The sequence below is a fragment of the Artibeus jamaicensis genome, unplaced genomic scaffold (genome assembly GCF_021234435.1).
Source record: "Artibeus jamaicensis isolate MK-2021 breed Jamaican fruit bat unplaced genomic scaffold, CSHL_Jam_final contig_3190, whole genome shotgun sequence".
Lineage (NCBI taxonomy): Eukaryota > Metazoa > Chordata > Mammalia > Chiroptera > Phyllostomidae > Artibeus > Artibeus jamaicensis.
This window is the reverse complement of record NW_026521746.1, coordinates 65,368-209,546: the sequence shown is the minus strand read 5'-3', so window position 1 is coordinate 209,546 and position 144,179 is coordinate 65,368. Positions and strand designations below refer to the sequence as shown.

At 40.0% G+C, this 144,179-nt stretch overlaps 1 protein-coding gene across 3 annotated transcripts; it reads right to left on the bottom strand.

Moving 5' to 3' along the window:
• Positions 1–27,257: 27,257 nt before the first annotated feature.
• CCNY (cyclin Y) lies at positions 27,258–128,539 on the bottom strand. Of its 3 annotated transcripts, XM_053663512.1 has the most exons (10): positions 128,465–128,539; positions 92,064–92,098; positions 75,724–75,824; positions 67,518–67,553; positions 63,829–63,886; positions 63,616–63,735; positions 50,742–50,908; positions 29,060–29,222; positions 27,693–27,811; positions 27,258–27,582 (listed from the first exon to the last, which is right to left on the bottom strand). In XM_053663512.1, exons 1-9 carry the CDS (start codon positions 128,529–128,531, stop codon positions 27,695–27,697), a joined length of 864 nt encoding a protein of 287 aa, XP_053519487.1. In that variant the 5' UTR covers positions 128,532–128,539; the 3' UTR covers positions 27,258–27,582; positions 27,693–27,694. The 3 variants fall into 3 exon arrangements, with proteins under 3 accessions (XP_053519487.1, XP_053519486.1, XP_053519488.1); XM_053663511.1 differs by having other exon boundaries at positions 27,258–27,811; XM_053663513.1 differs by lacking the exon at positions 67,518–67,553 and having other exon boundaries at positions 27,258–27,811.
• Between the last annotated feature and the right edge of the window lie 15,640 nt (positions 128,540–144,179).

Here is a 144,179-nt window from a genome sequence, read left to right as displayed (position 1 = left end):
AAGGCCAAACATGAATACTTCCAGAGGGAAAACAGTTGCAACAAGAGCTTAACAATTTATTTGATTCAAAAAATTGAAAGGCAGAAGTCTAAGGAAAAATTCACTAGACATCTTTTAGTCTTTTAATCTGTGTGGAGGTGTTCTGTATTTCAATTCTACTGTGAGCTCCTTGAGGTCAAAGACAAAACTGTTAAACTATTTTCCTGTCACCCCAATAATGCCCTAGGATGGTTTACTTACTCGATAGACCTATGGTGATAAAAATGACCTTGTAAATAGCTCTGTATTATTTTCCTTTTTAATTAAAACAACAGCTATAAATTATGTTATTTTCTGATTGGCTGCATGTAATTTGAAATGTTGTTATCAGGTTCATATGTATTAAAATTATGTCTTTTTGATGGAAAAACACATAATTGGCCCTTTTATCATTTTGAATGGTTCCTCTTCATTTCTAGTTTGCCAAGCAAAAGGAAAATAAAGGAGTTCATTACCACCAAACCAGCACTGTAAGAAATATTAAAGGGGCCTCTTTATTGGAACTACATCAAACTAAAGAGTTGTTGTACAGCAAAGGAAATCATCAACAAAATAAAAAGACAACCAATAGAATGGGAGAACATGGTCACTGATACATCTCATACGTGATTAATATCCAAAATTTATAAAGAACTTACAAAACCCAACACCAAAAAACCAAACAACCCAATTAAAAATGAGCAAAAGATCTGAATAGATGCTTCTCCAAAGAGGGTATACAGATGGTTCATAGACATATGAAAAGATGCTCAATGTCACTAATCATCACAGAAATGCAAATTAAAACCACAATAAAATATCATCTTATACCTGTCAGAATGGCTATCATAAATAATCAACAACAAATGCTGGTAATGTTGTGGAGAAAAGGAAACCCTTTAGCACTGTTGATGAGAATGCAGACTTGTGCAGGTACTATGGAAAGCAGTATGGAGATGCCTCAAAAATTTAAAAATGCATCTACCTTTTGACCCAGCAATCGCAATCCTGGGAATGTATCTGAAGGAACCCAAAACACTAATCTGAAATAATATAAGCTCCCTTATGTTCATTGAGCATTATTTACTATTGCCAAAATATGGAAGGAACCCAAGTGCCCATCAGCAGATGAATGGATAAAACAACTATGCAGGGACTTCCGCCAAGATGGAGGCATAGGTGGAAACACTTTACCTTCTCGCACAACCAAATCGAAAAACAATAAAGTTATAGCAACAATAAACGCAGTCAAACCACAGAAAATCAAACTATATGGAAGTCTGATGACAACGAACCCTTCAGCCAAACCGGTAAGAGGGGCAGAGCCAACAGCAGAGTGGGGTCGGGCAGGAAAGACCCACTGGACCAACCCGAGCATGCCGTGGGTGGATCCCAGGTGTGGAGTAGGGGGTGGACCCACTGAGGGCTGACAGAGGTCTTACATTCGTGCACAGATAAACTGTAAACTGGGGAAAGAGCCAGCAGTGAAAGTGCCAGCAGTGAAACGGACCTCGCAGGGCCCAGCAGCAAGAGGCGGCAGAAGGGACCGCCATTGTCCCCACATACAGCATCACAAACCAGAGACCTGGGCGACCTTGCCCTGGTGAACACATAAGGCTCCACTCCTCATACCTAACAGGTGCAAACAGAGCAAAACACTATGGCTCAAGAAGAACAGCTCAAAGCCCCAGAGCCAATCAATCTAAGTGATGAAGAAATAGCCAAACTTTCAGATGCACAGTTCAAAACACTGGTGATCAGGATGCTCACAGAACTGGTTGATTTTAGTCACAAATTAGAGGAATATATGAAGGCTAAACTAATTGAATGAATGGAAATGCACAGGAAACCAATAGTAATGGAAAGGAAACTGGGACTCAAATCAAAAGAGTGGGCCAGAAAGAGGGGAAAAATGACCAAACAGAAAAGGATGAAGAAACAAGAATTCAAAAAAATGAGGAGAGGCTTAGGAACTCCCAGGACATCTTTAAACAGTCCAACATCTGAATTATAGGGGTACCAGAAGGGGAAGAGGAACAGCCACAAGTGGAAAACTTATTTGAACAAATAATAAAAGAGAACTTCCCCAATCTGGCAAAGGAAATAGATTTCCAGGAAATCCAGGAAGCTCAGAGAGTCCTAAAGAAGTTGGACCCAAGAAGGAACACACCAAGGCACATCATAATTATATTAGCCAAGATTAAAATGAAAGAGAGAATCCTAGAAGCAGCAAGAGATAAGGGGACAGTCACCTACAAAGGAGTTCCCATCAGACTGTCAGTGGATTTCTCAAAAGAGACCTTACAGGCAAGAAGGGGCTGGAAAGAAGTATTCCAAGTCATGAAATCCAAAGACCTACATCCAAGATTGATCTCTCCAATAAAGCTTTCATTTAGAATGGAAGGACAGATAAAGCACTTCTCAGATAAGATCAAATTCAAGTTCATCATCACCAAGCCCTTACTATATGAAATGTTAAAGGGACTTACCTAAGAAAAAGAAGATAAAAAAAGATGAACAGTGAAAGGACAGCAAACTCACAGTTATTAACAACCACACCTAAAACAAAAGCAAACTAAGAGGACAGCTAGATCAGGAGTGAACCATAGAAGTGAAGATCACTTGGAAGGGTAGCAACAGGGGAGTGGGAGGAGGAAAAAGAGGGAGAAGGTACAGAAAATAAGTAGCATAGATGGTAGGTAGAAAATAGGGGGGAGGGCAAGAATAGTAGGGGAAATATAGAATCTAAAGAACTTGAGACACGTGGTCATAAACTAAAGGGGGGGAATGGTGGGGGAGAGGGTGTGCAGGATGGAGGAGAATGAAGGGGGAAATTGAACAACTGTAATAACATAATCAATAAAATATATTTTTTAAAAATACAAAAATATAAAATCTAAAAAAAAACTATGTGACTACACAATGGAATACTAGAAGAAAATTTTACCCTTTGTGACAGTATGTATGGACCTGGAAAACATTATGCTAAGTGAAGTAAGCCAGTCAGAGAAAGACAAATACCATATGATTTCACTCATATGCGGAATCTAATGAACAAACTGAACTAACAAGCAAAATAGAAATGGACTTCAACTAAAAATCAAATTCAATTAAAAAATTCAAAAACATTCAAGTACAGAGGCTAAATAGCATATTATTAAACAATGAATGATTTATTAATGAGATCAAGGAAGAAATTTAAAAATTACCTGGAACAAATTAAAGTGAACTCATAACAACCCAAAACTTGTGGGACAAAGCAAAAGCAGTCCTGAGAGGAAAGTTTATAGCATTGTAGGCCCACCTCAAGAACCAAGAAAAGTCTCAAATAAACAACCTAATCTTACACCTAAAAGAACTAGAAAAAACAACAACAAGCAAAGCCAGAAAAAAGTAGAAGAAAGGACATAATAAAGATCAGAGTGGAAATAAATGACATAAAGACTAAAATACCATATAAAAGATCAGTGAAACCAAGAGCTGGTTCTTCAAAAAGATAAACAAGATTGACAAACCATTACCAGAGGGGGGCAAGAGAGAGAGAGAGAGAAACCAAATAAATACAATCAGAAAGGAAAGAGAAGTTAACAATTGATATCACCGAAATATAAAGGATTATAAGAAAATACTATGGAAAACTGTATGTCAACAAATTGGACAACCGTGGGAGAAATGGATAAATTTCAAAAAACATACAATCTTCCAAACCTGACTCAAAAACAATCAGAAAACCTGAATAGACCAATTGCAATGAATGAAATTGAAGGAGAAATAAATTTTTAAAAACCTCACAGCAAACAAAAGTCTTGGACCAGATGGCTTCACAGGTGCATTTTACCAATCATTCAAAGAACTAATACTTATCCCTCTCAAACTATTCCAAAAAATTCAAGAGGAGAAAAGACTTGCAAGTTCTTTTTATGAGGCCAGCATTATCCTAATTCCAAAACCAGATAAAGACACTACAAAAAAAAAGAAAATTACAAGACAATATCCATGATGAACATAGATGCTAAAATTCTCAACAAAATATTAGCAAACTTGATCCAGCAATACTTTAAAAAGATCATACATCATGATCAAGTGGGACTTATCCTAGAAATGCAAGGTTGGTCCAATATTTGCAAATAAATAAATGTGACACGTCACATAAACAAATGAAGGATAAAACCCACATAATCATATCAATAGATGCAGAAAAAACATTTGATAAAATCCAGCACTCATTTATGATCAAAACTCTCAGCAAAGTGGGAATACAGGTATCATACCTCAACACAATAAAGGCCATACACAAAAAAACATACAGCCAACATCATACTTAATGTACAAAAACTAGAAGTGTTTCCCTTAAGATTAGAAATAAGGCAGGGATGTCAGCTTACACCACTGTTACTCAACATAGTACTGGAAGTCCTAGCCATAGTAATCACAAAAAGCAGTAATAAAAGTCATCCAAATGGAAAACAAGGAAGCAAAACTGTCATTATTGGCAGATGACATAATATTGTACACAGAAAACCCTAAAGACTCCACCATAAGACTACTAGATCTAATAAGTGAATACAGCAAAGTAGCAGGATACAAAATTAATAATTGGAAATCAATGGCATTTTTGTACAACAATAATGAACTACCAGGAAGGGAAACTAGGAACACAGTCCCATTTACTAAATGGGATAATAAGTAATGATAATAAGGTACCTAGGAATAAATTTAACCATGGAGGTAAAAGACCTGTATTCAGAAAACTATAGGACACTGAAGAAGGAAATTGAGGAAAATACACTTCAGTGGAAGTATATACTGTGTTCATGAATATGAAAAATTAACATAATTAAAATGTCTATACTATGCAAAGCAATCTATATTCAACATAATCTCTATTAAAAAACCAGTAGCATATTTCACAGATACAGAACAAATAATCCAAAACTTATATTATATGGAACCAAAAAAAAAAAAGACCCCAAATAGCCTCAGCAATTTTGCAGAAAAAGAACAAAGTTGGAGGTTCCACAATACCTGATATCCAAGTATACTATAAGGCCACTGTCATCAAAACAGCCTCATACTGGCATAAGAACTAGCATATAGATCAGTGGAACAGAATAGGGAGCCCAGAAATTGACTCAGGCTTTTATGGCCAATTAAAGACAGTCTCTTCCATAAATGGTGTTAAGAAAATTGGACAGGTACATGCAAAGAAGTGAACCTAGAATACCACCTTACGCTATACACAAGAATAAACTCAAAATGGGTAAAAGACTTAAATATAAGTCACCAACCATAAAAATCCTAGAAGAAAACATAGGCAGTAAAATTTCAGACATCTCATATAATAATATTTTTGCCAATATATTATCTAGGGGAAGAAAAACAAAGAAAAAATAAACAAATGGGACATCAAACTATAAAGGTTTTGTGAGCAAAAGAAACCATCAATAAAATGAAATGGGAATCCATTGAATGGGAGAATACATTTCTCAATGAAACATGTGATAAAGGTTTACTTTCCAAAATATATAAGAACTTGTACAACCCAATACCAGAAAGACAAATAATCCAATTAAAAAATGAGCAAATAACTTAAATAGACACTTCTCCAAAGAGTACCTTCAGATTGCCAACAGACATACAAAAACATGCTGTGTCACTAGTTATCAGAGAAATGCAAATTAAAACCACAATGAAATATCACCTCATGCTTGTGAGAATGGCTATCTATCAAGAAAACAACGAACAAGTGTTAGTGAAAATGTGGGGGAAAGGAAACCCCTGTGTACTGTTGGTGGAAATGAAAATTGGTATAGCCATTATAGAAAATAGTATAAAGTTTCCTCAAAAAATTAAAAATGGAACTGCCTTTGACCCAGTGGTCCTACTTCTAGGAATACTATATTCTAACAATCCCAAAACACCAATTTGAAAGAATATATGCACTTCTGTGTTAACAGCAGTGTTGCCTACAACAGTTAAGATTTAGAAATAGCCTAAGTTCCCATCAGCTGATGGTGGATAATTTTTTAAAAATCTATGATACATTTACACAATGAAATACTACTGGGCAGTAAAAAAAGAAGGAACTCTTACTTTTTGTTACAGCATAAATGGACCTGGTGATTATTATGCTAAATTAAGCCAGTCAGTGAAAGACAAATACCATTTGATCTTACTTATATGTGGAACTTAATGAACAAAATAAATTCACAAACAAAATAGAAACAGAGGCATGGATACATGGGATAGACTGACAGCTGTGAGAGGGAAGGCGTGAGGGGGAAGTGGGTGAAAGAAGGAGAAGGGATTATTATCCAAAGAACATATATGCATAACCCATAGAAACAGACATCAGTATAAGGAAAGCAGAGGAGAGAGAGCTGGATGGAGGGGGCCAAAAGAGAAAAAAATGGGGATATCTGTAATGTGTAAACAATAAAAATAAAGTAAAAAGGGAAAAATATTTGTTTCTGTTCATTGCATTTTCTCCCTTTTGCAAGGAAGGTTATGTTTATAATAGGGAATTCTTACAGCAAGGCAGTGAAAAGCGATAATGAGAATAAAAATACTTTACCTTAACAATTAAAAAATGAAGAGTTATCACCCTGGCTGGTTGGAACATCATGCTGTAAACCTAAAAGTCCCAGGTTCAATTCCTGGCCAGAGCACATGCCTAGGTTTTGGGTTTGGTCCCTCCTCAGGGTACATGGGAAAGGCAAATCATCAATGTTTCTATTTTGCATCAATGTTTCTTTCCCTCTCTTTCTCCATCCTTTCCTCTCCCTCTAAAATCAATAAGCATGTCCTCAGGTGAGGATAAAAAGAATTAAAAAATGAAAAGCTATCAAATGAAGACAATGGATTTTGGAACTACCATGAAGGTAGATGTTGAATGCTGTAGATATCAAGGAGTCACCCACTCCTAAGTGTTCCAGCTGTGCTGAATAACATAGCTCATGCACCACAGTGCCTTTCAGCTCCCACACCACAATGCTTAATATGTGCAGCTTACAACCTCAGTAAATATTCCACCCTAAAGGGCAACAGGTGCAAAGTTCTTACTTTTCACTTGTATTTGTCATTTCTTCCTTTTGTTCCAACTTTAGCTCTTCAGTATCAAAAACTATAATGTTGCCAGAGTTGCCCGAGTTATCAAAACTGAGGGCTTTTTCTGACAAGAGACAGATAGCTGGAAATTTAATGTGTTTTTGTTGTTTTGTTTTTTGGCTCAGTATAGGGACAAAGCTGGAGAATGCTCTTATTCATAAAAATCCTCAGCAATGGACTGAATAGACTGGGAGCTGCAGGACCTTTCCCCGACATGTTTCTCTACCATTTCTCAGGAATGACCATAGTCTAACACTAGTTGTTTCCTGTTTCTCCTCCTCCTTCTTCTTCTTCTTTTTTTTTTTTTGTTAAATTGGAACACTGAAGCAGACCAGGAGCTGAATATGTAAAAAGATATCTCAAAGTACAGCTGCTTCAACATGGCCATAAGAAGCAATTTCAGTGAACAAGGTTAGTATGTGTTCTGAAAGTAGCTAGGTGGATGTTTCCTTGGAGATGAGAGGAGAAAAACCTTCCCCTAAAAGATAATTTCAAGCAATACTTTCTTTTAGCCACAACCATGAGTGGTTTCTGATTTTTTCTATGTAGTGTAGCACTCTCCTTACTACGAGGGTAGCTGAGAAGGATGTTATACTCATTAATTCCAATCTAAGGATGGAACTATTAGCAGAGGTGGGAACCAGTAATGTTTGTGGGGTGGGAGTGCATTGATCTACATTCTCAAAACAAGGGTCACAGTCCTGTGCCTATGCCTCCCAACAACGGGAGCCCTAACGAGGAATGATGTCTGTGACCTAGGGAAAACAGAGCATATAGGACCACTGTGGGTGGGCTCAGTCCCCCCAAGAGGCTCTTCTGTTCATACACTGCCATTCTGAAGCCCAAGTGAGATAAGGAACAAACTCAGATAACCTTGGCAATGGCAGCACTAACAACCAACAATAGATGGAAATGGAGAAGTGCTATCTACTGTGGGAAATTAGCTTGTGTATCTAAGTGTTTATAATCTTTTGAGAGAGGGGGGCACACTCTTGGCAGCACTGTAAGACTGAGAAAGGACCTCAGAGTCATTGGCACAACTACTTCAGACATCAAAGAACAAAAATGAAGAAAAGGGTTATTTGCTGAATTGTGTTCTCCTCAAATCCATATGTTGATGTCCTAAGCCCCCAAAGTACCTCAGAATGTGGCTATATTTGCAGATAGAGCATTTGAAGAGCCAACTGAGTTAAACTGAGGCCTCTGTGGTAGGTCCTAATTCAATCAAATTGGTGTCCTTATAGGAGAGGAGATGAGGACACACAGAGAGACATGAAATGTGTGTTCATAGTGGAAAGATAGCATGAGAACAGCAAGATGAACATCTGCAAGCCAAGGACAGAAGTGCAGAAGAAACCAATTCTACTTACATCTTAATCTTGGGCTTCTGGCCTCCAGAACTGTGAGAAAATATATTTCTGCTGTATAAACCACCTGTCTGTGGTAGTGTTATGGTAGCCCTTGCAAATTAATACAAAAATAAAGGAATTTGCCCTAGGTCATATAAGAATTTCAGGTTAGAGCTCTGAATCTTTCAGGACTGTTATCTTCCCATATAACCACAGAGCTGTCTTATACATGTATATAGGTAATAAGGGATTCTCTCAGACTTTAGGAAGGTCTTTATGTCTACGGAGTCCTACGAAGGCATAGAAGCCTAGCTCTGGAGACTCAAATTAGAAACAAAATGCGTAATTCAGCAAATGCTAAATCTGGTCTCCTGGAGCTTAGACACTGTCTACAGGGGAGAGTGAGAGAGTGCAGCAAAGAAAAAGTAGCAGGGCCCACAGCACTACGGGCCATCCATGTCCCTTCCAACTTGGCTTCAGCCTGCTCCAGGCAGCAGGTGCCTTTGCTGCCACCACTGAACACTGCCGGCTGAAGTGGAAACACCTGTGCATTCCTGTGGTGTCTAAGATTTTTTATCAGAGCTCTTTTTGAACAGTTTTGCACAAAGAAAGAATAAAGAACTCCTACTGAATTGCAAGCTGTTTTAAGGCCAGCTCTCTGGATGCCCTTCTAGTGTAAACCAACCAAAGGTGCTCTCTCCCTCTCTTTCTATGTTGGGTTAGTTAATGCATTTTCACTCTCTAACTATTCCCCATAAAATGACTCTCTAACTTTATAATATCCCTCACAGTACTTTCTATCAACATGGTGCTTTGCTACCTGCAGGGTGTTTTCTCCTCCTAAGTGACAGCTGGGGGTTTGAAACGTGCTTGAGGAGGGGAAATCTCCCTGGTCCAGCAACTGGGCAGGTGGGACTGCCTTTCATTGAGATAGGCCATCAGAAAATAACCAGGAGTGGGGCCAGGGATGGAGGAAAAGCAGCCTCAGTCAAGCAGAGATGTCTTTGACAGCTGGGTATGAGAGTGTCCTAGGCTGGAGTCAAAGACTTGGAAATTCTCAAGTAGAAGGCCTACTGGTGCTTGGCCTGCTCATCATAGGCATGTCCTTGATTTCTCCAAGGGTTTCATTTTTATCATCTATATCAGAGGTTCCCACCTAATATAGCTTCCCTTTTTGTAGATCTAAAGTAATACCTCCATTTTGATATACATAGTATCATCCTGTCTGTGGTATGACTTGATAAAGCAAAGATAAGAAATACCCACCAATCCAACCCACCGGAAAACATCCATTCTCTAACTTTGACTTTTTGCGGCCACCTGCTCCTCATTCCTCTTTCATCCTACCCCCTCCAAATGTAGCTACCAATTTTTACTCAGGCTACTTTTTCAAGCCTCTTTTGCTGACATGAATGAGGTCATGTGCCTCACATCAGCACTTTTACAAACCCTTTTTCTGCTAGAAGCATCAATGGGAAGCTAAGCTGTCTTCTCTTCAGATGCCAAATAGGCCAGTTGGTGAGGAATATACTCAGTGGGTGGTCACTGGCTTGCCTTGATGGAAGTGATCATTAAGACCTCTTGAATCAATAAGGACTTGATTTACTTAAGTTAGCTCTTATAAAGCTGCACCTCTATATCTAGCCCTGATGTGTGCCATTCTAGAACCTCCTACTACCCCAATCCCCCAAGCATCAGCCTTAGGCTGGAACTCTAAGTAAGTGAACTGCAATGCTGGCAAATCCTGTGTCATGCACAGTTGTTTTAGGACATACGCCTGCTAACAGGTTGTCCCTCTTTGTCACAAAATTTCGATAGGTGTGTTGAGTTGTCAAATCCAATTCATTCAAAGCTGGCAAACTCTTCACTCTTCAAACATCTTAATCTTGGGCTTCTGGCCTCCAGAACTGTGAGAAAGTATATTTCTGTTGTGTAAACCACCTGTCTGTGGTAGTGTTATGGTAGCTCTTGCAAATCAGTACAAAAATAAAGGAATTTGCCCAAGGTCATATAAGAATTTCAGGTTAGAGCTCTGAATCTTTCAGGACTGTTATCTTTCCATATAACCACAGAGCTGTCTTATACATGTATATTGATGCTTCTAGCAGAAAAAAGGGTTTGTAAAAGTGCTGATGTGAGGCACATGACCTCATTCATGTCAGCAATAGAGGCTTGAAAAAGTAGAATTTGTATACATGAATAGAATGTGTTTATGCTAATTACTATCATAAGCAGACAGAATATGGGCAAAGGGGAAAATATCTTGACATAATTTTTTTCTTTAGATTCTGTATTTCCCCTACTATTCTTTTTTTAAAAAATTTTTTATTGATTATGCTGTTACAGTTGTTCTATTCCCCCTTTCATTCCCCTCCACCCTACCCCCCCATCCCCACCATTACCCCCCATTTAGTTTATGAACATGTGTCTCAAGTCCTTTAGATTCTATATTTCCCATGCTATTCTTGCCCCCCCATCTATTTTCTATCTACTGTCTATGCTATTTATTTTCTGTACCTTCTCTCCCCGTCTTCTCCTCCCACTCCCCTGTTGCTAACCCTCCTTGAGATCTTCATTTCTATGTTTACACTCCTGATCTAGCTGTCCTTTTAGTTTGCTTTTGTTTTAGGTGTGGTTCTTAATAACTGTGAGTTTGTTGTCCTTTCACTGTTCATGTTTCTTTAACTTCTTTTTCTTAGATAAGTCCCTTTACCATTTCATATAATAAGGGCTTGGTGATGATGAACTCCTTGAATTCAATCTTATCTGAGAAGCACTTTATCTGTCCTTCCATTCTAAATGAAAGTTTTGCTGGATAGAGCAATCTTGGTTGTAGGTCTTTGGATTTCATGACTTGGAATACCTCTTTCCAGCCCCTTCTTGCCTGTAAGGTCTCTTTTGAGAAATCCACTGACAGTCTGATGGGGACTCCTTTTAGGTGACTGTCCCCTTACCTCTTGCTGCTTCTAGGATTCTCTCTTTCATTTTAATTTTGGCTAATGTAATTATGATGTGCCTTGGTGTGTTCCTTCTTGGGTCCAACTTGTTTGGGACTCTCTGAGCTTCCTGGATTTCCTGGAAGTCTATTTCCTTTGCCAGATTGGGTAAATTCTCCTTTATTATTTGTTCAAATAATTTTTCCACTGGTGGCTGTGCCTTTCCCCCTTCTGGTACCCCTATGATTCAGATGTTGGAGCATTTAAAGATGTCCTGGAGGTTCCTAAGCCTCTCCTCATTTCTTTGAATTCTTGCTTCTTGACTCTTTTCTGTTTAGCCATTATTTGCTTTCTTCTGGTCCACTCCATTGATTTGAGTCCCAGTTTCCTTTTCATTGCTATTGGTGTCCTGTGCAATTCCATTCATTTCAATTAGTTTCGCCTTCATATGTTTATCTAATTTGTGGCTATAATCAACCAGTTCTGTGAGGATCCTGATGACCAGTGTTTTAAACTGTGCGTCTGAGAGTTTTGCTATTTCTTCATCACTTAGATCTATGGGCTCTGGGGCTTTGAGATCTTCTTGCGACATTTTTGATCTGTTCTGGCCCTTTAAGTGTGAGAAGCGGCGCCTTGGACTCCCAGGTCACTGGGTTGTGACACTGTATGTGGGGGCGTGGTCAGAGGGGGGAAATGGCGACCCCCTCTGCTGTTTCTCACAGCTGGGTGAGGATTAGCGCATTAGGTGGTTCACCTGGGCCGGGCCACTCAGAGTCGCTGGGTTATGACGCTGTATGTGGAGGTGGGGTCAGAGCAGGGAAATGGCGGCGTCCTCCACTGCCGCTTGCCGTGAGGACCTGCCCGCCCAGGTCCAACCGCCCACTCCCTCGCCTGTCCGCCCGCGCACAAATGCACGACCACAGTCAACACGCAGCACCGCTCCCCCACGGTCACTCGCCTGGTGGCTCGCTCGGTCGCTCACTAGGTCCAACCCTGCGCCTGGATTCCACGCATATGGATTCCGCGCGCCTGAGTCCGTCCGACTGAGTTTTCCTGTGCAACCCCGCTTCACCAGCCTCTGGTTTCGCCCCTTACTGGTCAGGCTGAAGAATTTGTTGTTAACGGACTTCCAAAAAGTTCAATTTTCTGTGTTCTGGCTGTGTTTTCTGTTGCTAATATTTAGTTGTCTCTAAACTTGGTTGTGTGAGAAGGCACGGCACATCCACCTATGCCTCCATCTTGGCGGAAGTCTCCTCTTGACATAATTTAATACTAAAAATTCTCCTTTATAATAGGTTATAGATACAATGAGGTACTCAAGGACATGAAATATTTATTCACAAACTCAAAGGCATTTAAATAGCTAGGGACATTCAGATATCCCCCAGAATTTGGTTGCGAGAAATTTGATTACTGGTATTGAGGAAAAGTTGCAAAAAGGCCAGGGACTCTGATCAGGGAAAGCAGCAGAATGAGTTTAATGTTGCACTAAGTTAGATTAATTGGGTATGATGGACACAGATTTGCTGTAGAACAAATCTGTATTCTCCGTAAACTCCAAAAAACAGGTTTGAAATTGCCATGGAGTAAGAGTTAGAGACTATTTTCCCTGTTAGTATTAAATTGTTCTATTGTAATAGTGTCCCCAGAGTTTATGTTTGCAACACAGTTATAGCTTTTAAAAAGCTTAGGAATGAAATACTACTCAGCAGTAACAGAAAAAAAAGAAAGAAAGAAAATCTTACCCTTTGCAACGGCATGAATGGACCTGGAGAATATTATGCTAAGTGAAATAAGCCAGTCAGAGAAAGACAAGTACCATATGATTTTACCATATGTGGAGTCTAATAAACAAACTGATTTAACCAGCAAAATAGAGACAGACTCGTTGATAGAGATAGGGAGTGGGCTGACAGGTCAGTGCAGGGGGATTGGGGGTTTGCAGGGCTGGAGGGATGGGGCAAAAAAGAAAAAAAAAGAGAAAGGACTCATGGATAGAGACACTGGTTTGGTGACTGTGGCAGGGAGGTGGGGTGGGTGGAGGTGGAAGAGGGTATGAGGGGATAAATGGAAATGGGAAAAAATACAATAAAAAATGAACAATTAAAAAGCTTAGGAAAGCACCCTGGCCAGGTGGCTCAGTTCATTAGAACATTGTCCTCTACTTAGAAAGTTTGTGAGTTTGATTGATTCCCTGTTGGTATCATATCCAGATTGTGGTATGATCCTGGTGGGGGTCAGTCAAGTAAGGGAGGTAACCAATCAATGTTTCTCTCTCACATTGATGTTTCTCTCTCACTCTCTGTCTCTTCCTTCCTTTCTCTCTAAAATCAGTAAACATCCACGGGTGAGGATTAAACAAAAAAAAATTAAGCCTAGGAAAGGAGTAAGTCAAGCAATGTGTAAAAGTAAAGTTCCTCCAGTGGAGGCAAAAAAAAAAAAAAAAACCAAAAAACAAAACAGGATTTGAGTATGCTTTGCTGTGAGTCATTTCTGCTGCTGATCAGTAAGTGAAAAGATAAAATAATTTTGGAGCTAAAAATGTCAAGCACCCACAAATGTACAATTTCAAGCTCCAAATACCTTGTCTAGAACCAGCTAGTAGGCCATCCACAGTATGCATTTAAGTAGAGAGGAAGGTAGGGACAAAAAGCAGCACTGGGATTAATGAGCTGGACACCTATGGTGCAAGAGATAGAGTTGGGAAGTATTTTCATTAGTATTAGTACTAGGCTCTTTAATAAATAGCTCATCTGGTGGAAAAATCCTTTTCTACTTGTTCAACTTCTTTATGCACTTCAAACAAGAGTTTTTTTAATTGTTCAAGCACAGTTGTCTCCACTTTCCCTCCATCACCCTCCCCAGACCCATCCACCCCTACTTCCCACCCTCAATCCTACCCCCCTTTGCCTTTGTCCATGAGTCCTTTATACATGTTCCTTGATGACTCTTCCAAGACTTTTTAAAGCAATATTTCTTAATTCATTCAGTCATTAATAAATTATGTTGCCAGGTTTTCTAGGGAAGCAAAATTAACAAATAGAATCTGAAAATTCAAGAAATAACATGGTGTGCATTTTTCCTGGAGGCTTTTTTGGGGGGGGTGCGTTGAGTGTTTTGGGTTTTCTTTTAGACAATGGACTAGGTGATTTCACTCCACTGGTAGGTAGTAAGTAGTTGTGAACATAAACTCAGGAATCAAACTGGTGTGAGCTTGAATCCTTATTCTGTCACCCTCCAGTTAATTAACTTCTCTTCACTTAAGTTTTCCCAACTGGCAAGTGGGGGAAATACCACTGGATAGGATAATTGGGTCTTTTTTTAATGTAGAAATGATTGCCAATCTTATTTCTTAGAATCTTTAACTTTGCTCATGGGTTTGCAGTGAATTTTAGGTGAGTGGAAAGTGGTGCCTTTATGAGTTCTTCCACTGAAGCAGCTCTGTTTGTCTGTCCTGTACCCGGGGTTCCCAAGAAAAGTCACTGTATGAAGTGGGTGCAGACGATGATAGTAACCTCTGATGTGTGCATATCTTGTGTAAGCATGCAGTGAGATGGTGTCTTCTACTATTTAATCATGGTTTATGCTGGAATTCCCCACCCTGTTGTCCCAGGGTATCACCAAGGAGAGTGGTCAGTACTATGGGCATCCAAAGTACACTCCTCATCTATCTCACAACCCTGTGTACAAATTGAAGATGGTTATGGTATAGTGGGGAGTAGGGATGTTAAAAACCACTTAAAGCCTAGTTTTTTTTCCAGATAGTTGCTTGACCTCAGTTTTCTCATCTATTGGGTGATTAGGTTGGACTGGGTGATCCTTGACGTCCTTTCTAAGAATTCTATTTTATAATCACGAAAGTGAAACAGCAGCTAATAAAGAAACTGTTCAAATCAAGCTCAGAACTGAATGGAGTCAGGCATGGCTTCATTCCTCAGCCAGGAACTCAGTGGGTCCCTCTGCCATCACATCTGTATATCTGCTGTCTAGCCTGCTCAAGACCTAGCGCAGTCACCAGGTAAAGGCTCCAAAATGGCAAGAATGCCTTTGCTTGAAAGACTGAGGGAGAATGTGCTGCATTGCTCACATAAACCTTTTGCTTTTTCAAGACCCTGCTTGGCCAATTCTAACCTCGTGAGTAACAAGGGCAGATTCAGTGTAACCATCAGCTCTGGATGACTATCAGCATGAGCTGGCCCCAAATACTTGTCCTTTGCCTCTTTATACAAATCAGCTGTGTACTCTGAGCCATTCATTAATTCTCCTGTACCCAGGCAGATCAGCATGCACATGGAAGCCCTGCTTCTCTACCTAAAAGAGAGCACATGGGTCCACAAGGCACCTCATGCTCAGGAGAGAACTAATCCACAAAGGCCTTCAGGACAGGATCTTTTCTGAAATTCCAGTGGAGAATCCACAGAGGAGGAAAGACTAGGTCATTTATAAATTGAAGGCAAGGAATCTGCCTAGCTACTCCCTCCAAATTCCCTCCTTGCTATATTATTTTACTTTATCCTCATCTAAGAACAGTATTTCATTGCAAAGAGAGAAAGAGAGAGAGAGAGATGTGAGAAAGAAACACTGACTGGCTGCTCTTGTACACATACGTGTCCAGATCAAGGATCAAATCTGCAACCAAGGTATATGCCCTGATCAGAAAATGAACCTGAAACCCTTTGGTGCATATGAGACAATGTTCCAACCAACTGAGTCACACCAGCCAGGTCATCCCCCTTTCTAGATAGCTCAGTCTGTACATTTTGTCATTTTTCTCTGGACATTTTAGTACTAAAAGGAAAGGAAGAAATTTCTGACCAAAATCTTGGCAAACAATGAATAGTAGCTGGTGCCGAAGATCTTGATTCTAACACTCTGATAACAAGAGTAGCAAGGCGATGCAGTCAGTATAGGAACGATGTCCTTCTTGGAAGAGAAGGCACATTCTGTCTACCACATCTCCAACCCACAGGATTTCTGAGGAAGTCAGCCCTCCTGCTTACTTAGCAAAAAGTCAGACAGGCCTCTGGAGTTTCTTGTTGGCCTTGCTGCCATTCAATCTCCTGTCAGCACCATGGCAAGGCTGCCACCTCCACTCCCTGACAGCTGCCACTCTGAAAAGGTGCTAAGCAGAAATCCATGCCTCTGCTAATGTGTACTGACCACTGGTGATGAACATTACTCACCCTCAGCCAACTCAGCTGGTGGATCAGCTGCTTTGTCTCATTGCCATTTAGGTTTAGGCTTTTCTGGGTATCAGCATGGGTAATGGAAGTCACAGTGGTACCACATTGAGGTAGCTGCTGATCTGGGGTCTCAGCTCCTTGATTTTCTGTATCTTCTTCATCACTATCCTCTTTAGGCTGTTTTTGGTGAGGAGAGCTCCTGTAGAATTATGGTCTATAGCCCTGACATGCAGTCTGTTTGATTATTTTATCTTGTTCTCATGTACTTACCATCACTTCTCCCTGTAAGGGGGGGGGTAGAATACTGTGGTCCATGTCTGTAGGGTCTTTTATCCCTCATTCCTTCCCCATTGTCATTACTCTGGTAATTCTGCTGGTAATTGTGTACAGGACCGCTGTGGGGTGGGTAGCATCTTTAATGGTTATGGTCTACTGCGTATTTCCTGCCTTGCCCTGGAACTCTACCAGACCTATATATTACATTTGCCAAAGGAGGGATCATGGCCTCAGGGAAAGGGGCATTGGTATTATGTACAAAATCCCTGAGTTTCCAGATTCCCTGAAGCACTTAAATGGAGACCAGATGGGAAGAGAACATCGCCAAAGAGTCAAGTAGCAACTTTGAAATAGCAACTCCTAAATTTCTTTCAAATTCGTATTAACCAGCCAGACCCATCATCTGTATGGTGCCTATATTCAGCAACCATAAAAATAACATCCTTATATACCATCCATGCTTATAGTATTGTTATGCTTTTTAAAAAATCTATTGGGTTGGCCAAAGGGTCTATTTAGTTTTTTTCTGTAAAACAAGAGACACATTTTTCATTTTCACCAATAACTTTATTGATTTGGATTTTTGAGTGTGTCAGCTATTTCCTGCATGGTATAGTGTTGATTGTTCTCAATTAATGTCTCAATTTGATCATTATCAACTTCAGCTGGTCTACCCAATTGTGGAGCATTGTTCAGTGAGAAATCTCCAGCATGGAACTTTGCAAAACACTTTTAACATGTCCAATCAGTCACAGCACCTTCTCCATACACTGCACAAATCTTTTTTGTTTGTTTGCTTCAGGTGCATTTTTACCTTTCTTGAAATAATTAAGCATAATATGCTGAAAATGTTTATTTTCTTCCATCTTCACTATTAAAACGGCTATACAAAAATTCACCAATTTTGATAAGCTTTTTTTATAAATAAATGCTAATATGACAGTTGTCACAATATAATCTAACAAAATTGTTTCAAATGAAGTTAAAGACAACAAAGCACTACTAGATCCATCTTATGGGAGAAAAACTAAATGAACTTTTTGACCAACCCAATAAAATATCGCAATAGTCCCTACTCTAAGAATGACTCATGGAGATTGGTTTGATTGGTGAAGCTGTCCTCCTTGGCAGTTCTAGGGCAGTGGCACTTGAACTGGAAGCCCTGCTGGTTTCTGACTGTGACCTTGGCCAACTCACTGATCTTTCCACACTCCAGCTCCACCTGGAAACACTGAACAGCATCTGCTCCACCTATAGTAAGGGGCTGCTGGAGTAAAAAAAAAGCTTTGTAAATTAGAAGCTCCCAGAATATAACTGATTAGTATTAAATTTCTGAAAAAAATTATGTTTATAAAGCAAATACTTATAGATTAAATGACACTGTTTAAACTTCTCTGTTGAATTCTAAAGTCTTTCATATTTACATACACATCAATGCTGAGAGTAATATCTTCCTAACACTGTCCCTGGGCTATAAGAAATGGAGGAGAGGCCAGAAAGAGGGAGAGATAAAGAAGAAAAGGGAGAGGGAGAAGATAGAGAAGAAAGAGGGGGGAAGAAAGAGACATAGGGAGAGAGAAGGAGAGGGAGAAAGGGAGAGAGAGGCCAGTGAAGAGGAAAGTAAGGACAGAATGGAAGAGACAAGTGAGAGAGAGAGGGAGGGAAGGGGAGAGAGATTGAAGGGGAAAAACAGGAAAGGAGGGAGAGTGGAGAGAGAGAGATAGGAGAGAAGGATAAATAGAGAGAGAAATTGAAGGAGAGAGAAAGGGAGAAAGATTGAGCGACACAGGAAAATTGAGGGAGAGATTGAGGGATACAAAGAGGGGGGAGAGAGGTGAGAGAGAGAGAGAGAGAGGGGGGGGGGGGGAGGAGGGGGAAAGGGAGGATTTCTGAGCGAGAATCCTGGCTCAGTTACCCAAATTCCATACAAACCCAGTTCAAGTTCTGCTTCTCTCCTGCCTCAACTCTGCCTTCAGTTCTCTAAATACTGGGGCAGGATGATCAACAGACAAGAAAGAGAGCAGAGCTGAGCACCCAGGGAGGTCTGCCACCTGTGTGTGTGTGTGCCTGGAAGGAGGGTCACAAAAGTTGTCAATGTGGCATTTAGGCAGATGGCTGAATGAAAAGAATAAGTGATGCATACTTTAGAGGGGAACATGCCAGACAGAAATTACAGATCAGATTAAGGTTGTCAATGGGGACAGAACTTGCTGTTAATGAACACTGGACAAAGGGGAGAGTAAGAGAAAAGTGGAGCTGTGACTCCTCACTCAGGAGCATGGTGTCTCATTCAGATCCTTTCTGATGCCTGCCTATAAAGTTTAGCATTTTCTTTATTCATGTATTTCAGTTTCCTAGGGCTGTAGTAACAAATCCCACATGCTGCATTACTTACCCAACAGAAATGTGTTCTCACAGTTCTGGAGGCTGCAAGACTGCTTTCCCCTGGTGTTCTTGGCTTGCACCTGCATCGGTCTCTGCCTCTGCTGTCACAGACCAGTGTTCCTGAGCCTCCACACCTTGCTCTCCTTAGAAAAGGCACTACTCACTGGATCTAGGGGCCACCCTGCTCCAGAATGACCTCATTTCCAAATAAGGACCCATTTGCAGGTTTTGGATTGGCATGAGTTTGAACAGATTTTCCCCTAATGAACAGAAGTGGAAGGCCATATAGCATGGTGGTTAAAAATAAGCTAAGGAAGGAGTCAGGCTCCTTGGCTCTCCCAACTTTCTGACCCTGTCCCAAGGGAAGGTGTTTAACCTCTTCAAGCCTAAGACTTCCTTCCTTATCAGAGAAGAAAAATAGAAGCTCCCTCATAAAACTATGATGAATATTAAATGAATTAACATATATGGAGTACTTAAACTGCCTGTTTAATTATAAGTGCCCTTAAAAACATTAAACAATGTTTTTGTTCTGGAATATGTTGTCATTGGTTGCAATTTTGAATGACATCTTTTCTCCATTATATTCTCTAATTGGTTATTGCTGGTGACTTGGAAAATGATCAATTTTTTTTGTACAGTGATCTTGTAACTGTAACCTTACTGAATTCTTATTAATCATTTTCTACTTATTTCTTCTAGATTTTCTTGGTAGTAATCAGATTTGCTTCAAAGTACCCCAAATACTGATATTGTAACCACATGGAAACTTAATTTTATTATTATGACCTTTCCTCTTTTCTGTTGATCAAACTGGCCTCCCAGCACCCTGGCTCACCTGCTTCCTTCTCCCTTGCAGGACCACTCCCTCATGGTCATTAAGCCCTCAGTGCCATGAGGTTTTGGCCTGAATCAAATAATCTTAGAAACAAAGCCTTCAGTCTGCTGACTCCAACAACAGAGTTTTGGTCAAAATAAGAGATAAAACCTAGGCTTCAGTTGTGTTTCAGCTCCAGGCTCAGAAAATCAGCAAAACCAGAAGCAGTGAGGCCATTGCTGTTTCAGGACCAGGTGCAGCGACTAATGACCCTCTGCCCTAGCACTGGCCCTTACCATGAACTTAACTCCCTCAGTCACCAAGACTAATGATTTTTCCCCTATACGACCCAACCCCTGGAAACCACTGGGAAGCCAGATCTTTGAGCACTAGCTCACCTGTGTCTCCAGGTGTGGGCCACTTCCTGAATAAACTCTCACTTTCTTTGCTATAAACTCCTGCTTGTTTCTTAATGGGCTTAATCTGGTAACAAATTAAATAACTGATTAGCACCCTATGAATTCCTGCAAGCAGAAATGATGTTCAAGAAGCACCTTGTTTTTATTTTTTTAACACACTTTTAACAAAACTTTTATTGGAATGTTTACCAAGACACATTGAATAAATTACATAGATTCTAACATTTAAGACCCATCACAAAAATGCACATTTGAAACCTATCTCTTTTATTGTTATTCAATTCCAGTTGTCCCTATTTCTCCCCATAACTCTCCCCCACCCTACCCACCCCACCCTTCACCCTGTTGTCTTTGTCCATGGGTCTTTTATACATATTCCTTGACAACCGTTCCCCTTCTTTCCTCTGTTGTACCCCTCCCCTCTCCACTCTGGTTACTGTCAGCTTGTTCTTTATTTCCACTTCTCTGGTTCTACTTTGCTCACTTGTTTGTTGATTAGGTTCCACTTATAGATGAGGGCGCATGGTATTTGTCTTTCACTGCCTGGATTGTTTCACTTAGCATAATGCTCTCCAGTTCCATCCATGCTGTTGTAAAGGGTAGTCCTTTCTTCCTGCTCTATAGTATTCCATTGTATACATGTACCACAGTTCTTTGATCCAATCAAGAAGCACCTTGTACACATTCTATTACCAGAGACACATTCCTCACATGAAAACATGTGTCTATGTCCTTTATTGTCATGTCAGTGAGGCACGTTAGTAAGAAACTAGGGAAATTCCCTGGCAAATGGAATGAGAAAACTCAGACAAATGGTTGAACAAATGGCTGGAATGGCTGAGCAATTAACATCCAGCTGATAAATCACAGGACCCTATCCTCCCTAACTAAAGATGTCTAAGAGGTGCTTGTTTAAATCATCATAGTCAGGGAGGCAGAGAACAAAATCCAACCTGAGTCAGACTAATCCAAGATAGAGGTGAAACTAATCCAAGAAGGACCCGAAACTCCATTAGCTTGTAGGCAAAGGCAGGGAACATGCTCCCTACACTGTATGTATTCCCTGAGCACCAGAGCCACATCTAGCATAGTGGAATCTAATAAATTGCACTTTCCAGTTGAACATTTCCCCACAGCATTTCCCCACTGGCCCTAAAATCTGGGTTCCTCACCAAGGCCTGCAAGTCCCAATGTGTGCAGTTCTTCAGTTCCATCTCCAACCAACTTCGCTTCCCTTCACCCCTTTCAAACATAGTTCCTCCATGGAGACCCCTTCTCAAAATATCACTACCATGAAATTCCCCCTTCTAATTACTATCATACCACCTGACTGCCTTCAAAACACTGCTCTCAACCCAGAAATGCTATTTCTATATGTACTCACTGGGCACCTGCCACACCAGCATGTCCCAGGAATGCAGAACCTTATCTGTCTTCCCTTCTGAGTCAGTCCTCAACACTGCATCCAGCATAGTCCATGCTCAATGAATGTCCACCAAATGACATAATTATCTGCACAAAAGCTTTCATGAGAGTCTACTCATTACAAAACAAATACACATTTTCTAGGTAATGTTCTACAATAGAAATTTTGTTTTGAGTTTTGCTTATAGTTGAGAGGCTACCACTCCATGTGGGATAATGCAGACAACTACTAAAGGGAGCTAGTAAACACTTGAGACTCCAGAAGACCGCACCACATATATTTCCAAATTCCATATTTTTTTAAATTGACATGGGTGGTTAAATCTGTTTTTAAGTCTCAAGACTGGTCCTAGAAATTCCAGAAATAAGTTATTCATACAATAATTGAGTGTTAGTAGAAATGCTCTTAAGAGTAATATAAAGAGTGACACATTTCTTTGAGTTAAAGATGAAGCAACTCAATATCCAGCAAAACTGCAAGACTTGTCAGGTCAAATGTCCAAGTGTCCTGGCAATACCTCATCCTTGGGTCTCTTAATCCTGCAGTCCTTGTCTCACCATACGCAGGCCTCAAATGATGCTTTTCTCTTTAGAGCAGACCCCAATTCTCTGGTCTGCCAAAATGCAAGTATTTTAAGTATAGCTGGTAAGCAGGGGGCAGATTTTGGGAAGCTTGCAAGTGTCCATATTTCCCATCCTCCTGGACTGATGGGAAGTGCCATGAAGAAGGAGGAGAATCCTCTTCCAAGGCTGGGATTCCAGAGCTTCTGTCTTGCAGGTATACGAAAGTTCAATCGGGGGTTGAGGATGATGAAGCATCTTTTCCAGTCAGATCCATTTGGGGTGGATTGCTATACCCAACTTCACTCTTTTGAGATTTTCCATATCCATTAACACCCAAGAACCCACAAGCCAGGGCCAGGAAAAACTAACTAGAGAACATGCTGGACATTCAGTTGCACTAGGGTAGACCTGGGAAAAACAGGTAGCTGAAATCTGGATACCCATGCTGTTCACATAAGAATAGCTCTACCTACCAACTGCCATTCTTCTTTAGCAGGGGACCCTGCAAGAGACAATTGATCTCCCCCTGGGAAATTCACAACTAGGCTTGGACTTATCTTTCACAGCCTTCCTAACTCCATGAGCAAGAGCATCCAACAATCAAGATTGAAGTGTGGTTAAATAGAGTGTGTTCAGGAACACAGAAAGGCAGGTGGTGAAAACAACCAGGAAGTGTATCTCACCAGGCAAGTTCACTGAGTAATCCAGAGAAGTGAAGTATTTTGTCCAAGGTCACACAGCAAGTCAATTTTGGATTGAGACTAAAACCCAAGGTTCCATGCAATACAAATCAATACCAACATTAACAATGTTCTAGTTACATTGAATATCTTTGTCCAAATTGATACTCACTTAGGAATGCCATTGTTTTGGCCTGTGTTTGCAAATTTATTCATATAAAATACTTCAAAGGAATAATACCCTCTACCCACATCAAGTCACTAAAGGATGCAAGAAAGCTGAGACCTCTAACAGCATTTAGTCAGGTGCTTTGTCGGAGTCATTTCTCACTGTAACCGGTTCTTCCAGAATGTTTTCTATACAAACCTGCAGTGGACAATACGGCTGCCAGGACAAACCCTCACCTGGGCACTCACAGCTCAGACTTACAGCGATACAGACACAGCTGCCATCTTCTTTCAACTGAGAGGTGAATAAAAGCATTTCACTTTGGTGCTGATCACTAAACTCTTGAAGAAAGTTTCTAATGAGAAGTGACATAGTAGACCTTTAACAACTTCATATATACAAACTTAGTAAGAAAACTGAACAGGAAAGACTGGAAAGGAAGACATCTGACCTGCTCAGGTCCACACTCTGTCACCAATTCTGTGGCTGTGAGCACTCTTACATCCCTGTCTGAGGCCTGTCTGGCACCTCTGAGGTGATTGTTTTCAGGTTCAACAGCTCTAGTAACTGCATATTCAGTAAAAGCAAACCAAGATCTTAATGCAGATGTGTGTAGGGCTTTGCTTGCAATCCATATAGCTTAAAATATAAATGCCAAGTCAGTTAAGTATCCTTTTACCATTTCAGCTGAGGGGTATGTTTTCCATTTCCTCCTGTTTTTCAAGAATGGTAGGGGGCTCTTTGGTTGGCTTTTCAGATGATCATATTTCTAAGATCTACCAACATGAGTCCTGATACACTCCAATGAAGTCAAGGTGATGAAAGATAAAATAAGCCAGGGGTGTCAAACTCATTTTCACTGGGAGCCCTATCAGCCTTGCAGTTGCTTTCAAAGAGCCAGTGTAATTTTAGGAGTATATAAATGTAACCAGTCCTTAACTGTTAAGGAGTTGAAATTACATTCAGCCATTTGAAGACAATAGCAAGGCTGATGGGACGGACCCCAAGTGAAAATGAGTTTGACACCCCTGAAATAAGCCATCACTATAGATGGGATGTGCTCAGATAGGTCTCTATCGTGCAACCATCTCAACTGCCCGAAGTCTCTAACATGTCTTAGTACTTCTTTGAGCCACTCAAGGCTCACAGGACTAAGTTTACTCTGCAGCCATAAAACCTGTTAAATTTTATACCAATATTCAAAAAATGCAGCAAGAAGGCAGGCACTATTTGTTCTATGTATTTATTTATTTAACAATTAAATACCTACAATGAACCAGGAATGATATTTAAAAAAGAAGTGGGAAAGGATGGAAATCACTCACTCCCCAAATTTTGCTTTGCAGCCCAGCTGAGGATTAACATCCCCAAAACCAAGGGAAACCCCAAGATGGAGAGGGTCCTGCCAATGCCCCAGGAAGAAGCTTGTGCGTTCAGCCCTTGAGGGAGAAGAGGGCAGTCCAAGCTCTGACTTTGTGCGGTGAAGCAGGAGAGCACATCTCCATCTTGGTAGGATCTCCCAGCTTGCCCTCCAATTTGGTTTTAAATCCCTGACTTCTTTCCTTTTCTCTGGTTAAAAAGAAAAGTTAAATAAACCAAAAAAAACTCTCATTGGATATCCTATTCTCCAGTGACTTAAGTCAAATCTAAACTTAAAGTTAACAAATTGTGTGGTTTTCTTCATCCTTCATTAGTGACAAAAACTGTGCATTCAAAAACTACACTAAGACAATGTATGCCTAAAGAGTAATCCAGCTTTAATTGTAGGGGACTGAATCATCTAGCAAACAAATTACAGTCACTACGATTTATCAATAGGTACTGTACTTCTACTGTTGTTGGGTTTTGGTTTTGGTGTATTTTTTTTGGCAAACTTAGAACAAACCAGAGAGCAAAATGTTGTCTTCATCATCATGTAGAAAAATAAAACAAACCTGAAGTATCTACCTATGTGTCAAGTGACTCATACTGCAAAGTAAAATCTACACTTACAGCAAGAGTTTTAAAAAATCCTTAGTGCAAGAAACATAACCAATTAATACATATCAATACTTATTAATGAATATGGAAAATTTTCCTATACAGAGGTAGAGTCCAGTGCACAAGGCTAAAACAATATTCAATAGTCTGAACAAAGACTGAGCCAGGTTTTATGGGATTCACTTTAAATTTTAAGTTATCAGACTATATGTACATACAATATATAGACTATACAATTTTTAAAGTAGTTTAATAAACTCCACAAAATAATAGCAGATGCATTGACATATTTACATAATTCAATTTTCAAATCTCTCTCATTCAAATAAAAGGGATAAAAATAAGATTTCTGCTTTAAAGGCAGCAGAACCTCTTTCCTGAATGAATCGGTAAAATAAGATACTTTACATGAGAGGAACTAATTTATGTTTAAGAGGTATTCATATTCAGCTAAGAAAATATGTCCCCTTTTTTAAGCTCTATAGAATAGGGAATATAAAATGATATTTTCTATAGTTTTAGAGCTCTAAAGTTCTAAATCCAACTCTTTCTTGAAGAGAGATGCTGATTTTGGTATCCATGAAGAGTATATCAACACAATTACAATGGAAAAGTAATTGACTTTTTCTTTTCTACTTGCTTGCTTTGAAAGTTAGGTCTGAAAGAACTTAATATTTCTGGCCTGATAGTGTTTACGCATGACACAAATTTCATGGAAACCTGACTAGGACTTTCAGCTTGGTGTTCTTGGGATTTCAACTTTCTGAATCCCTTCCATTTCCAAAGGGTATTTGAGATTCCACAGTTTTCCAAGCTCACACAGGAGGAAGATGAAACACAGAGTATCGGCTGCCATGTGCCTCACAGAGACTTGAAAAATGAAAGAAGTTAGAACCTCTGCCAGCCATTGTGACCCGAGAAAATATGCAAAAACCCAAAGCATTATATGCTTCATTGACTCGGATTCTTACACTTAACACTAAATTTACTCTTTGATATTGGATCATTAACCCTTTTATTTTACTTGATACAAAAGATTCTTATCTAGCCCATAAGGAAATAGGGATAGTCAGAAAACAATAAAGTATGGTCATGATGAATGAAACATAAACCTTCAGAGTGTGACTTTTGTATAACTTCTCTAAGCACCCACAATGAAATGCAAGTTTTTATTCAATCATTCTGTGAAAAATACCTCAGTAAATAGTATCATTTTGCCCTTCAATGATCTTCCCGCTGAACTACCCCACCCCATTTTTTAATTTTAGATTTTTAAAAACATTTATACAAATAGACTAACTTCGATTTAAAGTAAACATATAAAAATTGATAAGAATATTGCTTGCAACAATGGATGTGGAAATATAGGGATGAATTAGGCAGGGAGTACAAGGAAGTGACTCCTACCCAGTAACTTCAGGCAAACACTTAGCAACTCTGGAAAAAAATCTCAACCAAGGACACCCTCTACTGCACATTGTTTGTTTCCTTGGCCCACAAGGACTGACTGATTTGTAACTCTGACATGAGGTCAGAAAAAAAAACTGCATGAAAATCAGAAGGCACAAGCACCCATGTTATCTAGAATTTTTTGAGGGGTAGGGTGAGGAATAAAGAGGGAAAGGGACACTTTTAGTTCAGCATTACAGTCAAGTTAATTTTGCCATTGCTGAAGAAAAAATGTATAAAGTTGTAGAGAAGTGTAAAAAGTGTGTCCCACTTGTGAGGAAGAAAGCTGTCAGGAGACAGCTCGCACGCAGGAAGGGTGTGGAAGAAACAAACAGTACAATTTATTTGGAAGTCTGTGCCGTGGTACAAACTATATTCTCTGTTGTGTGGGGCCAAAACCTAAATGGAATAAAAACCAACAAATAAAACCCAAATCCCAAAAAAGCAGCTACAAGGAATGGAGGAAGTCTTACAGAACACACTGATCCAGACAGAGGTGGTAAAGGCAGTACTCTTGTCTTTAATGCACATCTAACTGTGTTGCCTACTGCTGTGTTTTCCCTTGTATTCACCTACTGACCAGATAGGGGACTTAAGAAATGGCCATGTAATTTAGCCATTTTTCCTGCCTCTAAACAACTTCTCTTCCCCTTTTACTTCCTCCTCCAGGATTAGAGTCTTTTTTCTTCACAAACAAAGTGCTGTTAATGACGACAGGGTAAATTGTGAAACAGAATTTCCAGAATACTGATTTTGCTTCCCTCAAAGCCTTGCTGCATGTGGACCACAAAGCATGAAGGCAGTAATCAAGGCAGCCTGATGGAACTATGAATTTAAAAAGGAAAGAAACAAAAAACAAAACCATCATAAGTCTGTCTTTTCTCAAATTAAAGGAGAAACTAAGGGATAGTACAGCTTCCAGTGGGGACACCCACAGTTAGGAGATGATGGCTGGGGACCACCTCGGCACAGTCAGATTGTCAGCACTGGCTGACCGTTTCCTTGCAGGTCTCCTTAGGTCCTTGTATTTGTCCTCACAGAGGCGAGAGATGGCCTGAGAGGTAAAAAAATAGACAATTCAGGTCAGGGCTAAACCCTAAAAGCTCCCTCTATCCACTTACTCATCAGACACCAAGTGTTGCTCTGAGCAGTATCCTTTTAGGCACTGAGGTACTACTCATGCACGAAACCAGGAAGAGGCCCTGCCCCAGCTGGTTCACATCCCACAGCCCAGACTCTGCCAGTCACAGGGCAGATACAAAGGTGTAGATAAAAATCCCTGTTTCCAAAGTGCTTACAGTCTGAGAAAACAATCTCAAAATGTTAAACTACTATAAGACAGTATAGCCTGTGGTCAGCCAGTTCCAAGATTGATGCTTAGGGGTGTGCAACCTGGGTATGTGCCCCCAATTAAGTCCTTAGCATCCTTGTCTAAATGAGGCAATAACAGGGACCTCCTCATGGGGAGGCTGTGACTAGACGCATGTGCAGGGGGAGCCTGGGCAATGTGGGAGCAAAGGGGGCGATGGGGCAGGCAGCATGGATCTCTTGAATCTCACCAATCTTGGTCCCATCTACTATGATGGTACCAAAGCAGTACCATCTACTGCTTTGGTCAAAGGTTCTATGTAATGAGACCAACACCCTGCCCAGAGAGGAAAATGCAGAGGGCCTCTGCACACCTGCTCTGGAGGAGGGCTGTTTCACTAGTGAGCCTTTGATTACCTCACCACTTTTCATCCAGTCAAAAAATAAGATGGGAAGAGCTAGGTGCAAATATGGAGCTGAGCTCCATACAAGTATGAGTCATACAATGTAACAATGTCAAACAAAAGTTATACAACATAATGATGATGGACTTAAACCCAAACCAACACCAAAAGGGCTGGTCCTAATTCTAACTGGCCTGTGGGGAAACTTATTTGAAAAAATAAAGAGCTGGACCAATCCTTTATTAATCAGAAACTTCTAGTATCTTTTTCCTTATAAAAGTGCATGCTGGGGAGTCATTTTTGTGGGCTTATTTTTCTTTAAACACAAACTTTAAAAATACCCTTGATTTAAAAAATAGAATCAATGCATATTGAATAAAAACTAGTATTAAGAATATGTGCAAATATAAGGGTGCAAATATAAATTATAATCAACTAAATTAATTGATGAGCTCTAGATCATAACTTTTTCCTTATTTTGTAATAACACACAGTGAGAGAAATCACCATTGTGATCACACCCTTCCATGGTACCCAATGGACGTGTCAGCAATAAGTGCACCAAAAACCAATATATTGAAATATGTTACCTCAAGCTTGTGAGCCCTCTCCCTGCTCAGAGGCTCCAAAGGAAAGCTCAGGTTATTTGCTTCTGCCAGAGAACGAAGATCAAAATAATACTTGGCATAAACACTGGAAGGAACATTGATGTTGAACTGGAGCAATTCAAGAAACTGTCGCTCTAGCTCATTCCTGCAAAGACAAAAAGAACACACATGTAATTGCCATCCCAGAAAGTGTGGCCTGCCAAGGCAAACTGCTAGACACCAGAGTTGCAGATTAACAACTAAATTGGTATGAAAAGCCAAATTCATTTGATTTGGTGCCCAAAAGAATGAGGACTGATTAATTGGGATGATCACAAGAAATACTGTATGATGATTTGTTTCACTGAGACCTAACAGAAACACAGCAGGTTCTGGCTACAAATCTCAGCATGAACCACAGGCAGATGAAGCAAATGAAGATGGGGCAGATGAGCTGTCAGATGGTATCTAGTGAGGGTCCAAAACCAAAGTCCAGAGGAAAGGCCTCTGCTAGATGTAGAGGATACATTCCCTCAATGCCCCTTCCCCACCTACTGGGAGAAGAGAGTGGACGAGCTGCTGTAGGGGTTCCTTAGGCAAAGGAGGTAGGGAAAGGGTGAATCACAGCCCCAGCCTCTCTCAAAAAAAACTCATTAACTCTGAAGAATGAAAGCCATAGTTTCCAAACCCAAGCACACACATAATCACTTGGAGGGCTACAGACAGACAGCTAGGTCTCCAGTCTCCAGAGTACAGCAGGTCTGGTGTGAGTATGAGAATGTGCATTTCTAACAAGCTTCCACTGGATGCTGATACTGCTGGTCCTGACCACACTTTGAGAATCACTCAGCTAGAGTAGTCAGCCAAGGAGCCAACACATGTGTTAAGATCCACCTGGCCAACCCATTTATATGTTGATGAAAACTAATGATAGGTAATAATACATTTTAAAACATCTCTGAGAATGCCCTCATGTCAGTTATTTTTTAAATTAGATCTATTTCTCAACAGTTCTACCTAGGGAATAAAAAAGTCCTCAGTGATCTATTATTGAGCACAGATCCTGGGTGGGATACTCAGTCTCAGCACTATTCCCCCTGGGAGCCCCGGAAGCATGCTGCGCCCCTCCCCACACCACACAGTGCTATATTTCTGTCGTTTCTCATGCTCCACTGTAACTGTTGCCCCAGTTTCCCTTACCTATCTCCTCAGAGCCAGAAACCATGACATCTGATTTCACATGCCTGGTCCCCAGCACAGTACTGACATAGAGTTGGTGCTCAATGGTTACTACTAGTGAATGTAGCCACCAAGCTCAGCCTGGGCAGGCTTCACAGGGATCACAGAAGTGAGAGTTGAACTGAGTTTGGCAAGGGTTGGGGTTATCTCCAGTACTGGGGACCCACTCAAACCACCCCTAGGTCCAGAGGAGCACAAGATACATTGTCATCATCTCCTGTAAGTGAAGCTGAAGACTGACAGACCCTTTCCCCAGTGCCAGGCCTCATTCCTCTTGACCCAACCTCTGCAGCTCTCCTGAACAATGATCCTCCAGTTCTGGCCGCTATATGCAGGCCCTTGATTTTTTCAAGCCTCAACCTAATGTGGCACCATCCTGCTGGCACGGTGTCCTCCAGTCCCACTCTGTTGTTGGTGAGCCACCCCAGTAAGCCATCAGTGATCAAGGAGGACTGAGCTCCAGTCTCATGTTACTGTGACAACAGGGGACAGGAGCACTGAGGAGGTGAGCAGAAAAGCTGGAATGTTTCTTTTTCAAATACCTAAAAATGGAACTGCCTTTTCGCCAAGCAGTTCTACTGCTAGGATTATAGCCTCAGAATCTCAGAATACTAATTCAGAAGAACCTATGCACACCAATGTTCATAGCAGCACAATTTACAATAGGCAAATGCTGGAAGCAACCTAAGTGCCCATTGTCAGGATGGGCAGGGTAGGACAAAATGGCAGTTGAACTACAACCCAGAAGACGGCTGACGTCAGACCAGAGCCGAAAGGGCGGGCTTTGCGAAAACGGATATCCGCAGAGCAACCTGAGCCCAAGGAAAGCCACCAGTGATATATTGCCGCTTTGTTCAAAGGGGACCAATCCCCAGCTCCCACGAAGAGAGCCGACCAAAATGAAACCCCTCCACATTCCCTGCCTGGGCTCGACTTCCCCAACCCCACTCTGCGGACCAGAGAACCTCACCCGGGTGCGCAAACTCCAATAAATCTCTATATTGACTGACTTTGTGGCTGACTGCCATTTCTTCCTCGGCGGAGCTTAAGAAGACCTTTCATTTGGTGCCAAATCTGGGAGGAGTTGTTGTCTGCTGAACACCACTCCTCTCCCTACTCCCCAAGGTCTCGCGGCCACCCCGCCAGTCCAGACAAAGAACCAGGGTAAGTGCCATTGCCCTTAAGTTTCTGGCCCCTGAACACTGATTCCAGGCCCCCGTCTGCTGGGAGAGACTGCTCTCCATCAAATCGCAGCGCTGCGTTGGGGTGACCCTTCCGGGAGAGGCTGCTCTCCCTCTGCTGAGAGGCTCTAGGCACCGTAGGAGACGTCCCTGGGCCTAGATCCCCATTTTGACCCGACCGCATCAGCAGACTGGGTTGTGGGACACTGATTACCATCTGCTGCTCCTCGTGGGACCAGGAATGGGGGGGCAGGAGTCCAAACCAGACCCTAAGTCACCTCTAGGGTGCCTCCTGAGAAATTTGCCAACAATTGATCCTGGCCTTAAGCGAAAATGGATGATTTTTTTTACCCACTATGGCCTGGCTGTTATATCAGCTCAATAATCGTGAAACCTGGCCTCCTGGAGGCACTTTCAATTTCGTCACCCTTACTGACCTAGATAATTTTTGCAGAAGGACTGGCAAATGGTCTGAGGTCCAGTACATTCAGGGCTTTTGGGCCTTACACTCCCACCCAGATCTGTGCCCCCAGTGCTCCACAGCCCAAGTTCTCCTCGCCCGAGGGAACCCTGAACCTGTTAGGTCTCCTAAGCCTACTGCCCCAGAATCTCCCTCTTCCTTTTCTGATTCCCCTGAAGATCTTGCTTTCCTTCCTTCTCCCCCTTGTTATCAGCTCCTGCCAACGGCTACTCCAGCCCTGGCCCTCCCCTCTCAGCTGGATTCTCCCCCTCCCTCTGAAGACCTTTCTTCCCTGGTCAGCTCACACACCCGCTCCTGCCTGAATCTAGAACCCCTAGACTCCCGCATTTGCCCCCTCTGGGAAGTGGCAGGAACAGAAGGTGTCGTTCGGGTCCATGTCCCCTTCTCACTAACTGACCTTTCTTCAATTGAGAAATGCCTAGGCTCTTTTTCCACTAACCTTACCAATTTTATCAAAGAATTCCAGTACCTAGTCCAGGCTTCTGACCTCACATGGCATGACCTGCACATCATTTTAACTTCCACCATGACCCCGGACAAGCACGACCGCGTCTGGACTGCAGATAAAGCTCATGCAGACCAAACACACGCCACCAATCCCCTCATGCCAGTAGGAGCTGAAGCCGTGCCAGAGGTGGAACCAGACTGGGACTACCAGGTAGGACAGGAAGGTTGGAGGCGCTGCAACCAAATGGTCGAGTGCCTGATAGCAGGTATGCACCAATCTGCTCAGAAAGCAGTCACTTATGATAAGCTCAGAGAGGTCACCCAAGGCCCCGGAGAAAATCTGGCGCTGTTTCTCAACAGACTAACCAAAGCAATGGTGCTCCATACCTGCCTTGACCCGGCTTCTAACACTGGAGCCAATGTCTTAGCTACTCACTTTATCTTGCAGTTGGCCCCAGATATTAGAAAGAAACTGAAAAAGGCTGAGCATGGCCCCTAAACCCCCATCCGAGATCTGGTAAATATGGCATTTAAGGTTTTCAATAACCGGGAAGCAGAGGCTGAGGCTGCCCGCCAGGTTAGCTTACAGCAAAAGGTAGCCCTGTAAACCCAAGCCATGCTAGGGGCCCTGCAGCAGGCGGCAAACACCAGCAAGGGGGTTGAAGCCTAAGTCCGGGCCAAAGAACACCCCACCGGGGACCTGTTTCAAGTGTGGCAAAGAAGGGCACTGGGCCCGCCAGTGTCCTCAACCTCGGCCACCAACGAAGCCTTGCCCAGATTGCCGACAGCTTGGCCACTGGAGAAATGCCTGTCCCCTTAGAGGCTCGTCCCTGGCCCCTCCATGTGGGGGACCAGCCGATCAAGGTGTGGACTCTTCCCTGGCTGCACTGGAACTTCTCGGACTCCTAGACAATTGAAGTGGCCCAGATTTGAAGACCCCCATCACTCTCGCCGAGCCCAGGGTAACGCTGCAGGTAGTGGCTAAGTCCATCTCTTTCCTAGTGGACATGGGGCTACCTACTCTGTTTACCATCTTTTTCAGGACCTCTTACTCCTTCCCAGATCTCGGTCATGGGGGTTGACAGGACGCTGTCTCGCCCATGGCAAACCCCCCTGCTTAAGTGCAGTCTGGACGGCTTTCCCTTTCCCATTCATTTCTTGTCATACCCTCCTGCCCTATTCTGCTTCTAGGATGGGATGTTCTCCAATTATTAGGTGCCACTCTTCAGATCACACAAAACCTGACCCCTTCCTCCTCCTTTATCCTCCCGCTGTTGGAAAACCCGGCTCTGCTTCAGGCCCAAACCACTTGCCCCTTCCTAACAAACCAGAAACAGCGGACCTCCAGCCCCTCCCCTCCATGCTCCCCTGACAGCAGGAAGTAGCCAGACTGAACACGGCTCCCCTTATCCTATCAAAGAGGTTGGAATGTCAGGATGGGCAGGGTAGCACAAAATGGCAGAACTACAACCCAGAAGACAGCTGAGGTCAGACCAGAGAGCCGAAAGGGCGGGCTCTGCCAAAATGGATATCTGCATAGCAACCTGAGCCCGAGGAAAGCCACCAATGATATATTGCTGCTTTGTTCAAAGGAGACCAATCCCCAGCTCCCACGAGGAGAGCCAACCAAAATGAAACTGCCATATTCCCTGCTTGGGTGCGACTTTTCCGGCCCCACTCTGAGGACCGGAGAGCCTCACCTGGGTGTGCAAACCCCAGTAAAGCTCTATATTGCCTGACTTTGTGGCTGATTGGCATTTCTTCCTCGGGGGAGCTTAAGAAAACCTTTCACCCATCAGTAAATTGAGTGGATCAAAAAGCTGTGGTATGTTACACAATGGAATACTATGCAGCAGTAAAAAAAAAGGGAGGAGCTCCTACCCTTTGTGACAGCATGGATGGATCTGGAAACCATGCTAAATGAAATAAGACCAGATGGTGAAAGGCAAATACTATATGATCTCACCTGTAAGTGGAGCCTAATCAACAAAACAAACAAGTAAGCAAAACAGAACCAGAGATATGGAAATAAAAAACAAATTGACAGTAACCAGAGGGGAGGGGGAAGGGAATAATGGGGGGAAAAAAGGAAGGGTAAAATTAAGAAACATGTATAAAGGACCCATCGACAAAGACAACGAGAGTGGGGAAGGACTGAATATGGAAGGTTGGGGTGGGTAGGACAGGGGATAATAATGGGGAGAAAATAGGGACAAGTGTAATTGAACAGCAATAAAAAAAAAAAAAAGAAAAGCTGGGATGTGAGCAACGGTGGGTGCCTTCAGAGAGAAAAGCTACAGGGAAAATCCAAATTAAGAAATTTCATCTGAGGGCTTCAGATGGAAAAAATAAAGTCATTCAGGTCTTTTAATTGGAAAAAAGCACAACTTTTTTTTTAATCCTCGCCCAAGGATATGCTCATTGATTTTAGAGAGATGAGAAGGGAAGGAGAAAGAGAGGGAGAGAAACATCCATGTGAGACAGAAATAACAACTGGTTGCATCTCACATCCACCCCTACCAGGGACTGAACCTGTAACCTAGGTATGTGCCCTGACTGGGAATTGAACCCACCATCTTTCAGTCTATGGGACGATATTCCAACACAGCCACACTGGCCAGGGTGATAAATAACATAACTTGCATGCTCTTTCTATACAGCCTAGTGAAAGGATTAAAAAGCTCAAAACATATATCCCTATGCTAAATTTTATACTTCTATGAAATTTAAATTACTTTGTTTTATTTGGGATGATTTTTACTTTACATGATATTTATTGATGCCTTACTTAAATGAGATATAATAAGAGATCTGTGAAATACTGGAACCAGGTAAGATTTTAATAAAAAAAGAACGTTGATGACCCAAATAGTAGTAGAATAGGTAATAGGTTAAAATCACCTCCTCCCAGGACCAAACAGGAATTACACCTAAAATATTGAATAGTCATCCTGAATAACCAACTGAAGACTAGTTGAACAGGAGTCTCATAACCGAGAATTTACAGAAGACATATGGAAACTGGTAGAAAGGATGGAGACACTAAAGGAGCTGGCCCCGCACCCACATGTGGTAGCTGAGAATCCAGAGTGATGTCTCAGCTTCACAGGTTCCCCCTCAGGAGCAAAGGGTCTCAACCCATGCTGGGCTCCCTAGCACTGAGCACCACGCAGTACTGGGAAGAGGTGCCTACATAACATCTGGCTGGGAGAATCAGTGGGAATTCTGTCTGTCCTTCAGAGAGACAGGAGTCTGCTAGAAGCCCAAGTATACTCTTAAAAAGCCAGTGCATAAAATATCATTCAAAGCCGCTCACAGTGGACTCCAGGAAGGGATGGCAGTGGCTCAAAGTGAATGGAACTCATCCAAGGAGAGAATAAATTGTGTGGCTTTGAGGAGAGGGCAAAGGGTCAGCCACCAAGGTCCCCATGCTTAGTCATTCTCCCACACGGCCCACAGACGCCATCTTTCCAGGATCATGCATTCCCCCTCCATATAGTATGAGCCTGGAAGGAGAAAAATAACTCCAACCTCCCAAATGCCTGTGGCCCTGCCCTGCCAAGCCTGAGCCCTGAGGAGACTTTCTTGGAGGCTCTTGAGGGGGTCCTGCCTTGCTGAGTTCATACTTGCAAGGGCAATGTTTCCCACAAGTCCTGACTGATGACAGCATAGTCCTTCCTCTATATGTCCAAATATTTATTTGTTTGAGCCTGATGAACTCTGCTGGCGTTACCCTGAGACTCCCCAAGACCCTGCCCCAACACAGGGGTTCCCAAGGCCCTAGGTAGGTGTTGGCTGGGCTTGATGTACACTAGGCTTTTGCTGGGTGGCCTCAGACCCAGCACTGGCGCCAACTTTGAATCACTATCAACCTGGTGAACCCAACTTTCTCCTACCTGGTAATTCACTGAGCTCATACCTCATGTATCTTGTACTGCCAGGGGCTCTTTCAGTGACTAAACCTAGTGGGTAGCTGAGAGGTGGAGGGGTGGGTTTTGGGGTGCTTTGGGCCTTTTGATGACTTGTACCCAGACTCGACACTGGTGGAAGCAGGCCCTGGAACACAACTTGGCCCCAGCCAAGCACAGGCTGCCACAAACTGTAGATCACTTAATAACTCCAAATAGGTAGCCCATGGATGGACACAGGTACCATCTAGCATTGACCTGCACTGGAATCCCTCCCAAGAGACCCCAGAAACAGCACACCCAATGGTGGGCTTCAGACTACATCAGAGTACCACTCAATTAGCTCCACAAGTGGTACATCAAAGGGAGATCTCTGCCAGCACCAGACCCTGCTGAAGCAAGTTCCACTGCATGTGGTCAGCATGCCCACATAGCAGCTCATATACTATAATCAGGGTTGTTCCCCATAGTCGGCTAGCCTGAGGGTTGAACCCACCCATAAATGGGCCAGCAGCAATCAACACTCAACTACACCTGGACAGTGCATATAACCCACCACAGCAGACATTCTTGGACCACCCAGCCCAGGTGAACAGAGAGCTGTGCCACTGAGGACCACAAGACACCTACTGCACAAGACACCTGACCAAGACTGGGAGACAAGGGAGATGTACCTAACACCTAAAAACAAACACAGGCAGGCTGCCAAAATGAGGAGAGAAGAAGCCATACCCCAAATGAAAGAATAAGACAAAAACCCCAAACAGAATTAAAGGAAATGAAGGCAAGCAATCTACCAGATACACTTTTCAAAAATGGTTGTTAAAAGGATACTGAAGCAAATCAGGGGAAGAAGAGATGAACTCACTGAGCACTTCAACAAAGAGATATAGTAAGCTTAAAAAATGGCACAGAAACCATAAAAAAGAAGCACTTAGAAATAAAGAATACAGTATCTGAAATGAAGATTATACCAGAAGGCCAGTTAAATGAAGCAGAGGAACAAACCAGCAATTTGGAAAAGAAGGCAGTAGAAAACACCCAATCGGAGCAGCAAAATGAAAAAAGAATTTTAAAAAATGAGGATAGTCTAAGGGTCTTATGGGACAACCTGAAGTGTATCAACATCTGCACCATAAGGGTATCAGAATAAGAGAGATCACAAGAAATTAAGAAAATAGTTGAAGAAATAATGACTGAAAACTTCCCTAACCTGGTTAGGAAAAAAAGCCATACAGGTCCCAGGAAGTGCAAAGAGTCCAAACAAGATAAATCCGAAGAGGCCCACGCCAAAACATATATTAAAATGCCAAAGGTTAAAGACAAAGAGAGCATCTCAAAACCTGCAAGAAAAGAACCATTAGTTATCTACCAGGAAGCTCCCCTAAGACTGTCATGTGATTTCTCAACAAGAGCTCTGTAGGTCAGAAAGGACTGACATGAAATATTCAAAGAAATGAAAAGCAAGGACCTATAACCAAGACCACTCTACCCAACAAAGCTATCATTTAAAATTAAATGGGAAATAAAGAGCTTGCCAGGTGAGGAAAAGCAAGAGTTCATCATCACCAAACCAATATTACAAGAAATGTTAAAGGGACTTCTTTAAGAAAAGATCAGCTTCCAAAGATGGTGGTGATGTAGGTGGGAGCTGAGCCCACTGGCTCATGCACCCAACTGGGTCACTTAGCTGATCTTCCAAAGGACAAAGTGAACAGCCAACAGAATCTTGGCTGATACGAAGTTTGGAAGCCAAGGTATGCAGATGACACGTCAAAGCAGACAGACAGTAAGGAGGTTATATAGGTGGGCCAGTAACATCCCTGGACATGGTGCCAAAAATTGAAGCTGCCACAGGGAAAATATAGGAGAGCCAGGTCAGTTATAACAGTCTAGCAGCTCCCTTCCCTCCTAGGGTGGGCAAATTGCAGACCCATGCCAGGAGGGACTTGAATGTCAAAGTCACAGTGAGGGGGGAAATATGCACAAGCACACACACAGCTAGTAGATCACCCAAGCTGGGGCAGCAGTTGCTGTCAGGGACAGTGCCAGAGAGTGGCGTCGGATTCTGGCAGCACCTGGAGCTGGGAGAAGAGGTGGGCCGTGATTAGCTGTGTGTCTGCGATAGACTCTAGACTTTTCAGAAAATTGAAGTGCGTGGAAAGCCAGGCAGAGGCTTGGAGTGGTAGCAGTGTCCAGAGACATTTTTCAAAAGGAGAATTGAGGCACACTGGGTGGCGACCTTGCATGTTCAATGGCCTGGCCAACAAGAGGTGAGGAGTGTGGGCATATTTGCTCTCACTCAGTTCACCAAATGGGTTGATGAAAGGGGTGCAAAGCAAGGTGGCTTATTGGCGTCTGCCTGGCACAGTGGAGACTGCAGGCCACAGTGTTCTGAGGGCTGCACTGGAAACTGGGCACCTGTGATTAATGTAGCCCAGATGGATCCCACTTCTTTACCAAACAAGGGAAAGGAAAAACAGAGCTCCCCTCCCCGCACCCGCCACAGGAGCCAGGAAGATCTGCAAAACCTGGTGGCCAAGCTTAACAATTAGCAGGTGTTTTTTTTTCTTTTCCCCCTCCCCCAAAAGTAAGACAGTAAGACCTGGAGCTGAGACAAAACCAGAGACAGATCCAGAAAGAAGTCAGAAGGCGAACACCAACAGCTGACTTGTTCTTCATCAGAACTTGCAAGTTTATAAAAATGAATATCCACATATTTTATATATTTTAAAGGTTTTATTTATTTTTAGGAAGAGGTGAAGGGAGGGAGAAAGAGAAGGAGAGAAACATCGATGTGTGGCTGTCTCTCACACACCTCCTACTGGGGGACCTGGCCTGAAACCCAGGCATGTGCCCTGACTAGGAATCAAACCTGCAAACCTTTCTGGTTCACAGGCCCATGCTCAATCCACTGAGCTACAGAGGCTTGGGGCAAGAATTTGCATGTTCTTTAAAATTTGATTCATTCATTCATTCACTCATTTATTTTTGCGAAATTCTCTTTTCATTTATTTAGGTTTTTTTTTGTTCCTTTTGTTTTTCTCCCTTTCTTATGGCATTTTAATTTTTCTTTTCACTTCACTCGTATTCTTAAAACAACTCACTACTCTTGGTCTTTTACTTTTTATTACTTTTATAAATTATATATATATATATATATCTTAATTATTTATGTTTAGAGACAGTAAGGGAGGGGGTAAGAGAAGGAGAAAAAAGTCAGTCTGTGTGCCCCCTACTTAGGACCTGCCCCTCAACCCAGATATGTGTCCTGACTGGGAATCAAACCGTTGACTCTTTGATTTGCAGGTGGCACTCAATCAACTGAGTCACACCAGCCACGGCTCAGATTATATATTTTTTCATGTTATTCTTATTCCAACCCCACACAGAACACTCCCCTTGTCTTAAACCATTTCACCATCTTTCCGAGCTTTGTAACTATTGTGGTTAACTTCATTTTCTTTCACACTACAAGTTCCCATCCCTTACTCTAAACTATTTCTCCTCCATCTAGCCTTGCATAAGCACTCTTCTTCCTTAAGTCAGCTCGCATTCTTTATCCCTTCTTGTAAGAATCTTACTTCTTTTACACCTTTTATAAACAGTGGCTAGCTGGATGAAATACCAGGATCATTGCTATACCTCTCAAAAGGAACTCCTATTTGTTTACTATTCGTTTATAGTTTAAATCCCATAGAGTACTACCTGCTGTCTTACTACATTTCGCCTTCCCTCAGCCCCTGATAAGATGAGTGAGAAATTTTATTTTATTTCCCCCTCCATGCTCTAAACCAGGGCTTTACTCCTAACTCTTAATAGTGTGCTTCCCCATGCTCTCAAAATCATTTTTCTTTAGACATCTCATACTCACTTTTCATTTTTGTGCAATAGATTTATTGCCATTCTACCTTTATTAAACTTGATATCAACCCTGCTGTGGTTTTGCGTACATTGTAAATTTTACTCTCTTTCTTCACCTCGGTTCTGTCCCTACTCTTGTTAGTTCTCTTCCCACTCAATAACATTTTCTTCTCTCCTAGTTATCTCATATTTCCTTTGTCTTATCTTATAATATCCATATCCCTCTTCACCTTTATTTATTAATCTTTGCTCAATTGTAGTTGAGACTGCTGATGTAGTAGGGGATTTCTTTTTGCTGATGTAGGTTTGGCTGTCTGGTGATACTGCTATGTTAACCAACACCTGTGTAACAGCACACAAAATAAGGTGGGAGTTGTGAATACCAGTAAGCCTACTGGAAAGGAGAAACCACCAACAAAGAAGCCACCAAAAGCTAAAAACCAAGGACAATAAGAGAATCCACACAAATGAAGAAAGAGCACCCCTAGAGAATCCAGACAAGGAGATCAAAGACACCGCACTGCTGAATACAATAGAACTCCTACCACAGAAGTCCACCACACAAAGACAGCTGGCAAAGCAGAGCATCCTGAGACACAGAAACAAATAAAAAGTTACCTTCAATGGGGAGACAAAGAAAGAACCCCCAACGGAAAAGAATGGAAGATTCCCTAGTAAAAAAGCTAAATGAAATGGAGGCAAGCAAACTATCAGACACAATTCAAAACACATGATTATAAGGAAGCTCAAGGAACTCAATGACAACTACAAGGAACTGAGTGGGAATTACAACAGCATGGAAGAAGAAAGAAATTATAAACAAGAACCAAGAAGAAATTAAGAATACAACATCTGAAAAAAAATACACTAGAAGGAAGTACAACCAAGCTGGATAAAAGAGAGAACCAAATTAGTGAGTGTTGTAGACCGCTCTGCCTGATTTTAGGAATTGTATCTCTACCCCTTGTGGCTAAGGGCAAGGGACGACCTTTGGAATGCCAGCCACAGGAGACAAAGCCTGTCTCTGGTAGCAAATGCTGCCTCAGTTCCTCTCCCTGCCCCCAAAGCTTGGTCAGAAGTCAATGACGGGTAAGACCCCTCACAGTGGGGGGCAACCTAAGATAGACTCAATCACTTGGGAGGCCTTCATGGAAGGACTGGTGGGGGGGGTGTTACAACAAAGAGCAACGGACTCTTGCTCCCCCCACCCCCAGCTTTGTCAAACCTCAAGTCCCCATGTTCTCTGGGAGAAGCACTTCCTGGCTCTCTAATTCCTTAAGCCTGAATACCTTGGGGAGAGGTGCAGCTCCTTGCCTTGCTAGAGTGTGTCCTGGGGAAAAATCTGGCATCACAAAGACTTGCTGATAAACCTGGGAAATCTGCTCTGCTAAGAGTGCTTTCATTCATATGATAAGGGTCCAAGAGGAAATGAGTATATCTCCCAAAGTTTCTGCAACTCTCTTCCTGACAGACACTGACTCAGACTCTGAAGCCCTCAGACCTCTTTGAAATCTTATCTACTGTTTGATCCCTGCCGCCCTGTATTCCTGTGTATTACAACCCAATAAAAGGCTATGGAGAAAGGCACTCGAGGCCTTTTTCTCCTCAGAGAAACTGGCCGCTGCAGGCCTTTTTCTACCCTGAGAAACTGGCCACAGCCCACTCCTCCTCCCCTGAACAGATCTCAATATATCTCAGCCATATTTATTCACTCATGCGTGTCCGTGGCACCGGGGAGACACTCAAGAGGAAGTCGCCCCCACAACTGACCTGGAAGAAGAGGTAGAAAGAAACATCCAGGTAGAGCAGCAGCATGAAAACAGACTCAAAAAGTATAAGGACAGCTAAAGGGAACTTCAGGACAACATGAAACACAACAATATTTGAATCACACGAATACCAGAAGAAGAAAAGGAGCAAGGGATAAAAACCTGTTTGAAAAAATAATGACAGAAAGCTTCTGTAAAGCCAATAAAGATTAGGAAGAAAAGAGAGTCCCAGTCAAGATGAACCCAAAGAGGCCCACTCTAAGATACATCATAATTCAAATGCCAAGTGTTAAAGACAAAAGACAATCTTAAAAGCAGTTAGGGAGAAAGGAAGTTCTGATAAGGCTAGCCTTTGACTTCTCAACCGAAACACTACAAACCAGAATAGGATGACAAGAAAGATTCCAAGTAATGAAAAGCGAAGGACTGCAACCAAGACTGCTCTATCCAGCAAGGCTATCTCTTAAAATGGAAGGCCAAATATAGAGTTTCACAGACAAAAGAAAGCTAAACAAATACACCTCTACCAAATCAGCACTGCAAGATATGCTAAAGGGACTGCTTTAAGGCAATGAAGAAAAAGAGTGAGAGAGAGAGGAACACAGGTACAAAGGGGGAAAATAGTAATGAATAAATACCTATAAATAATAACTTTAAATGTAAACAGATTAAATGCTCCAAATCAAAAGACATAGGGCAGCTGAATGGTAAGAAAACATGACCTGCACATATGTTACCTACAAGAGACCCACCTCAGAACAAAAGACTTACACATACTGAAAGTAAACGGCTGGAAAGAAATATTCCTAGAAAATAGGGGGGAAAAGCTGGGGTAGCAACACTTATATAAGAGAAAAAAGACTTCAAAAAAAAAAATGCCATAAGAGAGACACAGAAGGACACTTCATAATGCTCAAGGGAAGACTCCATCAGAAGACATAAATATTGTAAACATGTATGAGCCCAACATAAGACCCAAATACATAGGGAAAATCTTGGAACACTTAAAGAAAATATAGACAGCAACACACTTACACTAGGGTATTTTAACACCCCACTGTCAACAATGGATAGATCTTCCAAACAAAATATCAACAAGGATATTGCAACACTGAATGATGCCCTAGATCAATTGGGCTTAACTGGTATATATAAAACTTTTCATCCAAAAGCAGCAAAATACACATTCTTTTCAAATGCACATGGAAAATTTCCAAAGATAGGCTACAGCATAGGACAAGAAACAAGCCTCAACAAATTAAAAAAAACTGAAATCATATCAAGCATTTTGTTGGACCACAAGATCTTGAAACTAGAAACCAACTTCAAGGAAGAAACTTAAAACATTCAAATTCATGGAGACTGAATAGCAAGCTATTAAACAATGAATGAGTTTAACAGTGAGATCAAGGAAGAAATCAACAACTTTCTGGAAACAAATGAAAACACTGAACAGACAAACATTTATGGGACACAGAGAAGGCAGCCCTGAGAGGGAAGTTCGTAGTGATATGGGCCTACCTACAAAAGATAGGAACATTTCAAATAAACAACCTAACCCTATGTATACAAGAAGAGGAAGAACAACAAACAAAGCCCACAATGAGTAGAAGAAAGGAAGTAAATAAGATCAGGGCAAAATTTAATGAAATAGAGACTAAAATAATAATTCAAAGGATCAATAAATCCAGGAACTGGTTCTTTGAAAAGATAAACAAAATTGACAATCCTTTAACGATGCTCATCAAGGAAAAAGGAAAGAAGACCCAAATAAATAAAATCAGAAGTGAAAGAGGAAAAATTACAAATGATATCACAGAAATACAAAGTATTGTAAGAAATTACTATGAAGAACTATATGCCAAAGAAATAAAAAACCTAGGTGAAATAAAAAATTTTCTAGAAATAATAATCCCCCAAAACTGAATCAAGATGAAGCAGAAAGCCTGAACAGACCGATAACAGAGCATGAAATTGAAGTAGTATTCCAAAAACTCCCAGCACACTAAAGCCCTGGACAGGAGAGTTTCACAGGAGAATTTTACAACATATTTAAGGAATTACTAACCCCTATCCCTTCTCAAACTATTCCAAAAAATTCAAGAAGAGAGAAGACTCTCAAAGTCTTTTTATGAAGCCAGCATCATCCTAACCCCAAAACCAATAAAGACAAAATAAAGAATATAAACACCATGACAATATCGCTCATAAACATAGATGCTAAAATCCTCAACAAAATATTGGCAAACTGAATACACTGAAAAGATCATACACCACAGTCAAGTGGGATTCATCCCAGGGATACAAGGATAGTACAATATTCACAAATCAATAAATGTAAAACATCACATAAACAAACAGAAAGACAAAAATCATATGATTATATCTATATATTTGGAAAAAGCATTTGATAAGGTACAGCACCCACTTACGATACAACACTAAGCAATGCAGGAGTACAGGGAGCACACCTCAACATAATAAAGGCCACATATGAGAATCATACAACCAATATCATACTGAATGGAAAAAAACTAAAAGCTTTCCCACTAAGATCAAGAACAAGATAAGGATGTCCCCTTTCACCTTCTATTTAGTATTGGAACTCCTAGCCATACTGATCAGACAAGAAAAAGACATAAAAAGCATCCAAATTGGAAAGGAGGAAGTAAAAGTGTCATTGTTTACAGATGACACGAAAGGGTTCAGAGAAAACCCTACAGACTGCACCAAGAAAACTACTCAACCTAATATGGAACTTGGCAAGATAGCAGTATACAAAGTCAATATTCAGAAATTGAAGGCATTTTTGTATACCAATAATGAAATATCAATAACAGAAACTCTTGGGAACTGCCCTGCCAACAGGGTTTCAGAAACTGTAATCCCCTGTGGCTAAGACTGAATAAAGAACCTTGAGACCATAAGCCACTTAGGAGACAAAGCTTAACTTACTGGTAGGGGCACCACCTCTGCCCCTTTTCTCTTCACCTTGTTTGGCTCTGGGCAGATGACTAGTTAGCCAAAGACAGGTAAGATTCCTCAAAAGAGAGATGACCTAAGACAGGCATGGTCATGAAGGGGCCCTAAGGGAAAGACTTGGGGGGCTATAGAAAAAGGGGGTGCTGGAACCTCACCCCCTCAGCTTTGACATAGCCTGAGTCCTCATTCTGTCTGCAAGAAGTCTCCTAATCTCTTGGCTGCCTTACTTCCCCCACCTGACTTAAGCCTGAAACAATGCTGGAGGTGGTGCTGCCCTGTGCTGGAAAGGGTCAGTTCCCTAGGGGGATTAGGCCTAAGGAAGAATGCATAAAATCCTATGAAACCTACTTTGCTAAAACCCTCAGTTTAAATGATAAGGGTCCAAGCGTGAAGTTAGTTTGTTACCAAAGTTTTACGGCCATTTAACTATCTGACCCTGACTCAGACTTATTCCAAGTCCTCAGTGTTTTTTGAATGTTATCTATTGTTTAATCATTTCTGCCTGACAATGATTGATGAGCTTTATGTGTACACCCTGTATTCCTGTGCAAAATGAACCACATAAAAGCCTTTCAAGGCAAAGGTTAAGTGCCCTCTCCTCTTGACAGAGTGGCTAAGGTGCTCTGAGGTACTCTCCTCTTGAGAGAGTGGCTGTGCCATCCCTCTTCCTCCACAGGACTCAATAGTCTGTGTGAATTTGTCTCGTATCTTACCCACAAGCTGCAGACCCCAGGAGCTGGAATCCGTGTCAAGAAACCAAGAAAAAACCCCACTTGATATAGCAACAAGAAAAAAAAGTATGTAGGAAGAAAGAGGTTAAGAAAGACACATAAATGGAAGCATGTACCATATTCATGGATTGAAAGAATTAACAAAATCTAAAGGCCATACTACCCAAAGCAATTTATAGATTCAATGCAATGCCTATTAAAATACCAATGACATATTTCACAGATATAGAACAAACATTTCAAAAATTTATTCAGAACCATACATGACCCCAAATAGCTGCAGCAATTTTGAGAAAGAACAAAGGATGATGGATCACAATACCTGACATGAAACTATATTACAAGGTCTCTGCAAGCTAAAGTCTGGTACTGGCATAACACCAGACACATAAACCAATGAAACAGAATAGAGAGTTCAGAAATAAACCCGTATCTCTATGGTCAATTCATATTTTACAAAGAGGGCAGGAACATAAAACGGAATAAAAATAGCCTCTTTAAAAATGGTGTTGTGATATCTGGTCAGCTATGTGCAAAAAATGAAACTCGATCACCAACTTACGCCACACAGAAAAATAAACTCAAGATGGATAAAAAACTTAAATATAAGATGCAAGACCATAAGTCCTAGAAGAGAACATAGGCAAGGCATCCTCAGATATTCCACACAGCAACATTTTCACTGATATGTTCCCTCTAACAAATGATATAAAGGAAAGAATAAACACATGGGACTGCATCAAATTAAAAGCTTCTGTATGGCTAAAGAAAATGAAAAGGAGACAAACCCATATGGAAAAATATATTTGCCAATGATACTTCAGACCAGATTTTGATCTCCAAAATATATAAAGAACTCATACAACTCCACTCCAGGAAGATAAACAATGCAATTTAAAAAATGGGCAAAAGATTTGGAACAGACACTTCTCCAAGGAGGACATAGAGAGATCCCAGAGCCATATGAAAGGATGCTTAGCATCCCTAGCCATCAGAGAGATGTTAATTAAAACCAAAATGAGATACCACTTCACACTGATCAGAACCACCATGATAAACAAATCAACAAACAAGTGATGGTGAGGTTGTGGAGAAAAGAGAACCCTAGTGTACTATTGGTGGGAATGCAGACTGGTGCAGCCACTGTGGAAAACAGTATGGAATTTCCTCAGAAAACTAATGCAACTGCCTTTTGACCCAGCAATTCCACTGTTAGGAGTACATCCTAAGAACCCTGTAACACCAATTCAAAAGAACCTATGCACCCCAATGTTCATAACAGCACAATTCACAATAGCCAAGTGCTAGAAGCAACCTAAGTGACCATGAGTAAATGAATGGATCAAAAAATATTATATTTACACGATGGAATACTATGCAGCAGAAAGAAAGAGCTCCTATCCTTTGCGACAGCATGGATGGAATTGGAGAGCATTATGCTAAATGAAATAAGCCAGGTGGTTAAAGACAAATACCATATGATCTCACCTATAAGTATAACCTAATCAAGAAAACAAGAAAGCAAAATACAACCAGAGACACTGAAATTAAGAACAAACTGACAGTAACCAGAGGGGAGGTGGGAGGGAATAATGGGGTGGGGGAAGGGTAAGGGTATTCAGGAACATCTACAAAGGACACATGGACAAAACCAAAGGGGGGTAGGATTGAGGGTGAGAGGTGGGGATAGCTGGGGTTAGGGAGTGGTGGGGAGCAAATGGAGACAACTGTGCTTGAACAGTAAAAAAATAATAAAATAAAAATTAAAAAGGGATAAAAAAAGAATTGTGCTCAGCATAGTCTGACAAATGTTTTTAAATTCCAGTCCATTACATATATTGTGATTACATATACTTTCATATTTGTTTCAGTCTTTATGCTATTTTTTACTGAGCCATAATTTATAAACAATGTACAGGATAGGGAAAATGTAGGTTTACAGTTATTTGTATGGAAAATAATACAATATAAGGAATATAAGAATTTTAAAAAATCATAAATCCTGACTTAGTTATTAGCCAACTGAAAGAACTTCTCAGTGCTCCATTTTTACCTGTAACATGTGAATAATAATAATTATTATTGTTAATCTTATTGTACCTCATTAAACTGTATTATAGGCATGTATATACAGTATAGGAAAAACATACACTATATGGGTTCAGTACTATCTCAGGTTTCAGGTATCCATAGGGGTCTGAGAACACATACCCTGTAAGTAAGGAGGAACTATAGTAACTAATAAAAATAGAATAATTACAACAACATAGTGTAATAAAATTTATGTGAATGTGGTCTTTCTCTGATAACCTATCTGGTAACAAGATGGTTAATAAGTGATTAATGGGCAAGGTACATCTCTAGCATGGGTACACTAGACAAAGGGATAATTCATGTCCCAGGTGGGATAAAGCAGGAAGACTTGAGTTTTCAGAATGACCCACAATTTAAAATTTGTTTACTTATGGAATTTCCATTTAATATTTTCAGACCTTGGATGACCGCAGGTAACTGAAACTGCAGAATGTGAAAACGTGGATGAGTGGGTACCTCATGGGTAACTGTGAAAAATTAATTACCACAAAATTGTTCCTCTGGGACTAGAAACTATTCAATAAAGAAAAGATGCCATTAATATCATGATGATCATAATTACTATGTTATTATTACTATCATAAATATTCTTGGCAAGTGTTTGGCTTTTCCCAATTTGGTAATTTAAATCTTCAATGAAGCCCTGGCTGGGGAGCTAAGTTGGTTACAGCATCATCCTGATATGCCAAGGTTGCGGGTTCAGTCGCTGGTCAGGGCACATATGAGAATCAATCAATGAATGCATCAATAAATGGAAAACAAATCAATGTTTTTCTGTTTCTCTCTCTCAAAAAACAAACATATCAACCTTCAATGAATGGAACCTAAGTATCTGGAATTCCAAATTACCTATTATTTTTACCCTCCCACTTTTTATTTAAAGAGGGGCAATTTTAAAAAAGACCATTTCAAGCATTTATTCAAAACAACTCCATGGAGAGCCTAGGAATGAGTACATGGCACTTCTACTGTTCTCTGTAACTACTGTTTAATGTTCACTGGAATTAAGACAGCTGGGGATACAATTCCACTTCTGGGTGCATATCCAAGAAAACCCAAAATACTAATTCAAAAGAATATATGCACTGCTATGTTCACTGCAATATTATTTACAATAGCCAAGATATGGAAGCAACCCAGGTGTCCATCAGTAGACGAGTGGATAAAAAAGCTGTGGTATATACAGGATGAGCAAAAGTAGGTTTACAGTTCTGATTACATGAAAACATAGTTTATTCTTATATTATTTTCCATACAAACAACTGTAAATCTACTTTTGCAACACCCTGTATACACAATGGAATATTACTCAGCAATAAAAAAGAATAAAACCTTACCATTTGTGACAGTAATGGATGGACCTACAGGGTACTATGCTAAGTGAAATAAGCCAGTCAGATTCCTTACATGGAATCTAAAGAACAAAACAAACAAATGAAACAGAAACAGACTCATAGACACAGAGAGCAAGCACAGTGGTGGATGCCAGAGGAGAGGGGAGTTGAAGAGCTGGATGAAAAAGGAGAAGGAATTAAGAAGTACAAATTGATAGGTACAGAACAGTCACAGAGATGTAAATTACAGCACAGGGAATATAGTGAATAATACTATAATAACTATATATGGTGCCAGGTGGTATCAGGCAGTTGATGAGAGAATAACCCCCCAATAATGTAGTATTTCTTCCATCTTGCACCCAAATGTCCTTCTCCTTTAAGGTCTAAATGACAATTATTTGCACAGCTGTTTTCTCTATGAAATATTATCAAGAACTTTACTTTTTATTACTATCAAAAATTCTTTATACTTTTCTTAGTTTTTATAATAGAAAATTATAGACACAGGAAGCAGTTTTTATAGGTCAGCAGCAGGAATCAGTTCTGTAACAAAAGATCCAAATGATAAACAAGTATGCTCCACAGGGCCACAAAATGGGGTGCCCAGCAAGTCAGAACCAAGGCACAGGTGCCCAGGGTGCTGAGAAATCCATGTGACACCACCACAAGATAGAAGTCACAGGCACTGTGAAGATCCTGCATTCCCAGGATTATTGGGTCCAGGGACATAGATGTGGACTGGGACACAGCTGGGAACCTCCTCCAGCCTAAAACTTCCTCAAGAAAGCCAAACAAACAATGAGACAAATTTTAGCATGAATACTGTCAGAAGTGCCTAACCATAAGCAATTGTAAGTAGTTCATCCTAATTATCTTCCAAAACATCTCCTTCCTCCTAAGAGGCTCTGAACCTATTTCCTGCATCCCAGACCCCAGATATCTCAGGGCTAGGCCTGTAGATCTCCTGCTAACAGTCCACACCTAAATCGGAGGACTGAACCATCTGAGAAATCCTAAAGCTGTCCTGAGAGTTGTAAGATGGACAACTCTCCCATCTGCCCAGGATTTATGGCACCTCCACTGAGCTGTGGGTACTTGAGCACAGCCGGAAGAGTATCCCACCCTAACCATGAAATTACATGACAGGCCCCCTGGACAGAATGCCGATTTTAAGCAACTAAACATGTAAGAATGACAAAACATTAAAAATCTCTCTGAAACTAAAAAGAAACATCATGTTTTAGACTCTTCTGCTTTTTGGTTAAGCTGTTGTCCACAAATGACTGGTGCAGGACATTAACTCTGTTTTATCAGTCTGCATTGAGACACAACTGGGATGGAAACCATTACTGCACACTGCTTAAGGCATTGGTCCTCCCCTTCTTAAGGAATGTGAAGGCAAGTTTGACTATAACCAGTTTCACAAAACAAAGTGTTGTCAGTACCTGTTCATGATCCACGATGAAGAGAAATACAGGTTTTTGCATATAACATTCTACAACTGTGCTCTCATTGTGTATCAGCTCCCAATAGACAGTCAATAAAACTCATTCATTCTACACTAGAAAGGGCATTCAAAAGGGACATAATCTCCATAAACAGCTACTACACCCTGTCGGTCCCTCCTCCAACACCCTTCTCCCCACACTCACATATCCTCCACGCTGATGTCTTTCAGGATCTGGCAGTAATCCACATTCCACACAGCCTGGTCATCCCACACCTTGGAAGCCAGCAGGATAGCCCCGAGGACAATTCGCTTCCAGTTAGCTGGACAGATATCTATCTCTGCATATGTTAGAAGTCTTTCAAGGTATACCTAGGGGACAAGAAAATGCCAGAACTAAGTAACTTATTTTCTCTCACACATAAGCCTTCACGAAGAAATTCTAAAATGGTTTAACTCTTTTCTACCAACCTTTAAACAGGGATTTATTACCTAATCATACTTATTTTAAAAAAGTCAAAGGCTCAGTCTGATGTACAATGTGCACACTCCTTTACTAGAGTGTGTGGATGTAGCTGGATTTTGAAAGACTCGAAGGCAGAAACAAACTCCAGGAGCCATTGGTTAATTCCTCATTCTATCAACTATGATAGCAATACAAATTTGACAAACAATTAACAATCCAGTAAGTAGAACAAAGAATGTGAAAGGAACAAACCTATCTTTATCTGTAGTTTTTTAAATTAAACTTTTTACTCTGAAGTACTTGTAGATTTATACACAATGTTAATAAACCTATTGTGGTAAAATATATATAATATAAAATTTACCATTTAAACATTTTTAAATATAAGGTTCTGTAACATTAAGTATTCACATTGCTGTGAAAACATCACTGTCCATCTGTATCTCCCTAACTTTTTCATCTTCCCAAATTGAAACTCCGTACAACAACACCCCTGGTAATCATCATTCTACTTTGTCTCCATGAATTTAACTACTCTAGGTACCTTATATAGGCAGAATCATACAATATTTTTCCTTTTGTGTCTAACTTATTTCAGTGTGAAGGAGTACCTCACTATGGTTTTGATTTGATAAATCCATTTTTTGTTTTTTTGATTGTATTTTTTCCATTACCACTTATCCTCCTTATACTCTCCTCCCCACAATCACCACACCGCTGTCCATGTTCATGAGTCTTTTTTCCTTTCTGCTCCATCCCTGTACCCCTAACTCCCCAGAGCTGTCAACCTACTCTCTGAGTCTGTCTCTGTTTTGCTTGTTAGTTCAGTTTGTTCATTAGGTTCTACATATGACTGATATCATATCAGCTGAAGATAGAAAATAAAAACAAATATAATAGGATTTACAAACTGGCACAATTTAGTTTGAGGGCAGACATCAGAAATGCTCACAAAACTCACCACTTGGGTTGGGTAACAAGAATGCCTTTGAAAATTTCCACTGGTGAAAAACCTGTTTATTAGTATGTTTTATACTTCCCTCAATCATGAAATTATTTTTTCTATAGTTTACCATTTACAAAATAGAACTACTGCATCAGAAAGAAACAAATTTAGTCATCTATACTTTTTTAATAACTTGCTTTTCCAACACAAATGAAATCTATATAGTGTTAAAATTATTCATAGTTCATAACACCTGTAATGTCTTAAAATATGCTACTTCTAAAAAGGCATGTGCAGAAAGCAAAATGTTCAATATACAACTAAAATATAGATTATTTTTAGGTAATTAATATCAATGTTCATAACTGGGATGGGAAAACTTGAAAAAGGGAAAGAATTCACACATCTGTTACATTGTTAATGTTCTGGGGAGGAGGCTGCCCTTTAGGAAGCTCTTGAGAAAGAGGTAATTAACACACTGATTTTAAGAAGTTTGTTAAATGACATGAATGAGAAAGTAGAACAGGATACTGTTAGAAGCTAACTAATAATTATACAACAAAAAAGTCCTCAGGATGAGAACAGACAGAGTGTGGTCAAACTGGAAGACTTTATTTACTGTCTGAACACCAAGCACGCACTATATACCAGGCTCTGCGCTCATCACTGGAGACAAAATGGGGGGCACTGACCAATCCAGCTGCAGAGGGGAGAAGGAGCTAGAAGGGAGAACAGCTGATGGGAAGAGGCATCAGAAGATTAAAAAGCAGTCCTAAAAAAGGACCAGTATTTGACAATGGAGACCAGCATTCATATTCCAGAGATAGGTTCCTCTGGGAGACCCCAGACTTCTTGCTCACACAGCTGGATGGGTGACACCCTCTTAGACAAAGAACACCAGGAAGAAGAGGCTGGTGAAAGTGAAGACCAGGCTGTGGACATCTTCTATCTGACATGTCCCAGAAAGTTCCATGCAGGCAGTGCACATGCAGGTCTGCAGCATGAGAGAAACACTACTCAGATAGCAATTTGAGAGTCTGTGACATAAAAATGTAGTAAGTCACGGGCATGAATCTGATGACATGGGAGAGAGGCAGAATGACAGAGAGAAGAAGGGGCCAGGCCGAAGCTGTGAGACATCTGGAGAAGGGATGAAGAGGCAGTAAAAAATGAGGCAGGAATAGTCTGCTACATTCTGCTCTTAAGTCTTATTTATAATAGTTTGGAGAAGAAATGGCAAGGTAAAGCTAGGTAGGTAGAATGCCTGAATCAGGCTAACAATGTTATAGAGGGTTTCTGAGAAGGAAATTGAGTGGTCTCTTTCACAATAAAAAATAAAATTAAGTAAAGTCACTTCTGGCAGTATGTGAGTACAGTAGGGCAGTGGAGGCAGCAGGAGTGAAGTATTTAGGAGAATGGGGAAATGAGGGTTAAGGGGGACAGAACTAGAGGGAGGAGGGAGAGTTAAGAGAAAAGGGGAAGAAGGGATGGAAGAAGGAGAAATGATCCTCAGTGAAAACAAAATTCTGAGCAGATTAAGAAAAGTCATAGCATCAGCTAACAGCTCCTTGGTGGAGCTTCCCTGGTTACCCTGGTCTCTAAACCACAGGTAGAAGAGTAATGCTTCCTCTAAAGCAATATAAACTTCCTACAGCTTCTTTTGCAGTCTGTAACAGACCACTGTCTTTACAATGGTACAATGGTGAACATGCAAGGAAGTCTGCAGAGGGAGTTCAGAACCTTCAGCCTCTTCCACTGAAATATGAGCTTTACCAACATGGGTATTGGCACTTAACTATTTGCTGAATAAATAAATGTATAATAATGGTTCTTTTGCTCAGAAAGGTTATTGTTCTGTTTTCACCAATCTATGAAAAAAAGCAATTGTTACATCTCATGGCTAATCCCACATACCAGTTTTTCCTCAGAATGAAGAGGGACATTGTATGCACTAAAAGACAAAGTTAAAATCATGAGAAGAAGCTATCAACATATTTCATATCCCCAAAACAAAATAGCCAATAAAGTGTCACAAGAGTTTATAGAAAAATAGTAGGAAACCATTACAGGGCAAGTCTGCCTGGACTCCCCTGCATTAGTCTGAGAAACCTTCCCATTTGCCCCACTGCTGCGTTTGTCTGGGTATAGCGCAATTGCCTTGGTCTCTCCTCCAAGTAAACCATATGTTTCCTCTTTGAAGACAAAGAGGGCCACATCTCACTTTGCCCACTGTTTGCCCAATATCTAGCATAGTGACAGGGCAGGGCATGGTCTGAGTGCTTCCTTTAAGGGACACTTCATCCTGCAGAATGAGGAAGGAACATCTACATGGAAGTTCTGTCTCTGAAATACAGAGGCAAGCAGGTTTCACATAGAGATTTCTTGTGTATGTGAAGGAGATATTTGTACTCATCATTCAAGAGATGTCATTTGACTTCTTTAGAAACTATTAAAGTGATCCAAAAAGGGAGTATTCTGGGTCAGACTCAATATATTCCACAGGTCACTTCATCTTCAGGGACACAATCAGCTGGGTATGGTTGGTATTCCTGATATACTTACATAACAGGTATAAGCAATAAATCATCTAGGAGATAGAGCCTATCTCCCTATTCCTTAAGGGGGCTGCAAACAGTCACTTCCTTCAGAGTGAGGCATAGAGAGTGAAAAAAAAAAAAAAGAGTAACTTTATAGTGAAAGAACTGGACAAACACAACCTCAGCCAGGTGATCAAGGTTACTGTTAAAAGTGCTTCAGTCATGTTGACAGTATGTACTTTTAATAGGATATAATGAAAACAGAACTTTAACTCTATGGTTTTCCTCCCCAAGACACACAATCCCAGTCTAATCATGAGAAAACACCAGAGAAATCCCAACTTAAGGACACTCTACAAACTACCAGCCCTGCTGTCCTCAAAACTGTCATGATAATTAAAATGAGGAAAGTCTGAGAAACCCTCACAGTCAAGAGGAGCTTAAAGAGACAGGACAACTAAATGTCATGTGGTGTCCTAGAGGGTAGCCTGGAAAATAAAAGGGACAATGGGTAAAAACTAAGGAAATATGAATAAAGCATGAAATTTAGTTAATATTATATCATTGTAAGTTTAGTAATTGTAACAAATATATCAAAAGAATATAAGATGTTAATAATAACATTATAGATGCTATAATATTGGGTTGGCCAAAAAGTTCACTTAGGTTTTTCCATACTATGGCTCTAGCAGTACTTAGTTGTCTTTAACTTCATTCGAAACAATTTTGTAAGATTGTATGGTGACACCTGTCATATTAGCCTGCATTTATTTTTTGTTAAAAAAAGAAAACAAACTGGTAAATTTTTGTGCAGCCATTTTAATACTGAAAATGGAAGAAGATATACAACATTTTGGTATATTTTATTATTTCAAGAAAAGTAAAGAATGTAACTGAAATGCAAAAAAAAATTGTGCAGTGTATGGAGAAAGTGCTGTGACTGACCAAACTGTTAAAAGAGCTCTGCAACATTTCTTGGTACTATCGCCATTTTGGCCAAATAATTCTCTGCTCTGGGGCTGTCTTATGAATTGGAAGATGTTTAGCAGCATCCCTGGCCTCTACCCACTAGAAGGCAATAGCAGGAGAGAGCCAAGATGCTCAAAATATCTAAATCAATAAAGTTATTGATGTAAATGAAATATATGTCTTTTAAGAAAAAAAACTAAATGAACTTTTTGGCCAACCCAATACTATATCATATAACATTCTAGATGTTAATAATGTTATATTATTAAAAAACATATTTTAAAAAGCAGCCAAAATGGGTGACAAAGAAACAGACCCCAAATAAAAGAACAAGAGAATGCTCTGGAAAAACTAGATGAAATGGAGGCAAACAATTTATCAGATAGAAAATTTAGAGTAATGATCATAAGGATACTCAACAGCATGAAACAAGACAGAGTAACCATAAGAAAAGACCACTTAGAAATAAAGAATGCAATATCTGAAATAGATAACACACTAGAAGGAATATGCAGTAGGTTAGATGAAGCGGGGGATTGAATACTGATTTGGTAAACATGATAGAAAAAAAAACACCCAGGCAAAGCAGCAAAAAGAAGAGAGTTTAAAAAAATGAGGAGAACTTTAAGAAACATCTTGGACAACATAAAACATAATAACATCCTCATCGTGGGAATACTAGAGGAGAAAGGAGTGGGCAAGGTATTGAGAATCTATTTGAAGAAAATAATGACCAAAAACTTCCCTACTCTTGTGAAGGAAAAAGATATACAAGTCTAGGGAGCTCAAAGAGTCCCACAAAAGTTGGACCCAAAAAGGTTCACACCAAGATATATCATAATTAAAATAACAAGGCTTAAAGACAAAGAGAGAATCCTAAAAGTCACAAGGGAAAAGCAAGTACTTACCTACAAGGGAGCACTAATGAGACTTTCATCTGAGTTCTCAACACAAACATTTCAGGATAGAAGGAAGTGGCCTGAAATATTTAAGGTGATGAAAAGCAATGACGTACAAACAAGGCTATTTTACCCAGCAAGGCTAACATTTAAAATAAAAAGAAATAAGGAACTTCCTAGATAAGAAAAAGCCAAAGAAATTTGCTAACACCAAATCAGTACTGCAACAAACATTAAAGGGCTTGCTTTAAGAAGAAGAAAAAGAGAAAGGAAAAAAAAAAACACAGAGGAAAATGGTCTAAGAATAAAATGGCACTAAATATGTATTAACAATAATTACCTTAAATGTAAATGGCTTTAGTTATCCAACCAAGAAACACAGGGTAGCTAAATGGATAAGAAAACAAGACCCTTATATATGCTGCCCTCAAGAGATGCATCTCAGACTGAAAGATACACACAGACTAAAGTAAAGGGATAGAAAAAGATATTTCATGAAAATGGAAAAGAAAAAAACCTGGGATAGCAGTACTTATATCTGACAAAAGAGACTTAAAACCAAGGCTATAGTAAGAAACCAAGAATGACATTACATAATAATCAAGGGAACAATCCAGCAATAGAATATAAGCCAAGTAAACATTTATGCACCCAACACAGCAGTACCTATATAAGTAAAGTAAGTCTTCATTGACATACAGGGAGAGAGCAACAGAAATACAGTCATAGTCAGGGATTTTAACACCACACTGACTTCAATGGATAATCTTCCAGAGAAAAAATTCAACAAGGAAACAGTGCCCCTTAAATGACACACTAGATCAAATGGACTTAATTGATATCTTCAGAGAATTTTACCCCAAATACATACTTTTCTACTGCACATGGAACATTTCCTAGATTAAATATGTTAGGACACAAAACAAGTCTCAACAAATTTCAGAAGACTGAAATCATATTAAACATCTCCCTGATCACAATGCTAGGTAACTAGAAATCAATCACAAGAAGAATGTTGAAAAACACACAAAGACATGGAAACTAAATAACATGTTATTAAATAATGAATGGGTCAACAAGGTTAAGAAAGAAATCAAAAGATACCTTGAAACAAATGAAAATGAGGACATGACAATCCAAAATCTGTGGGACAATGGAAAAGCAATCCTAAGAAATTCATAACATGACAGGCGTATCTCAAAAAACAATAAAAGCTCAAATAAACACTAATCTTCCACTTAAAGGAGCTTCAGAAAGAACAAGAGAGCCTAAAGTGAGTAGGAGGAAGGAAATAATAAAGAACAGGCCAGAAATAAATAAAATAGAGTTTTTAAAAATGATACAACAGATCAGTGAGTCGAAAGTATCTTTTCAAAGTATCACTGATACTTTAGAGACATTTATTGTTTCAAAGTATCACTGATAATTTGAAAAGATAAACATGATTGAGAGATCTAAGAAGATGGCGGTGCTCATTGCATTCAAAATGACTGAGCAAGTAGAGCAATGAATCTGCATCAAATTTTGCATTAAGCTTACTTAATATTTCTCTGTGAAAAATCTTCAGATGATTCAGAAGGCCTAGGGCAACTGGTGATTGGTAGCCTCATAACAGCAATGTGCTTCCTTATACATCACATCTCATGTAGAATTTTTTGGTGAAATATCAAATCACCCAAGTGACTCAGTGAAATCACCCTACAGCCCAGATTTGACACCCTGTAACTTCTGGCATTTCCAAAAACTAAAAACCACCTTTGAAAGGGAAGAGATTTCAGACCATCAATGAGATTCTGGAAAATTGATGGGACAGGTGATAGTGACTGGGAAAACTGGGTGAGGTCTCAACATGCCTACTTGGAAGGGGACTGTGGCATCATTGTTCTATGTACAATGTTTCTTGTATCTATCTACAATGTTTCTATGTTTCTTGAAAATGAAAACCTATGTTGCAAATGAAACCTCAAGAAACTGAAATGATAACACAGAGATTAGGAGAAAATACTTGTGAATCATATATCTGACAAGAGACTTGCATCCAGAACATATAAAGAACTCTCAGAATTCAACAATAGAAAGAAAACCCAATTTAAAAATGAGCAAAGGATGTGAATAAACATTTCTCCAAAGAAGATATACAAATGCATAATAAGTGTATTAATCATTAAGGAATTACAGATTAAAACTACAATGTGATATCACTCTCCACCCACCAGAGAAACTGGAGCCCTTGTAATATTCCCAATGGAAATGTAAAATGGAGCAGCCATACTGGGAAACAGTCAAGCCATTCCTCAAAAAGTTAAACATAGACTTACCATCTGACCTAGCAATTCCATTCCTAGGTGTTTACTAAGACAAATGCAAGCATATGCACACTTAAAAATGTGTATACAGATATTCACAAAAGCATTATCCACACCAGGTAAAAAGTAGAAACTCAAATGTCTATCAACCAGTACACAAAATACTGTACATGTTAATATGTATATGAACTTTGAAAACATTTTGTAAGTGAAAAGAAGCCAGTCAGAAAAGACCACATATTATATGCATCCATCTATATGAAATGTCCAGAGTAGGCAAATCCACAGAGACAGAAACTAAATTAATGGTTACCAATGTCTGGCATGGGGATCAGGAATGAAGAGTGATAACTGTTAAAGGATAAGGGGTATCTTTACTAAGTGATAAAAATATTCAAAAATTAGGTTGTGGGTGGTTGCACCACATATTAAAAACCACTTAAGTGTTCATGTTAAATGAGTGGATTCCATGATATGGCAACTGTATTTTAATACAGCTATATAAATAATTAATGGAAAGCTAGCATATCTCCTCTTGTCTGGTTAGTTCTCACTTTGTCACCTCCATTTCTTCTTGATTCCCCTTTTCTTTATACCTGACTCCACTCCATCATTCACTAATTTCCTCTCTCCCTCCTATCACCCATCACCACAGTTGTTCAGATAGAAGCAATCTTGTCAGCAACACTCAGTCAGAGGCTTGGCTAAGCAATGTACCCACAGCAAAAGACTATGCCACCCTCCCTTCAGAAAACTCACTTTAATAACTCAAGCAGTGAAATGAAAAAGTATGAATTTAAAGTTTTATAAAACCACTTCTGGGAAAGGGGAAGACTATAGCAAATAGCCACAGAATGCTTATGTTTCAAAGTGTGGGGCACATCAACACCATTTTTATTCAGTCAGTAGGCAGTGATTACTATGCTTACTTTGAACATTTAACAAATATTTACTGAACATTTATTATGTACCAGGATGTGTTCCTGATGCTGATCATATTGCAGTAAACAAATAAAAAACCACAAAAAGATAGAAAATCACTAATCACTGAGCTCACAGACAAAATGAAATATAAAAAAAGAGTAAAACCTAAAGAATATTAATTGGTGGTAAGTACCATGCAAGAAAAACAAAGCAGAAAATGACAAGAAGGGAATGATGAAGGAGAAGGAAGGTTACAATTTAAAATACCATGGCCCCACTGACATGCACTCTGACTGAAAACTTGAAAGAGATCAGGACGTCTTGTGCCAAAGTCCTGAGGCAGCTATGTGTCTGGGTACCATAGTGGCTGGAGCAGAAAAACCAGAGCAGGCAGTTGAGGCAGCTGAGTTGAGAGGAAAATGAGGTCTGATCCTGGTGAGGCCCCTGGGTTACATAAGGGCTTTCTTTGCATCTTCCTCTGATGAAGATGGGGAACCACAAGAGGGTTTGAGTAGAGGAGCCTACATAAGAAATATGACGGCGCACAACAAAGCCTGGGGCCCCTTTCTTCTGTCATCTCTGAACCACAACTGATTGTATTAAGGGTGAACATCTGATCCCAAAAGAACTGAGCCAGTCACTGATGGAACCAATCAAAATTCATCCCCTCTCCAAAATCTAACCTAAACACGAGATAAAATTAGCCAGTGTTGGGACTTAAGTAAAAAATCATAAAGAATTCAAGGCTGGGGGACAGCTACTTCTATTAGTGTAGGCAACTAGTTAGTTATTAACAAAGGAAGGGAGAAAATACAATTAGGCAGACACCGACCTGGATTAACTAGGAAGGGGCAGCTTCACAATCTGAGCATCTGAGTGGACAGGAAAGGTCAGCTTTCCAATCTCCCTAGGGAACAGCTGCTCCACCAGCAGCTGAGGCATGCACAGTAGGAGTTAAAATAGTGACCATAAAAGGCAGGAGTCTAACCTGGGAAAATGTGGGGAAAGGACGGAATAGGATAAGGGTACAAACCTGGGAAAATCACTGGCCAGGAGAAAGCACCACATAACCCTGGGGAAGATCCAGGAAAGACCGTGATTAGTTTCAACGAAAGCCTTCTCTCTCCAAAGCCCAAGGAGACATAATCAAACCTTAACAAAGGTTGATGGGGGCATGCTTTCTTGGAGAGGGCACTCTCTCTCCTTAACAGCCATGTGTGCCTAGGTGTGGCAGCTGCACAGGTGAAGCACAATGTTAAAAGCAGACTGGAAGGGAAGAGAGACTGTTCTGGACTACTGAAGCCTCAGCTGCCAATGCCACAGAAATAGCACAGCAGCTCTGGGCAGAAGCCCTGACCCTCCTCCTGGGCTTTGTATGGACAAGTGCAAGCCTGCAGCAAGATGGAGCTGAGCCATCTGGTTGTGGATGAGGCAGTGTGGTAGTCTCTTCAGAGGCATCTATGCTCTGCACACCCCTTGAATAAATCTTGCCACTATACCTCAAATCCTCCTGTGCATGTATCCTTGAAATGTGTTTCCTAAAATGCTGTGGAAGAATTCTATTTCCTCTAGCAATATTTCTTTGGCATGAACAACCAGAAGCCAAACTGAAAATTAATGCAGAAGACCAGCAGGAAGGAGCAGAGGCATGATGAGGAAGCCCCCAAAAATAGGAAGGAGAGAACAATCTGTTGATCTCATTATATAGCTTGAGGTACTGTACTTCTATCCTAGAGGACAAGAGATACCTAGGACTCAGGACTTTCCAATACATCTCACAGCTTGGCCTCTTTGTGTAAGTTTCTCATCCTTATAGTAATCAAATCCTTGACTTAGAAAGACAGTGAGCAATATTTTGTCACCCAAGTACCATATGGAACTAAAATGGGTGTCTGTTTAGCTTTAAGGATAACTCAATTCGAGTAACTCCTGAAACAAAGGATGGGCTGTGCAGAGGGGAATCTGGACACTATGCCTTTCCATCCTACTCCAGCTTCCTGCAGCTATTGCTAGAAACATTACGAAGTGCTCTTATCATAACTTATATAAAAACTCAGCAAGGTGCAATTCAATTACCCTATCCTTATTTTTTAATTTCCTCCCATGTCAGTGTCAAGAGAAAAGCTTTTAGCATATCCTGCAAGGTTAAAGAAATGTATTTAGTGATATTAAGTTATGTTACTTTTTTAAGATGAAGTTAATTAAACTGTGAAATACCGGTTTGGGGTTTACTAGGTGCTCAGTGTTTAAAGGTCTTGGAAGCATTCTTACCACAGACAAGCTGCAGTCTTGTCTCATTGAGAGCAACAAGGCCAGAGCTAACTGCTGTCCTCCCACCCATCCCCATGCTCTCCTCCTGGGCAGTGTGCCAAGAGAATACATGGGAGAAAAGCCAAGATTAGTGTCTCTCTGTCAACTCTAAATAGAACCTGTTTTGAAAGGCTGTTTCTGAGTCTAGAGGATGCAAGAAAAGGGAAGAATTATCATACAAGGTCTGGCTCACAGCATGCATCTGCCTGCCTTCTGCCTAGGGGCATGCAAGGCTGACTCTCAGCCAACATAAGCAACAGCTGCCACATAGTAAGTCTGCAGTGCTTTACCCACCATTCAGGACCCCACAGCTGCTCATCCTTAGGCTGTAACCAACAAGACCCCAACATAAGCTAATCTGCTAAACTACTGATTTATCTAATAGGATGGGTGAAGACTTCAGTAGTTACAATGACTGACAAATATGCACCAGTCTTATAGCACTCCAAAGACATGAGCTACTGCCCTTGAGAGGGGAATGCACTTCAGGTGTTCTCTCAACATCTCTGCAGAAACTTGGCAAGCTGCAGAAATGAAAATCTGACCTTCATACTAAAATATATGCTAAAAAATCTAAGCTTGATGTACGATCAGGTCAGTTAGGTCAGAATTCTCTTAGGAATTAAAGATTAAAAAATCACCACATGCCATGTGCAGTAGCTTCAAAACACATAATTTCTTCAGAGCATGAATTTTGGTAGTAATCTCATCCATGGTTTTATCTAATTTTTATACCCTTTTCTCTTCGATGCAATTTCCCCACATAAAAATTTCAACCCTGTTTGCTTTGTAAGAACTTGAAATCCTTTGGGATAACAAAGCTGAGCAATAAGTCTACTTCTTAATTATGATATGAGAGACTATAATTGTTCAAATTGCCTAATGATTACTTGTTGAATGTTTTACCACCCATTATGAAGAAATTAAACCAGAGAAGGAATGAACAAACAAAAAATGAATCAATGGATGAATAAACAAACAGGTTTACTGCTGCATTAGCTGAAGAGCACAAAACTCTTAGTGTGATAGAGACACAAAGGGTCCTCAAGTGACCTGTTTACTTTCTATTAGACAATAATCTCAGAAGCCCCAGGGAATGGCTTTCTGTCCCCTGTAGAACAACTCATTATCTGATTTGTGCACAATGTAAAAAGTCAGTGACAATGGGTTCCATTGTCAAATCTATTTCCCAAATAATATTTGACCTAAATAGTTACTAAACTTTTAAGAATCTAAACAGTATAGATTTTTATCTCTTACTTAAGTTTGAAAGTGCAGATTACCTCCACATTGTCTCTGAATATCTTACACATTACTTATACAAACTCAGAAAAGAGAAGGTAGCAGTATACACTCCTTCCTATATAGATATTCACGTAGGATGTATGTGCTTATCGTATCTTACAAATGTGGTTAAAACTTTTGTAGGAATCAACAACAGGGAAGCTGGGCATTTTGGGAAGCTGGGCAGACTTCTCTACCCCACTTCAGCTCCATGTTACTTACCTGCATTTAAGGTTTCAACATTTATTTGTTTTGAATATGACTGTATAACTGACTTTTGGAGGAGACTGTGAAACAAGACTTTACATGCTCTTTTAGAAGATCAATAATCTAACCTCCAAAGGAGAAACTGTAGTGCCCTTAGGCTACCTGATAGGCGTTCCTGTGCACATTCCACTCAACTACAAGATGCCTTGCAGTCATCCTGAGGGCACTCACCAGAGTGACAATGGCACATTCAGCCGTCAGCTGAGCAGCACTGAACAGTGTCCGAACAAACCGGTAAATCTGCTTCTGCTCTGGGTTGTGTTTGTCATAATCTGGTGGCACTTCGGATTTCTAGGGAAGAAAATATTTTCAGATGGCTGGCCACCTAATAAAAGCAAAAGCAAAATAACTAAACAATATCACAAAACACAAAAAGGAGTTTACCGAAAGAGGATGAAGGTTTTCATCAAAAATATCTAACAGCATCCTTCCATCTGGGTCCCTGGTAGGGAAAATGAATAGAAAATGGAGTTTACTTTCTGAAAAAATGAGTCTCATTCAAAATAAAAAATACATATTTTTTTATTCAAGTGTAATTTGAGAGAGAAGGCAGTGACTAATAATTTGTTTTACTTGGGTATAGTATTAGATAATTTTTAATAGACCATAAAATAAAGGTTATGAATTAACTTCAGTGAAAATATAAATTTTTATCTGCTGAATTTTCAAATAAACCAAATCTAAATTTCTTTTAACATCTTGTTCCTTGAGCAAAGGCTGACAGATCAGTTTAAACTATTAGTATGTTGTGGTTGACAAGAAGTCCAAGGGTAAAATGAAGTAAAATGAACATTGAATGTGTCCTAGAGATTAATCTGAACTTCTTACAACACACAACTTAACCATTTAATTAAGAGTTCCATGATTTTATATTGAAAAACCAAAGGTGATGCATAGAAAAGCTTAGCTCAATAACAAGTAAACCTATAAAAGAATGGCTGGTTGCTACCAGGCTGGTACGGGAGCCAGGTAAAACGGTGGCTTCACTGTAACACAGTGCCTCAAGCAGCTGCCTTTCAAGGACTATCCACACCTCACCATAGACAGCTCTACTTTTCATGGGGTCAATGTTGAGTTTTGCCTAAAAATTTTTCTTTAAAAACCACATTTGGAAACCACTGTTCCTGGTAACAGTATATCATTTCCATAGTCTGTGCTTCCAATGTCAATTAGGCTTGTGAACACCAGAAATCGACAGACATGTCCCTAACCATGGTGGTGGTTAGGGACAACCAATTGTGGTGTTTACCGACAGCCATGGTGGTAAACATCACAATTTCTGCTCTATGAATTCACTGTCTACATAAAAATAAAAGAGAAAGAGAGATATTAACAGAAAGGCTTGATTTGCATTACTATTTGTTTTCAAAGCTTTGGGCATTCATACCCATGCTCATTTTCATTAGCCTGAGGGAACACATGTAGCAAAGATTTAGATAAACAACAGTAAAAGACAGGTTCAAACAGGCAGAACCTGAAACTAGGGTCTGAAAACATAAAGCTGGCTCCTTTTGGTATACCTGGTGATAATTCCTTTTATAAAACCTGGCTATGAAAAATCAGCTAATTACTCACCTCACAACTGCCTCTGCAAGATATTCAAGGTACTTTTGGAGAGACAAAGCCTGGCCCAACACCACATTTCTTTGAGCTGTTTAGCCCTGTTCAATTTTTCTGATGAATGAGAGTCCCTAAAAAGCCTTTCAACAAGCACTCTCAAGAAACATTCACCAGAAGTAATTGTAAAAATGAAAATGTAGGTTCAAGACATGAAAAAAGATTAAGAATTTAAGCTAAAATGACTCCTCTGAGAAGTGGATTTTCCTTTCACCTCCATTAAAAGTGGTGTGTCTCAGCTGAATAGTACTATCTCTACCAAGCTAATGGATCCATCACCAGCTCCACAGGTTTGTCAAATGTGATTTATCAAGGAGAAAGTCTGCAGACATTCAATGCCACCTCATCCCAAAAGGCCTTCAGGATATACTCTGTAAATCAGTCATACCTGTTTACAAATGCTCAATTGGACTTTGTCACTTCCATTCACTTACTTTTGGCCCAGTTTATCAGCACTGGGCCAGTAGAGTGATCAAAAGTATTGGCAGTATATTGTTCGGGTTCAATTCCCCATCCCTCAATTAACTAGCTATGTAATCTTAGGCAAGTTATTTCACCGCTCTGTGTCCCAGTTTCTTTATCTGTAAAATACAGACAATATCAGTATCACCTCAGGAAGCTATTAAAAAAAAATGGGATGATGCATGTAAAGAGCTGTTGCCCAGGGTGGCCAGAGTATGCACTTAATAAAACTGGCTCTTATTATCAGCTATGGCTATAAATTAACTCTGGGGTCCGTAACTGAGAAATCACCCAGAGATGCTAATGCAAAACTGGTTGGCCCCAGAACACATCTAAGTTCCATGAATGGTACTACATTGTAATTTAAGACTTAAATGTTTAAAAAGTTTTAACAGCTTACATAGAAATAAGCAGCAAAACAAAACGTGTACTTTCATTGATGTTTTTCTGGTTAAGGTTCAAAAGTCCAGTAGCCTACATTTTGTAAATTTTTAAATCCAAAATTCTCAAGCACTATAAAGAACCATGAATCATAATTACAATACAGAAAAAAAAGCCACTACAGACAATACATTTCCATTTACCTTTTCCTGTAAAACTTTTCAGTAGACGCTGTCTCTAATCTCCACTGCACTGGTTTACACTTCACTGGCTTATCTCCACTCTCCCTTTTTCCCTTTGTGAAACACACTGAACACCCACTGAAATCCATTCTAACCATGAGGTGGTTGGGCTTGTTCCCAACAATGGGTCACACCAGTGTAAAAGAAAAAAAATAAAGACAAAAAAAAAAGGCCCAAATAGAGTCACTTTCCTAAGCCACATCACCAAACTAATTAACCTAACTAGTTTCATTTCAGCCTCTCCTAGGAGTGGAATTTTAAACCAATCAATCTGGAATTTCCTATGAGCATTAGAGAAGGAATCTGCTTCCCCTAAAGACTGGTGTCACCTCCTGAAATAATCCACTCTTTTAACTTCTTAATCCCACCCTTTTCTGCCTATAAAAACTTTCCATGTTGTATAATCCCTGCAATGTTCTAGTTGCTAGATGGGCTGCTGCCTGATTTATGAGTCACTTAATAAGGCTAATTAGATCTTCAAGTTTACCGGGTACAATTTTGTTAACACAAGTTGTAGTTGTTATTAGATTCATATAGCATAAATGTCATTTAATCAATGAAATAAGACTGCAATAAGAAGAGCTTTGTTTTTATAAAAATGAAGAAGGATGCTTTGGAAAGACCCCAAAAAAGGGTATCACTAAAAATAAATTCATTTGTAGATTAGTTGTGGTCAAAACCTGAAGGATTCCATGCTCTGATTGTTGTGCAAATGTCTTAAGTGTCCTTGATATTGATTTTTTAAAAAACCCCACTATGGAAAAGGATAAATTACAGGTGTGGTTTACAAAAGAAACTCTGGTACTTTCTCTAATCAATGCTCCATGCTCAAAACTAAAGTCTTGATGCTGCATTAAAAGACTGGTAAATGAATGTACTTTCACATGTTTTATGTTGAAATATTAATGGTAAAATTTTAAATTTTTCTTCGATTCTCTGTTTTAAGTGACTTTTTAAGTTAACTGAATATCTTCAGAGTCATATCAGACAGATGGTTTCTACTACATTAATATAATTTATACCAAAATTTCCTATACTAAAATTGAAACACTAGTTTTTCAAGTTAAACTTGCATATAGTACATTTTTTAAATTATATTTTATAAAGATACAATGTTTAAAGAGTAAAGAGGAAGTTGAACATTATCAAGAAGATTTGTTTGTTTTGCTGGCTTCAAACATAGACACCCATCTGATTTCCTCGGATTCAGAAACCATTCAGCACTTACCTGGGAAGTTTTGGTAAATTATACTAACTTTAGAAATTCTATGAAAATAATGAAGACCAAAACAGCTAGAACATAATAGGAAAAAAATAACAGAAAAAACATAAAATGTAATGTTTTTAATACAAAAGTAATCATCCACATACCTGTTTTTGATGTGATAATATATTGCGAGAGCTACACTGTAAAATAAAATGCAGTTCAATGTTTCATAAATATATTCAAGTCTGACCATAAATATTTAAATTTAAGTAAGTCAAAAGATCCATCTGAACAGTCCCATTTAATTCAGAATGCCAAATTTTAAAAAATGTCCTCTTTAAAGTAAATTATCCTGCTACTCCTTCTTAGCAATTATTAAATCTTTTCCAGAAATACCAAAACTTCAAGTGATGTTTAAAAATTTCTCTATCTGAAATCTTAAGCTTTTTCCTCACTTGTAAAATATAGGCACTGTGTAAAAAAACAGGTGGTACAAATTAAACACCTTTAGAAACCTCCAACTCAGTATCTAGTATTTTTAAAAAATCACTGGTTTCTTTATAACTACCAGAAAAATGTGAATATCACCCACAGTGGTTTGATATTTTTTCCTCTTAAATCAATAACCCCCTGGCAATCTGCCTACTTACTCGCTTGCTGAAATGGTGCTATTCTTATGTGTTACATGACCTTAAAATTTCATTTTATACTTTTAAAAGATCTTAATTTAATGAAGACATTTCCTTCCCGTGACGTTTTCTAATGCTTTCTGATTATAAAATGTATCATATTCATAGGATAAAAATTTTAGAAAATATAGGAAGTATAAATAAAATCCTTTGCCCAAAGATGACTATTAGCTTGAGATACACAGACTCTATACATTATATGAGTAAACAAACAGATTTGCAACCTACTTTTATCCTCACTAACATTTTTCTTACCATTAAATGTTCTTTAAAAACATAATTTTAAATGGCTATGTTCTATCATATAGTTGTTGAATAATTGACCATTCTCCTCCTACTGAGCATGTTTCTAATATTTTGCAATTATAATTAACAGTGTAATACACATCCTCAGAGATAAATATTTGTGCAGCCTGTGACTACATTATTTCCATAAGAGAACATCATGTAACTGGAATTAATCTAAAGTCTTACAATTAATCTAAATAATTGTAAGGCTCCCCACATACATCACCAAATATCCTTGCAAAAAACTGTACCACTATACTTGCCCACCAGTGTGTATTTCACCTCACTCCTACCAGCACTCACCTTAAATGTTTTGATAATATTCTCCAACTATGTAGGTTAAAAAGTGGTGCCCCTGTTTTCAGTTTGAGTTTCTCTGATAACCTATCAAAGTGGCAGAATTTTCATGTTGACTGGCCAATTTTACAAAATCTCTTTTGTAGAGAGTAGCTCCTTCCACTACTTCTGCTTTACTTTAAAATTTATTGAGGAGGCCAACATTCATTTTTTAAGCTCTTAAGAACATAGTTAACTAGCTGTATCAGACTGTGTTCTGGTTCTCAGAACACAGAGACTGCCATCCAAGGCACTGTCCCTCAAGGGCACCCACTTGGATACTTAGGCATACCTACTGGATTCCAAGAACTCAGGTGCTTACCTCTGACGTCACATGACAATAGCTAATCTCACTGTATATAAAGAAAACATATTCCTCCCATCTTTCTCTTTCCAGATCTATTCATTCAAATGATTTCAGTTAAGTGTTAAAAGTTAAAAGTTTCAGTTAAGTGTTAAATGTCATTTGTTCATGAGCAAATGATAATACATTCTCTTTCTCCTAACATCTTGAAAAAAATTTAAGCTGATAAAAAAATTCTAAGTAAGGTAAAAAAGCTTCAGTAATTTAGAAAATAATAATATGGTCTTCAAAGTGCTTTCACATATATGAACCAGCCCTACAATGGAAAATAGATGTTACTGATTCTATTTTATAAATGAGAAAATTCAAGTTCAGACACCAGATGCCAGGATTTCTAATTTGTATGGTTTTGTGTCCTTTCATTCACCATGCTGCCTCTGGGAAAAGGAAACAAATACTGTTCTATTCACGCTGTTGTGATTGCTCTTCTAATCTAATGTTAGATTTAAGCCGAACATTTCATATGATTGGATTTGTAGCGATTAATCATTTCGCTTCTCCTGTGAGGGAATGTGACACAGGACAACTGTCACTGGACTGGGAATTGGAGGAACCTGGTTCAAACATGGCTCCTTCACCTCTCAGGGCCTTCATTTCCTAATGTTGAATATTAGGACCATTCAACCTATGAGGAGTGACCCCAAAATCCCAGAATTTACTTATAAAAGATGATGTATTTATTCTTACATGTTTAAACTTCTGTCACTTTCAAAGTAGCTTCCATTTGATGTAATACCCCTATTGAGACATTTTTTCCACTGCTCAAAACACTTTTTGAACTCATTGATTCTGATGTCTTCTTAGTGTTTCTGCCATTTTTTTATTGTTGTTTCACTTCTTTTACATTGGCGAAACACTGCCCTTTGAGGACTTTTTCCCACCTGGGGAAAAATTCAAGTCGCTGGGGTAAGATTAGGTGGATATGGGGGTGGGGCATGGGGGGTCATGCTGTTTTCAGTCAAAAACTGCTGAACACTCAGCACAGTGTGGACAGGTGCACTTATAAATCACCCATCATAAAGTGAGTAGATGTGTTAAAGGAGTCTTAAAAAAAAATTTCACTTAAGCCACAGATTCTCACAATGCCAGCTGGTACACTGACACAGATGGGTTCCTGAAGCACTCACCTAGTGGGGGAAGCCTGTACTACAAGGGGCCACCTTCCAGGAGATGACTGTTTTTTTCTGGGTCCCACCTCATACAATATGGAGTTGTTATAACCAAATTAAATATATAACAGCATGATCGCAAATATAAAGTTCTAAAACTAAAGTTATTATCACTGTGATTTCCCTATCAATAATTCTATCTCAAGAGGTCTATCAGCTTCTGCAGAAAAATCTTCAGGACCCCAGAGTTACTATCCGCCAAATTTCCAGAGCCAAAGGCAAAATAGAACATTATCGTGGTCTCAGACCTCCATGAAAAATAGAGCCACTAGGGTAGGAGGGGAGTATGGAGGGGGCAAATGCAGACAACTGTACTTGAACACTAATGTAATTTTTTTAAATAAGAGAAATAGAGCCACTATATAAGACAATTTCCACTCAAGATCATATCCCAGAAAGCGAGAAAACCAACCTGAGAATTCATGTACAGTACAGCCCCATGGGCCAGTTTAGTTGGTTATCTTGAAAGAAGTGATAGCTGGCAGTAAAGTTCAGTCACTTGAAAGCTGAATCAATCTCTAGCTTCAGGCTCTGCTCCAAATGCCTAACCTACCTTTGGAGGCCTGGTCATTTCTGCTACATCTTCAGAAAGTGGTGAGGTTTCACCAAAGATGGGCTTGGGCCAAACCAAAAATACATTTGGGTCAAAGGATTTGCTTAACTGCTTTTGCCACATAGCTACAAAGGAAGAAATGCTATTTTCTTGACTAAAGAAACAGAACAGATTGTGATCATTGGTACTATACTTGTCTTACTTTTCACCTAAAACGAAATCAGCAAAGTAGATGAGGATCCTAAGATCTCAGAAGATTAAGAGGCTCTGAACCACAGAGAGAGAGAGGCAGGTAATGAATCAGTGCTCTTTGACCCTATTGGCCAGCTGTGTGAAGAGGGTTCCCCATTCTCCCTCCAACCTTTGTCATCATCATTCCTTTGCTCCTTACAAGGATTTGGGGGAGGAGTCGGTTGGTAAGCACTAAATTCATACTACACCTATTGGTATTTAGAGGAAAGATGGGAAAATCAAGTTCTCCAAAAATAAACAATGCCTATGAAAACAATGAGCATAGAGTGAGGGCCCAAATCTTCAATACTTAAGCCTTTCTTTCACTGATACAAAAGCCCTCAACTCTCTACCGACTCCCTAACTAAATTTGTAAATATGTTTGTTCATTTTTGCAATTCATCAATTTAAAGAAGCATTTTCCTTTAAAAATAAGAATAGAAATTGGTTGTTCAGAACTTAGAGCATTTTCTCAAACCAAAAAGATCATACATGGTTTTCAGGAAGCAAGTTCAGCACCATGCCCACAACAAAGCTGAACTACAGTATTACTGACTGTGTAATCCATTGTAATGTCTAGGAAAGGGAACCAAAGGTTTCCTTTGACAGGCACAAGGTAAAGTTTAGGCAAAATTTTAGAATAGGAGGGCATTCAGACTTAGCCTCTTCCTACCCCCTTATATTTTCAGAGCTCACAGGTACAATAGGTACATTTTCTCCCTTTTCCTTTTTTGTTAAAAATATTTATTTATTTATTTATCTTTTTTTAGAGGGGAAGGAGAGAGGGAGAGAAACATCAATGTATGGTTGCCTCTAGTGCGTCCCCTGCTGGGAACTGGCCTGCAGGGAACTGGCTTGCAACCCAAGCATGTGCCCTGACTGGGAATTGAACTGTGAGCCTCTGGTTCACAGGTTTGTGCTCAATCCACTGAGCTACACCAGCCAGGGCCTCCTTTTCCTTTTTTAAATTAAGTATATTTTATTGATTATGCTATTACAATTATTCCATTTGTTTCCCTTTTGCCCCCTTCCACCCAGTACCCCTACTCCCTCCAGCACTCCTCCCACTTAGTTCATGTCCATGGGTCATACATATAAGTTCTTTGAATTGTACATTTCCCATACTATTCTTAACTTTCCCCTATTTTCTACCTACCGTTTATGCTACATATTCTCTATACTTTTCCCCTCTCTCTCCCCCTCCCCAACTGATAACCCTCCATGTGATCTCTATTCTGTGATTCTGTTCCTGTTCTAGTTGTTTGCTTAGTTCATTTTGGTTGTTTTTTTTCTTTTTTTGGTTTGGTTGTTGAGAGTTGTGAGTCTGTTGTCATTTTACTGTTTTGATCATCTTCTTTTTCTTAGATAAGTCCCTTTAACATTGCATATAATAAAGGCTTGGTGATAATGAACTCCTTTAGCTTTCCCTGTCTGAGAAGCATTTTATCTGCCCTTCCATTCTAATTGATAGCTTTGCTGGATAGAGTAATCTTGGATGTAGGTCCTTGCTTTTCATCACTTTGAATACTTCTAACCAGTCCCTCTTGTCTGCAGGGTTTCTTTTGAGAAATCAGCTGACAGTCTTATGGAAACTCCTTTGTAGGTAACTTTCTCCTTTTCTCTAGCTGCTTTTAAAATTCCCTATCATTTTAATTGACATGTCTTCACATGGCCCTCTTTGGGTCCAACTTCTTTGTGACTATCTGTGCTTTCTGGACTTATATGTCTATTCATCAAATTGGGGAAGTTTTCTTTCATTATTTTTTCAAATACGTTTTCAATTTCTTGCTCTTCCTCTTCTCCTTTTGGTACCCCTATGATTCGAATGTTGGTATGTTTAAAGTTGTCCCAGAGGTTCCTAAGCCTCTTTTCATTTCTTTGAATTCTTGTTTCTTCTTTCTGTTCTGGGTGAATGTTTATTTCTTCCTTTTGTTCCGAATTGTTGATTTGAGTACCGGCTTCCTTCTCGTCATTGTTGGTTTCCATTATGTTTTTCTTTATTTCACTTTGCATAGCCTTCACTTCTTTACTTTGTGGCCATACTCAACCATTTCTGTGAGCATCCTGATCAGTGTTTTGAACTCTGCATCTGATATGTTGGCTATCTCCATGTCACTTAGTTCTTTTTCTTGAGTTTTGATCTGTTCTTTCATTTGGGCCGTATTTCTTTGTCACCTCTATTTGACAGCCTCCCTGTATTTCTGTGTATTAGGTAGATTTGCTTTGACTCCCTGTGCTGGTACACTGTAAGGAACACAGCCTTAGGTATTCGCCAGGTCAGGACAAACTGCTTCGCTGCTTTGTGGCACTGTATGTGGGGGAGGGGTCAGAGAGGGAACAATGCTGCTTCCTCAGCTCTTGCCCCATTTAAACGGACTGTCCTGAGAGACCGGCAGTTTCTTCTGCCATTGCAACCCCCACTGGTTTTTACACCCAGAGGTTATTAAGCTTTCTTTTTCCCTGCACTGGAACCCTAGGCTGTTTGGTCTGGGTTTGACTGGGATCACTCACTCCTCAGTTGTCCCTCTTGGTTTTTATCTGCCACACATGAATGTGAGACTACCCATTCTGCTGCCTGCCACTGCCACCACTTTGCCATGTGTCCTCTCTGCCCTGGTTGCCCATCTCCACCCCTCCCACCCATCTGGATGAATGTTTCTTCATTAACTCTTTGGTTGTCAGACTTCCATACAGTGTGATTTCCTGGAAGTTCTGATTGTTTTTTGTTTTTTAATTGGTTGTTATCCTTCTTATTGTTGTATGAGGTAGCAAAGTATGTCTACCTAAGCCTCCATCTTGGCCTGAAGTCAGTAGGTAAATGTTTAAAAGCAGGGTCCTTTTTAAAACAACTAAGCTACTGACTGAAAGAATTTCAAATTTAGGTGGTACAGAAAGAATGTCTTTTGGACCTGGGAAGCCATAGTACCCACACTGAAAGTTTTGTTTCAAAAGTCAGCCATCTTAACTGACCTAACTTTTCAGCTTCTTTTCCCACCAGTTACCTATAGTTTATTTACAACTTTCAAGGAAACTTTAATAATGGGGGAGAGCAGCTATCTACCTATATCAGGGTCCTCAACACTAGCTGCCCATTAGAATCTCCTAGAGACTCCACAAAATCCATATATATACCAAATCTGTGGGGAGAGACATCAAATGTCACTGTGTTTTTAAGCTCCAAGGTGACTCCAGGCACAGCTGGGGCTGGTACCACTGATTTACACAGATGCATAGTTGTAACAGGTGATTGTACCTCCTAGATGAGACACTACAATATCAAATTGTCACTGTGTTCTCCCACCCACTCCTAAATGTCCATGTCATAACCAGTGGGAATTTTAATTCATCCAAGGACAAAGCATTGAGCAACTTATTCAGATCCACTTATAAATTCCAAGAGCTCTCGCTGACCCTAAAGGAGAAAGCACCTTCTGCTCTGCCTTCCTTCCCATGAAGATGATTCCAAGACTAAAGGAATTTAGCAACTTTTGCTCTGAGCTCCAGAGCTTCAGGAGCTGCCCATAGCCATATGGTGTACATATCTTCAGGATTTTCCACCTTTCTTCACAACTGCCAACAATTTACTCTGGAAAATGCTGCCATTTCCCATTTCCCCACAGTATACCTAGGCACAAGGGCAAGAGTGGCTCAGCCAAGGACATGTGTTGGGAGCTATGCTATCCATACCTCTTCCCAGCAATAGCAGCTGACTGGGTTTATGCTTACTTGTCACTGACCATACCCCTTATCACCAAAATGCTGAGGAAATAAGCAACATTCCCATTTAGAGCCTAGGAATATCAACCCCACAAAAGACAAGTCAGCAGCCTCCCTCCAAGTGCCCTCACATCCACCTTCCCCTGAAGTGAAGTCTGTCCACAGAAGACGGTGATAGTCCTCACTGCCTGCCTGAGGCTATGACTGACTGTCACATGTGGTAACATTCAGAACACGGCTTTAGCGTCAAAACCTGGTCCATTGAAAGAGAACACTTTCTATTAAGAAATGTAAACACTTATTTCAAACACTAACAGGAACTGTTGTTAAATATGTATTTTCTTAAACATAAAGATAAAATATCCCAGATTTTTCACAGATGAGCTGAAGACCATAGGACCTAGCATATCAGGTTCTCTGTGATCTCATCAAAATACTAGTGGCAACATTACAGGAGAAGCCTCTTCCCTACCATTTCAAAATATGGAAACTAAAGTCCAAAGGGAAAGAATTTTATACCAAGACTCCTTGCCTTCCTTAAACCCCATTTGAAAATAAGATTACAAAGAGAAGGGTCTTACTCAAATCCTCCCTGTTGGTGACAGAGCAGAGGTCAGAACTCAGATTGACTGTGGGCAAGGACACTTTCACTACGTCAGGCCTGCTCTCTACTGTAGCCAAGTCTTAAACTGGAATCCTGTATTACTTTGAGGGTAAACTATTAGCAGATTTATGCAAAGATGAATTTAATAAAAAGTGAGAAGGTAGAAAGTATGCCCCCAAATAAAAAATATCCTTTAATCTACATTCAAAACATTAAAAAATTTGGGCTTTTCATATAACTGATAATATGAAGAAATATTTTGAATACCTCACATTTTGACTAATCTTTTAAAAAATCACTTTTTAAAAAGATTATCCATAATCAATGGCCTTCTCCTGACAGACTCCAAAAACAACCAGTTAGCCATCAAGTTAAGAAATAGAAAAAGCATTTGGATGAGCAAAAATCTGTATACCCACCATTTAATTGTATACTTGAGGTTTGGTTGACTGACTGTGCTATCATCTAGGAAAATTGTGGAGCAGGAGCTGTATTTCCTTGCTGTTTGTCCTGGAGGATGCTGGAAAACAATGGCAACAAGACAATGACAATTAAACAGGGTTCAAAATTCTTCCAGAGATCATCCCTTTAAACTTGAGACCAGGTCACAGAGGAAAAATGCCTTAGCCAGAAATGTTAATACTACCAGCGAGAACAATATAAAAACATTTTCTTGATACAGTGAAATTTCTTGTTCTTCCCATACATAAAAGTCACCACCACCACTCCTAATCTCAAACCTCTTTCATGAGAAAAACAGAACTCTTACGATCAAGCATCGTTCATAAAAATCACCTGCTCCAGAGCCTGTGTGAAACAAGTAGACTGCTAATTATACCACCTGAGAGTGCTGAGAGACAACCACACATTGATGTTCCCCAATTAAGGAAATGTCCTCGTTTTATGAACCAAGAGTTCACTGTACTCCTCTCTATTCTTGGAGTACAGAGTATTTGGTGGCAATGGAAAATGCAGCCAATATTATTTTAGAATCTCCTAGTTAATCTGCTTAAATTTCAAAAGGTGAGGCTATAAAGAAATAAAAGTGGGGGACTTTCAAGATCCGGTGGACCAGGACGGAGCAGATACCAGTTCCTAGTACAAAAGGAAGAGAAACCTGTCCGATCGGAGGAGGTGAAAGCAGCAAGCCAGCAGTTGCCAACCATATATGAAAATAAGAGACCAGAAACCCCATCGGTCACGGAGGAACCAGACATAATCTGTTATTTCTTTTAAATTTTATTACTGTTTCATCTTTCCATACTTTTGTCCTCTTTTCCTGGATTTTCTGTTTTATTTCTTCTTCTTTTCTTTCTAAACTTATTGCTCTTTCTTCCACTCCCCTACCCTTTTTTTTTCTTTCTTCCTTTTATTTCTTTCCTTGTCATTTCTTTCTTTTACCCACAAGAGTCACAATCAACTTGAAAATATGAAAAGACTAGAGCTGGACCCATAGAAGAGGCCTCCCAATAGTAGAGTCAGAGAGACAAATTCCACATTGCTGTAGGAGAGAAGCCAAAAGTTGCTGCATATTTGAGTAGGTGGAAGCAGAGAACAACAGGATAACCAAAAGAGACTGCACCACTGAAATTCACAGGCATTCCACCACAAAAGTTCACACCATGAACCCAGGGTGTCAAAACAGATTAATCTAAGAAGCTGAGGCTAACAAGAAGAATCTCACAAACAATGGGAAGAAAAAGAAACAATCCCTAAATGAAAGAAAAGGAGGAACCCTCAGAAAGAATGTTAGATGAAATAGAGGGAAGTCAACTGTCAGATACTGAATCCAAAGCACTGATTATCAGGAAGTTCAAAGAGCTCACAATGAGCTACCAGAAACTACAGGGGAGCTATAATGATCTCACCACGAACTATATCAACATGAAAAAGGAAATGGAAATTATTAGCAAGGGTCAAGAGGAAATGAAGAATACAATTTCTGAATTAAAAAACACAGTAGAAAGCATTGAAAATAGGGTAGATCGGATTAGTGAATTGGAGGACAAAGTAGAAAGCATCTCACAGAAAGAACAGGAAAGGGAAAAGAGGCTCAGAAAGAATGAAGAGGGATTAAGAGAAATGCAAGACAATAAGAAACGTAATAATATCTGAATAATAGGAATACCAGAAGAAGAAGAAGAACAAGGGATAGAAAACATATTTGAAAGAGTAATGAGAGAAAATTTTCCTAATTTGATAAAAGAAAAAATCACACAAATCCAGGAATCACACGGAGTCCCATTCAAGAGGAACCCAAGGAGGCCCACTTCAAGACACATCATCATCAAAATGGCAAAATTCCAAGACAAAGAGAGAATCTTAAAGGCAGCAAGGGAGAAAAAAGAAGTAACATGCAAGGGAGCCCCAATAAGGTTAGCTACTGACTTATCAATGGAAACACTCCAAGCCAGAAGAGAATGGCAAGAAATATTCCAAGTAATGAGAACCAGAGACCTACAACCAAGGCTACTTTACCCAGCAAGGCTCTCAATCAACATAGAAATCCAAATAAACAGCCTCCAGGACAAAAGAAGTCTAAAAGAATATGCCTCCACCAAAGCAGCCCTACAAGAAATACTAAAAAACCTGCTTTAAAGAAAGGAAGGAAAAGAGAGAGACAGAGAGGAACACAGGTACAAAAATGGCAATGAATAAGTACCTACCAATAATAACCTTAAATGTAAATGGATTAAATGCTCCAATCAAAAGACACAGAATAGCTGCATGGATAAGAAAGCATGACCCACATATATGCTGCCTACAAGAGACCCACCTCAGGACAAAAGACCATCACAGACTAAAAGTGAAAGGCTGGAAACAAATTTTCCAAGCAAATGGACAAGAAAAAAGAGCTGGGGTAGCAATTCTCATACCAGACAAAATAGACTTCAAAAAAAGAGCCATAAAGAGTGACCCAGAAGGTCACTTCATAATACTCAAGGGAAGAATCCACCAAGAAGACATTAACATCATAAATATATATGCACCCAACATAGGAGCACCAAAATATATAAAGAAAATCTTAGAGGAATTCAAGAAAGATATAGACAGCAACACAATTATACTGGGGGATTTTAACACCCCACTATCAAAAATGGACAGATCTTCTAAACAAAATATCAACAAAGACATTGCGGCATTAAACAACACCCTTGATGAAATGGACCTAAATGATATATACAGAGCTCTTCACCCCAAAGAAGCTATATACGCATTCTTTTCAAATGCACATGGAACATTCTCAAAGATAGACCACATGATAGGACACAAAACAAGCCTCAACAAATTCAAGAATATTGAAATCATACCAAGCATTTTCTCGGACCACAAGAGACTGAAACTGAAAACCAACCCCCCCCCCCCAAAAACCCAAAACACCCAAAATCATGGAGACTGAATGGTATGCTATTAAACAACGAATGGGTCAAGAATGAAATTAGGGAAGAAATAAAAAACTTTCTGGAAACAAATGAAAACGATCTCACAACAACCCAAAACTTATGGGACACAGCGAAGTCAGTCCTGAGAGGGAAGTTTATAGCAATACAGGCCTACCTAAAGAAGATAGAAACATTTCAAACAAACAACCTTACTCTACGGCTGCAAGAACTCGAAGAACAACAACAAAAACAGCCCAAAGCAAGTAGAAGGAAGGAAATAATCAAGATGAGAGCAGAACTAAACGACATAGAGACTAAAAGCACAATTCTAAGGATCAATGAATCCAGGAGTTGTTTCTTTGAAAAGATAAACAAAATAGACAAGCCTTTAAGTAGGCTCATCAAGAAAAGAAGGGAACGGACACAAATAAACACAATCAGAAATGAAAGAGGAGAGATTACAACTGATACCACAGAAACAGAAAAGATTGTAAGAAATTACTATGAAGAACTGTATGCCAAGAAATTTGAGAACCTAGGGGAAATGGACACATTTCTAGAAAAATATAATATCCCAAAACTCAATGAAAAAGTAGAAAACCTGAATAGACCAATAACAGCAAAAGAAATTGAAGTGGTAATCAAAAAACTCCCATCACACAAAAGCCCCAGACCAGATGGTTTCACAGGAGAATTCTACAAAGCATTTAAGGAAGAGCTAACCCTTATTCTTCACAGACTATTCCAAAAAATCCAAAAGGATGGAAAACTCCGAAACTCCTTTTATGAAGCCAGCATCATCCTAATTCCAAAACCAGATACAGATACAACAAAGAAAGAGAACTTCAGGCCAATATCAGTGATGAACATAGAGGCTAAAATCCTCAACAAAATATTGGCAAATCGCATCCAACAATATATCAAGAAGATTATACACCATGAACAAGTGGGATTCATCCCAGGGATGCAAGGATGGTTCAACATTCGCAAATCAGTAAATGTAATTCATCACATAAACAAAAGCAAAGACAAAAACCACATGATCATATCAATAGACGCGGAAAAAGCTTTTGAATAGCTTTTGATAAAGTACAGCACCCGTTTATTATAAAAACACTCAGCAAAGTGGGAATAGAGGGAGCATTTCTCAAAATAATAAAGGCCATTTATGAGAGACCTATAGCCAATATCATACTCAATGGGCAAAAACTAAAAGCTTTTCCACTAAGATCAGGAACAAGACAAGGATGTCCACTTTCACCATTTCTATTCAATATAGTATTAGAAGTTTTGGCCACAGCGATCAGGCAGGAAAAGGAAATAGAAGGCATCCAAATAGGAAAGGAGGAAACAAAACTGTCACTGTTTGCAGATGACATGATAGTGTACATGGAAAATCCTATAGACTCTACCAAAAAACTGCTCAAACTAATTAATGAATTTGGCAAAACAGCAGGATACAAAGTCAATATCCAGAAATCAAAGGCATTTTTTAATACCAACAGTGAATCAGCAGAAGCAGGAATCAAGGAAAAAATCCCATTCGATATAGCAAAAAGAAAAATAAAATATCTGGGAATAAACCTAACTAAGGAGGTAAAAGACCTGTATGCAGAAAACTACACAGCCCTGAAGAAAGAAATCAAGAAAGACACAAACAAATGGAAACATATACCTTGTTCATGGATTGGAAGAATTAACATCATCAAAATGTCCATACTACCCAAAGCAATATACACATTCAATGCAATACCTATTAAAGTACCAATGGCATATTTCACAGACATAGAACAAACACTTCAAAAATTTATATGGAACCATAAACGAGCCCGAATAGCAGCTGCTCTTTTGAGAAAGAAGAACAAAGTAGGAGGGATCACAATACCTGATATCAAACTGTATTACAAAGCCACTGTAATCAAAACAGCCTGGTACTGGCATAAAAACAGGCACATAGACCAATGGAACAGAACAGAGAGCCCAGAAATCAACCCAACTCTCTACGGTCAATTAATGTTTGACAAAGGGGGCAGTAACATAAAATGGAGTAAAGATAGCCTCTTCAACAAATGGTGTTGGGAGAACTGGACAATTATGTACAAAAAAATGAAACTTGAGCACCAACTTACACCATACACCAAAATAAATTCAAGGTGGATAAAAGACTTAAATATAAGCCATGACACCATTAAAGTCCTAGAGGAGAACATTGGCAAGAAAATCTCAGATATTTCACGCAGCAACTTCTTTACTGATATGTCCCCTAGAGCAAGGAATATAAAGGAAGGAATAAACAAATGGGATCTCATCAAAATAAAAAGCTTCTGTGTGGCTAAAGAAAATAGTATTAAATTAAAAAGACAACCAACTGTATGAGAAAACATATTTGCCAATGATACCTCAGACAAAGGTTTAATCTCCAAAATATACAAAGAACTTACAAGACTCCACTCGAGGAAGACATCTAACCCAATTAGAAAATGGGAAAAGGACTTGAACAGACACTTCTCCAAGGAGGACATACAGAATATCCAGAGACACATGAAGAGATGCTCAATATCGTTAGCTATCAGAGAGACGCAAATTAAAACCACAATGAGTTACTACTTTACACCAGTCAGAATGGCTATCATAAACAAAGCAACAAACAACAAATGTTGGAGAGGTTGTGGGGAAAAGGGGTCCTTAGTTCACTGTTGGTGGGATTGCAGACTGGTACAACCATTATGGAAAACAGTATGGAATTTTCTAAGAAAAATAAAAATCGACCTGCCTTTTGACCCAGCAATTCCACTGCTAGGATTATATCCCAAGAATCCTAAAACATCAATTTCAAAGAACCTATGCACCACAATGTTCATAGCAGCACAATTTACAATAGCCAAGAGTTGGAAGCAACCTAGGTGACTGTCAGTAAATGAATGGATCAAAAAATTGTGGTACATATACACAATGGAATTCTATGCAGCAGAGAGAAAGAAGGAGCTCCTACCCTTTGCAACAACATGGATAGAACTGGAAAGCATTATGCTGAGTGAAATAGGCCAGGCATTGAAAGACAAATACCATATGATCTCACCTTTAACAGGAAGCTAAACAACAAAACAAACAAGCAAACAGAATAAAAACAAAGACAGTGAAATAGAGAACAGGTGGGCAGCGACCAGAGGGGAGAGGGAAGGAAATTTAAGGGGAAAAATGGGGAGGGATTTTGAGGAACAAGTATGAAAGACACAGGAATGAGGACTGGGGGGGGGGGGGAGGAAATGGGAGGGAGGTGGGGAGACGAGCAAGGGGGGCTTGGATGGGAGAAAAAAGAGAAAAAAAAAGGAATAAAAGTATTTCTTTGTAAGGGCAAAGTACATTTTTTGATACTTTGCAAAAGAGTGCCAATGGATGACCTTCACATAGTGTGTCTGCAGTATGACAAGTAATTTAATACTAAGTAGATTTCTGGCAACTATATGGGCAATATAATTAGTAAATATCAATCTGAATAATTCTTGCTCAAAAGCAAGTTAGAAAAAAATAAAATAAAATCATTCAAATGAATTTCCACTTGCCTGGTGCTGTGAACAGTCTACCAAAAAATAATCTCCTAGGGATAATAAAATTGCCAACTTCACCTACTAACCTCACCTGCACACCTCCAATAAACCCTCAATATTCACAGTTTATAAATGTAAAAGAAGCATTAAAGCTAATCAGAGACCAATACCCTGTGTTCGCTACTTTAATATTTATTTTTATTTAACAAGATTTCCTCTGTAATAAAATTATGAAAATATGAAACAGCTTGACAAATATAAAAACAATGTTATAAACAATCTCCACTCAAAATTTAGTCACTAAAGTATCTATCAGGTTGCTTAAGTCACAGCTAGAGGGCACTGCATTACTAAAACATTAGTATCCTACCACACACTGTTTTATATAAATAGCATGTGGGTCAAGAAGAAAACAACCAAAATCAGGAAATTCAAAAGGTAAAAGGCTTGTTCACCCACTTTTGTTCTTAAGCATACACTGTTTTGTGCCTGTGTAAGGAAAGGCACAAAGAAGGTTTGTAAATCTGAAGTTGCAACTTGAATGTCATTTTTTTAAATGGCATTTTTAACACGGCATTTTCACATCTATTAATCATAACATTCTCACTGAGATAATCCTAAGGCATTAAATACAATTCTTTTCTTAAGCTCTTGTAGTAATCACACTGAAGTCACCTAAGACATGCTAAAAAATCAGAATCTAATAAGAGTTGCTAATATGGGAGGCAAATTTTAAAAATCCTTGTGAGCCCTGGCTAGTGTGGCTCAGTGGATTGAGTGATGGCCTGAAGACCAAAGGGTCACAGGTTTGATTTCCAGTCAGGGCACATTGCCTGGGTTTTGGGCCAGATCCCCAGTAGAGGTTGTATGAAAGGCAACCACACATCGATGTTTCTCTCCCTCCCTTCCCCTCTCTCTAAAAATAAATAAATAAAATCTTTTAAAAAATCCTTAGGAAATTTTCCCTACTGGTATAAAATCTACTACAAACAAAACCTCAAATTGATACAATTAACACACAAAAATGCATGTGTAAATAAATTTCTAGAAACACAGGATAACTTTGGGGGTAATCCCAACGATGAAGTAAAAGGACAATATTTCATTTCTGTTTCTTTTATGGTTTTGACTATTTCCCCTGACACAGATTTCTTCAGGATTAAAATATGACAAGAGCTGAATAAAGGAGCTGAGTGATACACTCAAGTGAGCACACTCTCATCATCCCTTCACAATCTAAAAAACTACCATCCTTAAACCAGCCAAACCAAGGGGCCAGTCCTGGCCTTCGACCACCCAGATGTAAGCCTGAGCCTCTCCCCGCTAACAGCTGGTGTGCCAAAGCCCTTAGCTTGCCGGGGTACAGCAACTCAACTTCTAAACTCTTTGAATTTAAAAATATTAAGAATTAAGTTATAAAGCTTTTAGTTTTAGGGTGTCTCATCACTTCAAAATACGATTTGGGCATTCAGTTACTTGTTGAATGTTAGGACTACAGGATTCATAGAATGTGAAGCTCTTAATCTGAAATACATATCATTACAAAATAATGTTCTGGATACTTTACGCACATTCTTTCACAACTCACAAACACCTAGGAAGGCTAGTAGAATTCTCATTTAGCAGACAGATCAAAAGAGGTCAAAGAAATGAAGTAATCTTCCCAAGGTCATATGGGAGACACCAGAACTCCAAGCCATATTTGTATGACACCAAAGTCCATGCCTTCTTACCTATAGTTCTTCACTTGTGCCGTTTTCTCCCAGATCTCTTCACACAATACCTCCAAGGCCCTTTCTCTTCTCTGACCCCACTCATCCTCAAAACCTTGCCAGCAGCTCTTGTTAGGACTTCTTCTTGCTACCAGACCCATCTAAGCTGAGTATCCTCCCAGGTGCTCTTAGGTTCCTTTGCACACCTCCACAGCACTGATCAATCCCTGTTGTCATTTTCAGCTCACTTGTCATTATTCTCACTAGGGTCTAGACTCCAAGTCTCTTGGAGGTAGACTGGATAATATTCTTTGATCAGCAAACAAGGAGCAATTTTATCCCAGGGACCAGTGAGGCAGTAGTTGGCTCTCTGCCCCGCTGGTGGCTATGCCAGGAATTGGCTAATGTGGATGAGATATTCAAGTACAAGATGGGCAAGAGCACGGTTGGAGTCAGAGCGCTTAGAATTCACGATGTAGCCCGGCCACTGATTAGCTGTGTGAACTTGGGCCAATTACTTAGCAGATTGATCACATGCTCTGGCTTGCTGAGGCAATCTTAGTTTGCCTGTTGTCCTGAAGTAAGCAATAACAGCACACTTTCACACTCATTGGTTTCCTGATTTGGACAATAAATTATAAGGTCACCTTGTGCTTTACCTCCTGAAGATTCAATATTTTCATCTGTAGAATACGGAAAGCAGGGATTACCCCTCCTCATGGTGCTGTAAGGACTATGTGGGATAACACATGGGGTGCTGAGGAAAGTCATGCTCAACAAGTACAATGTCACTTCAAGCACTCAGTCCCTGCATTTAAACTTCCTACTTTCAGTGGCTAAGCAAAGTTGTCCTACCACTTCTTAGGGTTCATTTGGATCAGATAATAATAAAGCATTTAAAAATATAAGATAATATTACTAGAGCAAAAGTTATAAATATTTGTAAAAAATTACATAAATAAAAATACCAAAAATAAATGCTCCATAATTTTTTAAACCCTAATTCTGAGGACAGCCAACTATGATCCTGACAGAGAAGGCAGAACTGTGTGTATGGAGACTGAAATCTGCACTAGCATTCCTTCAGATTCCTTCAAATATGGCAACAGAGGATAGGTGCCCATTGCCACCACCTGCCACTTCCTGTACATCACTTGAACAGTCTCACAAAACCATGAGGCAGATGGGTTATTCCCCTCATTTTCCAAACAAGGAAGCAGATTTAAAGTATCTTTACCCAAGCCACACAGCCAATGAGGAGTGGACACAAGGAACATTCTATGAAATTCCTGTGCAAACCAGAGTACTCACAACTGAGGACACACATGAAGACGGTGCTACAAAAATTCCACTGTTACCCTTCCAATACCACTACGAGCCTCAAAGACGCAGAGATAAAAACAGTACCCTTCCAATACCACCATGAAGCTCAGAGACACAAAGAGAAAAAGGACAATGCAAACAAACAAACAAGCCCCTCGTCCTTGACTGCCAGGTGCTAACAAGCTAATATTCCATGGAAAGAAAAAGGAAGATAAAACAGCTTTCATCAGAATCAATTCTTACATAAGAAAAAGAAGGGGAGAAAAAGCAAACAACCATGGAATTAAAAACAAAAGTGGACAAAATCATTACTTCATGAAAGCAAAAAAAATAATAACAAACCAACATTGGGTCTCAAGAACAAAACACTAGGAAGTGCCAATTTTGAGATAAAATTTTGCTGTATTATGCCATGCATGCTGTCACCATAAAATACTTATATTCACAATTTACTCCAATCCCAGATCAAACCCTGGCTTCACTATGGTTCTGTGCAATGACTCTACAATGAGAACTATGGTACTTTTTCTCATTCTCATTTGGGCAGTGAGACAAAAGCCAGAAATATAATCCTTTAGGGCTGACATCATCTGGAGAGAAAAAGTACCCTAAAGGGCACCCCAGGTGGGGCAGGGCAGCCAACAAGTCCCCAACCCCTGCACCAACCCGCCCCCCAGGCTTCCACAAAGGCTTCTCCTGCATGCAGAAGTATTTGCTGCTGTCAGAGTTCTTTCTCCAACTGTATAAAATAAAGACATTCATTTCCAAAATAACTATTACTTCATTTCTTGAATACAATGGTCAATATATATGTATATGTGTGTGTGTATGTGTGTATATATGTGTGTGTGTGTGTATATATATATATATAGAGAGAGAGAGAGAGAGAGAGAGAGAGAGAGAGAGAGAGCGCGCATATATTCCATGCTATAGTTTTGGAGTAGGGTGGGATGGGAAACGAACTTATCCAGAATGATGAGAGTAGGTAGGGCAGTTGTTTACCCAAGTCTCAGTCTTAAAATTTTTAATTTACAGGAAGACTCAAAAATGGATTAGACCTGCCCCAGAATGTAAGATATTCAAGTTTCTTTCCTACTGTTATCACTCTTTCTTCTACATAATTAGTAAACAGTCATAGAAATTCAAATCTGTCAAGTATTTGCACAGTGTATATGTTTAAGGGCCTAGACATAACCCATCTCCATTGCTATGCAATAACTATCCTGTGAGATGAGACAAATGGTAGTGTCCTCTTTACAATGGATATAATTGAAGCACTTCAGCAAGTGACACAGTAAGTTGGCATAAAAGCAGAGAAGTTATCAGAAAAATCATAATTAAGGTCACCTGACTCCAACTAAAGTATTATTGCTATACCATGCTATTCTTCAGCAACATCCCTTCAAAATTTCCTATGAATGCAGTTACACTGGTCAAAAATTTACTGGTTCTAGAAGGTCATTTCTTCTCTTGGAAAAAGTTAAAAAATTTAAAAACACAAAGAAAGTCAAAAATAAGAGTTGTGCTTTGAAGAAACGAGTATTATTGCTGCTGACTGCTGCTGGTCAGTTAGAAAACTGAATTCATAGAACTGCAAACAAAATATTAAAAGCCAAGGACCAGCTACTTCAGAAAAGTTTGGCAATTACTCAAAATGTTAAATATAGCCCTAGCTGGTTTAGCTCAGTGAACTGAGTGTGGGCCCACAACCCAAAGGGTTGCTGGTTCGAATCCCAGTCCGGGCATACGTCTGGGTTGCGGGCCAATGTGGGGCGCATGAGATACAAACACACATTGATGTTTCTCTCCCTTTCTTCCTCTTTCCCTTCTCTCTAAAAATAAATAAATAAAATCTTTTAAAAAATGTTAAATATGGAGTGCCCATAGGACCCAGCAACTCTACTCTTTGGTATATGCCCAAGAAAAACAAAAACATGCCCACACAAAAAACATGTACAAGAATGCCCACAGAAGCATGATTCACAATAGCCAAAAGGCAGAAACAACCTAAGTGTCCATCAATTGATGAATGAATAAACAAAATGTGCATACCTGTACAATGAAGTATTACCTGGGCATAAAAAGGAATGAAGTTATAATATATACTACAACGCAGATGAAACCAAAAAACATTTGCTCAGTAAAAGTAGCCAATCACAAAATGCCACATATTGTGTGATCCCATTTATATGAACTATTTGGAATAGACACATCCAGAGACAGAAAGTAGAGTAGTGGTTGCCAGGAGCTGAGGGAGCAGGGTAGGGAGTGGCTGCTGATGGGCACAGGGTTTCTTCTTGGGATGATGAATATGTTCTAAAATTGACTATGGTGATACTGCACAACTGTGAATATACTAAAAACCATTTTTATGGCATATAAATTATAACTCAATATGAATTTTTTAAGTAAACTTTTATAGAGTTAAAAAAATAGTCAAAGACCAAAGGCAAGGAAAATATCCAATGAGATGGACTGTAATTGAAAATTAGGGTGTCAGTAAGAATTCATGATTTCTAAAATGTCTACTTCCTAGATATGAATGGGCCTAGAAGCAATGACACCCCCATAGTAATGAGTATTCACAGAGCCCAAGTCTGAGTTTCTAACACTGTTTGCCACTAAAAGGAATCAGAGCTCCCTGAAGAAATGGCTGATCCAGGACTGACCCAGACAGAAACAAGCTGAGACTGAAATATCTTATTGTGCCAAAAAGCAAGACAGTCCACCCCCCCCCCACAAAAAAAGATGGGGCATGCCACAAGAACACAGAGCCACTTTGCAAGACTGCTACTAGCCAAGTCCATGACAACATCAGCATCCAAATAAGGATAGCACTGAACTATATATATTAGGTTTGCCAAAAAGTTCATATAGTTTTATTCCATAAAATACGCCTTTTTCATCTTCACCAATAATTTCATTGACTTGGCTATTTTGAGTACATCAGCTATCTCCCCCATGTGGTAGAATGTTGATAGTTCTTAATTAATGTCTTGATTTGATCACTATCAACTTTAACTGGTCTATCTGACCATGAGCATTGTCCAGCAAGAAATTTCCAGCACAAAACTTCGCAAACCACTTTTGACAAGTCTGATCAGTCATAGCACCTTTTCCATACACTGCAGAAATTTTTTTTTGCTTATTAGTTGTGTTTTTACCTTTCTTGAAATAATAAAGCGTAATATGGTGAAAATGTTGTCTATTTTCTTCCATCTTCAATATTAAAATGGCTACACAAAAGTTCACCAATTTTGATAATCTTCTTTAAATGCACACTGATTTAACAGCTGTCACAATATAATCTAACAAAACTGTTTCAAATGAAGTAAGACAACTAAGTACTACAAGAATCATCATATGGAAAAAAACAAACATTTTGGCCAACCTTTTGTCAACCCAATAAATATCACTGAAAAACAGAAACCTACAAGTCCACATAAAGATGAAAGGATGGAAGGATGATGGGTAGATGGGAAGAAAAGCCTCTCGGAGTGGAATGAGACTTCCAAATGTGCAGGGGTTAGAAGAAGGGGGCTGAAAAATTACCATTTGCAATGAAAATACAGATTGGTTCAGGCAAGAATGATCCACAGATGTAAAACCTGAGGGTGGGAATAAGGTGCAGGATATTTGCATGGTCATAAAGTGTCTGCTTACTGACTGCTCATTAGTTGTAAGGTGAAAACCAGTCAATACACAGTGGCGAATATGAACAGCACCTTGGTAGGTGATAAAAATCAACATCGCCAATGAGGTCAGGTGAATATTGGATGTCTCCAGGTTTAATACATGGAGAAAGGCAAGGAAGTACTCCATGAAGTGTTTTGGCTTGAAGTGCTGACTTGAATCCTTCAGACAAATTCAAAGTGAGAAATGTTCTCTTAAGAAAACACCTGGCTCTACATTCTGCAACAGTGTCAATATGATGAAAGACAGAGGAGACTGAGGGACACAACTAAATGCCACATGTGATTCTAAATTAAAACAAGCACCAGAGAATAACATGCTACATAGGACATTATGGGGCCAGTTAACACAACTGAAATATGAACAGTTAAAATTTAAGAGAACAGTATCAATGTTAAACTCTTGACTTTGATAACAATATTGTGTTTACACAGAGAAAATCTTTGTCTTAGGATATACACAATGGACAGTATTAGAAATAAAGGGCAGGATGAAGACAATCTACTCTCAAACAATTCAGAAAAAATAATACAGAAAATTTACAACTCGTGAATTTGGGTAAAGAGTGCATGAGAAGTTTCTGTATTATTATAATGTTCCATAAGTTTAAAGTTTTTCACAGTAAAAGTTAACAACATATTTATATAAAGTAAAAGAACAAACTATAACACAGATGCTGCAGTGGAAGCCTCCGCTTGAAGGGTAAGGGAAAGAAAGTCTGCTTCTCCTTACAGGACTTGTCTGAAAAAGTCCTTGCCCCTTCTCAGACTCTGTGTTCCTTTTTCCTCTTTCAGCTCCAGAAGTCCCTGAACAAGGTGATGAGGTTGAAAACTGAGGAAATAAGAGAGCAATAAAGCAAAAACTGAAATGACATAGTGAGGAGGGTAAGGCATCATGGAAGGCCTGGCGTGGCTATGCAGCAGCTCCTATGAGGTACAGCTGGGCTCCTCCATCCTCAACAAAGAACAACAGAATGGGGAAGTCACAGAGGAGGTCCAATCAGAAACATTCCTTCCACTGTCCCCCCGAAGTGCCTCAGAAATGTGAAAAGCAGGCAATATGTTCAAGAATATGTGCTGGCTGATTCAGAGATGAGATCTTCATACCACACTAAAAAGAGCAGGGCTTCAAACACAGCAACTCCCACTGAGAACAGGTCATGTATGTTCTAGGACAAGTCATCAAATCAGTTCAGTGACCTTCGCTTGGGTGTTTTAACAAGGGCAGTGTAGTTTCCCAAATGACCTTCCACGAAGGCACTAGGAAAGCAATTTCATGTGTCAGTTGTCCTATATTCATGTAGACCATTACACTTTCCATTACATTACACTTTATTTGTGCCTCACAGCAACACAGAAGGAAGTATACAGGAAAGTGTAAAAAAGAAAGTCTTCTACAGATGTAATAGACACTCAAAGGAACTATTATCCCACACAGACTTATCTCTATCAACATTTTTGAGTGTACAGCATTATCACTTTTAGGTATTCTAAAAAAAAAGAAAAGCATTAAGAGAGAGAACATAAAACATCTTCCCTGTGTTGACATCCATTGTGTCAAGCAAAATGAGTGCTACGGGAACCAGAGTATCTAAGATTCCTTAGTGAGATGTGAAATCCCAATTCCTTAATCTTACTAGATTTTAAAAATCTTACTGAGATCAAAAACCTGCTGAGGGTTCTTTGGTGCCTACATAGTGGTTGCTCAATAAATTCAGATTCTACTAAAAGTAAATCTCCCAAAGAGGCAAAAGCAAGGTTTAGATTTTTTTAAACTTCAGTTCCTGGATCAAGCTCACTATATTGCTTGACTTCTCTGGCTTACCAGGTGAACTGTATAAACAGAAAACACACCATTTTGCAAGAAATCTGCTCCCACCCCTTTTCAACCTATAAGGCAAAAATCCACTTGGACTGCATTACTGAAGAGGAGCATAAGCCCTCCCAGGCTCAGCTCCCACACAAGTTGGGCAGAGTATACTTCACCCTGGGAATCCCTGTCTTCACTAATTATGAAGAAAACTATATATATACTCAAAATGCCAAAAAGGCTTTCATTATTTTTTATATAGAACTTGGAAAACTAAATGGAATCTATCCATATTCTAAAAGGCAATAACATCAATATATTTATATGGTCCTATAATTTGTTTGCAGGAGCCCACCTCATGAATTTCTATACAATGGAATTTTGACCACATTTTCAAAGGGTAGGGAAGATAATGTTACAGCTTTAAATCTTTCTAACAGCTTCAGTGTCAAGTACTTCAAGATCTATAAATACTTAAATGCAGATAGTCTAGAAACTCTGAGAAAAACCCTTGTAATGTAAAATACTCATTCTTGTTTTCAATACAAGAATAGCATATTAATTTTGGTAATTTACCTAGTTCATTATTCCATAACTCATGGAGATAGTTTTTTCTAAAGAAAGAGTCATGTATTTATAGGTAACTTGCCTGGACTCTACATTTGCAGGGGTGCAAGTTGGGGCACCATGAAGATGGGGCTTAGGGGAAGGAACACAGACAGAGCCAGCTGTACACGCTGCTTAAAAGGAAGGGTAAATGATCTCAATGGATGCTTTTTGCCAGACAAGAAGGGGAGGCAAACACTGATCAGAATGGTCAAAAGTATTGTCAAGTTTATCCTGTTCTAAATACCAAAAGAACATGCAGATTCTATTGGACCTATAAACAACAATTAGGGAAAGGAAAATGTATGGAGGCAGATAGCCTCACCAGGGAAAAGAAAACAATTATGTGTTTATTCCAGTGAAACAGAGTTAAAGAAAAAGAGTAATCTGGAGTAGGATAGAAGAAGGAAAGGATCAGAAATATAAAAGGACTGGCTTTCACTTGGACCTGTGTGGTATTTGCTCTGTTATTGTTCACACACATCTTCCTACCCATGGACAATAACAGTGGATAAATGCCAGCCATGCTTATCCAATTACAAACCATAACATCACTGTCACATTCTTCACATTCCCCAAAGCACTGACAAAATACTTGAACCATTGTCACCCATTCCAGACAGTTATTTACTCTCTCTTCACTGCAAAGTCATTATGAAGAACACAGGGGTAAAGCTTCACTTACATGGTTAATGAAGAGACTCTTCCGTTTTTCTCTCACTGTGAAAACAAAAGATGAAATAAAAATGTTACATGCCTGCATGACAACCCCTTACAGGTTACCGAGGGCTATGCCTCTGTGTCATGATCCCATCCTCCCACCAACCAACATACCCAATTGCTCCGTAACCAAATATAAGAATATGTGACCTGCACAATGCAGATCTGAACCTGATTAACAAAGCAAAATACACACCCATTTATTTAAAATATGGCATGCTAAAAAAGTAAAAGTAGCTATAATTAACCAAAGGGTAACACTCTTCCAATAACTTAACAAAATATTAATTAGTAAATGCCATAAAACTTCTATGCATCCAGTAATTTAATTTAAAATAATTAACAAATAAGAGGTCAATTGATTTCTAAACAGAGCAGATCCACAAAGGTCCATACTATAAGGTGAAAGATAAATAACAATGCCCATCACAACATTAAGATACAGGACAAAATATGCTAGAATCGTTACCAGCATGGAAACCAATTCCTCTCTCTCTGTGCTGGGTGCTGGGAAATAAAGCTGGACTTCTGTCTAGGAGGCCTGATGGGGCCTCTAATAGCACCCTCACCCTCGTATAAGATGAAAAAAAATCACAATACAAGATACCATCCTATCTCAGAGATGGAGACCTTGGTGTTTCTCAAAATGGATTCTCAGCCCAAGATGTACCAGGTTGATAAGGAACCCTAAGGAGCTTTTTCATAACCTGATGTCATCAAACTTTGCATTTTCTTTCCTGAAGACCTACTTTAGAGGATATATACTAATTAACACATTTACTGAGTAGGTAACTTTAGGAGACAGAAAGAATAGGTTTCCTTCAAAGAGGTGACCAATAATGCCACCTTGGGGTATCCTAAAATGCTAGGTACAAATCCAGCTTATCCTTTCAGTAGTCCTGCCCTGCCCCCACCCTCACAGTCCACCTCCCAAATGCTAACTCTAGTTTCAAGCTCTCTGTCTGATCTGAGGAATAGAAATTGTTATTTTTTAAGATTTTATTTTTATTTTATTTTTTGGAGAGAGGGGAAGGAAGGGAGCAAAACATCAATTTATGTTTGCCTCTCATGCGCCCCCTACTGGGGATGTGGCCCACAACCCAGGCATATGCCCTGACTGGGAATAGAACCAGCGACCCTTTGGTTCGCAGGCTGGCACTTGATCTACTGAGCCACACCAGCCAGGGCATGGAAATTTTTTCCTAGTTTACATTCTGTTCAATTTCCTTAGAAGTCCTATCCTAGCTGAAATGATTTTGTCCCTCTTCCTACCTCAAAGATACCCTGGAGTACAAAAGTAAAAAACAGCCTGAGGGTATTCTTGGGAGAAGGTGCCCATAGGCCATCAGCTGGATCCATCCACAGGCCACTGGCATACACCAACCACAGAGAGAGTATAGGCCACCTGGCCACAAACCTGAGGCCAGACCAGCACACCAAAAGCTCTCTAGAGTGCACAGACAACAGCTGTGGACTATGTCTGGTGAGACAGTGAAGAGGTTGCACGATTACTCTCTTTTTTAATTTTTAAAAAGATTTTATTTATTTATTTTCAGAGAGGAAGGGAAGGAGAGAAGGAGAGAAATATCAATGTATGGTTGCCTCTCATGAGTTCCCTGCTGGAAACTGGCCTGCAACCCAGGCATGTGCCCTGACTGGGAATCGAACCGCGATTATGTGGTTCACAGGCCCACACTCAATCCACAGAGCTACACCAGCCAGGGCGCATGACTACTTTTGACCTAACTCGAAATAAGCATGCACAGGTAAACCATAACAATAAAAAAAAAAAAAAAAAAAAAGAGCTGTTGAGAAGCACTGGGTTTTAACTATCTGGCACTATACAACTCTGTGTGCATATGTATCTGTTCACATGTATCTGTGCACATGCGTATCTTCCTTAAATTATTTCAATACTAAATTACTGTGCATCTAGTCAGGTTTGCTCAACCTGGAAGCATGCTCATGGTAGCATGATGGCATCTTTTTATGGTGATTTCCCATGGGCTGAGCAGACCTGAGAACACTTTCTACACAGGCAGCAGACCTAAAATCCCACAAGTGACACTTAGCCTTTCTGAGGATATCCAATAGGTACGTGCATGAATAGGTATGTGCTTTCTGTCTCCCAATTACTGGAATGGTCTCCAAGGTCACCTTGTCACCCACCTCCAATAGATAAAAGATATTCATCCATGTCTCAAGAAATATTATAGCTTCTTTTTTTTAAGATTTTATTTATTTATCTTTAGAGGGAAAGGGAAGGAGAGAGGGAGAGAAACATCAATGTATGGTTGCCTTTCGTGCGTCCCCTGCTGGGAATTGGCCTGCAGGGAACTGGCCTGTAACCCAGGAATGTGCCCTGACAGGGAATCGAACCACGATTGTCTGGTTCACAGGCCCGTGCTCAATCCATTGAGCTACACCAGCCAGGGCTAATATTATAATTTCTTAATGGTTAATAAGATTACAAATTATTCGAAATTAAGAAAGGATTGAAATGTAGACTCATCAATGTTTTGACTCAAAATTTTAACAAGAAAGTTCTAAAACAAAAATAAAATCACGATATGCATATGAATAGGAATACTGTAAAAGTGTATGCTATTGTTGTACATCTCCTACAAGGATAAATATCAGGGAAGAATAAGACCATTTCCATGAATCCCATTGGTTCCAATTAGAATAGTAGAAAACAGGAATTCACTAAGACTAATACAAAACATGTAAGGACAAGGTATCTGAATCTATTATAGAATACCTGTTTTTGTACAAAGGAACACCTGCACACTCCTTTATTTTCCACAGGGCAAATGAATTTGCTGAGTCTTATCTGAAATCTGGTACTACCTTCCTGTCGTATTTTGTAATGCTGCCCCTAAGAGGACCTTTGAGAAAATCCAACCTACACAATATCTGAGAGGCTTTTTCCATATCTGTCCCTATTACAGACTTCCTTCTGTAGTGTCTCCTGAGTCCACAAACCAACTGCCTGTCCCCATGAAACAAGGTACAGCCAGGGGGCCCCTGCAATAGGGATTTGTAATGGGGTCAAGAACTCAGGGTGCCCAGAAATATCAGAAAAAATATAGGATGTCCTCACCCCAACAAGTCTGAACTGGGGATGGGACACATGGAGCAGGGCCACTGAGAGTTGTTCTGCATAGCAACAGTTTTACAACTAACCTCAGCCATGGTTATTTAACATATCTATAACTTTTGGTTTTGCAAATATGTTAAATAGCTGTGGCCATGCTTTGAGCCAAGGAGATGGGAGTGACTTCCCCCCAGGATGTAACTGGGAAGCAACTCCCCCTGGTTACACCCCTTTGTGAGAGCTTGGAGATGATTTGCTCCATGCCATGGGGCCATCCATGCCTGCCAGGACTAAGGCAGCCCAGTAAAGCCAGAAAAATAGGGGAATGCTGGCAGGTGTAGCCAATTGTGGAAGGAATCAGAAATGGGGATACAGAGGAAGACTGGCACTGGGATTTAAACAGCTTTGGGGCTCCCTTTGCCACGCAGCTTAGGAAGCCAGAAAGCAAGGGGTAGTAGTGATGCAGAGCTCTCTCTTAGCAGTTTGGAAGAATGCAGGAGAGATGCTGTGGGAAAGGGTGAAAGGGTGAAAGGACTCTTGCTGGTGTGTCATGAGAAGGTGTCATGTGGGTTTGGATTAAGAACTGGAGATCCCGGTGACACAGCTGGTGGTGCTGGGAACTGAGGGAGGCCAGTCAGCAGAGCACAGATCAGTGGGGAGAACCAGGGGCTACCAGAGCCATGGACTTCTATTTCTTTTCCTGAGACTGAGCAAAGAAGAGAAGGAAGGACTGTGTGAATTTGTGGGTGTTTTAAGGGTCTTTGGGATCTTAATGAAGACATTAAGTCATTACTCTAAGTCTGTATAACCTTTGGTGAAAAGGAAAGGAATTATTTATTCAATCTCTGACATTGAGAGCTGTAATTCTCTGACAGCGGGCAAGGTAAACCTTAAAGTGGGGGACCCTGGGAGAAGTGGGGGGTGGAGGGCCCATTCGGTAATAGCATATTGTTCCCCGCCTCCATGGGTCCATTCTGTAACACCCACACATTAAGAAACCTATCATTGCAGAAGGTTATCTTCATAAGCTGCAATGTATAAGGCAATCTATAAAGTGAAATAAATCTTCTCTTAAAGTATACAATTTGCGTATTAGACAATTCTATATATATAGGTTCAACAGAGGAGGCTATGACGCAAGGGACAGATACTATTTTCCCATGAACTTCAAGGTTTTATACTTTCTGTATAGGGCTGTCCTGAAATTCTCTTGTACTCTACCTTCTTCCTTCAAAGAAGTAGCCGCTGGGGCTAGTGAAACACTTCAGGGCTCAGAGCCAGGAAACTTAAGTTGGGGGAACCTAAAGCAGTAGCAGAGTGAGGCTGGACTGATAGAAGGGAAGATCAAACCCCCAATTTTTATACTAAACAATCCAAGAGAAATTTTTATATACTCAGCCAAGCAGGATGTAACGACTCTGACTTTCCACTCTGGACCATAGAGAATTAAGAGGGTAAGAGAGGCATCTTTTAAACTAGGAGAACTTTTTCTGCTGGGAATATTTGAGGTTTTCTTCCTACATTATTATGTAGGCCACTACCTTAACATTAAAACCTGGTGTTCCCAGTAGTGTTTTTATTAGTAAGTAGCTATGCAAAGATTAGGAAGTGGGACTTCAAGCAGTAAAGTTATGTGGACCTTTACCCTATCACCCTATTTGCTCAAGTAGGTGTATGTATTAATTTTGTTACAAAACTAGTAACTGAAATAACACATGAGCTCTTAACCCCTAGAATAGACAAAGGATTTAAGCAACAGGAAAATAGGCAATAGTATTAATTCTAGTAAACATGTATAACTTAGAGTGTAATGGCTGTGGAACAAGGTTCAGAATGTGGTGAAGGCTGAGAAGTCCCTGGGAATATAGAAAATAAATAAACAAAAACCCTAACATGGCTTAGAGGACAGAAGAAGCTGAACAAAGTGGTAGTTAGTTTACATAATGATGGCAAGTTGGCCAGTTTCATAGTTATGTTAAAAAGCTGTGTATCAAGGAAGGTGGAGTGAATTTAATCAGGTGCTGGAGGGGTAACACCTGTGTAAAAGAGCTTGTAGACAATTCACTCTGCATCACAGGGCCACACCCTTCTGGTCAAACAATGGCAGCTGGAGAAAGGCAAAAGGTATCAGAGGACTGGCAGATGTTGCTGATTGTGGAAGTTGGAAGTGGGGTTATGAAGGAAACTCTGGGCCAGGATTTAAACCAGGCATGGCAGCCATTTGCTCTCTTGGCTATGCAGGTTGAAAGGGTGCAGGACTCCCTGACGGCCCTCCATCAGGTGCCACGCTGTTTTGGATTAAAAACTGAAGAACACAGGAATATGGCTAATGGTGCTGGGGAACTGAGGGCCCTGTCCAGCCCAGCATGGATTAATGGGAGATGCCTAAAATGCTAAACTAAGACCAAGGGAATGCTTAGCTTCAAATTTCTGTTTTTCTTTCGCCTAAGAGATGGTACCTTTGACTGGCATATTCTAAAAACTAGCCTAATGTGATAAAAGGCAGGAGTGTGTGTGTGTTCATGGGTGTTTTAAAGGGAGTGGGACTTAATGGCAGTATTCTGCCATTATTCTAAATCTCTAACTTTTAAACAAATCAGTCCTTTCCTTTTTACCAGACTCTGGCACTGTGAATCTTGGCGATGGACAATGGGGCCCATGCATTTTTCAGAACTGCATAAAGGCTGGCATTCTGTTACAATAGCATTGGGAAATAAATGAAGAATAATGACAGGTAAATATTAGACACTTAATTATCTATGTTCTTTTTCTTTTTGCAGTGGATTTAGGAAATTGAAATATGTAAGCCAAAGCAGTTGAAGTTTTAAATCCTAGGGAATTCTGACATGTTGAGACACAATAGTAAGAAGTTAGGAAAACTCCTTGGCAAATGGAATAGGGAAAATGAGACATAGCTGAATACAAAGGTCAGGCAATTTACAGCCAGATGCAGATGGTAGCCAGGGCAAAGGCCCAAAGTGCTTGGCAGGAAGCAAACTGAGAAAACAAAGACCTGGCCCTCAGGGTAATGTTAGAATTTACTGGGACTAAGCCACTGTCTGTGCTGGAACAAAGAAGGTATATGTCACCTGCTAAATACCTGAACATGAGATTCCCCATTGCAGAAGCAACTGAGGCACAGTCGCTGGCATCCTGCTGGAAACCGGTTGAATCCTCACTGCCCCCTCCCCTCTCCATAGAATCAGCCCTCCAGGACCAGATACCCAGGACAACTGGAGCAGATCAGCGGGGTGATTCACCCTCCCCCAAGGGTCTGCTACACACCCTAAAAGCCCATTTACTCTTTCCCTTGTGGATACCGCCCTTTCAGACCCAGCTCACCTGACCGGCAGTATACCAGCTTAAACAAAATCCTCTAATTGGATTTTTCTGACTCTAGGTCCAGTCTTAGCCACCTTAGCTACCTAACAGGTAACATTTCCTCCCTGGAGATTACATTTAGGCTTCGGTTGCATTTCAGCTCCCCACCCCCAAAAGCAGCAAAACCAGGTGGGTGACACAGGAACTGAAAGAGCACATCTGGAAAGCTGATGAATATTCCGCTGAAAACCCACCCCTGAGACTTCCCCTAAGATTCCCCGCCTGCAAGAAAGAGATGAAAGCCTCAAGACAAAAGACACAGTACCATTCCCTTTTCCCCACACTTCTTCTGTTGGGGGAAACTGATAGCTATTTTAAAATATAGCACAGTGCGTAGGGAGTGACTCGTTATTTTAGAAATATAGCACAGCAATTAGGGGACTGTTTTTACAGCCCAGGTGTTTAAGAGCCCAGTGATTTGCCTTATTTCTTCTAGCTTATCGACTACACACCAGAGATAATGAAATGTTCTGCTTTCTGCTTCTGTAAATTGTCTCCTGCTTTGGTCTGAAGGACAGGTCTCCCCACCCCACCCCCGCTCTATCCCTCCACTCTATAAAATTAACTACTTTCCCATTGTTTGGGGCCCAGGCTTTGGAAATAAACTCCTCTGGGTCTGAGTGTGTAAAAATAAACTTCCATTCCGTACACCCAAAAGCGGCCGAGTTAGTTGTTTTCTGTAACACTTCCTTCACAGGCACGAGTACTCTAAACCGTGAGGCAATGGGCAGCTGGCTTCTCAGCCCAGGCTAATCCCCTGAATCTGTCCCCAAACCTCCCTTTTCTTTGAATTCCCAATGAGCCAACGCAGTCCAGTCTAGGCTCCCCTGTTGCTTCTTCTATGCTAAGCCCTTCCTTGTTTCGCTGTCCCCAGCTGAAATAAATGTATCCTCATAATCTGGACTGGTGCTGGGAAATCTTTCCTACATGAAGTCAAGAACCCATACACTACTGCTGACCCTAGGCAGACCCACAGTTTGGGCCAGACCCCTGTCCAGTAACAATGTGACTATTTTAGTCAGATAAAATCTTAAACTTGCTTTGGAAAGAGACACTCTTATATTCCAAGAATGAATTTTAAAATGGTGCTTCATTTACACATTTAATCTTATTGATTTAATTCATACTATGAAACTGGCACAAAAACACTGAATGAGCCATTTTAGAATAAATTTCAGATGGATTTTCAGGAAAGCTTTGGTAGAAAGGGAACTATACTGTATATTACTCGGTATATCTCATTTCTCTGAAACTTCTGAACTTTTTAATGCTTTTATTGGCCTTTTCTTGCCAGTTTCTAGTCTTTACAGTTGAATCATTACGTCTGTTAAAAAGAAAGCCATAATTCATGAAAAAACATATAAAAGGCTAGATTAATTTTGAAGTTATATACACTCCAGGAAACAGTAAAGTTTCCTAACATCCTGTTCATCCTAGGTGACCGTGGCCATAATGACATAAACTGTAATGGGATGCTATCAGGGCCCCCTACAAAGGTTCATTTGTAATGGGGTCCGGAACTTGGGGTGTCCAGGAAATTTGAAAATACAGGGTATCCTCACCCCCACAAGTCTGAACTTGGGGATGGGATGCACGGAGAAGGGACAGAGAGTTATTCTGCACATGAACAGTTGGCCAGCTTCATACTTGATATGCAAAAATGGTTATTGTACATATCTATAACAGCTGGCTAGTTTCATAGGTATGTTAAGTAGCTGTGGCCATGCTTTGAACCAGGGAGATGGGAGTGACTTCCACCCATGAAGTAATAGGAGGCAGTGCCCCTTGGTTATAGCACTTGCATGAGAGCTTGGGCATGATTTGCTCCATGCCCCAGGGCCATGCCTGCCCGGAGTACCTTTGGCAGCCAAGAAAAGCTGGAAAAATACAGGAGTGCTGGATTGTGCGAAGAGTCAGATATTGGGCTGCAGAGGAAGATTCCTGCCAGGATTTAACCACAGGTGCAGCAGCCATGGGGGCTAACCATGGGGTTTGGGGGCTCCCTTTATACACAGCTTAAGAAGCAGGAGAACAAGACATAGCAGACATGCAGAGATCTCTTAGCAGTTCAGAAGAATGCAGGGGGAGACAATGCAGGACTAGGGATGGGGACAATGTGAGACCTTGCAAGGAAGGAAAGGGGTGAAAGCTCTCTTGCTGGTGGACCAAGAAAAGGTGCCACATGGGTTTCAATTAAGAACTGGAAATCCCAGTGACACAGCTGATGGTGCAGGGAACTGAGAGAGGCCTGCCAGTCTATCATGAATTACTGGGAGGGACTAGATGCTAGCCAAGTCACAACTTCTTTTTCTTTCTTTTTTCCTGAGAAATGGTACCCCTGACAGGCCTGACTGGGCAAAGGAGGGAAGGAAGGACTGTGTTTGTGGGTGTTTCAAGGGACTTTGAGTATTTATTGGCGACAGTCTGTCATTGCTCTAAACCTGTATAACTTGTTTTTTTGTACTGAAATCATTTTTTTTGGTTTTAATTACAATGTATTTTATTGATTATTTTATTATAGTTGTCCCATTTTTTTCTCTTTATTCCCCTCTGCCTGTATACCCTCTCCCACTAAGGTCATTCCCCAACCTTACTTCATATCTATGGGTCATATATATAAGTTCTTTAGCTTCTCCATTTCCCATACTACTCTTAACCCCCCTGTCTATTTTGTACCTACCATTTATGCTTCTTATTCCCTGTAACTTTACCCCACTCTTCCTCCTCCCCTGCCCCCTCCCCACTGATAACCCTCCATGAGATCTCTATTTCTGTGAATCTGTTTCTGTTCTAGTTGTTTGCTTAGTTCATTTTGGTTTTTGCTTTTTTTACATTTGGTTGTTGATAGTTGTGAGTTTGTTGTCATTTTACTGTTCATATTTTTTATCTTCTTTTTCTTAAATAAGTCCCTTTAATATTTCATATAATAATGGCTTGGTGATGACGAACTCCTTGAACTTGGCCTTATCTGGGAAGCCCTTTATCTGCCCTTCCATTCCAAATGATATCTTTGCTAGACAGAGTAATCCTGGACGTAGGTCCTTGCCTTTCATGACTTCAAATACTTCTTTTCTAGCCCCTTCTTGCCTGCAAGTTTCCTTTTGATAAATCAGCTGTCAGTCTTATGAGAATTCCTTTGTAGGTAATTGTCTCCTTTTCTCTTGCTGCTTTTAAGATTCTCTCCTTATCTTTCCTCTTGGGTAATGTAATTACGATGTGCCTCAGTGTGTGCTTTCTTGGGTCCAACTTCTTTGGGACTCTCTGAGCTTCCTGGATTTGCTTAAAGTCTATTGCCTTTGCCAGATTGGGGAAGTTCTCCTTCATTATGTTTTCAAAGAAGTTTTCAATTTCTTGCTCTTCCTCTTCTCCTTCTGGCACCCCTATGATTTGGATGTTAAAATGTTTAAAGTTGTCCTGGAGGTTCCTAAGCCTCTTCTCATTTTTTTTTGAATTCTTGTTTCTTCATTCTGTTCTCATTGAATATTTAGTTCTTCCTTCTGCTGCAAATCACTGATTTCAGTCCAGTTTCATTCCTTCACTCTTGGTTCCTTGTACATTTTATTTTATTTCACTTTTCATAGCCTTCACTTTTTCCTCTATTTTGCAGCCATATTCAACCATTTCTGTGAGCATTCTGATTACCAGTGTTTTGAACTCTGCATCTGATAGGTTGGCTGTCTTTCCATCACTTAGTTGTATTTTCATCTGTTCTTTCATTTGGGCCATATTTGTTTGTCTTGGCACAGATGTTATGTAGTAAAGGGCAGAGCCTTAGGTATTCACAAGGACAGGGCAACCCACATAGCTGCACTGTGTTGCTTTATGTGGTAGAGAGGTCTGAAAGGGAACAATGGGGCTTGCTCAACTCTCGGCAGACTTTCAGTCACTTTCCCTACTACCCACAAGCAAATTGGACCCTTCTGGTGCTTATTCTTGGGTGTGTGGACTTGTGTACATTCTAGGACCTCATGAGTCTCTCCAGTGAACTCCTATAAGTCAGAGAGTTTATCCTACTGCCTCAACCCCCACAGGATTTTTCAGTCAGAGGTTTTGAGGCTTTATTTCCCCATGCTGGAACCCTAGGTTGTATGGTCTGTCTTGCTCCCCAGTTGTTCCTCCCAGTTTATCCTCACTCGAATGTGGGACCACCCACTCTACCAGCTGCTGCCTTGCCTCCCTGGGTCCTCCAGCCACTGCCTTTCTATGGGTACTCTCCACCCTAGCTGCCCATCTCCACTCCTCCTTCTGGTCTAGATGAATGTTTCTTCTTTAACTCCTTGGTTCTCAAACTCCCATACAGTTCAAATTTCTGGCCGTTCTGGTTGTTTCTTTGTTCTTTAAATTTATTGTTGTCCTTCTTTTGGTTGTGTGAGGAGGCAAAGCGTATCTACCTACACCTCCATCTTGGCCAGAAGTCCTAAACCTGTAGAACTGTTGAATAAATAGTTCTTTTCCTTTCACCAAACTCTGGCACTGAAAGCCATAATTCCTAAGTGCAGCAGGCAAGGCAAACCTAGTACAGAGGGACCCCAGAGGAAGGGGTGGTCCATTCGATACCAGTATCTTGCCCCTCCCCCCAACCATGAGTTCATTCTGTAATAGAGCCAGGTGAATATTCATCACTAGCTCAACTACTTCTCCCTCCTGGGAATCTTAAGAGCCTGGTTCATCACTGCTAGAACCTTACCTGAAAGGATGAGGTGGGGTGGTGTCCACCTCCTTCTATGCAAAAAAGGAGTTAACATATCAGTTTTGCTTCAAAGTTGGTATCTGGGAATAAAGATTTGGGGAGGGTCCCCACCATTCTCTTACTGATTAAAAGTGGCTCACTATGCCTAAACTGTACAAACAACATGGTTTGTGCTGAATTTCTCCCGGGAATCTGGTATTCTGCTATGTACCAGGCAGTGGCTGCCTACCTAATCAGTACTCAATAAAAATCCTGGGTTCTGAGTCTCTATGGAGCCTCCCTGGCTAGCAACATGTTGCAGTCATTGCTGAAGACAGCATGGTACATCCTGTGTGACTCTACTTGAAAGAGATGCTGGAAGCCTGTATCTGTTTCCCCTGTACCTCATGCATGCCCCCTTTCCCGGTTACTGTTTCTGCTTCTCATACTTTCTTTGTATTAAGTCACAGCCATGAATATGCCTATGTTAGAAATGCTACGATTCTCCTACTAGATCACTGAGACTGAGGGTGGTCTTGAGGTCCCCAACACAAGTGACATGCAGAAAAAAATGGAGGACAGGGGAGAAGGGGGAGAAGGTCGGTACTTCCTTAGTTCCTAGAAGCTTTTACTTTCTAGTTCCAATGACTTGTAAAGTTTCCGAGATAACCTTACAATTAATTATTCCTTTTCTCTTCAGCTAGCTGAAGTAGGACTAAGACATTACCATGGGGAGAAAAGTGGAATCTCTTTCCAGTACCCTAGTACCCTGGTATCTTTCTAGTACCCTGGTATCTTTCTAGTACCCTAGTATCAACAAATAACATTACCCAATTCTAAATCTATTTTTAAAATAAATTTGAAACCACAAAGGCCATTAATCAAGTTCCAAGTTCTTTGGCCATTTTATTTTATGTAATAGTATAATCAATATGCCAACTCATTTATAATATTGGCTTTAATCATTTTTAAACTTGAATACTTTTGGTTAGTAGTAAGAAAATCTGGAGTTCTCAGCATTGCTACATAATTGAGAACTCTAATGGTCATATATTGCTTTGTTGGGAAAAGAGGCAATAAACTGATGTGATCATAAATCTCACTTTCCTAAGAGAATAATAGCTGTCTCCTTTAATCCCATCTATGATGATCTGTTAAGAGAATTTTTACTTAGCTAATACAACAGTCCATAATGACTTACATAGAAAATGTACTACAGTAGCAGTCCCCAACCTTTTTGGCACCAGGGACCTTTTCTTTCCATAGACATGAGGGGTAGGGGTGGGTAGGAAGGACAGGAGGTGGAGCTCAGGCAGGGGTAGGGGTCAGGAGGTGAAACTCAGGCAAGTTTCCTTCACTACCTGGTTCCTAACAATCCTCGGGCTGGGCAGGGGTGGGGGGCACGGCTGGGGACCTCTGTACTTGATGCTATAAAAATAAGCCATCTAAAATCAGCAAAAACACTACTGTTGGCATAAAAAGTCTTCTCCACCTTATATGCGGAGTGAGGAGTAAATGCTTGAGTTTGCAATGAGGGATAAACAAACTTCATTTAGGTTGCTTGGGACACCCCACTCTTAAAAATACAACTTTCTAGAAAAAATCTAATGCCTAATTATTGAGGATTTGTTAACAATCTAAATGCAATTTCAGTGAACTTCTTTTGTAGACTGGCATTAAAAAAATTACCTTGGTTCCCCCTGTTCCATTTCTAAGACAGGCTTTCCAATGGCAAGTGTCAGCCAACATTAGCCACAGAATCTCGGGACTAAAGAGTAAATCCTAACATGTAGTCCAACAAACTTCCTTTGAAAATGAGGAAGCTGCCCAGGCATGACCAGACAAGGAAACAGGAGACAGTGTGCTGAACTCCTTGGACTCTTTCCTTTGTACCACCCTCTCTTCAAGGGCACTGTCACTGGTGCCTAGAATCTGTATGAAACAAGTTCCCAGAGACCCAAGTCAGGAAAGAACTCAATTCCACTGAGCCAATGAGAAACTACACTCCAGGGTAAGGAGAGCACTCACTGAGAAAAGATGCTGCCTCTAGGTACTATGTTCAGAGGTTTGAGAGATAACACATTCAACCTTCCTGACAATGTCAGGAGGAAGTACTCTTTTTACATATGAAAAACCTGCAGTTCAAGAAGACCATCTGGATCAGATGCACAAGAACACACAGCTACAGCAGGTTGTGGTTGTGTTTTAATTATCACTATCTTCTGAAAATCATTCCAAAGTGTTCATTGTTCTTACATGGTGGCTGACTCAGATTATCAGGGAAATTCAGCTGCCTCCCCAGATGTCACAGGGCAGCTGACCAAATCCAACATGAAGGTAGGCTATAAACATGAGAAGCTGTGAAAAGTACAAAAAGGGGTTAGCCAGTGGGTGCTAAGTGATGGGGGATGGAAGGTCTTCACAGTTCAAAAAGGAGAGCTGAAAACTAAGTTATTGACACTGTGACCAAGACAGGTATTTTCCCCAACAAAGCATGATTGATTTAACATTAAAAAACCACCACTATAATTTAGTACATTAAAAGAAAAATGAGGTAATCATATTGACGGATGCGAAATATATTCCATAAAATTCCATATTTATACATGACTTAAAATAATCACAGCAAACTAGAAATAGAGGAAATTTCCTTAACTTAAAAATATATAGAAAACTGTACTTGAACAATTAAAATAAGTAAATTTAAAATATATATATATATTTATAAAAACTTACAACCAACTTTATAATTAATGATAAACTATTATAAAATTTATTTTTTCTGAGACTGGGGTTGAGAAAGTAATGCTGGCACATTGCTTACCACTATCAACATTGTATTGGAGGGCTTAGTATTTGCAATTAGGCAAAAAGGGAATTAAATGTGCATAAGAATTGAAAGGAAGAAACTATCATTATGTACATATGATACGAATGTATACAAAAAAAGTTATTGAAAATAAGAGTTTGTCACTACCATGAGCAGGACCCAGTGTACTAAGAGTAGAACACAGCTGTGGTGGAGAGGACATCAAACTCTACCCCAGCTGGGTGAATTACCACCCCCCCCCCGCCCCGTTTTCACTCTGGGTCTCTGCTCACTGAGCAATTTTCTGATAACTGAATTTGAGGAAAGCACAGGTCAGAAGAGAAGATACAGTAAAAGGCATATTGAGAAAAACTGATATTCTGGGTCCAATATGATTTCAGCTGATTTTGTAACTATGCAAGCAGTTTTCTCCTGACTGGGAGGCCCAAGGGGTCAGACACTGAAGCTGAGTGATGCTTCCAAGAAATGTAGGCCACAAAGCCTAACCAGAAGCACCCCCGCAATCCCTTTAAATTACAGGGATCCTGCACGCACCCCCACCTCGTGCATCTTAAAAGATGATTAGCAGAGATAGGGATGCAGTCCTGAGAGTAGTTATGGTCATGTCAAGTTCAGACCTGGGAGAGCAAAGTCCAAATATACTGCCTGGGCCTAAAAAGCCTACATTCTCCTGCCCCCAAATAATGAATGTATGTGTCTCTTTAGTAAAGTTAGAGAAAATGGAAGAAAGTGATGTTGCAGTATAACGGAAAGCCACCTGGGCAGGTAGACAGTCACAGTACCAGGGCATGTATGCCAAGGATGGACCATGACTCCCCTCATTCTCTCATTATTCTATTTATTCCATTCCTTTTTGAGGTTGTTCTAGTGCTAGCCTCTGAGCTTGGTACAGAAAATTCAAAATGAAGAAGACACAGTCCCTCTCCTAAAGTAATATAGAATTTAGAAATAAATACACCCACTACTTCTTTACATACAACTCATAAAAAACTCACCTCCACAATAGAAAAATATATGAATTATATCAAAATTAATGCCACTGAGTGTATGGCATATCTTCATTCTACTTGTCGCTAAGTAAGAAAAATAATACTGCCAATGAGCTTTGAACAAGTTATCAGTTGTTGTGACTTCAGAGGTGTTACAGTTGGGGAAGTGTGTCCATGAGATTGGATGAAAAGTGGGGAAGTTGGGGAGTATCCCTATAGAGGCTGACTTTGGGCAGGCATAGCACTTGGGACAGAGGAGATGGGTCAGCTACAGTGTCAGGAAGCAGATGGACCAGACAGGTCAAAACTGGAGGCTCACAATGAGAGGTAGAAAAGGACTGGCAGGAAGGGCAGAAGGAGGCAAGCTGCACGTGCCAGTTCCCTTTCTGCCATAGGTAAGCAGGAACCTATAGAGAAGGATGGATAGAGCAGGAAGGGGCCTGACTGGACCTGTTTTTCAGAATGCCGCTTCTTGTAGCCATATGGAGGGAAAGAGAGAGGAGGCAGGAGGCAGGAAAGGACTGTAGTCATAGATCAAGGGAGGGAGATAAGCTGTGATCGTTGTGCTGAAGGAAGGGGAAAAAAAGGAAGAAATGCCAAGTACTTAAGACACAGATGGGATAGAGGACACTGGTTACAGGACTCCTGTGTTGCTGGCTGGGGATCCAGACTGATAGAGAGTTTATCTTTAAGAAAATAGGTGATTGGTAGAGGAGGCAGGCAGGACAGGAAAGATGGTGACTTCTGATTTGGACATCACAATAGTGAGGGATCTATAGGATTACCAGATGGGGCGTCTACCAGGTGAAGGAAATATGCGTGAGGAATACATGTGTACAGTACCAAAATGGTGGTGACGTCCCCATGCCTAAGGTCCTAAGATAGGATGGCTCAGAAGACTCCTAAGTGTTAGCACTGAGCAACCCAAGTTCCTGCTCCACCACAGGTAACAAGAGCAGACACTGAGTGCATACTGTGTGCCCAAGACCATCCTATTGCCTCAGGTCAACAATTCTATGATGACAGGTGTGATTATTTTCAGTCTGCAGGAAATTATAATTAGGAGACTGCCTGATTATAAGGTCAGTACCAGAGCCCTGAGTGACAACATGGAAACAAAGGATGAGTCCCTGCAAGCTGAGCTGGCCCCAAGCCAGAGACCACCACAGTCAACCCAGAACTCAGGCACTGACCTTTCACTGATACATAATGGGCACCTACTCCCCCCAGAATAGAGAAAAGAGATAAGGTAAGACAATACTAGTTTTAGAAATTCTCTCTTGAAATGATTTGTCAAAGAATAACTCAGGAGTGGATTGGAGCAGTAGTCTTGAAACCAGTTCAAGGAAGTCTTGAAGATGGCTGGGATATGAGCAGGTATTGCCTTCCCACCTCCTCCTTCACAAGGACCTTCCTCCCATTTCACAGAAAAAGGTATGCCAATTCACGCTGGACATGCACCTACCCGGCAGGAAAGACCCCACACAGGGCACCATACAAAGGAACAGCAGACCTTCACACCAACAAAGCCTAGAGTCCATACCATCCTATGGACAGTCCTTCCAGGGGCTCAGGAAGGACTTCTAGACCTGCATCTGCACAGCTCACACAGTGGGGATAACTTCCATTAGGACTATGCCTCCTATAATTAGACTCTCTTCAAAGACACAGGCTCCACGGGCAAGGCCCAGGGGACAGAGCAGGGAGCACAGGAACACAGGGTGAGCTGGAGAGAACAGCAGGCTGGTGGCCAGGGATGAACCTTGTCATACCGGCCTGGCCATTCATTGTTCAGGATCAGAAGAATGACGGTGGTCACAATCATATGTACTAAAATGCTAAATGAAGTGAAAAACATGAAATTAGAACTTTCCTGGCAGAAAATAAGTCTGATTGCACTGGTTTGACAATGATGCCTAGTTTGGGCAACAAGGTCCTATGAAGAACGGTAACATTTTGACAAAAACATATTAAATCAAAATAAAAAATAAAACATTAGAAAAAAAGAAAAGCTAAAAACCTTAGCTCAGAAGAAAACCACAGGTGGGGATCCTTCTTTCAACATATATTTGAGTTCCTTCTCTGGGTTAGTCACTGACCATGGAACACATGTAAATACAGGAAAGACATGGCTTACACATAGGGGCATGCAGTCTGCAAGGGGTCACAGAATTAGGGAAGGTGTTCTGAAGTGAATCACAGATTCATTTTCTAATGTTCCTGAGTGTATAGGTTAAACCAGGTGCAGCCAAATGAAAAGAGTAGAAGATTCAATCAAACAATTGCGTGTCTGATAAAGCCTTTCTGATGTACTTCCTAGAACCTGAAAAAGTGAGACGCTACTATAAGTGCGTAAGAAAAGCTTTTGCAAGACAAGTGGATTTCAATTTCTTACTGGCAAAAAAAAAATTAAAGGAGACAAGAGTGACTTGTAGCTGGATTTAGGAATTATTTTAGATGATAAATCCCTAGGAGATGTTTTGATATATAAATCAGATGGAGGAGAAAGAATTTAGGGACATTACTAGATTGAAACTCCTTCTATTATGCTCTGTTTTTGTTTATGAACAAAGTTCCTTTAATACTTACATCTACAAGAACAACAAATTTCAGGATGACCAGTGCCTCATTCCAGTAATATGTAATATTCATCTACAGCAGCATCTCAGTAAGAAATGGTACTCACTGTACATACAAGACAAGGCGGAAGTTTTGACTACCAGTAAGTGTGCTGTAGGGGAGAACTCACCAACAAAGAAGTCACAAACAAGTTTAAAACCCAAATACAACAAGAAATCCCACACACAAATGGAAGAAATGGCAACTCTACAGCATCCAGACAAGGAGACTAAAGAGAACACACCACTGAGTCCCACAGAACTCCACGCCATGAAGACAGGCAGGTAAAGCAGAGCACCTGGAGATGCACAAACAACAAAAAGAGTCACTTATAATGGGGAGACCAAGAAAGAACCCCAAATTGAAAGGAATGGAAGAATCCCCAATAAGAGAGCTAAATGAAATTGAGGTAAGCAATCTATTAGACACAAAATTTAAAGAAATGGTTATAAAGAATGCTCAAGGAACTCAGAGACAACTACGAGGAACTGAGTAGGAACTACAACAGCATGAAAAAGGAAATAGAAAATATAAACAAGAACCAGGAATAAATAAAGAATACAATATCTGAACTACAAAAATATACTAGAAGGAATTAAAAGCAGGCTGGATGAAGCTGAGGACCAAATTAGTGAGCTGGAAGACAAGGCGGAAAGAAATACCCAGGTAGAGCAGCAGTATGAAAAAACACAGAAAGTATGAGGATAGATTAAGGGAACTTAATAACAACATGAAACATAATGACATTTGAATCATAGAAACACCAGAAGAAGAAAAAAAGAACAAAGGATAGAAAACTTGTTTGAAAAAATGAAAGAAAACTTCCCTAACTTGGAGAGAGGAAAAGCCATACAAGTCCAGGAAGAACAGAGGGCCCCAATAAAGAGGAACCTAAAGAGGCCTACTCCAAGACATATCATAATTAAAATGCTAAATTTTAAAGACAAAGAGAATCTTAAACGCAGCAAGAGAGAAGCAGATCATAACATACAATGGAGCTACAATAAGGCTAGCAGCTGACTTCTCAACAGAAACACTACAAACCAGAATGCTAGGACTTCCAATACTATGTTGAATAGAAATGGTGAAAGCAGACACATGAATCAATAAATATAATACACCACACAAACAATACAAAAGACAAAAACTACACAATCATATCAATAGATGCTGAAACAGGATTTGATAAAAATCAGTAACCATTTACAATAAAAACACTGAACAAAGTGGGAGTACAGGGAGCGTACCTCAACATAATAAAGGCCACATTCAAGGAACCCACAGCCAACATCATACCCAATGGGCAAATCTAAAAGCTTTCCCACTAAGATCAAGAACAAGACAAGGTTGTACACTTTCACCGCTTCTATTCAACATAGTATGGGAAGTTCTAGCCACAGAGATTAGACAAGAAAAAAAAAGAAAGAAAAGACATGCAAATTGGATAGGAGGAAGTAAAGCTGCCATGGTTTGCAGATGATATGACAGTGTACACAGAAACCCTACAGACTACACACACACAAAAAAAACCCAATTTGATCTAATAAAAGAATTTGGCTAAATGACAGGATATAAAGTCAATATTCAGAAATCAAAGGCATTTGTGTATAGCGACAATAAAATATCAGAAATAGAAATTAGAAAAAATACCATTTGATACAGCAACAAGAGAAATAAAATACTTAGGAACAAACTTAAACCAAGAAAAGACCAATACTCAGAAAACTACATAAAACTGAATAGAGAAATTAAGGAAGACACAAATAAATGGAAGCATATACCATGTTCATGGACTGGAAGAATTAATATTATTAAAATGTCCATACTACCCAAAGCAAGCTATAGATTCAATGCAATCCCTATCAAAGTGCCCATAATATATTTCAAAGATTTAGAACAAACATTTCAAAAATTTATATGGAACCATAAACAACTCCAAATAGCCACAACAATTTTGAGAAAGAAGAGCAAAGTAGGAGGTATCATAATACCTGGTATCAAACTATATTATGAGGCCACTGTAATCAAAACAGGCTGGTACTGGCATAAAACATTGACCAGGCACATAGACCAATGGAACAGAATAGAGAGCCCAGAAATAAACCCATGTCAACAGGGTCAGTTAATATTTGACAAAGGGGGCAGAAGCATAAAATGAAGTAAAAATAGCATCTTCAATAAATTGTGTTGGGAAATCTGGACAAGTACATGAAAAAAAAATTAAACTGGGTCACCAATTTATACCATACACAAAAATAAACTCAAAATGGATAAAAGACTTAAATATAAGTCATGACACTATAGAAGTCCTAGAGGAAAATAAAGGCAAGAAAACTTCAGATATCCCAAGCAGCAATATGTTCACTGATACATCCCCTAAAGCAAGGAATATAAAGAAAAGAATAAACAAATGGGACCTCATCAAACTGAAAAGCTTCTGTACAGCTAAAGAAAACATCAACAAAATGGAAATGGAACCAACTGTACAGGAAAATATTATTTGCCAATGAACCTCAGTGAAGGGTTTGACCTCTACAACCTATAGTGAAATCACACAACTCCACACCAGAGGGACAAGCAATCCAATTAAGAAATGGGTAGAAGACCTGAACAGACACTTCTCCAAAGAGGACCATACAGCGGATCCATCGACACCTGAAAAAATGCTCAACATCACTAGCAATTAGAAAGATTCAGATTAAAACCACAATGAGATACCTCTTCAGAGGTATCAGTTAGAATGGCATCATTAACAAATCAACAAACAAGTACTCTGAGGTTGTGGAGAAAAGGGAACAGTAGTACACTGTTGGTGGGAATGCAGACTGGTCCAGCCATAATGAAAAATAGTATGGAATTTTGTAAAAAAAAAACAAAAAAAACAAAAACCAACAACTAAAGATGGAACTGCCTTTTTGATCCAGAGATCCCACTGCTGGGGATTAAACCCTAAGAATCCTGAATCACCACTTCAAAAGAACCTATGCATCCCAATGTTCATCCCATTTATAATAGCTAAGTGCTGAAAACAGTCCAAGTGCCCTTCAGTTAATGAGTGGACCAGAAAACTGTGGTACATTTATACAATAGAACTGTATGAAACAGAAAGAATGAAGGAACTCCTACCCTTTGTGACAGCATGGATGGAATTGGAGAGCATTATGCTAAGTGAAATAAGCCAAGCAGTGAAAGACAAATACCATATGATATCACCTATAAGTGGAATCTAGTCAACAAAACAAATAAATGAGCAAAATAGAACCAAAGACTTGGAAATAAAGAAAGAACAATCAGACAGTGACCAGATGGGTGGGGGGTGGGGGATAACAAGGGAAAGGAGAAGGGGCAAGCAAAGGAACACAAATAGAAAACTCATGGGCACGGAGAATAAAGTTGGATCGACTGTGGGAGTGGGGTGGTCCGGGTAGGGGTGAGCAATGGGGAGAAAGGCAGAACAACTCTAACTGAACAACAATAATTTTTTTTAATTTAAAAATATAAGTGATTAAAAAAATTATTTCATTATTCTATCTAATTATTCATTCCTGTTTTAACTTGTTTATATTATTTTAACCAACTGAGAGCTAATAATAATAATACCTCCATCCAGAATTTACTTTTCACATTTAAAGACTTACAAAAAATAAAAATAAAGTTGATCTATATTTTCACAGAGGAGAAGTATGACTGTGTGATAAATAACACCTAAAAATCAAAATATATTACATCACAATAAAATTCTATGGAGAAAATGGCATGGAAATACAAGTTCAAAATGAAAAATGAATTATATGCAATTTCCAACTGTTAAGACTATGTTCATACATTTTTAAATGATTGATGGTGGATTATCAAATCACTATGATATTGAGATTTTATTTGATAAAATTTTAAAAGACTGGTAGTTTTGTTTTAAAGTAACAATGTTTACAATATACCAGAAATTACATCTTTGACAGGATGAAAAGTTTTTACTTTCTTGTCACTTTTTAAAACTTTTGTTCAAGTATAGTTGTCTCCATTTCCTCCCCACCACCCCAACCACCCCTACCTCCCAGCCTTGATCCTACCCTCCTTTGGCCTTGTCCATGTATCCTTTATGCATGTACCTTGACAACCCTTTCCCTTTTACCCCCCATTATCCCCTCCCATCTTCCCTCTGGTTACTCTCAGTTTGTTCTTAATTTCAATGTCTCTGGTTATGTTTTGCTTGCTTGGTTTTTTTTATTGATTAGATTTCACTTATAGGTGAGATCATATGGTATATATGTCTTTCACCACCTGACTTATTTCACTTAGCATAATATTCTCCAGATCCATAATATTCCCCTACCCAAGCTGTCGCAAAGGGTAGGAGCGCCTTCAAAAAATTTTATGACCCTAAAAATATTTGAGAGAAATCACACTTTTTCAAAATCCTTTCCTATGGTATGTAAAAAAAAGGAAAAAAAGTATGAAAAATCACTGGTATAAAAGCTTTGGACTCCTGCAGATTCTTCAATATCTAACTGCAAATGTGCCCTCTATGTGGCCTAATGAGCATGGGGAGACTCACAGAATGACTGACAGGAAGCTGGAGAGATGAGCATCCAGGAACAAGAGCACAGGATGGGGACAGAGAAAACTGTGAGAGTAGGGTGGGCCGGGTAGACATGCAGAGCACTGACTACAGGAAGGGCAGGGAACATTCTGATAGACAAGTTCCCGACCATGCAGGGCAGTCGACTGCTGCTAAATGCCACGTAAAAGGAATACAAAAATGTTGGTCCTCTCGAGTTCAATGCTGCCTAGGAACAAAAACATGACCCTACACAAAGGAAGGCCACAAAACATTTTTTTCAATTTCATTATTTCTGAAAGAATGCACAAAATAACACATGGCTCAGATTTTTTATTTTGTTTCTGCTTTGCCTTCAAGTCACTCAGGGACAGTGGTTTTTATTCTTTTAATTATTTCAAGGAACTCTTGAGAAACAGAGATTAAATACACATGCACACACTTCTCTTTTTCTCCAAATTCTTTTGAAGGCAAAGAACTTCTAAAACAATATTAATTAAAATTAAAAACATGTAGTTTGGCTGCTTTCTTCTGATCATTAAGAGCAGGCTCTCATGTCTCTGAATTAAAATAGTACAGAAAATAAAAAGACACCCAGGAAAGCAATTCTTCTGCACAAGCCAAAATGACAGCATGAATAGCCAATGTAGGCCAAGTGAATTGATCTCTCTCTCACTAGGCAGCTCCCTGCCACCACTGCTCCACAAGGAGCTCATGGTCCCTTCTTTGGTAAATAGTTCTCATATAAAGAAATTCTTCATTTACATCCTATTAGTGTAAAGAAATGACTGAGAGCAGTCCATTTGGCTTTCAAAAGAACATCCCTAACTTCAGACAGCTGGGGTAGGACTAACTGAGCAAGCACTCCTTTCTTAAGTTTCCAGTCTCCTTTTGAACACTGAGAAAACGTTCCAAGTCTAGCGTAGACCTCTTTCATATCAGAGAAAAAGGAATTTAACAGTCAAGGAACTAATGATTCCATGCAGGTATCACTTAAATAAGGATAATGAACAGTTGGCAGACAGAGCTTGTTTGACAGGATAAGAGGCCTGCAGAGCAGAGCTGTGATGGTAACAGAACATGGCTGTGGTCCCAGGCAGCAGCTGCTCTAATACAAACTGTCCTCACCCCAACAGTATCCTCCTCCCCACAAACCTATTCTAAACCAATAAAGGTCTACATCAATTTCAAGAAGAGATCACCAGATTTAGAAAAAAGAGATCTAAGAGGTGCTGTATCTTATAATGGCAGATTATAGCATGTCTTCCAATTAAATAACTGCAATAGATGAAACCCAATAGATGGGACTCACTATTTTGAATTCCTCTGGTACTTCTAGAAATATGAGGGCTAGTAACAGAAATGTAAGTTTATCCAAGGAAAGAATGTTCATAATCAAATCAAGAATGTTTCCTGATTTTGTCATTATTCCTTCTTTCAACCAGGCAGAGCAAGGCACAGGAAATACTGAGATCTAATATCACATATTTCTTTCCCTCTAGGAACTGTGTTTGGTGACACAGACACAAAAACAGTTTTATATACCACAATAAGGTTGAGACTAGGAAGAAAAACTCTCTCACAGGCTACTGTGGGAGCTTACCAAAGGCCCACTTAACCCACTCTGAATGGTCAAGAACACTTTAGAGGAGGAGCTGACAGCTGGAAGATGTAAGGAACGGCCTGTATGGGAGACAGAAGGGGATTCCAGGTGATTACAGAGCAACATGAGGGCAGATCTTACACTGGAAGAACTGCAGTGATGGGGTTACCAAGGGCCTGGTCAACAATGAGGAACTGAATTCTAAGGCAAATAGGGAGGCATTAAAAAAGTTTAAGCAAGGACTTCCAGTCAAGATGGCAGCATAGGCAGACATAGCTCACCTCTTCGCTCAACCACATCAAAATTACAACTAAAATATAGAACAACCATCACTCAAAACCATCAGAAATCCAGCTGAATGGAAGTCTGACAACTATAGAATTAAAGAAACCATATTCATCCAGACCGATAGGAAGGATGAATACATGGAATGGATTAGTCCCACAACCACGTGCGGCAGATAAAAATTTGGAAGGGATATCTTGGGAGCAAGAAGTCCTACTTCCATACCACATTCTCCAGCTCAGGGCTCCAGTGCCAGGAGGAGAAGTCCCCACAACTTTTGGCTACAAAACTCAGCAGGGATTGAGTCAGTGAAAGAAACTTTTGGGGCCCCACGGAGTTCCTCTTAAAGAATGCACAAATGAACTCACCTACTCAGACTCCCTCCCTCTGGGCTTGAGCATAGGGGTGGCAGCTTAGAAGGTACCAGTGGCATGCTGGGGGAGACTGAGGTGTCTGGCATTAAGGTGAGCAGAGACCATTGTACCTTTTTTGGGCCCTGCCACCACAGAGCCACAGAGCCAGAAAGCTGGTGCCATATATGAGATTCCATCAACCTGGCTAGCTGACTTGCTTTGGAGATCCCCAGAGACTTTACCCTACCCAACTTATAGGCCCACCCAAGCTGCTTTTCTATATGAATGGCTGGTCTTGTCTCATGCTTCACAATTTCCTACATCCTCTCAAACAAGCAACAGCTGGCCTCAGTGAGCCTCAGGCTTGGCACTAGCTGAAGCCAGCCTATATTCACCTGGGAATCTTGAAGCCCAGCACAAGTAGCAGCAATCTCAGATTGCTTTATAACTCAGGCAGGGTGGACCCAGGAGGAACATAGATTGGGGATGACCTTGGCCTGCACGACTCAATGAACCCAGTAGATAGATAGAGAACATGTTGGAGCACCACCACCCTGCCCCTGCATAGCTGATCCTCCATGGAGGGTGGAGGTTGGTGGTCAGGGGTCACAGCCAATCCTTGCAGCTCACTAACCTGAGTAAATTCCTCCCATTGATTGGCTAAGAGCAACCAAGGCTCAACTACAAGAGAAGGGTGTACTCAGTCCACACAAAGGGCACACCTCATGTACCCAGCTTGGGTGATATGGGAGGCTGTGCCACTGAACCTTAATGGACACCTAATACATGAGGCCACACTACCAAGACACAGAGTTGAAGCAGCTCTACCTAATTCATAGAAACAAACACAGGAAGGCTGCCAAAACCAAAAGAAAAAGAAACATGGCCCAAATGAAAAGAACAGATAGAAACTCTAGAAAAAGCTACATGAAATGGAGATAAGCAATCAATCAGATGCAGAGTTCAACACACAGGTTATAAGGATGCTAGAGCAGATTCCACTTCCCCCTACACACAGAGAAAAACCTAGCTGGTCTTCAGAGGAACAGAGCAAACAAACAACAGCGCCCTAGCATGTATGAAAATAGGAGACCCAAAACTGTAGCGGACATTGAAAAAACAGACACTCTCCTTACGAGAGTGCTTCAGGACAATAAGGTCCCTGGGACCATGGCAACTGCAGCCACAGGCCTAGTGCCGGGTGGATCTGCCACAGGGTTTTTAGGAAAGAGCTGGGTCAATGGCTCCCACCCCAGCCATACAAGGTTTGAGCAGCACCGGGAGAGACCTGGTTGCTTAAAGTCGATGAGACGGGAATAAGGACTAAGTGGCAAACACACAGGGGCTGTGAATACCCACCGAGTCTGTGGATGCTGGCTGGGGGAAGTTGAGAGTTAGGGAGAGTTGAGAGTTGGGCCATGACAAGCCTGGAAACTGATAGTCCCTGGTCTGGTTGGAGAATTGGGCAGTGTGAGAGACCAGACCTCCACAGGACTGGCAGGCTTGAGTAGGAGAAATTTTTCAAAAAAACCCCCCAAAAACCAAAACTGAAAAAAGAGATATTGTTTGGGGAATTCTCCTGCAGCAGCCACTCTGCCACCCTTCGCACCAGGCTGGGCAGTGCTCCGAAGGCAGCGCAAAAGGCCCTACCTACATACCGGTAGCCCAGAGAAGAGAGTGCACCCGAATCTGAGGTAGTGGAGGCAGCCTATTAAAGCACACACACCCGCAATCTGCAATCCGGGGAAAGCATGCTGTGCAGAAGGCCCTGGATTCCACAACAAAATCCCTGGGGAAAGCGCAAGCATTAGGCTGACTGAGTGCAGATCAAAAAAAGAAAACAGCAAAACCAATTGCTCGTCAGCCTACTGCAGCCAGCAAGACCAGCAAAACCAGTTTGGACAGTCTGAAACCAGCAACGGTATTTTTTTTCACCTAATTCATTATTTTTAAATTTTTATTATTTTTTAAATCTTTCAACACCTTTTTCCTCTTTACTTCTTTCTTGATTTAATCCCTCTTCCTTTCTTTCCAATTTTATCTCTCTTCCTTCTTTTTTTTCTTTTAAATTCCCACAAGTGAGACAAAAAAACCCAGAACTGTGAAAAGACCAGAGTTGGACCCAAAGAGGGGTCATCCCAACAGCTGAGACAGAAACAAATCTCACTTCACTATCAGAGAACCTGCAAGTTATTGCATATTTGTATTAGGATTTTTTTTATTATTCTTGCATCTTTTATTTTAATAGTATTTTTGTATTCCTCATCTTTCTGTTTAATCTTCTTGCGTGGCTGGTTAAATTGTATCACTGGGCAGGTTTCTCCTGTTCTCTCTTTCATAGTGTACTGCTAATTTACTGTCCTTCACTTCTGTTCCATTAACACATTACTCAAGGTCCTATATTCCCTATTCTTGTTATCCACATCACATAGATTCTGTCATATGGTTGTTGCTCCATTATTATTGTAAATAATAGCTGTTCCATACAATTATAAATACTACACAGCACCCCTCCCATATCTTAGCCCACTCCATAGCTTCCTAAACTCTATTACTATACTGGTTAACTCTATTCTCTCACACACTACACTTATTTACTATACTTTACTCTCACCTTACCTCAGAATCTGACCTTCCACAACCTCACTACTTTCTAGATAAAATTCACAATCCTTTCCTCCCCAACAACAGTCTTATTGCCTTTCCATCCTTTCTAAAAAAGTGACTAGTTGGGTGGAAGATTATGGTTAACACTATACATATCCAAAGGATCTCCTATCTCTTCTCTACTGGGTGCTACTGTAAATATCATAGAAAATAATCTTGCTCTCTGGAACCATTTTTTGCCTTCCACCTCCAACTGATCACAAAAAAAGTACGTAGAAGCTCTGAACACCAGGATACCTGCTGGAAGAGAAAACCCAACAAAAAAACCACCAACACATAACAACAGAAGAAGGTGAAGGAGGGAGTGGAAGCCAAATTAACCTCAATCCAGAATCTATCTGGAAATATAACTAAATAGTGGAGAAATTACCCAGAACAAACAACTGACCAAAAGCCAGAGAGAATACTCAAAACCTTGTATGCACGGAAGATTCAGCTTCCACACAACCTGCCCTCACCAGCACAACAAAATACAAGAAGTGGTGGACAAAGTGACCCTCGGTTAACAAATTAAAGGTAAGGACCCACCAAAGAAAGACCCAACAACAATGAAAACCGAAATATATCCACAGAGCCAACTTAAATGATAGCCCAAGACCACTGAGTTCAGGAGATCAAGGAGAGAGTACCACTGAATCTCACAGGTATTCTACCATAAAAGTTCATACCATAAACCCAGGGAGTCAGAACAGATCAATTGAAGAAACTGATGTTAACAAGAGGAGTCTAACAAACAATGGGAAGACAAAGAACCAATCCCCAAATGAAAGGAAAGGTGGAAGCCTCAGAAAGAATGTTAGATGAAATAGAGGCAACTCAACTATCAGATATAGAGTTCCAGGCAATGGTTATCAGGAAGCTACATGAGCTCAAATAAATTACCAGAAACTATAGGGAAACTACAATGAACTCACTGCAAACTACATCAACATAAAAAAGAAAATAGAAACTATCAACAAGGGCCAGGAGGAAATGAAGAATACAATTTTCTGAACTGAAGAACACAGCAGAATTAATCACAAGCAGGACTGATGAAGCAGAAGATCACATCAATGAGCTGGAGGAAAAAGTAGAAAAAACTCCCAGAAAAAGCAAGAGAAAGAGGCTTAGAAAGAATGAAGAAAAATTGGGAGAAATGCAAGACAATATGAAACGTAATAATATCTGTGTAATAAGGATACGAGAAGGAGAAGAAGAAGAGCAAGGAACAGAAAACCTGTTTGAAAAAGTAACTTCCCTGATTTCATGAGAGAAAAAGTAACACAAATCCAGGAAACAAAGAGAGTCCAAATCAACAGGAACCCAAAGAGGTCCACTTCATGACACATCATAATTAAAATGACAAAATTCCAAGACAAAGAGAGAATCTCAAAGGAAGAAAGAGAGAAACAGTAAGTAACATACAAGGGAGCCCCAATAAGGTTAGCAACTGACTTCTCAATGGAAACGCCCCAAGCAAGAAGAGAATGGCAAGAAATATTCCAAGTAATGAGAACCAGAGGCCTCCAACCAAGGCTACTTTACCCAGCAAGGCTCTCAACCAAGATAGAAGGTCAAATAAGGAGCTTCCCAAGACAAAAGAAGTCTAAAAGAATACACCTCCTCCAAACCAGCCCTGCAAGAGATGCTAAAGGGACTGCTTTAAGGAAAGAAAGGAAAAGAGAGAGAAGAACATAGGTACAAAAATGGCAATGAATAATTGTCTATCATAATAACCTTCAATGTAAATGGATTAAATGTTCCAATCAAAAAATATAGAATAGCTGAATGCATAACAAAGCATGACCCATACATATGCTGCCTACAAAAGACCCACCTCAGGACAAATACCTACACAGACTGAAAGTGAAGGGCAGAAAAATGTTTTTCCCAGCAAACGAATAGGAAAAAAAAGCCAGGGTAACAATACTCATATCAGACAAAATAGACTTGAAAAAAGAAGCCATAAAGAGAGACACAGAAGGTCACTTCATAATACTCAAGGGAAGAATCCACCAACGAGACAACAAACATCATAAATATATATGCACCCAACATAGGAGCACCCAAATATATAAACAAAATCTTAGAGGACTTCAAGAAAGATATTGACAGCAGCACAATTATAGTAAAGGATTTTAACACCCCACTGTCAAAAATGGACAGATCTGCCAAACAAAATATCAACAAAGATATTGTGGCACTGAACAATGCCCTAGATGAAATGGGTTTAACTGATATATATACAGACCTTCATCCCAAAGAAGCTAACTACGCATTCTTTTCAAATGCACATGGAACTTCTACAAAGACAGACCACATGATAGGACACATAATAAGCCTCAACAAATTCAAGAAAATTGAAATCATATAAAGTATTTTCTCTGAATACAAGAAACTGAAACGAGAACCCCCCCCCCCCCGGAAAAAAACTCAAAACACTCAAAATCATGGACACCGAATACCATGCTATTGAACAATGAATGGGTCAAGAATGAAATTAGGGAAAAAATGAACAAGGTTCTGGAAACAAATAAAAACAAACTCACAACAACCCAAAACTTATGGGGCACAGCAGACGCAGTCCTGAGAGGGAAGTTCATAAGAATAAAGGCCTACCAAAAAAAGATAGAAACATTTCAAATAAACAACCTAACACTATGCCTATAAGAATTCAAACAACAACAAGAAAGACAGCCCAGAGGAAGTAGGAGGAAGGAAATAAGCAAGATCAGAGCAGAATTAAATGACACAGAGACTAACAGCATGATTCTAAGGATCAATGAATCCAGGAGCTGGTTCTTTGAAAAGATAAACAAAATTGACAAGCCTTTAAGCAGGCTCATGAAGAAAAAAAACAAAGGGGACCCAAATAAACACAATCACAAATGAAAAAGAAGAGATTACAACTGATAGCACAGAAATAAAGGGATTGTAAGAAATTACTATGAAAAACTGTATGCCAAGACATTTGAAAACCTAAGTGAAATGGACAAATTTCTAGAAAAATATAATCTTCCAAAACTCAATGAAAAAGAAGCAGAAAACCTGAATAGACCAATAACAGCAGAAGAAATTGAAGCAGTAATCAAAAAACTCCCATCACACAAAAGCCCTGAACCAGATAGTTTCACAGGAGAATTATACAAAGCATTTAAGGAGGAGCTAACCCCTATCCTTCACAGACTATTCCAAAAAATCCAAAATAATGGAGGACTCCCAAACTCTTTTTATGAAGAGTTCAACCCAATCCCAAAACCAGATAAAGACACAACAAAGAAAGAAAACTTCAGGCCAATATCGCTGATGAACACAAATACTGAAATCCTCAAGAGAATTTTGGCAAACTACATCCAACAGATCATACACCGTGACCTAGTGGGTTACATTCTAGGGGTGCAAGCATGGCACAATATTCACAAACCAATAAACGTAATACATCACATAAACAAAAGCAAAGATAAAAATCACATGATCATATCAATAGATGTGAAAAAAAGCCTTTGATAAGGTACAGCACCCATTTATGATAAAAACACTCAGCAAAGTGGAAATAGAGGGAGCATTCCACAACATAATAAACGCCATATATAAGACACCTACAGCTAACATCATACTCAATGGGAAAAAACTAAAACTTTTTCTGCTAAGATCAGGAACAAGACAAGGTTGTCCACTTTCACCATTTATATCCAACATAGTATTGGAAGTTTTAGGCACAGCGATCAGACAAGAAAAGAAAAAGTATCCAAATTGAGAAAAAGGAAACAAAATTGTCATTGTTTGCAGATGACATGATAATATACATAGAAAATCCTATAGACTCCACCAAAAAACTGTTCAACCTAATAAATGAATTTGGCAAAACAGAAGACTACAAAGTCGATATCCAGAAATCAAAGGCATTTTTGTATACCAACAATGAAAGAACAGAAGCAGAAATCAAGGAAAAAATCCCATTTGATTTAGTGAAAAGAAAAATAAAATACCTACGAATAAACCTAACCAAAAGAGGTAAAAGACCTGTGCTTAGAAAACTACACAACACTGAAGAAAGAAATCAAGGAAGACACAAACAAATGGAAACATATACTTTGTTCATGGATCAGAAGAATTAACATCATCAAAATGTCCATACTTCCCAAAGCAATTTACAGACTCAATGAAGTATCTATTAAAGTACTAATGGCATATTTCACAGACATAGAACAAACACTTCAAAAATTTATATGGATCCATAAATGATCCCAAATAGCTGCTGCAGTTTTGAGAAAGAAGAACAAAGTAGGAGGGATCATAATACCTGATACCAAACTGTATTACAAGGCCACTGTAATCAAAACAGCCTGGTACTGGCATAAAAACAGGCACATAGACCAATGGAACAGAACACAGAGCCCAGAAATAAACCCAAGTCTCTATGGTGAATTAATATTCAACAAAGGGGCAGCAACATAAAATGGAGTAAAAATACCCTCTTCAACAAATGGTGTTGGGAGAACTGGACAGCTGCATGCAAAAAAAATAAAACTCGAGCACCAATTTACACCATACACCAAAATAAATTCAAGGTGGATAAAAGATTTAAATATAAGTTGTGACACCACTGAAGTCCTAGAGGAGAACTTAGGCAGGAAAATCTCAGATATTTCATGCAGCAACATTATCACTGATATGTCCCCTAAAGCAAGGGATATAAAGGAAAGAATAAACAAATGCGATCTCATCAAGATAAAAAGTTTCTGCATGGCTAAAGAAAAGAGTATTAAAATAAAAAGAGAACCAATTGTATGGGAAAACATATTTGCCAGTGATACTGTGGACAAGGTTTTGATCTCCAAAATATATAGAGAACTCACATAATTCCAATCTAAGAAGACAAGCAACCCAGTTAATAAATGGGCAAAGGACTTGAACAGACACTTCTCCAAGGAGGACATACAGAGGATCCAGAGACACATGAGAAGATGCTCACTATTGCTAGTTATCAGAAAGATGCAAATTACATCCACAACGAGTTACCACTTCATACTGGTCAGAATGGCCATCATAAACAAAGCAACAAATAAGTGTTGGAGAGGTTCTAGAGAAGAGGGAGCCCAAGTACACTGTTGGTGGGATTGCAGACTGGTACAACCACTATGGAAAACAGTATGGAATTTTCTCAGAAAACTAAAAATGGACCTGCATTTTGATCCAGCAATTCCACTGCTAGGATTATATCCTAAGAACCCTGAAACACCCACCCAAAAGAATGATTTACAATAGCTGAGTGCTGGAAGCAACCTAGGTGCCCATCAGTAAATTAATGGGTCAAACAACTATTATACATTTACACAATGGAATTCTATGCAGCAGAAAGAAAGAAGGAGCTCCTACCCTTTGCAACAGCATGGATGGAACTAGAGAGCATTATGCTAAGTAAAATAAGCCAGGCAATGACAGACAAATACCATATGATCTCACCTTTAACAGGAACCTAATCAACAAAACAAACAAATGAAATATAACCAAAGACACTGAAATAAAGAACAGGGGGAGAGGGACTAGACGGGAGAGGGGAGGAAAAGGGGAAGGGTTTGCAGAACAAGTATAAAGGACGCATGGAGAACAACAAGGGGGCAGTGGGGGTGGAAAATGGAGGGAGGTAGAGTGGGCTGGGGGTGGGCTGGGATGGGAATAAAAGGCAGAAAACTGTACTTGAACAACAATTAAAATAAAATAATAAAAAAAGAAAAATAAAAAATAAATCAACTGAAATAATACAAAAAAAAGAAAGAAAAAATAGTGAAAGAAAACTTCCATAATTTGGTGAAAAAAAATAAAACATGCAAGTCCATGAAGCACAGAGTCTCCCAAACAAGATGGACACAAAGAGCCTCACTCCAAGACATATCACAATTAAAATGCCAAAAGTTAAATATAAAGAGAGCATGTTAAAAGTATCAAGAGAAAAGAAATTAATTACCTCCAGGGGAGTTCCCCTAAGATTGTCACCTGATTTTTCAAAAGAAACTTTGCAGGCTAGAAGGTATTGGTAACAAATATTCAAAGTCATGAAAAGCAGGGACCTATAGCCAAGATTGCTCTACCCAGCAAAACTATCATTTACAATCGAAGGGCAGATAAAGAGCTTCCCAGATAAGAAAAAACTAAAGTAGTTCATTATCACCAAGACCTTATTATATGAAATGTTAAAAGGACTTATTTAAGAAAAATAAAAAGATCAAAACTATGAACAATAAAATGGCAAAATACATATTTACCAACAAGTCAATCTAAAAAAAAATTAAGCAAAGTAGAAGAACAGAGGCAAAATCATTGATATGGAAAGTGTTTTGATGGTTGCCAGATTGGAGGAGGATGTGGGAGAATTGGTGAAGAGGTGAGAGGATTAAGAAGTGCAAATAGGTAGTTAAAGAACAGCCAGGGGATATAAAGTATAGGAAATGGAGTAGACAAAGAACTTATACAAATGACCCATGGACATGAAGAATGGTGGAAGGATTGCCCAAAAGAGCAGAGATGGATGGATGGAGTAGGGCAAAGGGGGAAATCAGGACAACTGTAATAGCATAATGAATAAAATATAATTTTTAAAAAAACTTTAAGAAGCAACATAATCAGATCTGATTTGCAAAACCTCTCTTTAACTAACAGCAGCATAGTCACAGGACTAAAAGGAACGTTAAAGACAGTTCAGAGGCTGCTATAGTGACTTAACCAAGAAATTATGAGCTTGAACAAAAAGTGGCAGCAAATGAAATAGAAAAGAGTAGTCAGATTCAAGGGGTATTTAAGAGGTAAAAATTAATACACCATTGATCACCTGGATAGAGTAGTGTGCTGCCTTAAAAAAAAGAAAAAGAACCCTGATTTGTGGCATCTGCTAATTTCCATGGTGTCAAGAATGCCATAACAGCTATTTCAAACTCCCAACATAATGTCATTGAATTTAAAACAGGGAAGAAATGTGCACAATAGTTTCCACAAGCTATTGTGAGTCAGCTCCAGCACTCAAGGCCTTCCAGGGCCCCGGCAGGAAGTTAACTGCAGTTACTGTGTTCTGTTTGGTACACATGAAATTAGAAACCTACACCTTTCATTATAAAGACATCCAGCAGGCAGTTGAGTCAATGGTTTTTGAACACTGCAGAGAAATATCTGGCTGGACATTAGAGTTGGTATGGAAGTCACAAGAAACTATGCAGACCCAAAAGATAAGAGAGTAAAACAAAGAACTCTAGAAAATACTAATATTAAAGGCAAGAATGGAAAAAGGTTGATTAACATATCTGAGCAAGACCTTAAAGGAAAGGAATTCTTGGGACAAATTCCCAAACAATCAATTCTCTAGTTATCAATTCACCAAAGAATTAACTCATTAAAGTTATCTCATTTATCTGAGAACTTACTTCTTTAACTATTTATAAAGCAATTTACCTGTCTGAAGATAAGAAGCCAAAAGAGGAGGAACAGTTAAATGGCAGCAAGCCCCATGAGCAACCAAGAGCTAACAAAAGCAAAAGGTCTTCAGGCAACCTCACCACACACCATCCACACACTTCTTAGAATGGTGGTGGTGTGAAGGAAAGATTCCCATGGATGACTGAATGGGAAGAGAAAAGGTAGAGAAGCTTTCACTGAGCAGGAGTAGAGAGAAACACCGCAGGGAGAGGGTATTGATTATGTTTCTGTGTTTTACCTGTGAGACTCCATTTGGTTTACATGCTAACATTAAAGGAGAAATTGAAACTGAACAGAAGGGCCAGAGGAACTGATACCTTGTGCTCCAGAAGAAAAAGGAGTTATGGAAATCTGCAGTAGAGGCGAAAGGGAAAGATATGTGCTTCCCTAACTACTTCTAGAGTAATCCTTCTGTTAGGCCAGACAGTTGTTGAATTTTCTTTTACCACGATGACCAAAGTATGTGTCATCTTAGAGGCTCTACTGCAATTCCATGTAAATCTAGTTAGAAACCTTTCAGAATGTTGTTAAGTCTGTACCCAGAATTCACTGGAAGCAAAACCAAACCCGGAAGTATGCCAATCTGGAAACTTGTTTTCACAGCACTATCACTAAGTGAAAACATTTTTTTTGATTCTCATTTTTCATTGTCCCTAACCCTCATTCCCACTGTTACCTTCCTTCCCTTGCAATATTCTACCCCTCTTCCAATGGCTTCCCACTTCACTAGGCCAAGAAAAAAATATTTTGTTTTTACCCAATACATTGAAAACTTCACAAGTATTTAAAGCCTACAATGGTTTATTCCTATTCTTGGAAACACTGATTTTTTCAAATAAATGCACCTAATTTTCTCAATGGTTTGCTTAATTAGAGATCACCAATATTATATCAGCATGTCAAAATTGCTACTTAACCATTATTGAGGAGCTGTCAGTTCTTCTTATCATGAACTTACTGTCTTAAATATGTTAAATTAGTTTCTAGTCAACTCAGGGTCTTCTCTAAATTAGAGTTTAGCAATCTGCCAAGAGTCAGGCATTGACTCACAGAGGACTCCAGCACTGTAATATAACATCCTGGTTACAACATCATTATTTAACACACTCTTCCTGCTATTCTTTTCTATGGGAATCCAAATGAAAAGGTTTATGTCCACTGTACTGCATAAGTTTTATCTCATCTTTTTGGCCAAGGGCCAGGGAACAGTGAGATAAGCTGGTACTAAAAAGGAAAAAATACCAGGAGAAATTTCACACACCTGGGACAAAAACATATTTTGCTGTCTTTTAAATTCTCTCTATATATTTTTTAAAAAACCCAAATACTTCTGATCTTCAGAGGATTTATGCACATATCAATTCTTAAAGAAAAATTTCTGACTTTCAGGATAGAAACTACCGATACAGAACACACAATGGCTGATTGGCAAAATGAGGATAGATGCTCTAATAGAAAAGTCTAAAAATATAATAATACAAAAGACAGAAACCCCAAGAAAACCACCAACACTGTACTTGTGGGTCATTTCAGGGGATTCTATTTTCACCTTGAGAATCACATCTAGTTTCTAGACTTAGGCTAGTAACCAACATGGGCCTTCTTTTTTAAAAAAAGCAAGACAAGTCCTGGCTGGCGTAGCGCAGTGGATTGAGCGAGGGCCTGCGAACCAGAGTATCGCGGTTCGATTCCCAGTCAGGGCACATGCCTGGGTTGCAGGCCAGTTCCCAGCAGGGGACACAGGAGAGGCAACCATACATTGATATTTCTCTCCCTCTCTCCTTCCCTTCCCCTCTAAAGATAAATAAATAAAATCTTTTAAATAAAAAAGCGAGACAAAACAAAAACAAACTTAAATTTGTAACCTACCGTCCGTCTGAGATTTACTGAGGAATATTGTGCTGGCCCGAGGATGGTCTGAAGGATTGAATTCCATGTTCAAATCTTTAAAAAAGAAAAAGAAAATACATGAACATCAATCTGATAACTAAGGGAAGCTGAGATTAATTTTCAGTTTTTTAAATTAACCTTAAATTGCTAATACATTCAAATATTACGGTAAAATCCAACAGTTACTGTGTTTATGGAGTCAACTTAGGTTCAATTGAGAGCACTGTTATTTAGAAATTTGAGAAAGTCATACACTAAAATTAAGACACCTGGCTAGAGATCTATTACACTTAAACTCTATTTTCTTTTAAAAGTCTGCTCTGTACCTGGGATACTACAAAATACCAGGACAAAGTTATAACATGCAATTAAAGAGTTCTGTGCTACAACCAACTCATCAAAACTCTAAAGTTAATCAAGTGGTATTTCTTCGTTTAAGGTGCTTTAAAAAATCCCATCCTTAAGCTGCATTAGTACCCCTATGCTCTGCTTCATTAAGATTGTTATTTTCTGAAAAAGCAAAACTTATCCTTTAGAGCACAGGCTGCAAACTGACCATTCATGTGCACAATCTGGGTCATGGATGTGTTTTGTTTGATACATATGTTGTTCTTTTTCCCATTGGAGGCAATGTATAATAATGTTTACACTTAAAACATATGCCACAAAGAAAAAATTCCCTATTTCCAGCTTCTTCTGAGAAGTTAGATCATTTGCCAGTGTGAGCCACAATCTACTGGAATACTGCCAGCCCCTGCAGCTGGGGCCCTGAGGTTCCAGTCCCCAGTCCCCAGTAATCACCTCTCTCGTTTACTTGATACTCATTGGGTGCTGCTCCTTACTTTTGGACATTCCTACCCCTATGGGCATTTGGTTTTATAACTGCTGCCTTAGAACAATTTCCAAGGGCCTCTAGAGGCTTGTCAGTAAGTTATATAACAATTTAGAATTTCATAATAGAAGACTTTCTCCAGTTAAAAAGAAATTATTCCATAAGGGAAAGAATCAGTAAGGAAACAAAAAAAAAAAAATAAGAGAGGGAAGACAGACCAAAATTACTGAAAGGTCAAAATGATCTTAACATCAGCTTCCAGCATCAGAATGAAAACGCAACTATTTTGAGTTCAATTATTTTGTATAGAAACACCCAAGGAAAGGAAAAAACAAGGATGGTCATATATACACCAGAGGCAACACCTAAACACTTATCCACAGAGACTTATCTTCAACAAGCTTTTGCAGTAAGGCAATTTTTCCTACATCAGCCAATGCCTTGCTATACTATAGCTCCTGGCCTCCTACTGGGTGCTTGATTAAAGATACAGCTATTAAATCTTAAATTCGATTTCAATTATCTGGTGCTTTTTCTGTGACAACTATTAAAACTATATATAGTGTAGTACAGTCTCAGAGTTAAAGGCATTGTGTTTTCATGGAAGGAGAAAGATAAGCAAAAAGGAAATTTTTCAAATTTGCCTCAATTTGAACTAGATAAGGGTAGGCCAGAAATTTCCTGATGAAAATGAGTCTATTGAGGTTTCCTGCTCAACAAGGATTTTGTAATAAAAGAATTAAATAATAAATGCACTACTAAGTCATTTTTTTGCAGGGGGAGGACTTGGGCACATAAAAAATGAAAGCATTTATGTGATTTCAACCGTGATGGATGTAGTTAACTTCTAAAAGTCTTAACTCATCATTCTCATAGAAAAGCACCAATGAAACCAATGTGCATGCAGTGCTTCCTGCAGTGGGGCAGGAGGATGGGGAATATCAAGAACTCATTCCATTAGCCTCAGACAGTGTCAGCACCCCAAATTCTTACTTTGTTTCCTTCATACCCAATTCACAATCATCTAATAGATCAATTGCTTTTCTGTGTGTAGCCAAAATAACACAAGAGAGTTATTTCTTTGGGAATTGAGACCTGATTCTAAATTTAAGAAAGTCCTGAGGGATAATCCCTGAATTCCCTGGAGACTAGGATTTTGTCTATACTTTTCACAAGTCCTAGTAATTGCTAAGAATGGGGGACTTTACAAACTCTGAGGGCTTCCAATAAAGAGACATTTGTTATAGTAAGTAGCTATGCCACCATTTAAAAATCATGTGAAAAATGTATTAACATGGAAATAGAAAACATGTCATTAAGTGAAGAAAGCAGCATGCCATCATTCTACGGTAAAAATATGCATAGGCATACAAAATATATTAAAAGAATGTACACTAATGTTTGGTTACTTTTAACAACTGCACTTTTTTTTTTTGCTTTTCTGTGTTTTCTAAGTTTTCTGCATTGAGTATATTTTTATTGGTTTACTTTTTTACCTCTTATAATTTAAAACATTTATTTTTAAAAACAACTTGTAAAAAATGATTTCTGCTCTTATGCTCTAGGTGGCTGGACTGTTATTTCTCTAGCACATGCTGGTGCTCCCAGAAGACACTCCAGAGGTCTCTTGTTGCTGTTGGACTCTCTCCCAGAAGTCAGGAAGATGACACACAGCCTCCAACGCTGTCCACCTGCTGTAAGAACTCACAAGGCAAAGTGATTGGCACAGAGGATCCTGAGTGAAGAAGTCCTCATACTGCCAGCAGGTACCATGTTCCTACTGTACATGCTTCCTGGTCTAAACGGGGCCATGGGGAAAAGGTAAGATACTGCTTGTTCTTCTGTGCAAAGCCCAGTAGCAGGAATCATGTTTCCATTCTTCCTGTCAAGGGTGACATGAAGATTTGCATTTACCTTTATGATCAAGTTATAACTCTAGATCTGATCCTAATATGCTCACTGTGTCACTGGTGGTTTCCTAAGTGGCTGACAGGCAAGCTGTCATCTCTACTCAGTTCAGAGCCACAGAGCAAGTGACGAAGAGATCAGAGGATGCTTCAAGATTAGAGTTTGACGTGATACTCACAGATGAAGTGAGGCAGGCTGACAGGTATCTAGCTGGATAATAACAGAATGGGATCAGAACTCTGGTCTCCAGCTAGAATCCCACAGTCCAGAGCTTTTCCCATAGTCTCTACTAGGCCAGACCTTGCCTCAGATCCCAAATGCCCTAGAAGGACTGGAGCCTGAGATAAGAGGAAGACAAAGGCTGATACAGAGGAAAATCCAGATGCTCATCAGCTGCGTTCACATAACCTTTTTTAGGTTCTCTATGGAATTTAAATTTTGGAATTTAGATCTTGGATGAGATTACCAGGAAGTTTCTTTACAAAGAAAAATCAAGGAAATCCCTGTTTCTGGACCTAAGAGTATGTAGCAATGCTGAGGGAAATTAAGCTTATCAGCAAATCTTTATTTGAAAGCATGCCCAAATGGTTATACAGGTTAGGGGGCAAAACTCAGGAGCAGCCAGGACATTTCTTAGAAAAAAGCATTCAATAACATGCTGGTTTGCATTTTTTTTTCAATCCTAACCCAGATTTATATTTCAAAACTATACAGTACAAAGTAGTAAAACTCTACTCCAGGGGCAAGCCAATGGGTTAACTTTCACTTTGTACAGAGCATGTCTCAAGGACAGATTTCTCTGAGCAACCCTACATATGAAGGTGGCTGAACTGAAGAACCCAGCTGATCTAGTACTGATTTAAATATCAAAATGGCAGAGAACAAAGGTATGAAGAATTGCCGGGTGTTTCCTACAAATCAAGTTTAAGAGAGCAACCCCAGATCTTGAGAAGAAATGTTAATTACAAAATGTGTTTTGGCAAGGGAACTCCAATTTTTCCAGGAACAAAAAATAGGAAAAGGCATTCTTACAAGCCAAACAAAATAAACTTGCCATATCAAGCTTAAAGTATGAAGTCAAGTGTAACCAAACAGCTACATTTAGCTATAAAAAAGAAATCCCCACCCTGCAGAGAGTCAGGAAAAATGATGCCCCAAATGCAATACAATACGGGACACAACTGGAAGAGTGCAGTGGTCTCGCACTGGTTCAGCGATGTTTCTGACTGTCAAGAATTAAAAGGAAGAAATTCATGAAATATTAAGCTTAAAATTAGAAATCACAGATAAAATAATCTTCACTGTTAAAGAATCCTAACCACTCTGCTAAAGTCAGTTCTGACAGTATTCTGCATATATTAACATCACAATTTAAACACTAATTGTTAACATAATCCTCCTTCAAACCACTACCATGTTACATATTCCACAACAGTCCCCCAAGCCCCTTTGGGAAATTCACAGTTCCACCCCTCCTCTTAAGACCTGCCTTCCCGAAGCACACACAGCTTTGACTTTTCTCACCCACCTCCAGCAAGCTCTTGAAAAACCTGACATACTAACTTACCCAGAAAAACAATTTATAAGACTTAAATACTGGGTTGCCCAAAAAGTCTGTCTAGATTTTTCAGTAAAATAAAAGACACATTTTTCATTTGCCCCAATAATGTTATTGACTTGGATATTCTGAGTATGTCAGCTATCTCCCATGTGGTAGAATGTTGACCATTCTTAATTAATGTCTCAAACCGATCACTATCAACTTCAAATGGTCTATAGGATTGTGGATCACTGTCCAGCCAAACAAACTTTTTGGCCAACTCAATATTTACTTGGTTGGATGCATTTAGGTGTCATTTTAGCAGAGACCACCTCCCTTACTGAAAACAATGAAGCCCCACTGCAGTATTTCTATCCCCAAGAAAAGACTCGCAAATATGAGTTTACTAGTGACTACACTATACACAGGGGCCAACAGCTCTGCAGCAAGGAAGGTCAGCATTTGGTCAACTGCTGAGACGGGCACAAAGAAGGGTGAAATAACAGTTCATTCTACACAACCTTACAATTTAGTCAGTGAGACCAGATGAAGTACTTGATATCAACAGATATCAAGTAGCATAAGACCAGTTAGTGAATAATAAAGAACAAAATAGTTTATCAAATCGTATGTGATAGAGAACAGTAAGAGTACTTAAAACAAAATAAAGCAAAGCATTGGACTCTTTCCCAGAGTCACAAATTTATGCTGTTTTTTAAATTTTCCTGGCAAGACTATTCAATAAATTCAGTTAAATTGAACAAATATGCATTGAGTCTCCACTACATGCCATGTTTATGTTTAATTCGTTTGATGTCAAAAGATCACTCTGGCACCCTGGCTAGGCAGTTTGGTTGGCTGGCGTATCATTCCTTACACCAAAAGGTTTGAACCCAGGTAAGGGCACATACTTAGGTTGCAGTTTCAATCCCTGGTTGGAATACATACAGGAGGCAACCTATTGATGTTTCTCTCTTCCTGCTCCCTTCTCTATAAATCAGTAAATATATACTCAGGTGAGGGTTTGGAAAAAAATCACTTTGGGGTAATACTTTACCTTCCTATTTATCTACATGAACTATTTCATGCTCCTACACATGTGCTCTTGATTTCTAAATGGCTATAGTCAATTAATGGTGAGACAAAACATGTATTTAGATGACTTAAAAATGCATTGTTATTTCTATTTCATATTTGCCTTCAAAATTAAAATATAATGGGGTAAATTAGCATTTTATTAGATACTGTGAGTATGAATACTGGGGGGTTTGGCAAAGCCAGTTCACCCTGCAATGGTTTTCATACATGCATTCAGCAATCAATCAGTGAGCTTCTTCTGAGTGCCAGGTGCTATTGAGTTCCATATACTGAGGCTAAAGAAAAAAAAAGATCAAATTCATGTTCTAAGTTGAAAGTGTGGCAATCAGAAGATGGTGATGAGATAGGTGGGAGTGGAATCCACTTCCCCCTGTGCACAGGTAGAACACCTAGCCCATTTTTTGAGGAACAGACTGAACAGCCAACAGTATCCCAGCATATATGAAGGGTGGAGGCCAAAAATTGTAGAGGACATTAAAAAATCAGTGAGGAGATTGCTTTGGGATGATAAGGTCCATGGGACGAGCACAGGGACCAGGGTGGCTGCAATCCCAGGCCAAGTACCTGCTGGACCTGCCAAAGGATTCTTGGAAGAGAGCCAGGTCAACGGCTCCCTCCCCTGCCAAACAGGGAGGTTTGAACAGCACCAGGATGGACCTGGATGCTTAAAGTCACTGGGGAGAATAAAGAAGAAATGGCAAATACAAAGGGGGCAGTGTGTACCCACTGAGACTGTGGACACAAGCTGGATCATTACCAGAGAAACTGGGGAACCAGTTGATGCCTGGAAAAGGGACAGGAGTAGGGTCATGAGGTTTGTCTGTGTGTTTGTGTGAGTGACTGAGTAGTGGCTCCATTAGTTCTATTTCTTTTCTGGAGCTGTAATTTTTTGTCTTGGTATGCCTGATGCATAGTAAGGGGCAGAGCCGTAGATAGTTACCAGGGCAGGGCAATCTACATCTCTGCGTTGTGACCCTGTATATAGGGGAGGGGTCTGAGAGGGAATAATGCCACTTGCTCAGCTCTCAGTGAGATTTCAATCACTTCCTCTGCTACCCACATGCAAATTGGGCCCTTCCGGTGCTGAGTCCCAATGGGTGGTTTTGTGTATGTTGTAGGACACTGTGGGGCTCTCCAATGAACTATCCTGTGAGACTGCGAGTTCCTCCCACTGCTGCAACCTCCACAGGTTTTTTCAGGCAGAGGTTTTGAGGCTTTATTTCCCTGAACTGGACAGTTGCACAGTCAACAGTTGCACAGTTGAACCCTGAGTTGCACAGTCTGTCTCGCTCCCCACTTGTTCCTCCTGGTTTATCCACATGCAAATGTGGGACCGTCCAGTCTGTCAGCCACCGCCTCTCCTGGTCCATCAGCTGCCGTCTTGCCCATCTGAGTCCTCCAGCCTCCGCTTTGCCATGAGTCCTCTCTACCCTGGCTGCTCATCTCCGCCCCTCCTACCATTCTGGATGAATGTCTCTTCTTTAACTCCTTGGTTGTCAGACTTTCATATAGTTCAATTTTCCAGCAGTTCTACTTTTTAAAATTTGTTGTTCTTTTAGTTGTGCGAGGAGGCAAAGTTTATCTACCTATGTCTCCCCTTGGCCAGACATCTCTAAACCACCATCAGTTTTATAAAAGATCCATGCAATAACACAATGCTTAGGATAAGCTGTAGTCATTTTGGTTGCAAATTTAGTACAAAGGGAAATAGAAAGGTGCAGCAAACTGAAAATGTGGTTGGTATAATATAGATAGAAGGGAGACAAAAGGCAATTGGCATACAACAGAAAACTTCCCACCTTCTACCTCCTTTTTCTGCATTTCAAGGCCCCAGGTTGATCTGTGTCTTTAGACAAATATATGACATGGTCAAAGTCTCAAACTTTAATTTCAATTTCAGGTAGTCACATTTCTAAATCAGGTTATGATATGCAAGGCAATAATAAAATCAAATAAGGTGTATTCATTTTAAATGAGATGTTTGCTTTTTTAAGTTACTATTGTTCCACCACCTGAAAATCACTAATTATCTCCATTCATTAGTGCCAGTGAGACCAAAGTCAAGAGCTTGACCCAACAGTTTGCTCCATGAGGTTGCCACCAGAAAGCCCCAAGCCTCATAGACTACATCAGCTCCTATTTGTATAGCCACTGCAGCTATGACAGCAAATGCTGGTACTGCAATTCTAGCTTATCCTAAAGCCATCTTTTCTACTCCCATCAATTTCAAGTTTATTCTTTACAATTATTCTAACACATTTGGATTTGGTTACTTTTCATTTGTCTCTTTCAGCTGCCTATGTCCCTAAAGGTGATCCATGTGTGTGGCTTTGTGAGTGCGTGTCTCTGGATCCCTACATCTATGTGAGCTAGGCTTCCAGATTTCCTCTCTGCCTGATGTATATGTGTTTGTATACATGTCTCTGCACACATGTGATTCTCAATCATGTGCTCTTTCTATCCTCTCCAACTTATCTGCCTCTCCAACTCTATCTTTCCAACCTGTCTTTCTATGCCTCTTCCACTTACTTTTTCTCTCCGTCTGTTCCTCTTTCCCACCTTAGTCCCTCTCTCCAGTCTCTCCACTGTCTTTGTCTAATATTCTACCTTAAGATGAACCAAATAGGACAAAGAAAGATCCTAACCTTAAGACTAAAGATGAGTTGTTCTGCCAATATACTGGACTAGGAAATCTAAAAGCTCTCACTCTACAAGCACTTAGAAACATAAGATAAAATATAAAACATCCTTTTAAATGCTTACAAGAGTGAGCCAAGTAAGTAAGGAAAATTACCTGAGGCTCTAACCAAAGAGAACCAGAAGGGGCTAGGCAGCAGTGTGAGCTGGAACTTGGGTTTCAACCAAGGTGACCACACATCTGGTTTACACCTATCACCCTGGCATAATTACTAATTCTAAACTCCTACTTAAAAGTATTGGAGGTCACTATATTTTAATGTCCTGCAGGATAGGAAATACACCCTTAAAGTGGACAGAAGTTAAAACTGATGTATTTACATATATTTGGAGCCCTAAAAGGACTACAATTTCAACAAAAAGTGAACTAGAAAAAAAATTATGTAGATGAAAAAGAGGCTGAACCTGGAAAGTAGAATGTCTCCCAAATCCCCGGTAGTTGGTAACTCTTAATTTGTCTGTTAACTCTAATGTGGTTTTGGGAGTTCTATTCTACTCTATACACGTAGTTCAAAAAATCCCTGGACAAGAAATTTACACCAAGTTGGTCACATGCCAGTGATATCACAGGGTGCCTGACAGAAGTAACTATACAGTCTTCCCTCAGTATCCACAGAAGATGGTTCCAGGACACCCTGGGCACAAAATCCTTGGATGCTCAAATCCCTTGTATAAAATGGCAAAGTGTTTGAATATAAGCTACCCACATCCTATACTGTTCAGGAAATAATGACAAGAAAAAAAACTCTATGTTTTCAGTTCAGATGCCACTACTGTAGGCCTAACTACATAGTATTTTTGACCAGTGACATAAAAATTTATTTTTTATTTTTTACTTTTAAAAATTTTTTTAAATTGATTATGCTGTTACAGTTGTTCTATTCCCCCCTTCATTCCCCTCCACCCTACGCCCCCATCCCCACCATTACCCCCCATTTAGTTTATGACCATGTGTCTCAATTCCTTTAGATTCTATATTTCCCATGCTATTCTTGCCCCCCCCATCTATTTTCTATCTACTGTCTATGCTACTTATTTTCTTTACCTTCTCCCCCCTTCTCCTCCTCCCACTCCCCCTATTGCTAACCCTCCTTGAGATCTTCATTTCTATGTTTCCACTCCTGATCTAGCTGTCCTTTTAGTTTGCTTTTGTTTTAGGTGTGGTTGTTAATAACTGTGAGTTTGTTGTCCTTTCACTTTTCATGTTTCTTTAACTTCTTTTTCTTAGATAAGTCCCTTTAACATTTCATATAATAAGGGCTTGGTGATGATGAACTCCTTGAATTTGATCTTATCTGAGAAGCACCTTATCTGTCCTTCCATTCTAAATGAAAGTTTTGCTGGATAGAGCAATCTTGGTTGTAGGTCTTTGGATTTCATGACTTGGAATACCTCTTTCCAGCCCCTTCTTGCCTGGAAGGTCTCTTTTGAGAAATCCGCTGACAGTCTGATGGGGACTCCTTTGTAGGTGACTGTCCCCTTAGCTCTTGCTGCTTCTAGGATTCTCTCCTTCATTTGAATCTTGGCTAATGTAATGATGATGTGCCTTGGTGTGTTCCTTCTTGGGTCCTACTTCTCTGGGACTCTCTGAGCTTCCTGGATGTCCTGGAAGTCTATTTCCTTTGCCAGATTGGGGAAATTCTCCTTTATTATTTGTTTAAATAATTTTTCCACTGGTGGCTGTGCCTTTCCCCCTTCTGGTACCCCTATAATTCGGATGTTGGAGCATTTAAAGATGTCCTGGAGGTTCCTAAGACTCTCCTCATTTTTTTGAATTCTTGCTTCTTGACTCTTTTCTGTTTGGCCATTATTTGCTTTCTTCTGGTCCACTCCATTGATCTGAGTCCCAGTTTCCTTTTCATTGCTATTGGTGTCCTGTGCAATTCCATTCATTTCAATTAGTTTTGCCTTCATATATTTGTCTAATTTGTCGGTATAATCAACCAGTTCTGTGAGGATCCTGATGACCAGTGTTTTAAACTGTGTGTCTGAGAGTTTTGCTATTTCTTCATCGCTTAGATCTATAGGTTCTGGAGCTTTGAGATCTTGCGACATTTTTGGTCTGTTCTGGCCCTTTAAGTGTGAGAAGCGGTGCCTTGGACTCCCAGGTCGCTGAGTTGTGACGCTGTATGTGGGGGCGTGGTCAGAGCGGGGAAATGGTGACCCCCCCTCTGCTGTTTCTCACAGCTGGGTGAGGATTAGCGTCTTAGGTGGTTCACGGGGGCCGGGCCACTCAGAGTCGCTGGGTTATGACGCTGTATGTGGAGGTGGGGTCAGAGCAGGGAAATGGCGGCGTCCTCCACTGACGCTTGCTGTGAGGACCTGCCCGCCCAGGTCCAACCGCCCACTCCCTCGCCTGTCCGCCCTTGCACAAATGCGCGACCACAGTCAACACGCAGCACCGCTCCCCCGCTGTCTCCCCCGTGGTCGCTCGACTGGTGGCTCGCTCAGTCGCTCACTAGGTCCAACCCTGCACCTGGATTCCGCGCGTCTGGATTCTGCACCTGAGTCCGGCTGACCGAGTCCTCCTGTGCAATCCCGCTTCACCAGCCGCTGGTTTCGCCCCTTACCGGTCAGGCTGAAGAATTTGTTGTTAACAGACTTCCAAAAAAGTTCAATTTTCCGTGTTCTGGCTGTGTTTTCTGTTGCTAATATTTAGTTGTCTCTAAACTTGGTTGTGTGAGAAGGCACGGCACATCCACCTATGCCTCCGTCTTGGCGGAAGTCTAAAAATTTTCTAATAATATTTTACTCTGCAGTTTATCGAAACTGCAGATACAGAGCCCACCCATCTGGAACGCACAGATATGAAAGGAGGACTATATATCACCCTGGAGAAGACTGCCACCTAGAACCTCAGCAGATTCTGCCTTCTAAGGATAAAGACAGACTTACCATCCAAAATAGAAGAAAACAATCCATTACCAGTCAAAGTCAGAAGACATAACAAATAGCAAGATTAGGCCCTCAAGAACTCGGGATAATTAGACTTCTGCCAAGATGGAGGCACAGGTGGAGACGCTGTGCCTTCTCACACAACCAAGTTTAGAGACAACTAAATATTAGCAACAGAAAACAGAGCCAGAACACAGAAACTTGAACTTTTCGGAAGTCTTTTAACAACAAATTCTTCAGCCTGACGGGTAAGGGGCGAAACCAGCAGCTGGCGGAGCAGGGTTGCACAGGAAAACTCGGGCAGACGGACTCAGGCACATGAAATCCAGGCGCAGGGTTGGACCTAGTGAGAGACCCAGAGACCGCAGGGAAACAGCGAGGGAGCAGGGCTGCAGGTTGACTGTGGTCGCACATTCATGCGCGGATAGACAAGCGAGGGTGTGGGCGATTGGACCGGGACCCAGCGGATCCCCATGGCGAGCGGCAGCGGAGGGCGCCGCCATTTCCCTGCTCTGACCCCACCTCCACATACAGCGTCATAACCCAGTGACTCTGAGTGGCCTGGCCCTGGTTAACCACCTAAGGCTCTGCTCCTCACCCAGCAGCAAGAAACAGCAGAGGGGGCCACCATTTCCCCACTCTGACCACGCCCCCACATACAGCCTCACAACCCAGCGACCTGGGAGTCCAAGACTCTGCTCCTCATACTTAAAGGGCGCGAACAGACCAAAAATGGCTCAAGAAGATCTCAAAGCCCCAGAGCCTATAAATCTAAGCGATGAAGAAATACCAAAACTCTCAGACACACAGTTTAAAACACTGCTGATCAGGATCCTCACAGAACTGGTTGATTATAGCCACAAATTACAGAAACATATGAAGGCGAAACTAATTGAAATGAATGGAATTGCTCAGGAAACCAATAGCGATGAAAAGGAAACTGGGACTCAAATCAATGGAGTGGACCAGAAGAAAGCAAATAATGGCCAAACAGAAAAGAGTCAAGAACCAAGAATTCAAAAAAATGAGAGTCTTAGGAACCTCCAGGACATCTTTAAACATTCCAATGTCCGAATTATAGGGGTACCAGAAGGGGGAAAGGAACAGCCACCAGTGGAAAAATTATTTGAACAAATATTAAGGAGAATCTCCCCAATCTGGCAAAGGAAATAGACTTCCAGGAAATCCAGGAAGCTCAGAGAGTCCCAGAGAAGTAGGACCCAAGAAGGAACACACCAAGGCACATCATAATTACATTAGCCAAGATTCAAATGAAGGAGAGAATCCTGGAAGTAGCAAGAGCTAAGGGGACAGTCACCTGCAAAGGAGTTCCCGGCAGACTGTCAGTGGATTTCTCCAAAGAGACCTTACAGGCAAGAAGGGGATGGAAACAAATATTCCAAGTCATGAAATCCAAAGACCTACAACCAAGATTGCTCTATCCAGCAAAACTTTCATTTAGAATGGAAGGGCAGATAAAGTGCTTCTCAGATAAGATCAAGTTCAAGGAGTTCATCATCAACAAGCCCTTATTATATGAAATGTTAAAGGGACTTACCTAACAAAGAGAACTTAAAAAAACATGAACAGTGAAAGGACAGCAAACTCACAGATATTAACAACCACACCTAAAACAAAAGCAAACTAAAAGGACAGCTAGATCAGGAGTGGAAACATAGAAATGAAGATCTCAAGGAGGGTTAGCAACAGGGAAGTGGGAGGAGGAGAAGGGGGGAGAAGGTACAGAAAATAAGTAGTGTAGACAGTAGATAGAAAATAGATGGGGGGCAAGAATAGTATGGGAAATATAGAATCTAAAGGAATTGAGACACATGGTCATAAACTAAAGTGGGGGTAATGGTGGGGATGGGGGTAGGGTGGAGGGGAATGAAGGGGGTGAATAGAACAACTGTAATGGCATAATAAAAAAATTAATTAAAAAAAGAACTTGGGATAATTAAACAGGATAGAGACCATAAAATGATTATGTGCATTATTTTATATGCTAATTAACCAGGCCCTAGCTGGTATGGCTCAGTGGATCAAGTGCTGACCTGCGAACCAAAGGGTCACTGGTTCTATTCCCAGTCAGGGCACATGCCTGGGTTGCAGGGCCAGGACCCCAGTAGAAGGTGTGCAAGAGACAACCACACATCAATATTTCTCTCCCTCTCTTTCCCCCTCCCTCTCTCTCTAAAATCAATAAGCATGTCCTCAGGTGAGGATAAAGAACAACAATAAAAAAGAACTAGGAGGAATATCTTAGCTGTAAAGGTCCTCCTGAGGAGTGAGGAGTCTCAGCCCCATATCAGGCACTCCAGCCGAGAGCACCAGTGTTAGGAAGAGGAGCCCCTACAACAGCTAGTTGTGAGTATCAGTGGGCACTCCATTTGGATATAAACGTCTGCTGTAGACCCAGGAGTTTTCTTAAGCAGCACAAACACAGACTCATTAATTCACAAGCACTAGTCCTAGGGTTAAGAGAAGAGGCAGAAACTCAAAAAGCACCAGGAAATGCAGTGAGAAACTGAATTATTTGGCAAGGGCTAGAAGAGCAGCTCTCTCTGGGACTAAAGTGCTGGCAGGTACCATTGCTCCTTTGTTAAATTCTCCCCCCAGGAGATGTAGGTGCAGGCAGATGCTAAATCTGAGTCTCCATCATTGTGGCCCAATGTGGCTAACTACCACTGCTCTTGTCCCACCCTAGTAATTATGAGACTCCATCATACCCAATGCAAAGACCACCTGTACCTCTTTCAGAGGGTAACCCGCAGAAGCAGCCAACCTGGTGCATGCTGTGGACTTTCATAAAATCTCTCAAAGGTCTACAAACCCCAAATAAGCAGTAGCCAGTCTTGGTGTGCCCTGTAGCTTTAGCTGAGCAGTCCCAAGCCCAGAGAGAGTGACAGCCAGCCTCAGTTCATAGTACAGCTTCTTCTAGGCATCTCCAAGCCCAGCACAGACGACAACCATCTACAGATCATATTGTAGCTCCTAGAAGGTGGCACAGGGCTGGCACTCTTGGTCTGCACCAGAGTTTCTCCCAAGAGCCCCAGAACCAAAATACCTGGTGGCCAGCTTCACACAACACCAGAGCACCAGCCAATTAGCTCCATAAATGGCATACATATAGGGTGGACTCAGCACCAGGGCCCTGACACTTAATGGGGTCAGCTGCTGAGCAACAGCTCCTCCACTGTAGTCATGGTTAGTCCATACACCAACGAGCCTGAGGGTCAATCCCACCCACTGATATGCCAACCGCAGTCCAGGTTTAACTGCAATAGAAGGGCTCACTTAACCCACACAAAATATGTAACCTGAGCACTAAGTTCAGGGACCAGGGAGACTGCACCACAGGGTTCTAACGGACATCTACTACATAAGCTCACAATGCCAACACCAAGGGACATAGCACCTCTACCTGATACATAGAAACAAAAACAGGGAGGCAGCCAAAATAAGAAAACAAGGATACATATCCCAAATTAAAGAGCAGAATAAAACTTCAGGAAAGAACTAAGCAACATGGAGATAAACAATCTACTAGATGCAGAATTCAAAATACTGATTATAAGGGTGTTCAGTAAACTTAGTGAGAACTTCACCAAAGAGATAGAAACATAAAAATGGAAATAGAAAATAAAAAAGAACCAGTCAGAAATAAAGAATACAATAACTGAAATGAAGAATATGTTAGAATATGGAAGCAATGGCCGATGACATGAAGCAGAACATCAAATCAGTAATTTGAAAGATACAGTAGCAAAAAACACCCAATCAGAACAGCAAAAATAAAAAGAATAAAAAGATAATAAGGATAGTTAAAGACACCTCTGGAACAACATCAAGTGTAACAACACCTGCATCATGAAGGTACCAAAGGAGAATAGAAAGCAAGGGATTGAAAATCATTTGAAAAAATAATGAATGAAAACTTCCCTAATCTGTCAAAGAAAATAAACAGGCCCAGGAAGTACAGAATCACAAGCAAGATGAACCCAAAGAGGCCCCATTAAGACTCATCATAACTAAAATGCCAGAGATTAGAGAAAAAGAGAAAATCTTAAAAGTAGTAAGAGAAAAGTAGTTAGTTACCTACAAGGGAGCTCCCATAGACTGTCAGCTGATTTCTCAACAGAAGTATTTCAGGTCAGAAGGGATTGGCACAAAATTTTCAAAAACATGATAAAGAAGGACCTGCAACCAAGATTACTCTACCCAGCAAAACTATCATGTAGAATCAGAGGACAGATAAAGAGCAATCCAGACCAAAATAAATGCTTAAGGATTCACCACTACCAAACCAGTATTACAAGAAAGGGGGGGGGGGGCGGGGTCAAAAATATAAATGAAAAAATAACACAAAGAAAAATATTCTCACTGACAAAGGCAAACACATTATAAAAGCCGTGGAATGACCAACTCTGAAGCTAGTACATAGGTTAAAAGGCAAAAGAAGGAAGACTGTGTGTAAATACCACAGTAAATTAAGGGTTACATATGAACACACAAACAAAGAAGAAAAAAATGATGATTAAAAAAGTGGAGAGGGCCCTGGCTGATGTAGCTCAGTGGATTGAGCACAGGCCTGTGAAACAAAGGGTCACTGGTTCGATCCCCAGTCAGGGCATATGTCTGGGTTGCAGGCTGGGTCCCCAATGGGGGACACGTGAGAGGCAACCACACATAGATGTTTCTTTTTCACTCTTTCTCCTTCCCTT

Bases quoted from the DNA above. Each gene is read 5' to 3' on its own strand.
- CCNY (XM_053663511.1), bottom strand. From the start codon at position 128,531: ATGGAATTCAATCCTTCAGACCATCCTCGGGCCAGCACAATATTCCTC. The intron at 92,099-128,464 runs GTAGGTTACAAA...TTGTTTTCACAG, and splicing joins CAGTAAATCTCAGACGGACG to TGAGAGAAAAACGGAAGAGT. The intron at 67,554-75,723 runs GTGGGTATACAG...TTTATTTTACAG, and splicing joins CTCAAGTATACAATTAAATG to TGTAGCTCTCGCAATATATT.